The sequence below is a fragment of the Peromyscus eremicus genome, chromosome 6, assembly GCF_949786415.1.
Source record: "Peromyscus eremicus chromosome 6, PerEre_H2_v1, whole genome shotgun sequence".
NCBI classification, from domain to species: Eukaryota; Metazoa; Chordata; class Mammalia; order Rodentia; family Cricetidae; genus Peromyscus; species Peromyscus eremicus.
The window spans coordinates 2,492,931-2,637,109 of record NC_081421.1 but is presented as its reverse complement, the minus strand read 5'-3'; the positions used below and the strand labels follow the sequence as shown (position 1 = coordinate 2,637,109).

At 43.3% G+C, this 144,179-nt stretch overlaps 1 protein-coding gene and 1 pseudogene across 1 annotated transcript; both read right to left on the bottom strand.

Moving 5' to 3' along the window:
* Nucleotides 1-3,166: 3,166 nt before the first annotated feature.
* Nucleotides 3,167-20,709, bottom strand: Sertm1 (serine rich and transmembrane domain containing 1). Its single transcript, XM_059264658.1, has 3 exons — nt 20,603-20,709; nt 19,943-20,108; nt 3,167-4,007 (listed from the first exon to the last, which is right to left on the bottom strand). The coding sequence occupies exon 3, from the start codon at nt 3,814-3,816 to the stop codon at nt 3,493-3,495; it is 324 nt and encodes a 107-aa protein (XP_059120641.1). The 5' UTR covers nt 3,817-4,007; nt 19,943-20,108; nt 20,603-20,709; the 3' UTR covers nt 3,167-3,492.
* A 10,164-nt stretch (nt 20,710-30,873) lies between these two features.
* On the bottom strand, nt 30,874-139,869 carry LOC131912806 (cysteine and glycine-rich protein 1-like; annotated as a pseudogene).
* Between the last annotated feature and the right edge of the window lie 4,310 nt (nt 139,870-144,179).

The following is a 144,179-nucleotide window of genomic DNA, read 5'->3' as shown; positions in this document are numbered from 1 at the left end:
TGCCATGGAAAGCTGGGTTAAGTTGAGCTGAGAGGGCTTTAAGCATTGAGGTGGTGTCTTAGTCTTTCCACAAACAATGAGGAGCAATCTGTCTTGGATACTCAGCCTTTAGGCTGAGGTGCTGTGCACTGGACTGATGGAGATGAACCCCCAAGGGTAATGGAGAATGAGGAGGTGGGACCTGGCGTTGGTGACAAGTGGGAAGCTGATATCAAGGCAGGACATCAACCAAAACTGGCGTTTGTCTTTGAAGATTTGACTGTCCTGTCATTGTGTGATTCTCCTGTAGGCTGTGGGAGTGTCTTGGTATATACAATGTACATATTTTTGTCTCATCAAATAAACCCCTTCAATCCTCTAGCCTGCTACAATGCTTCGTCTTGTGAAGGTGGAGTGGTAGGAACAAAGGGATTTGATAAGAGAGAGAGAGGACCTTGCTCACTTCTTTCCCTCCAAACCCATCACAATAGCAGCGTTCCCCCATGCTTAGGAGGGTGGCCTGGATTCCATACTCCAGCCGGAGAGGAGGTTGAAGTAGGTCTGGGAGTGGGTGGCAGGTGGGCCAGTGCTCAGATTGGAGACGCTGCAGTTAGGTGGGCAGTGCCTGAGAGCAAAGTTCTCTTCCTAAGTATATGTGAGCCATATTTATTGCCTTACTCCTGGGGCTTGTGGAGAAGAGAGAGGCTTTCCTCCTCGTCCTCCTCCTCCTCAGCACCTGGGGCCTTCTGTGACTTTTAGATGCTTGATTTGGTAGGAACTTATAGAATTTCCAAGTATTCTTGTGAAGTAATTCTCATTAGGCCAATCTGAGACTCCCCCACTGCCAAGAGGGAGTGACGAGGAGAGGCTGGCACTAGGTCATACATTGTTGATTCTTCGTTAGGGGAAAGCAGTGGTGATATGCATCAAAACACATCCACACACTCCATAGATACACTATATAGAATGTACAGGTGTGTGCTGTGTGTGTGAGTGCCTGAGGCCAGAAGATGGCGTCAGATCCCCTGGAGCTGGAATTACAGGTAGTTGTGATCCACCCACCACGGGTGCTGGCACTTGAACCCAGGTCCTCTGGAAAAGCATCCAGCTCTCTTATCCACTGAGCCATCTCTCCAGCCCCCATAGGCATTTAGTATATGAATGTTACATGGCTACAGATTCTATAGGTATACTTAGAACTCTTAGGTGAGGTGTCTTCTCTAGGAAGAGTAAGCCGCTGAACAAAACAAGAAGTCAGGTTTTCAACAGACTGCACCTCTTTATTCATAGACCTGCTTTCCAGTCTCTCTGAACCTTTCCAACGAGACCAACTCATCTCAACGTGTGCAGTGTTTAGTGGTGACTCCTATTTTCTATCTTTGCGTCTTGCTGGTAATTATTCCAGTTATCATGGGGAGCAGAAATCATGTGGCTGGGGGAGTGTGCCTGCAGAGGCGAGGGGATTTGACTTAAGTAGTTTTCCTGCCTGAAGTCTTTGAATCTATTCCAGTAGAAAAGGATAGAAAGCTCCCTCCCCAGGACAAGGCCTAACCAGGTTGTCTGTCATATGAGATGTTTGTCTTTTCACTCATTAAGATCTCTTTAACCAATAACCTCAGGACCAAAATAGCACAAGAATTATCAAAAGAGTAGCAGTAACATTACATTACAGACGCTTCTGTAATCCTGATAGCTCTCACACAACTTTCCCCTGGAAATATGTGCAGACATACATGTAGCTGTGTGTACACACTGTGTGTATACCGTTACATGTGTACATGTGCCCACAGAAACTCAGAGAATGGCAATAACCACCCAAATGCAGAACTTCTCCAAGACTCTACGATGCGTTGAGTCACACTTTCAGTGACAGCATTTTAGGACAGCATCTGTCCTGGTCCAGTGGTGTCTGTGGATGGTTTTGATATGTAAGTAGCTAAGTATGTCCTGATTTGATTGTGGAGTAAAAAGAAGGAAGCAGCTGTTGATCTTCCTTTCCAGTTTCCAAACCTCCACATGCCTCGGCTGTCAGGCAGGGCCTGTAAAATATTGAACTCTTTCTCCCATTCCTGTCCCTGGGCAGTTCTGACTGCACAGTCCATCCAAGGGATGTGCTGAAGTTCCAGTGTTTAAGATTATTACATTTTTGAACAGGGGATAGCTGGTTTGCCCAAGAAAGACTAGTATATTGGCATAGTGGCACCCAGGGTTTACCCAGCTCAGTGTTCAGGCTGTGAACCATTTATTTTTTAAAAAACTGAGTGTAAATTCTTATCCATAAGAAACTATAATTGGCTTTGCTCGATTCCCTGCACACACCATGCTTGTGCTCACAGCTGTGCCTCATCTCAGGGACACCCGTGGTTGGCTTCAGTATAGTAGCTTCCAGCAGCCCGGAAGTATGTGCAGCGACCCAACTGCAATGTCTGCAGCTTTTAGCATAAACTCTCCCCCTTAGAAACCCAGTGCAGAATATTTTGTCAACATAAACAAGTTATCAGAGACACATCACGTTCATGGAGTGTGACACAAATATCAGCAATAGAGTCCCCAAGGTTTGCAAACTAGGGTGAGCAAATACCTGCCTCCCTAGAGACAATGTTGTTCTGCAGGAAAGCTTTAAAGACAGATGCAGTGAAGGCTCACACAGCCGCTAAGAGTATTACTCTATAAAATACAACTGAACAAATATTTCTCTACGTTTAATTCCTACTGGATGGAAACGATAGTGAGGGACTGAAAATGAATTGCGCCTCTTCTGTGCTTCACTTAGTCATGGCAACAGCAACTGTCACAAAGGGTTCCATAGCTGGAGAGCATGGTGACCGCAAAAGAAGCCCAGAGCAAACCCAAGAGCAGAAAAGCCGAGCAACTGCAAGGCGACGACACACTTTCCCTGTGCTGTTGAAGCTTTCAACTCCCCCCAGAACGTTCCCAAATGACTTCTTCTCATCGTCTGTGACATCTGCTGAGGTGAAACTAGAGAAAAACATTCAGCCTATTTTAACCTCCATTTGGAAACTTTATATGTTAAATCTAAGTTCTCCCCCTCCCCCTCCCTCTCTCTCATATACCGTCTCCGCTTTATCTGTTAAATACAGAAAATATCTTCTGAATAGTCTCCTTGGTTTTTTTGTTTGTTTGTTTGTTTGTTTGTTTTTTTAATGTTTCTGCCGGCTCAGTTAGTCCCAGGGCTTCGGAAGAGGCAGTGTAGAAGAGCCTCTAACTAGCATCCCCAGAAGTCCTCAGCTGAGTCTGTGGCGTCCAGCACAGAGCTGACCAGCCTCCATGCTGGCCAAGAACTTTGGGCAGAATCCCACACTTCAACGTTTACCTACATTTCTGTCAGCGCTGGCTCCTCCTCTCATAAATGGAACACATCCTGAGCAGAAAAGAAATAAAAAATGAAAGAGGAACACAGGTCAACCCAACACAGTCATTTCTGTCATGAAGCAGCTCCTTCTGTATGGAGAAACCAAAGCCGTGCTCACTCAGACTATCCTTCCATTTTCTTCACGATGACAGGTTTGAAAAAGTAGACCTCTGAGAGGAGATACTACAGACTTCCAAATTGGTGAAAGAGCTCCCAGCATCACTTGGGTACTCCGGGTAGGAGGAACTGGAGGAGATGATATTTTTCAGCCTCTGGAGAGCAATGATTAACAGCAGAAGCAGGAAGGCCAGGAGGCTGAGGAATATGGACACATAGATGTAGACATTGGAGAGGTGGCCCGAGGACGCGTCTACCGATGTGGATAGCGACGTGGGAAACAGCTCCAGAAAAGTTCCATTGTCCACACTTCCTGCAAATCCAGAGGAAGGGCCAGCCCCAGACATCTCTACAAATGGGGGGTGTGGCGTGGTGTGAGTAGATGCGCACAAAAGTTTCACACCGGGCTTAAGACTGCTGAAATTGGCATTGCCTTTTCATGACAACAGCAGCAGGAGTCACAGGCTGGACTAGCAGCACAACGAAATGTCTTGGTCTTTAAACAAAGGCAGCATCAGGGATCAGTTGTCCACAGAGACTGTAGAAAAAAAAAAAACAAAGACACAGCTCAGCGCACTTGTCAGGAAATAACACATCTGTCATTGAGCTTTTTAGTTTTTCTTTCAGTGAGGCTTAATTATTAAACCCACCGGGGAGGAAAAAGAATGAAATAATTCCCTGAAAGACAAATAATGTTTATGTCTTTTTATTATAAATGAGATGCAGAAATGAGCTTCAATTTTCCCTTCACAGTATCCTAGGTGCCAGGTTCCTCCAAGGAACTAAAAAGAGAGTAAAAAAGAAAAATATACATCTGATGTGTCCCACTGTGATTCTAGCAGACACTGCAAGTGGATGCTCTGAGATGGGAACCGAAGTTCAGATCCAAAACTCCCTCCTTCACAAAAATCCACTCTGCACAGGCTACATACAGCCAACTCTTGACCAACACAGGTCCCAGTGTTTGCCTTTTGTCTAATGTTTTGATTTATTAATAAAATTTTGTTGCCATGCGATCAGGGTTCATTCTTATGTGTTTCCTTTTCCTAAGGTTGGGTTCCCTCTGAATGATGAAGACAGTATAGCGTTTGCTAGCAAGAGATTTCAGTTTGAGACTCAAATTACTCACCATTCCTTACTCTCCCACTTGAACCCTAACTTTCAGGGAAAGAAATTTTCAGTATCATGCTTACATGACTATTAACTGACTGAAAGTCTGAAGGAGACTGGAATCCTTAGAGTGAATTAATTCATAAGGTAGATAAGAGGTATGCTAGTTGTGGTTATAGTGCAAGGAATCAGGCATAGGGTTTCCTTAAGAATATTTCTGTTTGGAGACTATCACAGAGATCCAAAAACTTATCAAAATTCAGAGAATACATGTATGTCATGGTGTACATAGTCGTAGTTGTTACTTCTACAGCAAAACCCCTATACTTAAGGTTCAAGAACATCGCAGAGGAGGGAGTAGAAACATTTGCTGTGAGACAGTGTCTTCGTTGTGCACCCTCGAAATCCCAACAATGTGGTCATCTGAACAAGACTTGCACAATGGCGGCACCAGTTGACTTGCCAATGTGAGTGAGGAAATCCCATAAGATTCCACCCCTAGCTGAAGAGATACAGGCAATCCATGGCTGCTGAGACAGAGAGAGACAGAGAGAGAGAGAGAGAGAGAGAGAGAGAGAGAGAGAGAGAGAGAGAGAGAGAGAGAGAGAGAGAGAGAGAAATGAGTCTTCTGCATGGTTGAGCACCCTGAGTTGTCTAATTCCAAGTGTTCAGCCCTAAACACATGTACATAAGAGAAACAGTAAAAAAAATAAAAAAAAGAGAAACATTAAATGGGCTCTGTGTTGTGTGTGTGTGTGTGTGTGTGTGTGTGTGTGTGTGTGTGTTTCTAAGGTGTATGGAAATAGAGTGCTTTCCTGTTACTCTGGTGCAAAGAAAGTTCTTCACTTTGTGAGAGACATAGCCTTAATAAAGAATATCTCCAGGTAGAAAATTCTAAAACTTTCTTCAGGTCCATTAAAGAGTCTCTTCCTAGCTCCTTCTGGTATGAGGCTATTTTTCTATTAAGTTTCTACATCTTACTTCAGTGTGGTAAAATGGTGACAGGGTGACACCCACTGTGTCCCTGGCTTTCCCTTCTAAAACACTGCCCAACATTTTATCTGAGAATGCCCACTCCCTACTTCTCTTCTTCAAATCTAAGTGGCAGAAGCTTTAAGTGTATGACACTTGCTGCTATGACCAGGACTGATGATCCCTGGATTGGGAACACCTCAGAAAGGGTTGTCTCCATCAAGTTTTACACAGAGTAATGAGTCTTGCTGAGTGCCTCAATGTGGGCTAGCAACAATGTCTTACTAGTTCCTAAAATAATTAGACTCCCACTTCACCATTCTGTTTTGCCTGGTGTTTTTAACTCTATTAAGCTGCTGCAGGCTCCTAACAATCTTTAAAAAAAATAAAAAAATGATAAAAGGAATTGCAGTGGGAGTACAAATGTGTCACCCTGATTTGGCAACACCCACCCTTTTTACAGCACTTACATGATCCAGCCGTTCATTTCTGGAGAATAAAGTTAAGGGGTCTTAGAGGCAGCATGATGCAAGAAGAGAGAATTAGTATAGAAGCCTGATAGACTAAAGCAGAGAAGTACCCCGGATGTCCCGGCCCAACCACAGTGCAGCCGGGGAAAGAGGAGATGCACAGACGTTAGCTGATTTGACAAGAGCTAGAGTTATAGGCAGATAATAAGTCCCAGCTTCTGGCTTCTGCGAAGCTCCACCGCTTACCATCCACTCTTTATTCTGGTAGCAAGGCCTCTATTCCTCTTCTGGAATGAGCAAAGAAGGTAAGGACCGGGCACCCTCTGTTCCTCAAAACCCTTTCTGGGGAAAGTAGGATAGGGATTGCACCTGCTTTGCAGATGAGAAACTGGGGTACAAAGAATCTGAGGTTTACTCAGGGTATGTAGCTAGACAGTGAGAGAGAAGTAGCTAGAACCATGCTTAAATTGTATCCTTGGTTTCCTCAATAGTGGATGGAAAAGTCAAATGACAAGACTTGGGTCATTAGCTCCTGGCTGCCAGCCACCTTGAGCAAGCCTACAGCTTGAGTTTGTTTTGTTTGGGGGCAGGGTCTTGTGTGTCTCAGGCTGGTCTCAAACTTTTCATCCTTCTGCCTCAGCCTCATGAGTGCTGGGATGAAAGGACTGTGCCCATATACCCAACGACACACAGCTAGTCTTGAGAGATCAGTTTCCTGCTTGTGCCACAGTGATTGTCTTCCTACTACTCCAGGTAGGCTTGTGGTAAGATTGTTCTGTTCCTATAATCGCCCTGGGGTAGGGGGAGACCTTCCCAGTTAAAACATTAGTGAGTAGGGGGTTCCTTCTACAGGCCTAGAAAGACAAGTGGTGTTTTGAGATCTCTGTCAGTGTCACAGCTCTAACATAAGGTCACAAGTTCAGCCAGAACTGACTGGCCTTTCTCAAGCTGCTCTTTCTGCCACTCAGATGAGTATCATTTTCTAATGCTGGAGGCCCAGGCAATGTTACTGTGGTACCAGAATGTCAGAGGCAAGGCTGACACGTGTCTGCAGATTGCTGTTCTGACCAAGGTCTCTCTTTTCAGGGTAACTGTCCGGAGAGGACCTTTGTTCTTCCCGAAGGTCACCTTCTGCCCTGGAAGCCTCAGCTGCCTGTGGAACAGTTCACAGAAAATACTAAGAAGCTGTGGGTCTCCTATGTGGCCTGCGGATAAGGGTAGAAAATAAAAGCATATTCAATTTCAGAGTGAAATATCTTCTGCTCTGAAGGCTGTCTCCCTAATTTTACAAATTGAGTATCATTTCCAGATTGCCTCTTAATGTAAAATGACAGCAGCCCAAATTTGATCTTACTGTTCTACTCTGAAACAATTGGGGATACGCATTGCTGGAGATGATTTTAATTTGGTAACATCAATTCTCATTTCCTTCTTGGAGTTTTGAAAAACTGGCAGATGCTCTTTCTGTCTGGTGGATGTTTTATCCAGTGGTCGGTGTATAATGCTGGTGATAACCAAACCCGTCCTTGTTTAATGCCGTGACAGGTGGTACCGTGGAAAAGAAATCACAGGAGAGTGTTTCGGGATGGCACTTCCCAGCTCTTTCTCACAGATGAGGCTAAGGCAGAGAAGAGGGTGACTTCATCTTAAATGCATAGCCTTGACCTGTCTCAGGGTATCGACAGCAACCTCTCATCTCAAGTCATTCTTAGATACAGGGAAAGATTTTGATTTTTTTTTTCAGAGCCATTCTCAGACAGAAGATTTTTATATTTATTTATTTATTTATTTATTTATTTATTTATTTATTTATTTATTTATTTATTTTGAGGCAACCAAGACAGTTCATGGCCAGCCAAGTCTCTCTTTCTTTCTTGGAATAAAAACTTGTCCTGGAAAGAACTATACCAAAGGTAGTGACCTATTAAATTGAGCAAGGTGGGGCTTGCCATGCTCTCCATGAGCTCAGTGATATGGGGTGTGGCGAGACAGCACACATATGACCAAGTTTGTTTGTTAATTTGGCACCATACCCAGCCTCTCATAGACAATTGATCCTTTTTTTCCATGAGGAGGTTATAAAGAGTGTAAGTTCAAATTTTCTCTTTATCTTTTAAGATAGAGTCTCACTCTGCTGCCCAGGCTGGCTTTGAACTTACAATTCCCCTGCCTTAGTTCCTGAGAGCTGGCATACACCTCCACGCCCATGGGACTGTGACCATTTGAAAGAACTGAACTGTAGTGTGCACTTTGATCCCTCCTTCCCTTCTGAAGAGAAGAATTGGCCAGTCCTCACCTCAGAGTTCTCTCACACTACACACCGTGAGGTATGTGGAGGATACATGGCGCATGAGCAGAGATGTGACAAGGCCCAAATTCTAACACAGCAATTTATGAAACTCAGCCTGTCGGCCAACCTCCATTGTAGTACAGGAATGCTGGCCTATGAAGACGCCATTCAAGTTCCTATGTGGGTAAGAAGTGTTTAAAGTTTTGTTGTTGTGTAAAACAGAGACAAGCTACTTTGTATCCTTGAGGTCACTCCTTAAACCATTACCTAGCTATTAAGATAAATGAAGGTATGTCAACATTTCATCAGTACCAAGTCCTGCTGTGCCATACCAAAAAGTGATCCCCCCAAGGCATTAGGAATTTAGAGCTGTGTGATAAGGTTCTCACATGAGTGCCATACTCCTGCGCAGATGTAAGATTAAATACTGTAACGCAGTTGATCGTTTCTGGTGACGTATCGGTCATTTTTCTCTAGGACACTTAGGAACTACTACTGCCAGGATCCAGAAGAGATTCTACTCCATCTGAGCAAAGCTGTCTTTGGCTTATTAGAAAGAAGGGTGTATTGTATAAGACCTTGCCTTTCAGCCATTCCTTCATGCTTTGTGTAATTAGCTTCTCTCTAATGCTTTCTCTTTGCCTTGGCGTTAGGTCGTGTGAAATGAAAGAGAAGACTGGTGCTGACCATAATTCTCCCCATCACTCTCTCTAAATGAAAATCCTTATTCTCATTCAACGGTAAGCACAAACCTAGGCTTGCAGTAATCAAAGTAAGGTTTATAACTAATGAGCTATGCTTACTCAAAGCTTGTTCAGCTAGCCACTATTTTCCCACTTGAGAAGTGTTCTTACTTATCAGAACACTAGGAGAGCAGAATTCTGCATGAACACTCATCATGACTCATTGTATCTGTCCAAAAATCAAAACCCAGCGAAGGAAAGAGACTGCATCCAGAGGCTATCAGCCAGTGAGCTAGGAAAGTGGTTCTCAACCTGGGGATTGTGACCCCTTTGGCAAACCTCTATCTCCAAAAATATTTATGTTATGATTCATAACAGTAGCAAAAGTACAGTTATGAAGTAGAATGAAAAAAATTTATGGTTGGGGGTCACCACAACATGAGGAATTGTTTTAAAGGGTTACAGCATTAGGAAGGTTCACAACATGAGGAACTGTATTAAAGGGTCACAGAATTAGGAAGGTCGAGAACCGCTGAGCTGGAAGGGTCTCTTAGCAGAAGGGATTGGAAGTTCTGCACAGTGCACTGGAATTCATGGATCCCTACTAGATAGAGTATAGTGGAAAGTTAAAGTGCACAGTCCTCTGCTCTCTCAATTCAAATGAATGAGCAGAAAACTTCCTTATTGCACTTTTACAACATGAAAGTGAAAGCTCTGTGTCAGTGATTTGTTTTTCAAATCAGTTCCAGGGCAGCTGTGGATCCAATCCATCTTCAGGGTCTCCCTCTCAGCCAAATCTCTTATCTACTCAAGGTATTTTCAGAGTCAGTCCGATGTTTACTCAGAAATGAATGAATGAATGGATGAACAAGCAAACGAATGTAAGGCTAGAGAGACGGCCCAGCGGTTAGGAGCGTGTACAGCTCCTGTGGAGGGTCTGAATTTGGCTCCCAGCACCCATGGCAGGTGGCTCACAACTGTCTGAAACTCCATTTCCAGGGGATCTAACACTTTTGGACTCCTCAGGCACTGCACTCATGTGCAAATACTCACAACCACACACACACACACACACACACACACACACACACACACACACACACACTAACAACAACAACAATAATAATAAATGTTATTAAATAAATGAATGAAAAATAAGATCAATACTGCTTTGTTAGACAATGGATTTTATCCTAATTATTTTAGAAATTAATTATTCATTTAAGATATAATATCACAAATACACTTTTTTGATATGCAAAGCAGAATTGATTCAGAGATGTTATAAAAACATGAAAGCATTGCAAAGGGAATATAGTCTAACTTTCTATCTTATACATTCTCAAAAATGATTTAGGTATCAGTCCTTTGCATCTATGTAATAGTGTTTTAGGGGAGAAAGTTAAACTGTTGCTCCTAATAATTTTTTAGCTTATTTATGCTTCTGAAAAGATTTTATACCTAAATCACTACCTTGGCAAAATATTCATTCCCAAATACTAGAATCTTGGAATAAGATGGATAGGTGATTTAACTAGGCAACTGCCTAAATTTAAAAAAAAAAAAAAAAAAAAAAAAGGTCATCACAAAAGTAGTTCTGGGCATAGCATTTTTATGATTCTTCCATGGTGTTGGGGAAAAGGCCAAGAAGAAAGTTCCCACACTTGTGCGTGGGCCGACCATGCATGGGTGACTGGACTATGTCAAGACGACAAAAGCCATGACTTCAAGGTCAGATGAAACATGACTGGTTAAGAAGTAGTGGAGGATGGAAGTCACTTTTGGGATGGGGAGGAAAGGCCATGCTAACGGGATCATTTACAGAAAGAACCAGCAGGGAAGTAATGACCGATCACAGGCCAGGCTGTAACAAATCTGGGGAGAACAGTCAAAGTCAAGATGCCTTTCAAAACGTTACTCCAGTTTTAATGAGGAGTTCTGTTCTCCTTTCTCCTCATACTCAATTCTGATCATTTCCAGTTTTTTATTTTTTTTGGTTGTGTTAAAAAAAAAACAATTTTTATCCTTAAAATTGCTAGGATTGTTTAAACCATAGAATTAGTGTACAAATTGTCTTCCATACTTTTATACAATCTGAATGCGTTTTTTAAGAATTTACATTAAGCCATGCTGTGGTAGAGGCAAAGGAGGTTCTATTCTTTCTTATTATGTCCCATTTTATCTCTTCAATTAAAATAGTTTTATAATAATTTTTTATTCTTCGAGGATTTGATATATGTATACAATAAAATATAATCTCCACCCTCATCTTTCCTCACCTCCCCCAGTATCTCCACCAACATGCTCCCTACCAACTTCATATCTTCTTTTTCCTTTTGATAACCCACTAAATCCAATTAGTGCTGGTCTGCTAAGTCCGATTAATTAGTGCTTGCGTATGAGGTCACTCACTGCATCATGGGAAACCTACCAGGGACCACATCCTCCAAGAATAATGACTGTCCCTCTGTCAGCAGGTAGTAACCACCAATAGCTCCTCAGTTAAGGGTTAGGCCTAGAGATCACATCCCCAGCCTGTGCAGGTCTTGTGCAGGTAACCACAACTGTAAAATAATTTCTACTCAACGTATGTTTTTCCAGTGAAAATATGCTTGGAACATTTCCTGTTCTAGTGTAATATCTAGAAAAAAATTGTTCTAATAAAGTTTGTAATTATCATAAATCTTTGAGATGGAAATACCTTTTAAATTCTTTACACACCAATGCCAGATATCCTTCAGCTTCAGAAGCCTCTGTGTGTCTCCTAGACTGCTCTAAGGGAACAGGGAAGAGCTTGGGAAATTAATGCTTCCACAGTCGCTGATCAAGTCCCCCCTAAGTCTATGCAGACTCCTCAGAAGGGGGCAGCTGTAGGCTATTGAGGACAAGAAAGTGTGAGTTGTCACCACTCACTTTCTGCCCATACTACCTTTCCTTTTTACTTTCTGTCACTGACCCCCTCCTTATACACCAAGACGTTTTTTACAGTTCATGCCTTGCTGTGATCTTAATCCGCTTTTCCTTCCATTCTTCACTCCATTTCCTTATATTTCTCATAGACATTTCAGATAAGGTATCTAATGTATATGTTTCTGTTTGTATGAGGTCCTATAAATATTTATTATTATGTGTGTGTGTGTGTGCACGCGCGCGTGTGTGCACATGTGTGTGTTTCCAACATACAGAATGTATGGCCACTGAACAGTTTATTTATTCTAACCAAGATCTCAAATTTATATCCACTTAAAATATCTTGATAATCAAGGCATAGAGAAGAAAGGAATGCAAATTATCTAATATATCCAATTTTCAAGTTCGCTCATAACAATACACTGCAGACTGAAAACTGTAATTGATCCATAAAATCATACACGTAACCACAAATTGAAAAGCAGGTGATTTCATAGCTTGTCTAGAGAGAGCTTCAGCATTGACAAAATAGTCAACCAGGTGCTTTTCATACCTCTGTCTTTACAAATACCCTGCGTTTGTTTGAAGTGAAGCGTCAGACAGTGTATTAAAGCATCCCAATGGTGTATAAATGCTATGTATCATCCATTTTCTACAGGAATCCCAGCTCAGAGAGTCTCTGACTTAAATGCATTTAAAACCTAGCTATAACACTTGCTTGGATTAATGAACCATCATCTCTTGTAATGCAGCTACAAGTAGAACTTAGTTGATTATACAAATTGCACATATTATCTGGATATTAGCCAAGTATTTAGTGTAACACTTACAGATGAATTTTGCCAAATAAATCCCTCATTCTTCCAGTCCTCAATGGCAGACACTCAAAGTGTGATGAAGCTTTTTGTAGAAAAAAGTGGGTATTTAAGAAGAATAATGCTTAGTAATTGCTAGCTTGCACTGGCTAAGTTTTGAAAGCATTCAGTTTTGGTCATATGACATGATTTATGCCATCTGAATACTGAGAGCAATGAGAGAAAGACCCAGATTTCAACACTTATCCCCCTTAATGCAATGCAGAATTCTTGATGGATCTTAGATAAATTAAAATTTTAAAAAAAGCTTTGTTATAAAGGACATTAAGGATCCAAGACAGTGGAACATATCTGTAATCCCCACACTTTGTAGAGGATCATAGGTTCAAGGCCAGCCTGGACTAAACATATAAGATGGCTCAAACATAAAGACTATATGTTAGATTACATCAATAGTTAATTTCCAAATTAAATTTAAGTAAATAAGAAAGTATTCTTAGGAAATATTATATTGAAATAGCTAGCCACATTAGCAAGAAACCTTCAAGTAACACAAAGGTGCATACATGTACATATGCATAGAAATACAGTAAAACAAATGTGTCAATGTGTTAACAACTAGTTGCTCTAATCTAAGGATATATGGGTGTTCACTGTTAGGACTCTTGCAAGTTTTCATGAATTTTTGGAAAGATTTCAAGAAAATATGTTTAGAATAATAAGCTGAAATTCAGCCCAAATGTTAGATGCTTCTAAAGAAATACAAGGGTGGCAGCATGGTGCTTCAATGAGCATCAAAAAATTCAACTCTTTGCTACTACCATGATGTCCCCCTATCTCACAGGTGGTCACGATAAACAATTGCGGTATGGTCCCTGGTAAAAAGGATTGTGTATGGGAACCAGAAACCAGTGAGCCTTACTCATGAATCCACTACCATTACTATCCATTGAAATGAATGTCCCGTGGGTCCCCTGGATCAAGTAATCCAGGCATGTCCCTCTGTCATCATCCATCACCTTCAGAGGCAGCCACAGATATCCCTTTTATATCTTAAATATCCAGGCAAATGCATCACTATGGAAGCATCCTAGTCCTACAGAGCAGGCAGACTCTGAGAGACTTGTGGAGAGCCCACAACTGCTACCAAGGTCCAGGTTTAAAGTAGAGACCTGGGAAATAACAGTAGTAGATAAACTAGACAGAAATAGAGCCGTTACCTAGGCAGCCAAAGAAAACACACAGGCTGCAAACAGCAAGTTTCACAGATCAACGCACTCATGCTTCTCACAATCCCTAAGTAGTGAGCATCTCCTGGATCATCCGGGTTTGGATGAGTTCTCCAGAGAGGTAGGAGGCCAAACAAACATCATCCTACAATGTCTCCTACAGTCCAGGCTCAGAATTCTCTGGAACGAGGAGCCAGTAAATGATTTATGAACTGAACCTAGTCAATTCCAAACACAGCTGTAAATTAAATACTTGGGAGCATTGATTTGTGGGCTTTCCATTCATCACTGATAAGACAGGGGTGCAGAAAGATACTCTGAAATGATGAAGACTAGACAAGTTGGATTTGAGATGTAGATTGCAAATGTCACCATCCCTACAAGGGGACAGATACTCTCTTACCTGAATCTCTGTGTAGACCACAATAGCAGGGAGCACAGGATGCTGTGCTTTTCACTAGGGAAGTGTGTTCCGATATGGGACTTCTGAGACTCTGCTCATCCTTTGTGTGAGAATAGGGTTGTAGAACCTAGTGTATTTACCTCCCTCCCCCTGAACCCCACAGAGTGAGCTCAAAGGTCTGGCTTACAAAGAATATCAACATATTCCTGTAACACCGAACAAAATAAACGATATGCCAGGCTATCTACAGAGTGTCGGAGGAACCCGAGCCCTCAGCAGCTTGTTGTCATTTTAGATAATAACTCAGGACCAGACTCTGCCAAATGCAATACGGAAGCAAAAAACAAGTGTTGGCTCAGTTCCCCTAGCACGTACTTCAACTTCGACATCTAAGAAGGCGAAATTGAAAAATAACTGAGACTTATTTGTAGAAAACAGATGATTCCATAGGTGACCTATGCAAAATGGTTATACATTTTTCTAAAATATAAACAAATACAGTTTGAGAGAGGAACTAATGAATAATCCTTTCTACAAGCTCACTGCCTTACCTATTCATAAAATAGTCTTGGTCAGAGGCACACATTTAACCTCAGTTATCTGTTCTTTTTTCTTTCTTATTTCAGTGCTGTGAGCTGGCATGCAGAGAGGTATGCCATGAAGAAGAATGCTATAAGTAGAAGAAAGAGGCAGGGGATGTGCGGAAGGGCAATTTTCAGAGCATGATGGGAAAAGGGAGGGAAACCCTGGATGTCTCTAGTGGGAAAAAGAGCCAGACAAGCCAGTGGGAAAACCAGCAGCACCACATGGATGCTAGCTGTGAGAAGTTGTTGGTAAGCAACATGTACTAATTCTGGGAGAAAGTAAGGGGGAAAAGTACAGGGAGAGGGAGAGAGAGGGGGAGACCGTTCATATGTGTCTTTCCATCTTTATGACTCTTCAGGGCAGTTACTATTAACTTTTTACCTTTTACAAAATGATGCTCCAAGTCACTCATGCACTTAGAGGCAGAGTTGGAATTCATATCTACATCCTTATGTCTTTAAGTTCTATGTTCATCATATTTATTTTCTTCAGGAGGCTGAGGGTGGGAGAGAGATCCTTTAAGACCTGGAGTCGCCACGGAGGAAATGCTCCAGTTTCCCTCCCTCTGTGTCTGTTGTAGTGTTCCCACTCTGTCTGAATGTAGGGTGGCCATCATATCACCTGCTTAGAGCTAATGAATTGTAGAAACCATGATGTGTCACGACAGGAAACATGTGACCAGAGCAAGGGTTGCCACATCCCTTTTCTCTGGGGCAGTGACTGTGTAAGAGTCCCCGAATCACCACAGCAACTGCTTTTAGCTCTTGCTGATGCCATTGGCATGTAACATTAACTTAACAGTGGGTAAACACTCATTGTGGGTTTTGATACTGCCATGTGATCCACCTTATAATGACTAATACAAAGTCTTAGTCTACAGTGACAGCAGATTTTATGATGGGTCTCCAAGAATGTGACTGCTAAGAAGCCTAACCTGAGTAGCAGCCACACACATTGAATGTATAACATGTTCACTAAGACTTTGTATATTAATAGTTAGTACAACAATCTACCAGTAAATAGAGCCAAAAATATATTCCCTCTTGAACTGAAATGTGTTAGAGTACAAGAAAAATCTTCCATGGGGACAAATGGTTTCTAGGGGAATAGGTGGCAGGCGACAATGATATTAAAAGTAGCTTCAAGTTAAAAAGCAGCCCATCATAGAAATTAGGGTGAAGGCTACTGCTTTTGGTTCAGAAAAGCAATACTTTTCAATATTCATTCAATAAAAGTCATTAATTATGTAATACACACAGGAAAGGATAAAATATCATGTGCATACAGTCGGTGCACATTTATTTCCCTTTCTGATTTATTCTTTGATAATTTCATACAGTATATTTTTATCATATTCTTTCCCATCCCCTAACTCCTCCCAAATCCACCCCCACAGCTCATCCCACATCATGTTCTTTCTCTTTAAAAGAATGAAATTTAAAAAAAAAAAACACCAAAACAATATGGAGTTTGTTTTGTCTTGTCCAAATACTCCCAGCCATGGGGTCTGCCCTGGAGTGTGGTTGAGATGCCCAGTGTCACTCCATTGAAGAAAATGGATTTTCCCTCTCCCAGAAGCTATTTTTTGCAAATACTTCCTGGCGAGGGGTGGGACTTCGTGCCCACATCCCGTGTTTGTGCTGTGATTTTGTCTGGCTTGAGCTGTGCAGGGCTTGTGCATGCTTGTCAAGCTGTGTATGAGGTCATGTGTGTCTCCCCTGTTGTGTCTGGAAAAGGCTATTTCCTTGTGCACATGTTTTATACACCACCTTGACTAAGAAATCTAAAAAGACATAATTTGTCTTATATTATATGTTCTGTAGTACATGTCCTAGGCTACTTTTCCAATATATTTACCTCCATTACATCTAAGAAAGATGTTCCAGGCATACCAAACTGCTCAGAATTTCCCAATTAATTTTTCAGCACTTACATTTAATCTCATAATCTCCACCTACTTTCTCCATGCAAATTTCTGGCTTCCTCCTCTGTATTCTCAAGCTACATTCTACATTCTCTCCATAAGCATTTATATATTTCAGTATACCATGTTTGTGCTAGGATTTTAATGGACTGTAAACCCCCAGATGAAAGGACCAATTATTTTACTTACCTTGCTACCCACAAAGCATACCTGTGCATGATCAATGAATATTTGCTAGACAGTTGCATGAATGAATGAAATAAAAAATAAACTTGAAGCTTCTTGGAGAGACAGCCCATATTCTATTTTTTACAAGCAAAAGAATATTTACTGAATGAATAAGTGATCCTGTATAAAATCATAGTTACTCAGAATGGTAAGTACTCAGAATATGCATGAACTTTCCCTATGTTTTATAAATAATTTATTTGTAGCAAAAAATTAAGCTTTGAGATACAGAGTAAGATCTGCACATATATACTCATAACCAATTGTGGTTTTTGTTAGTGACTAACAAAGCTGAAATTGTATCTGGTCAGTCATTGACGATAGCTAAGGAAGAAATGGAAGAGTATGCTTGTAAAGTAAATGGAAGAGTATCTCATAATGTGAATATAACAGAGTTAGGGGTCTACTGTGGGCATCATCCTGTATTTCTGAATTTAAAATTAGGGATTATAGCTACCTCTTCTTTTGTTTCCCATCAGAAGCTGAACTCAGTCTCTTACTTTCTTTAAGTGACCTCCGTAGTAGTTATCACAGGCTGATATTTATCAGAGCCTTTCATTATTGTTTACAAAACTATCAATATCAAACAACTATCTCCACAATCATACTTTAACCTAGACTGAATTTATATCTTAATGTGAGACAATAGACAGGAAATTTACAGTTAAGACCTTGGGTCTGTCAATGGCATAATGACATGTTCAGTTCTTGATAAGAATTCAGAGCTCTGCCATACTCATACTGTTTTTGGCTGGGCTGTACCATTTCAAACCAGAGATGCTGTTAATGCAGATATGGTTTCTTGAATGTTAGGAACTGGTCAGTCTCTCTCTCTCACGTCTCACTGCCAAACTTGGTTAAATGATAAACTGGATTCAAATTGTGACCATGAGCATGGTCATATCCCTAGGGAATGCCTGAAGAAGAAATTCTGGTGTCAAGAGACAGTCGGCCTCAGAATGCTGTACGCTGTGGTCACATCTCAAACATTAGAATCAGAACTTAGGACCACAGACTTTGGCTCTGCACCATGCCATCCTGGAATGGCCAGTGAATGCCCAGATAGACTTCTTGAATTTAATTTGTCCAGGACTTCACCTAAGCCTCTCTGGATCCTTTACACGCACATATTGTCTGAGAGGAGTCCTGCCTATTCATGTACTTACAGCTTGAGCACCTTTGTCTATGAACTAACCGAAAGGCTTTGTTATTTTTCCTTTAGCTTTCATTATGAGTAATGGTACAAGTTAATAAAATTTGGGCCTATGATACCTTATATTAATATAGTAATGTGTAATACAATATGATCCACTCTTGCCATTTCTTTCTGATAATATGTTAAATGTAAAAATCACTATATAAAATAAGAATAGTAAAATATAAGTGCAGGGAAAAGAGTGAGTATAGAACTATTATCAAATGAACTCCAAACTGATCCTGCTGGAAATAGAGGCTGAATGAGAGAACTTTTACCTGAGATGGGCTCATCTTTCACCCTTATAGTGAATGATAACCCCAAGGTTACTCAGTGACCCACTCATACAATTAATCATGATGACCAATCATTCCCGCCATCGCTCATCTCTCTCATTAAGTAGGATAAAGGAAGCCAGGAAGAAGAAGAAGAAGAAGTCAGGAAGCCTGCATAAGAATCCACAGGTGGCATGCAAGAGAGCATGGCTGTTATCTCAACATCAGACACACTTGGGCATCTCACAAACATCTAGTAAACGTGGTAAGCTAATCTGACCAAGAGCAAGGGGGAGCAGAATCCATCTTACCTTAGACCAAGCTTCTTCAGTGACAGCCATGAATATGCTCTGAGCTGCTTTTCAAAGCACTTTGCGTTTTGAAGAGGAATAAAGATGAGAAATGAGTCCCCCACCCCCAAATCAGAATACGAAATGGAATACCCTACCCGCTTCCTGGAGCTCAGTGGCCCCCGAGTACTAGTGGAGCCAGGAAGCCTTTCTCTGTCTCCACTTTGCCCAGCATTTCAAGGTGGTCAGGTTGTAGTCTCACCAGGCAACTTTACCCACCAGCACCTCAACTTTCTTTTGCTGAAGGCTGTGCCTTGTGTGTATGTGGTAGGTGGGAACAAGAAGCCTTTCCAGCAAAATCGAAGCACATTCAGTTACAGCCCGATATTTAAGACCTACTACGGGCTAGATCACAAAGTAATCTTATTTATAGTCTAGTTGGCCAACTAAGACAATTACGTATACTCTTTAATATTGGGCGGCAGGATAGCAAAACAGCAAATAGTTTAAGAAAAGACAACAATCTTGCCTCTTTTCCGTTGTCTGAACAATGAATCAGAGGAATAGAAAGCGAAAAGCACCCTAGAATAAACATCCTTAGGAGGGATTCCTGGGTGGAACTCAGGACAGGGTCGGTGGCTGCCCAGTCTCCTGCTCTGGGTACCTGCAAGGGGAGCCTTGTCCAATACGATGGCTTTGACCTTCTCTAACCATCTAGCCTCTAAACAAGACCCACCGAACTGAAGTGCTTCAGTAGAACGTTCTCCCCAGGAAAATAAACCAGCAGGGAAAACGAAGGACATTAAGAAACAGACCCAGTCATTGGAACCTGATGCCAAACCCGAGTGAGCCCGTGGGACCAGACATCTGGCCACGCAAAGCGCACAGGCATAGTCCTGGTCTTCAACAAGACGTTCCTGAGAACGAACGTGTCTCTCTGCTCTCAGGAGGAGGGCACATTGCTTATTATTCCGTCTTAACGGGAATTCAAACATTTGCCCATAATGCGCGAACCTTTCTCTGGCCTGGGAGGCGCAGGGCTGCAGGCAGTCTCGCATCCCGGGAAAGCGAAGGGTTGAGGGTGCATTACTTACCCAGAAGAAAGCTCCTCCCGGGAACCCAAGTGTTCAGCGCCGGGGAAAAACTTATCCGAATTTGCAGCCACCCGAAGACAAGAGAGACGACTCAAGGGAATACAGCACAGAGCAATGCCAGCCGTCAATGTGCGCGTGGTGACTCCCCAGAAAGGAACAGATGACCCTGGAAATAAAGAAAAGCTCTCACACACCGCAAAACCCACACAAAAGGCACCAGAAACGTATTACAAAGTGTACACTGTCGGCAGGGGAATCAACCTTAGCAGCGGCAGACTGGAGGGCAGACTTTCCTGACTCCTTGTGCAGGGAACCGAGCAGATCATCCCTGGGTCAAGGGCATTGCCTGCCGGGCCCCAGGTGGATCCAGCTGTAGCTGGCTGAGTGTCCCTAAGACCCTGAGAGCTGGGCTGCAGGGCCTGTTTCAGGACCCTAAGGATGCGTCCAGCTACGAGAAGGAAAGATTCGGAGGTATTACACAGCAAGGAGCCAAATCTTAAGTAGTCCCAGGAGAGTCTGGGATAAAGAATCCTGAAGCTAAGGGATCCCACTGCCACCCTAGGCGGGGCGTCCGGCTACCCTCTCTGGGGACGAGCCCTCTGCCATTGCTCCTCGCCCCGTACGTCTCAGTTCCCCACTCCTGTGCCCGGGCTCACTGACATGCGGATCTGGACTCTGGCGTTGGGGTGGGGCGGCGGCCCAGCCTTGGCGATGCGCGCCCACACGGCGGTCCCAGGGAATGCACCGAGGGGACGCGGTGCGCGATCAGAGCGCACGGGCGGCGGGCGCAGTGGGAGTGGGCACCCGGCTGACTGTGCCCGGCTCTGCAGCGTCCCTCCGCCCTCAGGGGCCGCGCGACCAATGGCTGAGAGCCGGGCCCACTCCCAGCTGCCCGCCGGGGCGCTCAAGCGCTAGGACAGCGCCAAGCTCTGACGAGGGAGGAGCTTACACCGTGGTTGGAGGATGTGGAGGCGTTGGCGCGGGGAGCCCCATCTGGGGAAGGCAGGTGTGGTGCGGTGAACTTTTGTGGGGGTATGTGGTGGGGCTGAGATTTCTTTTAGGCGCAGGGGAGAGCATCCCCTTCCTTCCAAAGTTTCTCCTTTTACGTCTTTATGAGTCCTGTGTAGCCCCTACTCCCAAAGGCGAACTGCGTGGGGACATTGCCTCCTCCTATGACGAATTTCACCTTCGACACCCCTCCCCCAGTTCAGCCTTTCTCCTTAACGCCCTCTCAGTCCTCTGAGAAACCATCAAATGAATGAATAGGACCATGGTTTCTATGACTGCTAGTCACAGATACTCATGAAAATCTCCACGAACAACTGTCACAGTCATATAAAGGAATTCGGGAACGAGAGCCTTCCACGCCTGGGCTTCTTTAGATATTTCAGCTGGGTTCCTTTTACTCAGCCATTCAAGGACCCAATTGGCTGCTCTATGTATGTGGTCTGAAGCACCGAGTCCTGGGAAGTGTTGGTCACTTTTTATAGATGGATTTCCACCTTGAGACCCATTTTTCTTTGGCTGGAAAGCAGATCAACAGAGTACCGGGATGCCGAAGTCCCTATGACCACGTGCACACCCCGCTGTTCAACAGCGCCCAGCTCCTGGACCACACGACTTCTGTCCATGTTCATTGGTTTTCCAGGTAGAGACAGGCAGGGAGCTAAACTCTGAGGTATCATTGTGAGTAAAGACCATGCTGTATTTCTTCTCTTCCCTGTCCAGGGCTCGTGAGACTTTTCTACATGGGTCTGCATGTGCCTCATCTAAAATGCAAGAGTGGGGCTGGATATATAGCTCAGTTGGCAGAGTGCTTGCCTAGGCAGAGAAGATTCTGGATTTCATTCCTAGTACCACATAAATTCGGCATGGTGGTACATGCCTATGTGCTCTCAACACTCCAAAGGTGGAGGCAGAGGATCAGAAGTCCAAGGCCGTCTTTAGCTACCTAGCCAATCTTGGCTATCTGAGACTCCATCTCATTTAAAACAAAATAAAAATGCAGGAGGACTTAATGAGCAGTGTTGTCAAGCGGGCAAGTTCAAGGAGGCTTCTCTTCCAGCATTTGTGCTCCAGAGCTCACCCATTTCCTGTTTGTTTGCTTGCTTTTGAGACAAGGTCTCACTATGCAACCCTGGACTGGGACGCCCTGTGTATTCTAGACCAACCTCAAATTTATGTTTCTTCTGCCTCAGCATCCCAAGTGCTGCTGGGATTACTGATGTGTGCCACCTTGCCAGGTTGGCAAACCTCCCCCATTTTTCCAGTTGCCACTTCTGTGAGTTCTGTTACATCATCTACCCCTGTGCTGGCTGGTTTCTTTGTCATGTTGACACAAACTAGAGCCACCTGAGCAGAGGGAACCTCAACTCAGAAAATGGTTCCATCAGGTCTGCCTACATGCAAGTCTATGGGGGGCATTTTCTTGATTAATTGTTGATGTGAAAGGACCCAGCCCACGGCGGGCAGTGCCACCCCTGAGTAGGCGATTGTAGACAAAATTCTAAACAGTCTTAGTAAGATACACAGAGCCAAATACAGAGGTAAATAGCCAAAGAGATCAGAGAGTCACGACTACCTTATCTTACGACCTCACTGCAGTCACTTGCCCAGAGAGTTTCTTCCTTTTGACTTGTGTTTTTATTGCCTTTCTGTTCTGCCTTCTCATTGGCTCTAAACCCAACCACATGACTTCCTCATCACTGCCTGTTTATACAGACCTCCAGGTCTCTATGGTTGGTACTGAAATTAAAGGCTTGTGTCACCATGCTTGGCTGTGTCCTTGACCACACAGAGACTCTGCCTGCCATGTGATTAGATTAAGGGCGTGGGCTACCACTGCCTAACTGCTGTCCCTGGCTTGCTATGACCTCTGGTCTCCAGGCAAACTTTATTTATTAACATACAAATAAAATCACACTTCAGCACAAATAAAGTATCACCACAGGCAATCCTGGGTTATATAAGAGGATAGGCTGAGCAAGCCAATAACCAGTGTTCCTCCATGGTCTCTGCTTCAGTTCAGCCCCCAGGTTCTTGTCTGAGTTCCTGCCCTAACTTTCCTTCATGATAGACTGTAACCTATAAGTCAAATAAATCCTTTTCTCCCCTAGTCATGATGTCTGTCACAGCAGCAGAGAAGCAGACTAGAACCGCCTCCTACTCACTATTTGGTAAATTCTACCTTGCATTTTCGCTAATCCTCTTCCTGAGCAACCATATTCATTACACTGGGTTGTTATATACAGGATTGTTTTATCATTGAAAGAGAAGTTCTCCATGCCTCCTAAAATTATGTCATGGCCAGTTGACTTTTACTTAGGAAACTCTGAAAACTCAGAGAAGAGAGTTGAGCCTGTCAGCCTTCAGGACAGTTGTTCTCAAACATCTGTGTCTAAGATCTCTAGCCCTAGCCCCATAGTCTGCTTTCACACTCCATGTGGTTCTAGTTCAGGGTCTCCATTGAGAATCCTGCAGAGGCCCTGTGAGTTTCAGAGAGAGGTGGAGGAAGGCTGGTTGCTGCCTGGGCTCTCCCACCCCCCCAACCCCCTCCCCACCCCCCGCTAGACTGGCATAAGCTGGCTTCTTTTCTCATGATGGCTTTAAACAAGGAGACATCAAATTGTCACTTGGTCCCTTTTGGAAGCTCTGAGAAGAATTGTTGCATGCCTTTTTTCCTAGATTCTGGCTACCCTTGTGGCTCTCAGCTTGTAGGCAGATGGATCACCCCAGTTGCCACCCATCTTCATCTTCTCTATGTGTTTCTTCTCTTCTGAGTTTTATTAGTTCCAAGTTCCACCTCAGTCTAGCAAAACATTTGAGTCTTAACTAGACCTTCAGCTGTCCCCCAAGCACACATTCATAGGTTCTAGTTATACATATATTTTTGGGGCAAGACCACTCACTGCATTATATATGGTTAGTGATTATCCAAGTTCTTTGCTTCAGGGCTAGAACTTCTTGCCTTCCCAGTTTGACATCAGATAAATTCTAGTGATGTTAGGCTTTTAGCTCATTATCAAAGCCAATTTTCTAACAGTACACAAGAAAAGAAAGGGGTACCCAAACATGGCCTAGAGAACACATGCCAGTCTGTTTAGGGGTCTTTGTATTTTTTCAGTTGTGTATAACTCTTCATTACCCCCTTTATTTGAATTAAAATTGATTAATAATTATACCCTCTATTTTAAATGATATGAAATTCCCCTATTGCCTCCTACAGCAGTGAAGAACTTGGTAGATGGCTGGTATGGGAATCAATGCTTCTGCTCCTCCTTTCCTCCTCCCCCTCCTCCCCCTCCCCCTCCTCCTCCTCCTCCTCCTCCTCCTCCTCCTCCTCCTCCTCCTCCTCCTCTTCTTCTTCTTCTTCTTCTTCTTCTTCTTCTTCTTCTTCTTCTTCTTCTTCTTCTTCTCTCATGTACAAATATCTAGGAAATATTAATCATCAAGTTTACTTACAGGTGTCCTCTTTGGATACTGGCAAGGCAGAATCTGAAGGGTATTCACATGCAGACTCTGGAGACATAGCTTCTGGTGAGCTTGAGGGCTAGCCTTTCACCCAATTCAGTGTTATTTGGGGAGAAATGGGTACTGAAAACATGTGGAATTTGGAATAATAGAGAATCATTAAAATCTGACACAGACTCTTACTATGTGTGTGATGGTGATGTAACTCAATTATACAAACTCTTGGAGTCTCATTTCTTGATCTACAAACTGGATAGAGCAGTATCTATTTTATAAAATTGTGGTCAGGGATGTTTAATGTACACACTTGCAAAATGGTACCAATGTACCTGGTTCTTAGCTACAGGTCAGAATATAGTGCACACTTAAAATATTATCTCTGGGGCTAGGAAAATGGCTCAATGGTTAAGAGCATTGGCTGCTCTTGCAGAGGACCTGGGTTCAGTTCCTAGTACCTCAATCTGTAACTTCAGGGGATCTGATGCCCTCTCTTCCAGCCTCTATGGGGACTGCACACATGTAGTACACATACGTATGTGAAGACAAAACACTCATATGTAAAAATAACAGCTTTGAAAAAAATTTTACCTTTTCTTCCTTATGACCATGAAAGCAACATTCAAAATTCCTTTGTCCATTCACTAATATTCTTCTAGGTTGTCAGATTCTTACAGGTCCTGTTGTACTCGGACTCAGTCCCCCATTTGATGCACCTCCCCCACATCTACCTTCCCTTTCCTGCTTCCACCCTTCAGTCTTCAAGCAGTTGTCTCACCTACCCCAAGTTCAGAAATCGGTGCTCTCAGAAAGAATGTTGGGGAACCATAACTATAAGAAAATTATAGATCATAATAATTTTTATGATGTGTCAGTGTGTCTTTTCTGTTGTTTAAATCATGATATTCCCCAAAGCATGGAGAAATTTGTGGTGTCTGATGTTACAGAAAAATTCCTGCTCTACGAGTTCTATTAAATCCGAGAGGTGTTTTTGGAGCATCTGTTATCCTCCAGGAATTAAGGATATAAGAATCAAGGGGACAAAGCACATGCCCTGAAATTCGTATACACTAGCCAGAAGGGCAGACATGCCATAAATACATGCTTTGAATGACCTTTTTATGCATGTTTCATGGTACATGTGAAAGAATCCCTGCACAGTTTTGGTTGTGGCACTGTCTTGCCTTGGCCAACCAAGATGTCCTCCCTATCCACGGTCCCCTCTAGGTGAGCTGCTACATGCTTCCTGAGAAAGCCAGCTGGCTCGGGATGGGCGTGTAACAGAAAGACAGTCCTATCTGAGTTACTGTAAATGGCATCTCCATTTTTTGTAGCTTTGCCCTCCTGCTACAACTCTGCTACTTGAGACTCAGTGGCAAGTGGAACCCAGGTCTCAGTGGTGAAGTCTAAGAGGCCGTGCACTGTTTCGCCCGCTCAACATGTAATATCTGGGATGAGAGCATGTGACCTAGACTTGGTCAGTCTAATGTATATTCCTTAACTGGGAGGTGGTGATGCAGGGGGCTGCTAGGTCGAGCTCCCTCTGGTGGTAATTAAACCAGTGTAGGATTCCAGCACCAACCAGGACAAGGGGATGGTTAGTGACCTGTGGTTCTAGTGTCCAGGGATCAGTTCCAAGTCACAGCTCCTACTACTGTGATGGCAGGAGACGCTCCTCTCTGCTAATTCACGGATGTGAATCTGGCTTCTCTTTGTTTCTATTTATTTATCTACATCTCTGATCATTAAAACATACCAGGCAAATTGATTTCTATCGCCGAAACTGACAATCCTTTGGGAGCCTGGAACAAGCTGTACTTCAACAAGAAAGACAATTAACTGTTTCAGGTAACTTCTCTTCTTATGGTGTTTGAGGTAGAAATATTAGCATGTGTTCATTAGCATCTAGAACAGATGCTAAAAACTCGCACACTGAGGTTTTGGGACAGCACAACTCGATGTAGGCTGAAATCCTGAAAAAGTAGAGATTGCAAATGAGAAAAACTGCAGGCGTAATGTCGCACACCTTTAATCCCAGCACTCGGAAGGCAGAAGCAGGAGGATCTCGGTGAGTTTGAGGCCAGCCTGGTCTATACAGGTGCAGCCAGGATTACAGAATCAGACCCTGTCTCAAAAAGAAAAAAAGTTGTGAATTAGCAAAAGACAAAATCCATGCTGAGGAGAAAAAGGGAAAACAGCAGTTTCCTGCTAGCAGCAGGCCAAGAGAAACCAGAGCGTAGTGAGGGTAAGGGAATGAGTGAGTCACCCTCTTCGGGGCCTCCGATAAAGCTCGCTGGATCTTCCTGGAAGCATGAACTGTTTTCCTATTTGGGAACTACATTTTCATTTCTAGGAAGTTGAACAGCTCTGACTATTTGTGAGTTCCCATTTGCCCTTATTTGGGCTCACGTCTTCCACAACTCCTCAGTTATTTGAGGAAATTAGGTAATGTTCTGTCCTATACGAACCATCTCAACAGTTACAGGGATGTGACTAGGACTCTGTAAATGGCTGTCGTAAATGACTAAGCTCTGTAAAATGGCTGTCTGGGGTTGCTGATGTGCCTCCCAGGTTGTTATCTGCCTCCGAATCCCCAGCATCAGAGCCGGCATCTGAGCTGAGCAATCGTGTTCACAATTAGTGTTCCACAGGAGGCCCCTCCTAAACGGTGCTCTAGTCCACAGCGGGAAACAGAAGCCACAATGGTTTGTTTTATTTTTCTTCCCCGCGTTGGCCTTTGACAACAGAGATCTGAGGAGCTGGTACTTCAGTGTGAACTCTCACATGGTCAATACTTGGGGAATGAGCTGGATAGAGGGCAGGGAAATTGTGCAAAGAGTAGGAAAATATTCAGACTAGATAGTAGTAGAAAACGACAGTGAAGGGACTTTGGGGCAATCTATCAGGATGGCCGATGGAATAATTCCCCAAGAGGAGGTCCTAGCTGGAAGCATAGTGTGAGGTGTGCCGAGGATTGTGGAGCCAACGTAGTGGCCATGGCAGGCGGTAGACGCCAGTGCCAAGCACCCTCACCCTCACTCAGCCTGTTCAGCTGGGCTTGTATCGTGTCCTTCATGCTCCAGCTCCTGCAAGAGTTTGAGATGGGCTACAGTGGGCAGAGGCCAGTAAACATGCCCTCTGACCACTGGGAGACCCTGCTTAGAGACTCCAGCAGTAGCTGTGGTTTGGGGTTAATGACATCAACCTGGGGCCTTCATTTTTCTCTCCCGGAACAGCGCCCTCTCCTGGTTTATGACAAAGAAAGCATCAACATGTCCCAAGCAGTCAGTGGACGGTATTCAGTTCAGGGGAGAGTGGATTTATTAATGAGGCTTCAAGTAGGAAGCATCTACTGTGTGAAGGTACCTTAAAATATTCTTATTGGAAGAAGCAAAATTATCCCCAAGGAGCTCTGTTTATTTTTCAAAAATATAAATTGTATCACAGAGTTTTTGGGTCCCTCCCTCCCCCTCCCTCTCCCTCATTTCCTTCCTTCCTTCCCCTCTCTTTTTCTTTCTTTCTTTCTTTCTTTCTTTCTTTCTTTCTTTCTTTCTTTCTTTCTTTCTTTCTTTCTTTCTTTCTTTCTTTCTTTCTTTCTTTCTTTCTTCCTTCCTTCCTTCTTCTTCTTTCTTTCTTTCCTTCCTCCCTCCTCCCTCCCTCCCTTTCTTCCTTCCTTCCTTTTTCAACAGTGGGTAGAATTGTTCTTGGCACTACACTGAGTCACATCAGGGTGCAGATGAGAGAAAAGCACTGACACATAAACACAGATACTTCTTATAAAGGAGTCATCTCAGTGATGCCTGTGTGGCCGGACATTGTGTTGTGGGTTGTAAATCAATCATGAGCAACGTTAGTCACCAATGGGGATCTCAGTGCAACCTTCTTCATATCCCTGTGTTGTGACTGCTGAACTGAGTCTATGTGCAACTTTAGAAATGATGCTTGAGATGGAGATTCATCATTTTCAATTGCTCTGTGGGAGCTTCTCAGAGATAGGTTTTCCTTGGTGTGTTTTTGTTGTTTCCTCCTAGTGAAAGGGCGTTAGGATGGGGAAACTCACTTTGAAATTAGCCAGAAATTTGGGGTGTAGTGGAATAGAACTGGAAGGGCTTGAGATATGGAAGTTGATATCTTTCCAAAAGATTGTCTGGTAAAAGCTTTGTTATCCATTCTTCACGTTATTCCTTAGAATCTCCTGAGAAAAATCTACAAAGAGAGACGTTGGCGTGACTAAAATGCTTTAAAAAGAGGGTAGGAGTTATAGTGATATGAGACTTGATCATCTCCAGGAGGGAAGTGAGAAGGTTCCAAGCCAGACACAGTCGCTGCATCCTTGGCCTTGCTTCACAGCTTTCCACAAAAGGGGGGTCCTTGTGCCAGACATGTGTGTGGCTTTGACCATCCCATGGGGCCTGCTGTGCCAGCATCTTTGGATACCCATCCCTCTGGGAACATACACATCTCAGCAAAGGTACTCTAGTATCAGGAGAAGAAAACACCTGGACTCTGATTTTCTCAGCAGAGTCAATATCAGTGGGCTGTTATGTGTGTGCCCAAAGGAGTCACAGTTGTACAATTAACTTTTTGTTTGTTTGTTTGTTTTTTTGAAACAGGATTTCTCTGTGTAATAGCTCTGGCTGTCCTGGAACTCACTCTGTAGACCAGGCTGGCCTTGAGCTCACAGAGACCTGCCTGCCTCTGCCTCCAGAATGCTGGGATTAAAGGCGTGCACCACCACCGAGCATGAACTATTTTTTAAACATGCTCTTCAAAAGAGTTCAAGGAAGTATTTCTATGCAAAGTAAATGTAATTAAAATGTTTATGGAACTGATGCAATTAAGATTGGCCAGTCAGCCAGGTGTGGTGGTGTACACCTTTAATCTCAGCACTCAGGAGGCTGAGGCAGGCAGATCTCTGTGTGTTCCAGGCCAGCCTGGACTACATGGTGAGCTCCAGGACAGCCAGGGCTACATAGAGAGACCTTGCCTTAAAACAACAACAACAAAACAAACAGAAGCATGGCCGGTCATACTCCCATCTTCACCCCTGCTTGGACCTGCGGTTCACTGAACGTACTTTGCAATCTAAATTCAGAAGTGCATGAATTTACTCAAACAGATCTTATTTACTAGCTCCCATGAACCAGGGACTGTTGAGGAGACAAGATGACAAATAAGACAAGCGTATACAAGAGTGGTTGTGGTCAGTATGAGCACTTCGACTATGTCTGAAAACACCCCCCATCTTGTGACTTTTCCACTCACCACCAGTATGCAGATCCTCCCATGCTGGCTTTGCCTTTCCTCGTCTTCTTGAAAACCAATCAAGCGGACACCTCATTGTTTTCCATCTTCTTGCTGTGTTCTCTCCCTCTCCCACTCCATCTCTCCCTCCCTCCTCCTTCGCCCCTCCCTTTCCAGGCCTTCAAACAGCAGCCCTTCTTCAACATCAACAGATGCATCTAGTCGGCATCCCTGCTGATTTTCTTGCCTGATGGCCCCACTTCCCTCCGTCCTCAGCTTGGGCTGCAGTGCCCGTCATCCCAGGAGCCTTCCAACCAGGTGCCCGTCAGCACAGGATGACTTGCAAGCTGAGGACATTGCAAAGACATTTCTAAAGGAGCTCGCCAGCTTCATGTCAATTATTTTTAAGGTGATGTAGCTGAGAACTCATGAGCATTTATATCACCCTTTTGATACTGCATCTGAGAAAGACATAGACATCCCTCACTCCAAGTCCAACCACTGTATATCCAATTGTGCTGTAAAACCTTTAGCATGCTGCATAAAATTATACCACCATATTATTTAGAAGAGAGTTTTCTTAAAACTAATTTAAAATCCTGAGACCTCACATATTTCCTTCTTTCCTATGGATTTTGCTTAAGGAGAAATGGTCTATTTTTGTCATTTGTGAGGTTCTAAATTCAGACACTGAATAGAATACTGTAGAAGGGAAAACAATAGTTTTGTTTAATGTTGGCTCTTTTTTCTCCACCCCATCTGCAATGAAAGTTTAGTTCTGAAAGTTTAGTTCTTGAAATGTTTACCTTATCTGTCCAAGATACTTCCCTTCGAGGTGTTTAACAAATACACTGTGAAATGTCTGAACAACTACAGTTACGGAAACAGTGGACAGACACCGGCAGAGGCAGAGGGCTGGCTGCCATTTCCCTCACCCTCTCCCTGTAGAAGCTCTGCTGGTGACATCTTCCACTGTGATGGCATCTTCATCACAATTAACAAAACAATTCATGTTCCCATCTTAGTCATGGGTCATGTTTTATTCAGATTTTCTCAGCTTTTAATAGGTATCAGTCTGGACCGCATCCAGAGTGCCACATTGCATTCACCATCCTGTCTCCTTAGTCTATTTTTGGCTGTGATGTTTCCTTAAAATTCTTTTGTTTTATGACCTTCCCAAACTAGAGCAGTACTGGCTAGGCATTTTGTCAAATGTCCTCTCACAGGCATTTGTCTGCGGTTATAGATTTGGGGGGAAGACCCCAGGGGCCACCATCATCAAGCAGGCTGCATTGATCAGCACCAGGTGTGCCTGCTCTGCTGAAGTGGTGCTGAGCAATGTTCTCTGTGAACAACACTCTAAAGTTATTGCTGTGGTTGACAATGGTAAAAGTCCTCTCTAGAGCTTGTGGGTAGCTGAAATAAGAAGAACCGTTGAAATAAGTTCATATTGTTGATTCCTACAACTCAGTGCCATGCTTTATATGACCAGTAGTTTTTGAAGATTGTTTTCTTGCTTACTGAATTTGGGCTTTTAAAGAAAGGGTCTTGGGCAGCTTTCCTGGAACTCACTATGTAGCCTAGGCTGGCCTCAAACTCATGGGAATATCCTAGTTTCAGAGTCTCAAGAGCTAGGATTATAGGTGTGCACCACTACAACCAACTCAAAACTTACAAGCTAAAATGTTTATGTACTGTGAATTCTAACATTTTTTGAGAAGACAAATCCCCCTTTAACAAATAATAAAATATATATTCTAATTTTGCTAATAGTCTTATGTTACAAAATATTTAATAATTTCTTCATAGTAACAAGAAATACTACTCTAGTTGTTTGCTGGTTGCTAAGTTTTCAACAATAAAAGTTGTTCTTTTTTTTTTGCTTTTATAAGATCAGGGGAAGAGTCAGAACTTATTATTAGAAACCTCTACAGCCAACAAAATTAATGGAAAACCATATATTTTAATTTATTTGTTTTTTTAGAGACAGGGTCTCCCTAAGAAGCCCAGACTGGCCTTGATTTCATGACCCTCCTGACCAGGCAGGGCTCTCAGATGCTGAGATTATGGGGTTTGAGCCATCAGGACTGACTCGGAACTCTGATGTTATATTAATTCTCTAAAATTTATTTCAGAAAAGATAAGAAACAAACTAGATGCATGTATAGAAGACACAAAGGAAACCTTGGGTATTTCATTATTCTCTTCATGTATAAAGAGTTGTTGTAGTTGACCACTGCATAGTTTTGAGAATCACCATGGAGACAGGATATTACTGTCTGGTTTTTATCATAACTGATTAAAAAACGTTATATTGAGTCTATATATTGATTTCAGTAGTGAATAGTCCAACAAAAATCTTTCAGTAATTTCTCATTATTTTAGTAACATCATTCATTGACATGAAGGACAGTTTTAAAATGCAATCAGCCTCTTTAAGGCCATTGAAGTTTTAGCTCACTGCCTGACTTGTCAGATAATAGTTGGATTGGATGGAAGATTTTCTTCCTATAGTGGGTAAATCATTGCTGTCATTTGAAAGTGCTGTTGACATGTATAAAATCATGTGATCAGAAGAAGCCAGACAAGGGGCATATGAATCTTTCTGCATTGTTTCTTACAACCACTTGCGACTTACAACCACTTACAAACGTTGTCTCAAAGTAAGTTTTAATTTAAAAAAATGTGATGGGATAAAAACGATTTATGAAAACACTGTTCTGACAAAAGTAAAAAAATGATTTTGTGTGTGGGATGTGGGGTCTTTTGTTTGTATCCCTGGCTGGAACTTATTATGTAGATCAGGCTGTCCTTGAACTTGTGGCAATCCTTCTGCCTCTGACTTCCCAGGGCAGTACTATGGGTATGCACTACTGCACCCAGAAAGAAATGTGTAATGAAATCAACATTCTGCTTTGAATTTTCCATGTTTTGTTGTGAAAATCCGGATTAAACAAAGTGCCTCTGAAGGAAAGATCACCAAGTACAATTTATGTTCAGAAAGGTCTTAAAAAGCTTTTTTGACATATGTGTCAAAGACATTGGGAAATAAATGATTCTACTAGCTGAAAACAAATACTTTCACAGATTAGAAGACTCTTTACTGTCAATAGATTGCTGATATCTGACACCTTGATAATATATTCTTACATAACTTATTCTGGCTTCCAATTCAGGAAGAATTCATAGAGTTGATTGTTGTGTTTAGTTTTAGCTGCTAACTTGACACAGACTGGAATCACCTGGGGAGGGAGTCTTTATAAGGAATGATCTAGATCAGGTTGGCCTGTAGGTATGTCTGTGGAGGGGCTGTCTTAACTGTTAACTGGTGTAAGACTCAGCCCAGTGTGGGCAGCGTCATTCCCCAGGCAGTGGGTTCTTAACAGCGTAAGAGAGGAGAAAGTTAGCTGAGAGCAAGCAAGGATTTGTGTATTCTCTGTTTGTTCTTGACTGAAAAGGTCGTGTGAATTCCTGCCTTGAATTCTCCAAACTTACCTTGTGAGGCAGACAGACTCTTTCTCCACAAGTTGCTCCTCATCACTGTGCTTGTCACAGCACAGCAATGAAGCTAGAACAAGAGTCATCGTTACACAATTTCTATTATTTGGGTATCAGAGAAAGCTTCTGAACATACTTGTATCAGTAAAATGTGGGCATTAGTAATGGTTTACACTTTCCGTGACAACTCAGAAATAAGTAACCTTTAACCACTGATGCAATAAAAAAAGTACTCTCATTTACTGTGGTGGCTTGATTGAAACATGTTGCTCATCTTCTCCACATGGCGACAACTTGGTTCCAGTTGGTGGCACGGTTTCCAGAGGTTTAGGTGATGTGGCTTTGTTGAAGGAAGCATGTCACTGAGGGCGGGCTTTGAGGTCAAAAAGCCTCTGCCACTTCCAGTTTGCCATCTCCGCTTTGGTCCCTGGTCCCTACTGCTGTACCTACCCTTGTTACCACACCTCCACTCCATCATCATGGACGCGAACTCTCCTTTCTCTAAGTTTCCTTGGTTGTGGTGTTTTATCACAGCAACAGAAAAGTAACTAAGACATTGACCTTGAGTGCCCTCATCCTTGTAAGAGAGATTCCAACAGAGTGCTAGCTTTCTTGTTTAATAGCTTTTTTTTTGTTTTTTTGTTTTTTTGAGACAGGGTTTCTCTGTGTAGCTTTGTGCCTCTCCTGGATCTCACTCTGTAGTCCAGGTTGGCCTCGAACTCACAGAGATCCGCCTGGCTCTGCCTCCTGAGTGCTGGGATTAAATGCGTGAGCCACCACCGCCCGGCATTTAATAGCTTTTTAATGAAAGTTTTTAGCATGTTGTTTTGACAAAATATTTGATTAGGGAAACAGTATAACCACTTTACAATAGTTGCAGTAGCAGTTTGGTCTGAAAGAATTTTTTTTTCCATCTAGAACCCTATGCTCATAAATATAGAAAAAATATATTAAACTTCAGTTTATGTACATATTTGTTGCAGAGAAATGTGTGAGGGTGATAAATAAAAATCCTATGAGTACAGAAATATAAAATTCAGTTACGGGGGTAGGTGTGAAGGGAGTGGACTGAAAGTACAGGCTCAAGTAGAAAGAAGATGAGAAACTTCAAATTAAGAAGTTCTTTTCCGTGTATTTTTAAATGGATGATGGCGGGTACCAAAATTACATGGTATTTAAATTCATGGGTTAGTGTTTAAAAATGATAGATAACAGTACGTTATATATCACAAAGTCTACCACATTTAAATTTACAACAAAGCGTTTATGTATTACAGTAAACATGTGTGGGAGGGACATGGCTTTCTGAAACTGTTTTTAGGGTTTGTGCAAGCAGGAACTGAAGAGCAGGCAAAATGGATACCACTCCTTCCCAGACGCTTTTCATTCCTTTGTTTCTGTTATTAGAAGCATCAGGCAACCAACCCATCAACTCATTTCTGGTTAAATTCAGTTGTCTACTAGTTCACCATGACTCTATGCTGATGCACAGTACACACACACACACACACACACACACACACACACAGAGAGAGAGAGAGAGAGAGAGAGAGAGAGAGAGAGAGAGAGAGAGAGAGAGAAAGACAGAGACACACAGAGACAGAGAGACAGAGGCAGAGACAGAGACAGAAAATAAAGAAAAATGTAATGCCTCTTAGAAGTGTTGTAAGTCATGAAGTCATCTCTGTTTGACCATTCCTTTATTCACCAGAAATGAGAATTAATAACTAAAGTAGAATTATACAACATGAGCAATACCTGCTTAGCCAGTTTACAACCTGAGATTATTGTCATGTGGCTTGCATGCAAAAATTAGAGGACAGGATTCTACTAACTCATGGTCAAGTAGTCTGTGGATGTATTTTGAAAGCCATATCAGTCTACAATGAGAGGCTTTTGTTTTATATTTTATTTACTATTATTGTGTGTGCACATGCGTGTATGTATGCATGTATCACAGTGTGCATGTAGAAGTCAAAGAACAATTTTGTGGAGTCACTTCTCTTCTCCCACTTTCCTGTGGGTTCAGGGGGTTGAAGTCGGGTCTTGACTAGCAAGTGCATTACTGAGTGAGCCTTCTCATCCTCCGCCACCAAGATGTTGTTTTGATTGACATGTATTAGGAAGTGCCCGATTCCTACAGGGAAGTTGTTAGAAAAGGTTTAATAGCCTTTTCAGAAAATTGCATATATTCTTAGATAAGACTTCCCAATTGTAGTAGTAGATAAGAGAAAAGGTGGCATTTTCTTAAAGGTAAGATGGAATTTGGGCTCTGAAACTGTATCAATGAACTTTTCAAAATTCTGTCCTGTTGAAATTTCCTGGCCTGTCTTCTGTTCTGAATGGGCATTTTAACTGTGGTAATAAAGTATCAGCTCATTGCATTGTGTAGATCTTCCATGGGTTGGTATATTTTATTATGCAATTAACTGTAATGTTTGCTATTATTTCTGCTGACCTCATCAGAAGCATTCTTGAGCTTTAAGAATCTGTCAAGTTGGCGGTGACAGATGTGCCTGTCTACAACCCCAGTTCCTGTGGAAAGCTTGATTCCTAGCATTGGCAGCAAACACTGCCAGTCTTTTTCCTTAAAGTGATGTCTCACTTGGTTCATTGTTGAGAAAGTGGCTGCCAACTAACAAATCTAAATGAACAGGGCTCGTCGCTGAATCAGATGTAGGTCGCATTCTTGGTTAAAAGTGACTGCTTCTGATCATACCTCAATCTTATGATGGCTTTTCCTAGAGAAAAACCATCACACCTTAGCAAGCACCAGGAGTAATTTTTTTTTTGCACATGTTCCAATTGGTCAAGAAGAATATAAAAAAGTCTGCTCAAGGGCTGACATTTGCTTAATAAAATTAATATTTGCATTGCTTGATCAAGGAACTTTTAAAATGGACATCTTCAGTCCTTTTCCTCATCTCCATCAGTGAATGGCTGTGAAGGGCAGCCTAACAAATGGCAGCAGACACCCTACCAGGACACATCACTAATCTCCTGTGGCCACTACCCTGGTTTTCCCTAAGCTGCTAGCAGCTTTACCTACACTGTGCTGGCATCACCAATGCAAATACCAACAACACGAAAAAGGCAAGTAACATCCATGCACCATTGCAAACGCAGGTTTGAGCTTTAGAATATCCTGAAAGGGACTCTCACATCCACGGCTCTTACTTCTGTATTAAGGATTAGCTAGCAACTTTCTCCCAAGGAAGCCAGCCAATCTCTGCCAACTTTCCCCTGACACATATGTGCTCTTTACTAAAGCCCCTCCACTCTCACCTCCTGCTCCTCACCCCCAACGCCACCATCCACCAGGCTGAGAAAGGAATTGTACTCATTTTCTTGGAAAAATCTCTCTTTTTATTGTCACCCCTCTTCCTATTCCCCCATTTCCTCTGTTCCCCCACATCATTTCCCTCCTCCCCCCATTTTCTCTTCCTCTTCTCTTTATTCTCTGCTTCCCCTACTTTCTCTGCCTCTTTTCTCTTCCTCTCCTTTTTTCTTCACTTTATTTTTTTAAACCATGCTAACATAGGGTGCCATTTCCCTTCCTAGCATTTTTTTTTTTGGTACAGAATATAACACTGTTGTCTATCAGCACAATGATGCACATAAAATGTACAGAGGTGAATCATCTTTTACAATTGAGATTTTATATCCATGATTGCCAGCCCCTCTTGCCCCCTTCCTTCAGCCCCCAGAAACTACCTTCAGTCTATTTCAGTCTTTGTTTTTATGAGTTGACTACTTTAGGTGCCTCATGAAAGTGGCTTATTTTCTTCTGTGACTTGCTATTTTAACTTAGCATGATGTCTTCTGGGTTCATGCATTTTATCAAAGACAAAAGGATTTCCATTCTTTTAAAGGAGAGATTGCCTTCTGACCTAGGGAATTCTGTGAGATTCTTTTATATATTAATTTTAAATAACAAAAGGATACTCATGTCAGTAATAGAAGTTACTTTAACACACACAATTTTTAAAGACTTATATGCATGTATGTGTACCACATGTGTGCAAGTGCCTGTGAAGACCAGAAGAGGGCATCAGATCTCCTGGAACTGGAGTTCCAAATAGCTATTCACTGCCACATGTGAGCTGGGAACTGAACTTGGGTCTTCTATAAAAGCGGAAAGTGCTCTTAACCTCTGAGTCATCTCTACAGCTCCTAACATGCATACTTAAAAAAAAAATCTTACTTCATCTTAATTACGTTGGAGGTCTGCCCTATCATTTTCATTAAAGTTTAGTTCCAGGCAGTTAGTGAGCTCAGAGACTAAAAGTAAAATCAGTGTTTTGCTAATTGCATTAAACATTTATGAATTCTTAGCCCATGTCTTTCACGATGATTGACAACTATCCGGGGATCAACTCTGGATCTCTGTGATAGTTTGGTCTTCTGTAGCTCAGCAAGTAGAGTCTGTAGGAGACATGGAGGTATGATGTTCAGAGGAATCCAGCCTTTAATGTACTTGCTGGCTAGTCATCACAGTGTAGGTGGCTGCTGAATTTTCTCAGGGATGTTGAGCATAGATTTCAGTGGGAGATTTGGGGGCAGATCATGCAGACCTTGTAGGAGTCTCCTTAGCAACAAGACTGAAATTAACACCTGCGTGGTCATTCTTAGTGCAACAATGCACTTGTTGCTATGAGAGTTTGCAGGGATATATCTAAATTAGAGATTCCACTTGCCTCCAAGGCTTAGTGTTCACTTCATTAGCCCCAAATCTCTGAATGATTGCATAAGAAAACCATTTGCCCATTCATACAAACCACAGTTAGGGGCTCTGATAAAGTTCATGAAACTCAATTGTAAAATTTTATTTATAATACATGCTTGCTTTGCAAAAAAGTCCTTCTGATGTAGACCTGGGGTTTGCAGGGCCTGAAGCTTATGTGATTTCAGACAAATAGAAAATTAGAATAATCTTACTTAAAATGAATGAATTCACCTCTACAAATTACGACAGTCTAGGCAATTCAGATCTTCTTCAGGCAGTTGACTAGAAATGGCTACTGAGAAATGTCCTTGAAGGAGTGTGGCTGAGTCTCCTGGACACTACAGTCCAGTAGCTCAGAACCCTCATGGCCAGGCTGGCAAAGGGCAGGTCATCGGCTTCACAGTAGCCTCATCTTGACCTTGGAAGAACTCTTGGTTCCAGACAATGCTGCTTCTCAAACCTTGCTGGAGAGCACAGCTGTTCTCAGAGGACCTTGAATTAGGCCTGAGGTTTGTTGAAGTGGCAAAACCATGCTGATTCTTTCCCTTCATGAAGCGATGTCATATTTTAAATGACATTTTAGAACCTCTAAAATTATATTTAATATAATCTAAAATTATATTTAAGCATTATTAGGTATGGGAATGTCCCACAGGGCACAAATGTGGTCTTTTCTGGAAGAACATTAAAAGGGGATCCTACAAATTTTGCAACTTTAATTCCTAGCTCTCATTAATTTTTTTAAAAAAGAGGTCTTCCCCAAAGGCAATTTGAAAGACAACATTTTCATAAGATTTATTGGACACAAAGTAATTCATTATCCCCAGTGTCATAGTTATCGTATTAACAGATTGGTATGCTAATGAAAGGGCAAATCCCCATCCATATGTTTCTGACTGAACATTAAATCTCCTTCGGAAGCCCAAGGTTAAAAATTATTTTAGTTAAGACAATACTAAAAACCATTAAGAATCATGGAAGAATTTCCTTCACTTCATCTGCCAAGATTATTTAGAAGTATCCTCTATTCTGGTATCATTACTTCCATAAATTACAAAATACATGAGTGCAAATAGAAAGGTGATAAAAATCGTTTCCTAAAAAGTTTGCAGAACAATTATATTTTATAAACACCATAAATATTAGATGAAGTGTTCCCACAAGTGAACATGTCTGTAATTCACCAGCTAACCCAGCACTGGAGTGGTAAAAGTAGCTTTTGGTGTATGGCTGTTATCACTAGCATAGAATCAGTGCATTTTAAGCACATGTCGTTGAACCAAACATTCAGCCCTTTATTTCACTCACGGGTAGCAGAAGATCATTACAAACACCAACTGAATGCTTTATGCATTTGATTCTGTCATGCTCTGATCATAGAATCCTCTATGGTTGTCCCTCAATGAAGTATATTTTAGTAGAATTGAGATAAAGATCACTTGTTCTTGTTGCTATGATGAAATATGTGAAGAAACCAATTTAAAGACAGAAGGATTTATCTCGGTTCCTGGTGCAAAGGTGTTGTCCATCATGGCAGGCCAGGTATGGAGGCATACATGTGAGGTACCTCGTGACGACATTGTGTGTGCAGTCAGGAGGTAAACAGAGAAGAAGGCTTGCACTCCACAGTCCTTCTCATTCTTAAAACTTCAGTCTGTGCGAGTTAGTTTTTTGTCAACTAGATACAAGCTCGAGTCACCTGGGAAGAGGGAATGCCAGTTAAGAAATTGCCTCTATCATATTGGCCCATGAGCAAGTCTGTGGGGGCATTTTCTTGACTAATGTGGGAGGGCCCAGCCTACCGTGGGTGGTGGTCCTGGGTATAAGAAACTAGCTGAGCAAGTGGTGAAGAGCAAAACAGTAAGCAGCATCCTCTATGGTACCTGCATCCTGATTTATGTCTTGAGTTCCTGCCTTGGCTTTCCTCGATGATGGACTGCAACCTTTAAGCCTAATAAGACCTTGCCAAGGTCCTGCTGCAGCCTGGGTTCAGTTCCTGAGATGGACAAGGAGTGTCGGTGCAAAGAAATGAAGTGTCCAACCATCAGTTGAGTTTCACACAAGTGACCAACCCCAAATAGCTCCAGCAGTCTTTATTTACACATCAAAAGCAAGCATGTTTTCCATACTAACAAACAAGTTTTTCCCACCCTCCAGGGTTAACCTTCGGCAAAAACAAATATGTCAAATATGTTTTATTATCTCCAACTTTTACATCCAAACATCTTTTAAACCAAAAACATCTTACCATCTTGCTAGCTTGGCCAAATACTGAGCCAGGTACATCCTGTCTTTACAAAACTAAAAGGTGATAAACAGAGGCACACATTTTCAAGAACAATAATATCACTCAAAACTTAACAAAGCATATTTACAGAAATAGGGGTGAATTACCCTAATCCTGTCAGCACTGAATCAGAACAGCTCCCGGGGTCTAAAGTAACAGCTGGCATCCCCAGACAAGAAACCTGAGAAGCATCAGCTCCCAAGGAATTTTAGGGGAAAATATTTGAGGAAAAAAAGTAGGGTTTCTGGGAATGATCACATCTGTTCCATGTATGAATGACAAAAGACATTAAAACCACCGAGAAAATAATCAATATTATGAGAGAGAAGTGAGTGTGCAGGCCACATGGTCCCAGCAGTAGTCTACACTGTCCCAAAGTCCACTGGTCCTTGCCAAGTGAGACTGTCTCCATGGGCTTTGCTTCATCTGGAGACCTGTTGGACAAGCACTCATATACTGGTCCAAGACTAGGCTGCGTGGCTCCCGACAAAACCTCTTTATCCCGGAGTTGCTGTCAGTTATGGTGTTTATCACAGCAACAGGAAAAGTACCTAGATTAATGTGGTACCATAGGCTGTGGAATGGTGCCACCCACAGTCAGGGTAGACCTCTGTCATCTTCTGTTAAACCTCTGTGGAAACACCTTCATAGAGATACTTAGAGGTTTGTCTCCTAGGCAATCCCAAATCTCATTAAGCAGCAGACCAAGATTAACTCACAGGTTCCCCTTATGTAAAACTTGATATTCAAACAAATAACTTTTAAACCCTAATCACCCGTTTCTGATCCTCCAAAATCTATTATTCATCTCATAGCACAAAATACAATTAGTTCATCCTTTAAAGACCAGAAAGCTTAAACAGTTCCAAAACTGTTCAAAATCCTAAGTGCAGTTTCTTCTGAGGCTCAGGCAATCTAACTGTAAGCCCCTGAAAAGAAAACAATGTATGTAAGGCATGGAGTTAGCACAATCATGCTGAAAAGGAGGAATGCAGGCATAACAAAGAAACATCAAGCCAAGGGAAGAAGCAGGGGGCAAGCACCAAATCCTGCAGCTCCCTGTCTGCATCTAGGGACCATGATGGAATCATCCAGGCTCTGATAGCCTTGAGCAGCCTCACCTCTACAGCCTTGCCTGTAGATATTTGGCCTCTCTCTTGGGCTGGCTCCACTCAATGCTTCTAACTTTCCTAGGTAGTTTTCCTGTGGTCCTGGAATTCCAACGTTCTGGAGTCTCACTGTCTCTCAGGCTACACTTCTCCAACTCTGTGCAATGGTCTCTCAGGGCCTGCTTGTGGAGAATGCAACCTTGCTCTACATTGTTGGAGCTCAGCGACTTTCCAGAACCTTGACGCAAGCCTTAAAACTCCCTCATCCTTGGCATCTTCCATGGCTACAAAACAAGTACCATGTGAATACTACTACCAAGTTCTGACGCTAGCTTAAGATGTCAGCTGGTCTGCTTGGACTACAGTGAAAGTGGCCTCTCTGTGCACTTCAGGCTGACCCTGGGGAGACACTTCTCTTGGTGGCCATTGTGGAGCAGGACATTTCCAGTTTGGGCACTCAACCTTCAAAAGTGATTTATCTTAAACCTGCTCCAGAAGAGTGCTGCATCTAGAGTCCCATTTAGATCTAGGACTGAGCTGGGGGTTATTGTTGGCGATTACTCATCTCCAAGCATTCTTATGCTTTGCCCTTAGATTGCTGGAGTCAGGGACCTGGGAATTGGACACAGACTTCTGCGTGGACCTGGTGGACTGTCAGAGAGATGCACTTGGCTCTCAAGGTGGGAGGAGCTTTTCCTCCTGAGCAGCAGTGGAGGCTAGTTTGTGTCCTAGACAGGTGTGGATTCCTCACCTTGCTTCACATTTCAGTGCCAGTCGTCAGTTTGGGGCCACTGAGTGCCTGTGGCATTGACAGCATTTTCCTGGAGATTTCTGGCTTCTGGGTGACAGCAATGTCAGCCTCATAATCTCCAAATTACAGTTGCAGAGTTGTGCCTACAAGTCTAGTGGCCTTGACTTTATTCCTCTAATCTTGATGATTATGTTGTAGGCTGGAGTTTCCTGTACTCAGTACCTTTGATTCACATACCTCATGTAGTTCCTGACTTTGACTGACATAAGTCCTGTTTTGTTAAAAGAGAAAGAAGAGTTTTGGTGTGTGTGTGTGTGTGTGTGTGTGTGTGTGTGTGTGTGTGTGTGTGTGTATGCTTATATTATCTCAGTGGATATTCCAGAAGGAATTATCCTTGCTGTACAGATAAGAAAACATAGGTTTAAGAAAACAGCATTATTAGGTGGGGCATGTTGGCCCAGGCCTTTAATCCTAGTACTCAGGAGACAGACAGAGGGGCTGATAGACCTCTATGAGTTTGAGGCCAGTTTGGTCTACATATTGAGTTCCAGAACAGCCAGAGCTACATAGTGAAACTCTGTCTCAAAACAACAACAACAACAACAACAACAACAACAACAACAAAACCAAATAATCAACCCTTCCCCAAAAAGGAAAGAAAAAAGCACTGCTCCTCCCCTTTCTTCTAAGATGTATAGAATTGGCACCTTAGCACAGTCCCGGCTGCAGATTGTCCTCTGACCTTGCCCCCCAGCCATGATTAGTTTTTATCAACCTGACACAAATCTAGATGTAAGAGGTAATCTTACTCAATTGAGGAACTGCCTCCTTCTGAAGTGTTTATCTAATAATTCTTCACCAATAAAAACTCGGGAGTCAGATATCAGGATAAGAATCTGAATGATCAGAAACATGGTGGAGAAGCAACCATCCTCCATCCAAAAGAGTCAAAACTCTCTCTAAGCCCTGCTCTACTACTTCCTGTGTCTCTATCTGTCTTCAGTCCTCCAAAACCTCTATGGTTAATTTTGGTCAGCTAGTAGCTGACTCTGCCCTCTGATTCAAAGCAAACTTTATTGTCAGAATGCGATCAAAGTATCACACAACATCCTTCAGATTGTCCTGTGGGGCATTTTCTGGATAGCTAAGTGATGTAGGAGGGTATGCCCACTGTGAGCAGTGCCATCCCTTAGTAGGAGGGCCTGGGCTGTGTAAGAAAGGTAACAGAGCAAGCAATGGAGAGCAAGCCAGTAAGCAGTATGCATGCACGGTCTCTGTTTCAGTGCCTGTCTCCAGGTTCCTGTCTCCAGATCCTGCCATGACTTCTCGTTATGATTGAATGCAACCTATATGCCAAAAAGAAAAAAAAAAACAGCCTTTCTTCCTCCAAGAGGCTTTTGGTCATGGTGTTTGTCAGTGCAACAAAGGAGCTAACTAGAACACTCTCCTCAACACACTGAAACCTTCAAGTTCCTGTCTCCCTCTTTACTTTGTCCTCCTTTGTTTAGAGGTAAGGAAAATGAAATCCTGCCTTGTGTTGCCAAGCTCAGTGATCTCTACCTGTGCTTCAACAGAAGAAAGATTGGGTCTCCTGTCTTTTACCTTGGAAAAACAAAACAAAAGAAAACAAAAAATAAATAAAAAACAAAACCAGTGCCTAGCTTGTTAAAAGAGGGAGGCAGAGCCTCCCTGTATCCAGAACTTGCATGCCCTTTCTTTTCATCCACATCTTTCAGTTCTAATGCAAAATCAATCCAACAAGTTCTGTGCTTGAAAATCTTCCTAGATGCCAGTTTCCTTTTCTCTCCAGCCAATTCCTATCCAGGTGTCTGCCCCACCCCCACCCTGCCCCGCCACCCTCCATTTTTCTCTCTCTTCCCTCCTCCTCCCACCCTCCATCCCACTGTCTTGATTGGGGTTATTGCATCTTCTCTTGGATTAGTGTAACATGGCTTCCTGACTAGTACCCCATTCTGATCTCATTTAACGTGTCTTCCATGTTGCACGTAGTGATTGAGAACAAAATGGATTTTGCTCTTCTGTCTGAAATTCTTGAGTGCTCTTCATGCTATTTGGTGATAACTGAATCTTTCAGCCAATGAAGAGTCCCAAACTCCAGAGGTACTCCTCCTCATTTCTTGAACATGACTCTCCTCCTGCACCTGCATATACTATCTCCTACTAGTACCAGGCAGGGGCAAAGCCCCTCTTTGCTTTGTGTCTATCTTTGGGTCTAACAATGCTTGCTATCTAACAGGGACACACTATGTTTTTACATAAAATAATGGATGAAGGAGAAACGTGATATTGTTTGAGACAACAAAAACTTCAGATGCCAAAATAATGTAAAGGCACTCGGGATTAATTCATTGATTGGGGACAGACAGGCTCCATGATCTAGTTACTTACCTCTAGCCATACATCATGGCTGTCCCCAGAGCTGCACCAGTCTGGTCTCCTGGGTGATCTTTAACCTATTTACCACCACCCTACCCATTCCAAACTCAACGTGTGTGTGTGTGTGTGTGTGTGTGTGTGTGTGTGTGTGTGTGAGTGTTCCTGTAGAGCCCAGAGTAGGGTGTCATATGCCCTGTTCTATTATTGTCTACCTTATTCCCTTGATAGAAGGTCTCTCACTGAGCCTGAACCTTATTCTTTCCAATAGGCTGGCTAGTGAGCTAGCAGATTCCACTGTCTCTGCCCTGAGGTAAGAGGCATGCCTTGTTTTGTTTTGTATTTTTATAACATGGGCACTAGGGATTCAAAATCATATCTGAATGTTTGCACAGCTAGAAGTTTTACTCATTGAGCTATGTCTCCAGTCCCCACCCCCCATTTATTGTTGTTTAGGCAATACAAGTATAGTGTATTGATTCACTATGATCACGAGATTGTTTTCCTTTATATTTATCTAAATCTTTTTTTTTTTTTGGCTGGGTGGGGGGGTCTTGAAGAAAACCTTCAAGACAGGGTTTCTCTGTGTAGCCTTAGCTGTCCTTGGCTGTCCTAGAACTCACTCTGTAGACCAGTCTGACCTTAAACTCACAGAGATCTGCCTGCCTCTGCCTCTTGAGTGCTGGGATTAAAGGTGTGCACCACTACCACGCAGCCTTATTTACACAATTCTAACCCAGTGAAGTGTTTAATTTTCTTAAACTTAGTATCACTCAGTATTGGAAATATTCTCTGAGTGTTTGGAGTGTACCTGGATTGCTTAAATGTTCATTTCTTCACCACAAACCGTGGTTTTCTTCCCCTATTGTAACATACGTGAAAGTTAAACCTCTAAGGGCAAGTCTGCACTGGAGACCAATTTGTATAACAGGTGGTTTCATTCCAGTCTGGAGCAACCGTGGCTGGAAAGGGAGTATAGCAGAGGAACAAGGAGATAAGGACGGAACATGAGCTTTGCTCCAACATTTACAAGACTAAAGCAAAGCTGGAAAGTCTCCTGAACTCAAGGTCACAGCCATGCTGGGTGCAGGCATTCCTGAGAAGTCTGCAGCTGCCACCTCCACAGTGGCCACTACCTGAGTGCTGCATTACCTTTTGTAACTGACCAGAATGACTCACATGAGAAGATCTTCACTGGCATCTCTAATTATAATGAGACCTCTGCTGCTTCAGTTTCTGGTCCTCATGCTTCTGCCCACACACGGCAATCAGAAGATCACAGGCTTGACCAAGAATGAAATACAAATCCAAGTTCACAAATAGTTGGGCTGATTTCAGGAGGCAAATCCCGCATTAGTATCAGTACTAGACAAAATGCCTTGAAAAACCATAATTCAGAAAAACCAAAGCTGTTCTAATAAGGATTGAATCTACAACTTGATTTGAGAATGCTTTTTTGGGGGTCCATTTCTTAGCTTCTATAAGAGATGGGCTGTAGCAGTTGGGGTGAAACTGGCTGAGATCACAGGATTGCTACCCTTTCACCCCATTTGTGAGAGAAGGAAGAGTGACTGACATTGCCTAACCGCTGATGTTTATGAGTATTAATGGGCCTCATTTTCATATCTGACACAACAAGATGTAAAACATATGCGTGATGCTTAGCAATGGGAGTCACTTTCGGATGTCTACTGAATAACTTCTTCCTGTCAGCAGCCACATTTTATTCATGGCAGAAACACCCCTCCTAAAGTCTCTTACGCATCTAGGTATCATCTTTGCTCTAGACAATGAATCCACTTTTGAGAAAAGTACTTGATTTCCTGGCAAAAAAGAACTAGGCATCTATGCTTTTCCACGCCCACACCATCACTCTCCTCTTGTTCCCCAAGGAGAAAAAGCTAGAGCTTCTCCTGTGAATTTGGGGTGAAGAGCCTGGAGTAGACACCCACAGAATAGCGATTTGACCCTGATGTCTTCTCAGGGCTGAATCCTACTTATCTGAGTAAGTAGACATGGGTTTTCTGCAGCTGATAGTGTGAGAAACAAAATAGCTAATATCTCGACTCAAGAGTTAGATTCTTTTAAAGCTATCACTATTCTTTGTTCTAAATCTGAAGGCTAAGGCTTAGTATCACTGTTTAATATTTGCTTCTCCCAATCATCCCAGCCATGCTGTTCACTGGATCTTGAATGTTCATCTCAAGCATGTGCAGCGGTGAAGGCTGGGATACAGTGACTCTTGGGCAGAGGCAGCCACACTAGGATGTGGTGATCTGAACCCACACACGGTTGCAAACGAAGAGGAGCATGGCCTACCCTGTAGGATCAATGGTGGGGGCAGGGCTTGGGCTCTGTGTTCTCCATTCTGAGCAAGGGGTTTAGCAACTTGAAAAATGTTTAGGATTTCAATTAGTGCTTACTGGAGCTTACTGTGTGGTCAGTTCTGTTTCAGGAATTTTCCACGTACACAATTACTGAATCCTTATATTGGCCCTAGCTAGGGAACACTCTAATCCTGGTTTTACAGAGTTGAAAATGGAGGCCCTAACAGGTTCTTTCACTGGCTGACAATCACACCCTGTTAGATAGGGTGTGAGACTCTTCTTCCTGTGATGAAATACCTAACAGAAGCAATTGAAGGAAGGGTCTCTTTGGGCTCATAGCCTGAAGATAACGTCCATCAGGGCAGGGAAGGCAGAGCTGCAGGAGCATGAGGCAGTGGTCCCATGGCATCCACAACCAGGAAGCAGAGAGCAACGCATTCTGGTGCTCAGCTGGATTTCTCCTGCTTAGTTAGGCCAGAAACTCAGCCCATGGGATGGTGTTGCCTACATTCAGGGAGAGTCTTCCCTCTTCAGGTAAGTCTCCCTGGAAATCACCCTCATTGACACACTTGACACACGAAGGTTTGACACACAGAAGTGTGCTTTCCTGGGGATTCTAAATCCAATCAAGTTGATTGACAGTGAAGATTAACCATCCCAGTCAGGATCTGGTCACCTTTTGCTTAATGAGAGAAAGTACTCCTGTGGACCTTTTCATTCCCCGGACTGAGGTCCCTGCTCTTTCTCAAGATGGGTTGTGGGAAGTAAAGAAGAAAGACACACGCATCTTAGTCACTATTCTTTTGGACCACTGGACCTTAAAGGAAAAGGCTCAGTCGTGGTGCTTCTGTCCAACTCAGATTTACTCTGAAGAACTACTGTCTTCCCTGACATCTCAGTGACCTGAGGGAAAAGTGGAGGAGACATTTTGATAAGCACACAGGATTGCTCAAGGCAGCTTCACACAACCAAATATGAAGAGTAATAACACTAAAATCATTTCTAGTTTAGCAACATTCTGAAGGCTAGACCACTTGTAGCAGGTCAAGATTGACTGATTGATTTGAGACAAACTCTATTAGTATAGCCCAGGATGACTTTGATCCTCTTGCCTCAGCCTCCAAGCCTTGGGGCTGTAGACACATGCCTCCACTACTGTTTCTGCACAGTCTTTTGGAGTTAGTGTGGAAACAATAGCCTCATTGCTTTTTCTAAGTGTTCCTACTTTCCTTTTTTTTTTTTTTTTTTTTGAGACAGGTTTCTCTATGTAGCTTTGCGCCTTTCCTGGAACTCTGTAGCCCAGGCTGGCCTCAAACTCACAGAGATCTGCCTGCCTCTGCCTCCCGAGTGCATGTGCCGCCACCGCCCAGCTGAGTTCCTACTTTCTAAGGCACAGGTTCCCAATATAAGCCGTAGGACAGGGTGATGCTGCTATTCGTGCTTATCAACTTGACAACATCTGTAACTAAAACCCAAGTAGCTGAGGGATTTTTTCTCAGTTAAATCTTTTGAGGTGGAAAGATACACCTTTAATCATATATTTTGAGGTAGGAAGATCTACCTTCAATCTGGGCCACACAAAAGAAGGAAGCTTTTACTGTTTGCCTGCTGACAAGTTCATTTCTTTACTGGCATTACAGCCTACTTCTTCAGGATTCTGGCATATACTGAAAACCAGCTGAGGCATCCAGCCTCATGGACTGAATAACTACTGAATTCTTGGACCTTTTGTTGGTAGACAGCCATTGTTGGACTAGCTGGACCACAGCCTGTAGCCATTCTAATAAATCATGTGTGTGTGTGTGTGTGTGTGTGTGTGTGTGTGTGTGTGTGTGTGTGTGACGTGACAATCTATTAAGATCCCCACAGCCCTGCTAACTCCCCAAGCAAAGATGTCAGAGAACCTGTAGTGGGTCCAAGGTGACCAGCTAAGGGACCGGGTCCCAGGACCTTCTAGTCTTGAGAGCAGACCCCAGGCAGAAGTGCAGTCTTTCCTCCCAAAAGTATGCAGAACATATTAATGAGCATCCAGACAGGCATTTGATCTGCATCATCTGGGACATTCTGCAATGATTTCTACAGCAGGTAATTTAATTAACATGATGGAAAGCAAAGCCTGCCACCAACACCTAGGCCACCACAGAGCTTACTGGAGGCAGTTCACCGTGAGACAGCACATGATGACATTTCAAAAGAGAGCCGGAATTAACCGCAAGATGAGGGTTTAATGAAACTCTGATTGAATCAAGGTTTCGGTACCTGAAAGGTGCAATGAATACAAATAGGGTGGCAGGTGGAAATTTTATTAGTGAGAAAAACGGAGAGCGCAGAAGAGAGTTCTGTAGCCTGTATAGTAAAACAGACCCTTTCAGAATGGTAACAATTATGTATCAATCCCTTGAGTCAGGAATTGAGTTTCAAAGTAAATTCCATTACCTTTCAAGTATCCAAACACCATTTCTTTAAAGCTTTAACTCGGGAACTGTGTCACACTGTGATTCTGAAGTGTATACTAGAAAAAGTGGGGAGTGGCATCTCCACATCTGGCTCAGCTGTTAAGAGTACTAGAGCACTTGTGGCTCTTGCAGAGGACACAGGTTCATGCCCCAGCACCTACATGGTGATTCACAACCATTTGTACCTCTGGTTCCAGGGGATCTGATGCCTTTTGACCTCTGTGGGCACCAGGCAAGCATGTGGTCCACAAACATACATGCTGGCAAAATACTCATAGACATAAAAATAAAATAAAGGAACCTTCTAGAAAAGAAAAAGATGCATTGAGGCACAGTTAGGATCTGTGTTTCTGAGAGTTTTCTGAACCAGTGCCTACAAATCCTTCTTTCACATACTTGGATCTATATTTGGTGTTGATGTTAGGGATTGAAATAGGCAGTTGCTACATTACAATGCTCTCCCTTAGCCTCACGCTGTATTTTCTGAATTAGTTTAGGAGCTTCCTCAAGATGGATATCCAATGGTTAAGGACCCTAAGGTCACATGACCTGGATGCTATTCGGCTCCACCATAGGTTGGCTTTATGACTTAAGTTCCTATCATCATTGACCTATTGTTTCTTCATCTGTAAGAAAGAACCTGCCATAGAGGGCTGGAGTGGAGAGGAGTGAGTTATCGGTAGAATTTATAGACAGAGGTCTGGCACATGGTACCATGCACCTAGTGAACACACTATTATGGGGCGAAAGTTCCAGATTTCTGGATTCATACACTTCTCATTTCTTTCACCTGCCCTTTTTTATTCTCTTCTTTTGGGCAATTTCACAGTTAATTAGCACCTCTATCTTATCTAGAGTGACAAAAATAAGGAGAGAAAGTCAAGACCATCAGTTTTGGCACTAATTATCACCTAGTTAATATATTAAAAAGGCTGAAGGCATCAGCAAAAATGAGCTATCAGGCTGTCCACAGATTTATCTGTGTTCTCTCCAGACTACAGCTCTCCCAACTAGCCTGTTGATTCACTTAATTGAAGGATGGCTATCAACAGTATTGGCTGGGGATGCTGGCTGTACATTAGAGTCCGTGGGAAGGTGTTTTGCTGGTTGTTTTTAGTTTTGTTTTTGGATTGCCCTTACCACGGCCTCACCCCAGATCCATGTCCCTAGGCTTGTCTTTTTGTTGTTGTTTGCTTGCTTGCTGTGTTGTTTGATTTTGACATTCCACTGTGATCATGTGAAGTGGACTTTAGTAGTTCGGGGAAGTGATCATTGGTAAAGTTCGCCTGTCATGGACACTGGTTGCTTGATTGAATTTCCTATGAAAAGTTGCCTGGTGGGTACTGTGTAAACTGGTCTTCCTCAACTGTCTGATTCACCCGGGAGCTGGTGACTCAGTCTACTTCCTGACAACATGCACCGCTATGTCTTCTGAAGCGTAACCCTGTTGGGATGGTCTGAGATGGTATCCCAGGATAGTAAATTCTGCTAGGAAGAAATAATCACTGAACTTTGGGGGCTGTCACCACAGCATAAAAACCGCAGCATCAGCGCCACCATCCAGCCATACTCATGCCTGTCGGCACTGTTACCCAATCTTCGGAGTATCCCTCTGCTTCCACAGACTTTTCTGTTATATTTATGTTTTCCAAAAAAATGGCATCCTTAATTCCATCACAAGCTCTTCCTGGCTCTCCTAATGTTGCTGCTGTTCAGTCCTCTTTCTGAAGTTGGAATGTTCAGTGTCTTCTTCAATATCAATTTCCCCACCACAGTCTGCACAAAACATTCAGTTCCTCAAATCTCACATCCTTGCTCTTGAGTCTACTTTGTCCTTGCACTGCCCCCTCCTCCATTCCCAGCTGGTTGAAGGGTCAGCTCCACCAACCATGTCTACGTCTCATGTCTTCTCTGCTTCCCCTGGACAAGCTGCTTCTTGTCTTTTCTGGACTGAAACATCACCATTGGAGTTCCTCAGTGAATGCCACAGTCGCCCAATTTAAAAACACATTCCCTTTTCCTATTATGGAAACTCTCTACTACGTTTGGCAATTTGCCCTTCCTTGGAGTTTTATTGTATCTATCTAACCTATCTATCTGTTTATCTAAATTTTTTTTGATACAGGGCCTCACTGTATAGCTCAGGCCAGCTACAAGCTTAAGATCTTCCTGCCTCAGCCTACGAAGTATTGGGATTATGCTGTGTACCCATCATACCCAAAGCTTTTTGGAATTTTCTGACCCCATGGTTTTGATGCTAAAGGGGGGTTCTGTCTCAGATTGTCCTTCATGGGAAGGTCCTCTAGTGTGAGGCATCCAGGTACCTTGAATAACCCATCAAATTGTACTGCAGTTATCCTTTATATATGCCCTAGTCATGACAAGAACATGTTTTATCTTCTTATTAAATTATACTACAATTATCTTTTATATGCCCCAGTCATGAGAATATATATTTTGTCTTCTTGATCTTTTTAGATCAACACATTTTCAAAAACTGTTGAAAGCTTGTATTGTTCCTTGGTTAATCAAGGTTTCCTACTGAAGCATTGACAGATGTTCATAATGGTTGTAGGCATTAGCACTACAGTTTGGGGTTTCAGAATTCCAAGGTCTAATGATCTCGGATATCAGCAAGAGTGCAGTTTCATGAAATTCACACACTGGAATTACGGGAAAGACTTCAGAAAGTGATAATGGTTACAGAATTTCAGACTGAGCAATAAAGAATGATGGTTGTGATTGTTTGATAAAGAGAGCAGTGTATACGTATTTGCTGAGTTTTTTTGAACATCATTATAGCCATTCTTTTGAATTCTTTGTCTGGGAGATATTCTAGGCCACTCTCATTGAGGTTCATTACCATGGGGTTAGCAATTTGGGGAGGAGGGGCAGGCCATATTGTCTAGATATTTTTTTTCTGTTATTTTTGTTTCTGTGATTAAGGTGGTGAAATCCAAAGTAGAAATAGATGACAAGGATCTTTTCAGAAGTGGTATGTTTCTCACAGGTATTGCTGAACTTTTAGCATTGTACTATGATGTTATCATCTAGGGATGTATTCACAGGAGGCATGTTGCCCATGGGCTTCAAGTTGGGCTCACCTGATAAGTATTTAGTCTAGTCGTTCTGTTTTGTTTGTATTATTAGGGATACAAACTGAAAAACATGGGCCACTAAGATGGTCTTAATTTCAAATACTTATTGTTATTTCTTAAAGGTTTGTGACTTCTAAGTAACTTCCATATTGATGAATTCCATATAATTACACTTAGGATGTAAGATTTGTGTGGTGGGGAGTAGCACACAGTAGAAATTTAGTGAATGAGCTACTTTCTCTTTTCATATGCATATCATTGTTTCCATTAAGTAGCAGAATACTGACAAAAAGATAACTACCAATTATTGTTTATGGAATTGAATTAAATGGGACTGTTATTCATCTGGAAGGCAAATGTTCCCTCAGAGCAGTTGTTTGTGATTACTTTGGAGACCAGAAACCTCTCTGAGATTTTAATGAAAATTGCACACAGTCACTATGCATAAGCTTTTCAGCATAATTCCAGAGACTTCATAACTCCACTGAAGAACATTCATTTGCTCTTACTCCAGAGCCACAGGACAAGCCTTAAGCATGCACTATTTTAAAATGTCCCATTTGGAAAAATACCTTCGTTAAGAACCATGATTATTGTCTCCTTAGGCATACCTACCAGTTTTAACTGAACACATGTTGATACATTTAACCTTTCCAATTTACATCACCAAATTTGATTTTAGAACTAGAGGCGAGAATTTAAGATCTTTTCTAACTGTAGAACTGTCTTGAAATACATGACGCTCTAGGGTTAGCGTCTGTGGGGTGATTGGCCTTCCCCTCAAGGCTGACTTGAGGTTGGGCTAGACCCAGTGTATGTCCCTCATACTTATTGGATGATTTTAAATAAAATTTCAAAAGCTAAATGTTTGTCCACATAGTAAAATAATTTACTGATAGCCTGGTAGCCTTATAAGCACAAATCCAAGCACTGAGCTTTCAGATGCAATGTGATTGCTGTGTGAATTATTGCAGAGGATTTAGAACCAGAGAGCAAGCTGAACAGTGGGTCTTTGTCTTTCTAGAGAACCCAGAATGCATTGGGGTGCTGGGGCAAGTCAATGGCTTCATCTGTGTAACTTTAGGAGGTGTTCTGTTCACTCTTGACTTGCTGTTGTGCCTCTGGGGTAGAATTATTTTGTTCATTTAGTTTTGTTTTTGTTTTTTACTAGGATGTCTTTTTTCCATAGACCTAAGACACATACATACGAGACCAAGAGACCAAGTGGGAGCCTCATGGCGAACTGTGGCAACCAATCACCCCTTTTCTACAACCTTCTACCTTTTTTCTTCAAGCTGTTTCTGCCCTTAGTCATTTTAAAGGAATCTAAGCCACTATAATTCCCAGCCTCCTCAGGAAATTTATAGATATGACTGAAATGTAATCCATCCTGGCATAAAAAACTGGGAATGAATTTGGTATTGAAATATGTGCAGGCACGAAGAGTTCCCCTAGATGAACGGCTCTTCCCCCTCCACTGTCTTGGAGAACAGCTCAGTGGCCAGACATTTATGTAAGGGCTTTACACACCTGCACAGCCTGGCGCTAGAGAGATGATGGAACGCCCCGGTAGAGCACCTGGTCTTTGTGTGGAACAATGCTGCTTCTTCAAGCCTGGAGATCTGCCCTAGCAGCAAGCCTGGAACTGTCCGAGTGAGTCTGTAACGACTAACGATGCTGGGACATCTTCCTTGACACCCAGTCATTTCACCTCCAAATTTGGTTTTTCGAGACAGGGTTTCTCTGCATAGCTTTGTGCCTTCCCTGGAACTCACTCTGAGGACCAGGCTGGCCTCGAACTCACAGAGATTCACCTGCCTCTGCCTCCCAAGTGCTGGGATTAAAGGTGTGCACCACCACCGCCCGGCTCACCTCCAAATTTTAACCCTAGCCTTTTTTAATTCTCTCCTGCTTTTTCCTTCTCTTTTTCAGTTTTTCACTGAACGCTTTCCTTCCTTCTGAATCTGAATTAAGGGCTGTCTAGAGATAATTAATGGGGTAGAATTTTTTTAAATGTGGAGTGCAAACCTATTGCAGCCTGTGAGATCAGCTCTCGGGGCTGCATCCAGCGTTGCGGAAAGAATGTTTTCCAGTGTAGCAGGACTTAGGAAAATGTCTTTGAACACCTTTCTCTCCTTCCTTTGAATCTGCATCAAGGACTGTCTAGAGATAGTCAGTCAGGTAGAGTTTTTTTAAATTCAAGAGTGCAAACCAAGTATTTTTGAATCATAGCAGATTCTAGCTGAGTTTGAATCTTTATTCTACACTTGGTTTGTTTATTGTGGCCCTGCTTTTATTATTTTTCTTTACAGTAAATCCTAGGCCATTCCACTTTTTAAATTTGGAAACAGAAATGCTAACCTGGGTATCTTAAACCGAGGAATCTTAAAATAGTTTCCATCCTAAAACAAGACAAATAAGTGTGACCATTTTGAAAATTCAGATAATAAGGATTGACTCAAAAGTAGTGTACCAAGGCTTCTCTGAAAAGATTGTGCCCAGTGAAATGTAGTTTCTGATGTGTTCAGTTCTATTTTATTCCTTAATCAGAATTAAATCTTAAAAAAATCAGAGGGAAAATGCAGACAACCTTTTGGAACCATGTTTTGCCTTCTGTGTTAGGATGTTGGTGAGAAAGCAGTGTTTACCTTCACGAGGCAGAGCTGGCTGAGCTGGGTGAGGAGAAGACGTCCTGTGCAAAGGGAAATGCTGGTGGCTCCAGAGCTGTATGTATGACCTCTCTCTTTAAAATGGGTTCCATGGATTGTTCTTTGCCACTGTGTATAGATCCAAGAGGAAAGTGAAAGTATAAATAAAGACTATTCATATGGATGAAACGTAGGCAGAGAATAGAAAAAAGACTAAGTTTTTTGTGGACTCGGACTTAAAATCTGAAAATTACCATTTATGAATCTTGCCATTTCGATGACTGGAGGCAGGAGAACGTTCACCTGAGATAACAGAAACTATCAATGTTTTGATCAATGACAGAATCCACTGGGTACTTTCTTGCTTTTGTAGAATGTTTGCAGAGTTTTGAGAACTGAGTGAGAATGGAAATAGACTGCAGTATAATTATTGTCACATTGTTATACAAAATAACCTTTATTCAAAGGCCCATCTGAGTTTTCATTCCATTGGGTATATTTTTAACCCTGAAGATTTTATTATTAATCTTTTTTGGATCATCCTTTCTCACATGCTTAACTCTTGCAGTGAGATGGTGAGAACATTTGATATCTACTCCAGTGATTCAGGGAGATATAATATGTTCTCATTAATTGTTCTCAAGTATGGTGCATCTAAGCCCTTCAGCCGACCCTTCTTGTTGAAAACAAAACTCACACTGTCTGACCAGCATCACCGCAATGCTCTGGCAGACCAACAACTACCATTCTGATCTCTGCTCTATCAATTTGACCTTTGGATTCCAGATGTTCCAGTTTGGTTTCTGCTGATGTGATAAATACCACCACCACCCCCCCCCCAAAAAAACAAACCAAACAACAACAAGAAACTCTATGTCTAACCTAACACTCACTTGAGTATCAGGTAAAAACTTCGGGTTGTGTTCTTAGCAGACCCGTAGTCTCTAATAGCCCAAAAGCTTAGAATGGCACCAGAAAGCATATGAAACCAGTTATAGAGTGTTTCCTGCTTCACAGTAACCCATCTCTTTAATGCCTCTACCAATGTAATCAGTAAACGCATTTACTTATTCATTTATTACTTAGTGCTATGAGTCTAAAAAGCTTCTGAAACCATACCCACACTGGAGTATGTCATTTAAGTCAAACTCAATCTGTGTTCCCAAACTTTGGCCATTTATATTTGGCTCAGAAAAAATACTATCTCTTATTCCCTTTGTGTCAAGAGCTGTGTTGATATTGATTAGCATACATATTTATGAAGGCCTAAATTACTCAGAATCAGAGAATCTGAGCTTGCTTTACCCAGCAGGGCTGCATAAGGAGATGATTTGACCGTGGGCATAGTTTCCAGGTGTTTGGAAGGGTCTATAATTGGTTGTGTAGTGTGCTTTGATCTAGCAAGGGGGAGGTCTCTTGCCCTGCCCCTCAGTATTGTTATAAAAAGCCCTTTTGAAGAGGCAGAAGAGGTCATTGTGATTTGATATAGGTCTTTCCAAAGCTATCCTGTGTTTCTGTCTTTCTCCTCTTTGCTATCTTTCTATCTAAAAGTTTCTTACCCCTCTTTCCTCCTCATAGGAACCCTTTAAAAGATGGGAGCTGGCCTCCCACACATATCACATTTTCTTTATTGCTCATCCATTGATTAGCATCTCAGATAATTCCATAGTTCGGTTATTGTGAATAGTTCTGTAATATACACCATTGTGCAGATGCTACTATAGTATTCTGCCTTTGACTGTTGTGTATATACCTAGAAGCAGTGTGGCTAGTCTTAAGGGAACTCTATTCTTAATTTTTAACAGAAACTTCATATGAACGAAGAGCCACATGCTGGTCTGGGGCTCTTCGCTCTGGGCAGAAGAAGAAAACATGGGCCCACCTGGCACCATAAGGCGCTGAGTGAACCAGCTCTATTATGCTGAGCAAATATACAGTGGGGTATGGAAGAGAGAGAGAAAGACAGAACGGTTCATGTCCTGTGGAGAGAGGCAGATCCAAAGAGGTGAAGGCAGCGAGGAGTGGGCTAGGGTCGGTGCCCTACTTGCCACCAGGGCCACAGTGATATCTGGGCCTGAGGGGCTGCCAAGGGCCATGTCTACACCCCAGTCCCTGCCTCAGTCGTGGTCTGTGCTGACGTCTATGGCTCCTGTTACCATTGAAGGCTTAGAGGATAGGGCTGCACAGAGTTTGACCTGCCCCTCACTGCCTGCAGGTCCTACCCCTCACTGGCTGCAGGTCCTACCCCTCACTGGCTGCAGGTCCTACCCCTCACTGGCTGCAGGTCCTACCCCTCGCTGGCTGCAGGTCCTACCCCTCGCTGGCTGCAGGTCCTACCCCTCACTGGCTGCAGGTCCTACCCCTCGCTGGCTGCAGCACTCAGGAGAGTAGGTCCCAGTCCTCACTTGGGTAGTGTGACAGAGCTGATTCCTTTAGTGGGGGTACAGGGGAGCTGGTCCTGAGGGCATGAGAATGGGAAAGCTGGTCCTGCACCGCTTGTCTGCCATGTAGTGGTGTGGGTGAGGGAAAGAGGCCTCACCCTACCCAACCCCACCCCACCCCTCTCCATCTGCAGCAAGCAGGAGAGCTGATCAGCCCCTCACCAACTGCAGCACCAAGGAGAGCAGGCTTTGCACCTCACCTGGGCAACACAGTAGAGCTTTAGTCCATCTTGATTTGCTGCTGGCGATGGTTAGGGTGAGCCAGCCCGGAGGTCACAGGCGTGAGAGGGCTAGTCCTACCACTTGTATGTCAGTGTGGGGGGAGAATACTTCCCCCTGCCCTTTGCCCCTTGCTGCCTGTAGCAGATGGGAGAGCAGGCTCCTGGCTCATGAGAGTGGAAGATCTGGTCCTGCCCCTCACCAGCTGCAGCACTCGGGAGAGTGGGCCCCGCACCTAGCCTGGGCACCATGGTAGTGCTGACTCTGTTGCCACACCCAGGTCAGGAGAACAGGAGAATCACCCCTCCCCTTGCTGTTTACTGCATAGGGTGAACTAGACAGAGAGGTGCTGGGGAGCTCACCTTGGTGTTGAGAATGAGGGAGAGCTGGCAGGCTGACCAACCCAGCAACCACCCAGGCCTAGAACCACGGCTATGAGTTGACCCACCCCAACGTCCAGCCCATCTATGACCTGCTGGAGCACGTGAAGGGGCTGGCCCTGCATACCCGAGGTTTCAGGATCTCCATGACACAGGACAACAGGATATACAAGAGGAGCCCCAGTGAGAACGCAGTATCTATGGTATAGCATAAACCAGAGGCCTGGAACCAGACCAACGGCTCTTGGCAATGAATGCCTGTAAGATGGACTAAAGGGTAAACCGTGACTCTCTGTGTCACACTACAGTTTCCATGACAAGATTTTTCTTTTTTCCCCCTCTTTTTATTTTCTTATAAATATTGTTTTGTTTTATCCTGGGGGGAGGTTGCAAGGGCACAGGGCAGATGGGGAAGGGACAGGGAGATGAGTGGGATCAAGCTGCATGATGTGAAATTCACAAAGAATCAATTTTTAAAAAGTTAAATTGGGAGGAAAAAAAGGCAAGTTAGTCAGACTTGCTGACTCCTGTTTATCCTAAGTATAGGTTGAGCCGATGTGTTTATATTTTTGTTCAGCTAGAGATACTTGCTTCTCCCTTAAGTTGGTCTTCAACCTATGATTTTCTTATTTAGTTTTAGTGTTTATAGTTATATTTTACTTATTAATGTCTAATTTTATTCTACTGTGACCAGAGAACATACTTTATAGCTAATTATTATAAATTTGTTGAGACTTGATTTATATCACAGAAAATGGTCTTAATAAATGCCCTATTCTAATTAAGAAATAATGTATAATCTGCTATTGTGGAGTGGAATGTTCTATAAATATCTACAAGGAAAGAAAAGAAAATCCATAAATATTTCCATAGCATCTAGATTAATTCACATTCCCACCAGTGGAGTTTGCCGCTTTTTACCTCCATACCTTTGAACAGAAGTTCTTTTCTTGACTGTAACTATTCTAACTGTGATAAGACAGAACCTACGGAAAGTTTTTATTTGTATTTATTTCCCTGGTGGCTAAATGTGTTGAGCATTTCCTCTTATATCTATTGATCATTTATAATCCATCGTTTGAGAGATGCCTATTCAATTCTATTAGCCATTAGTTAATGTAATTTTTACTCTTAAAAAATCGGTGTAGGTATTAGGTGAAGAGTTGGCAGCTTTATCACGGTCCCTCTTCACTCTGTTGATTGTGTTTATTTCCTGAGTTACTGGAGTTCTATTCAGAAAGTTCTTGCCTGTGCTTACAGCTTAAAGTGGTCTCCTGATCTTTTCTTCTAGTGGTTTAAAGTTTGAGGTCTTCAGTCCATTTTGAGTTTTGGATTTAGCTTTATTCTTCTGCACACAGATACCCAGTTAGCTCAGCACCATTTATTAAAGAGATGGTCATTTTCCCAGTGTGTGTTTCTGTGTAGGTTCAGAGGAGCCTAACAGTTTGGGCTCATTCCTGGATCTTCAGCTCTGTTCCATTGCTTACATGTCTGTCTTTGTGCAAATACCATGGTGTTTGGGTTACGATGGTTTTATGCTACATTTTGAAATCAGATATTGTACCGTACAAAGCTATGAAGAGTGCCATTGGAATTCCAACATGGAGAAGAAATATGCCTTTCAGATACAAACCAACAAATCCAGAACTCAGGTTTCCAACCACCTCCACACATTCCAGACCAATGTTCACCTACCATAATCCCCACAGGGGTGTCAGACACCAAGGCAGAGTCTTTGCTCCAGAGACCAGTCATGTTAGTGCTCACCCAGGCTTCCCATTCCTATTCATGGGAACTCTAGTAAGGTTCTTGCACATACTTCTTCCTTGCCACTCCAAACTGATCCTTGGGCTTCCTTCTATGGTTCCTGTAGCATTGTGTGTCCTTCCCTTAAATCTCTGAAAACAATAAACTATCCTTTCCATGGTTATCGACTCTTGACCCGTTGGCCTTATTATACCTCCATTCTAAAATTAACCTTACCTTTTAAACAAGTGTTACATTATTCATGAATTTGATGATAATATCCGCCGTCTTTCCATGGTTGGTTCTGTAGTGACAGCTAACCTTCACAGACACGATCAAAGACAAAAATTATACATTTAAGGACAACATAATCTTTGACTCCATCAATAACTCAGAAAAATAAGTTCTCAAGAAATGATTTGGTAGCTTGACTAGAATTATTATTAAAGTCCTGGAAGCTTAGTGGAGTGAATATGCCCTGTCCCCTGCCACCTTGGGGGCAATCACTATTCACCTGGTGTTTAGTTATACCAGGACTGATGCTTTTGGGTAGCTGATTGCTTAGTTGGCATTTTGGGTTTATTTCATTTTGTGCCAGATAAAAGCTATGCCTAACTGTGCAAAATAAAATTTAAAGAAAGAAGTTGATTAGGTAAGCCGAAAGCATTACCACCAGACTTTTCTAATTAAGGGTCATAAAGAAAGAATGTGAGATAATTCTAACCTATTTTTCTCTTCTCCTCCACAAAAATTCATAATAATAGAATAATAACAGGTTTCAGGATAACAAAACAGGAACATCTCAGGGGTCCTTTGAGTAGTTCAGAACTTAAAAATTAATATAGGGTTAAAGTCTGACATGATGAATTCTATATTAATTATAAATTAATTACAATATACTAATTATACTAATTAGCTAAATAGAAGGAAAGAAAATTATAGATATCTATAACAACCAGAGTTCCACTCTGAGTCAGACACAGAGACCTTTTCTCACTCCTTTATGATGCTTCACTTCCAGTCCCAAGGGGGCATGAAGGCAAGAGCAGTTATGTGGCATTTATGTAGAAAGTGGCTAGAAAATATACTAAATCTACCTTTAAAATACAAGAAAATGACCACTGGAATTAACGAAAGTAGAAAAAAATAGTGAGATACTTGGCTATTTTAACATTGTAATCTCTTTCAAATAGGAAATACTTTTAGAAATGAGGATTTGGGGGCTGCTGATGACTTAGTGGTTAAGAGTACTGTTTGCTTTTTCAGGTGTTCAAGTCCCAGCACCTACGTGGTATCTCACAACTATCTGTAACTCCAATTCCAGGGAATCTGATGCCCCTCTTCTGGCCTCTGTGGGCACTGCACACACAGGCTGTATGTATATATATATATATATATATATATATATATATATATATATATATATATATATATATATATACAGGTAGGCAAGTACTCATACACATAGAATACAAATAATAAGTCTTAAAAAAAGAAATCAGGATTTTACATGTTTTAAATTTATTCTATGTGTCTTTTACATCATGTATCTCAATCCCATTCATTTCCCTATCCCTTTACATCCACCCTCTGGCCCTGTACTGCCCCCACCAAATAAAACAAAATTTAAGAAAAAAAAGGTGGGGGGGAAGAAAGAGGGAAAAATTAAAAAATTAAAAAAATTAAAAATCTCGTCAGGGGAGCTGCAGTATGACACAGTGAGTCGCACAGTAAACCCCTTTGTCCGTGATTCTTTACTTGCAAGTGTTCACTGCCAAGAGTCATTGGTCTGGTTCGAGGCCTCTGGTTTCTGCTACACTATCGATTCTGGGCCCTCACTGGGATTCCTCTTGGATATCCTGATGTTGCCCTGTGTTGTGGAGATCCTGCAGCTTTGGGTCTGTGGGTCAGATCCCTTCACATCGTCCAGCAGATTGTAGATGGGGTAGATGTTGGGGCAGGCCACATCATAACCCTGGTTCTGGGCCTGGGCAGCTGTAAGGTTGGCTTGCCTGCCATTTTTCCCCTGTCTTCACCACCAGGGTGAGCTCTCCAGCATTGCCTCAACTAATTTACCGTTTGCAGCAAAGAGTGAGGGATGGGGCCAGTTCTCCTGCTTTCATACCCTCAGGGTCTGTTCTCCCACATCTACACCATCAGGACCAGCTCTATTGTATTGCCCAGGCAAGGTACAGGGGCCACTCTACCTAGTGCTGCAGCTGGTGAGGGGCAGGGACAGCCCTCCCCACTCTTATGACCTCAGAGCCAGCTCCTCCATCTGTCTCAGGTGTTGATGGGTGGGGGGTGGGGGAGGTGTCTCTCCTCCACCCATGCTGCCACATGTCCGATGAGTAATGGAGACAGCTCTCTCTTGCTCACAACTTCAGGGCTGGCTCACCCACACCTCTGTCAACAGGATTGGTTCCATTGTGTTGCCCAGGCTAGGTGCAGGGCCTACTCTCCCGAGTGTTGCAGCTAGTGGGGGTCAGAGATGGCTCTCCTGTTCTTATGACCACAGGGCCAGTTCTCCCAACTGCCTCAGGCGTTGATGGGGCGGGGCAACTCTTGCCTGCCCATGCTGCCACAAGACAAGCTGAGTAATGGGGACAGTTCTCCCATGTTCACAACTTCCGGGCTGGCTCACCCTTACCTCTGCTAACAGGGTTGGCTCTATTGTGCTGCCCTGATGAGCTGCAGGGCCTGTTCTCCTGAGTGAGGATTTTACATGTTTATGAAAGCACAAATGTAAACCACTTCTGAGATGCATCATCAAATCCGAAAGGTTTCTTAGTGCAGTAGACAGTAGTTAATTTAGAAACTAAAGTACAGAGAAAATGTATCTGTGGTCGCTAACCCTCAAATGGAGTCATTTTATCACACCTCCCAAGGCTCAGCCTCAAATGGTGACATCTATATCACACACACCCCTTGCTCAGACTCCAGTGAGGACATCTATATCACTATCACATCCCCCCTTGCTCAGCCTCCAATGGGGGCATTTATATTACCCTCCCCACCAAGGCTCAGGGACCATCATGGAAGAGGGAGTAGGAAGATTGTAAAAGCCAGAGGTCAGGGAGGACCAGAGTATGAAAGGTGAATTTGACAGAAGTGATATTAAGACTAAATGGGGAAAGATGACTCATACAATTAATTCAACAATCAATTATTCCAATTATTTTGTTGTATAGATTATCATATAAAATACATTTAAATATTCACATCATATAATACTCGTAATTTCAGAAAGGTGTAAATATCTTTAACAGTACTGAAGATCTAAGAGAGGGCCTCATATATGACAGGCAAATGCTCTACCACTGAGTTAGAGCTCCACAGCCCCAATTGTTATAAACTTGAGCTAAGAACAATTTCTTTAATAAGACATTAATTCACAAATATATTAAAACCATTCTCTCCATGACTTACTAAGAGAAAAGGCCTAACAATACTGAAAATGGTAAATTCCAGAGAGAAATGCTGAGCCAAATCACCTGCCATTTTCCGGCTTAGGCAACGGCTCCAGTGAGCTATCTATACCAGAAAACCAGTGAGCAGCAGAAACTTCCAGTGTAGGAAACAGGTACTCTTCTCCCTGTCCCCCAAAAAATAATCAACAAAAGCTATAGAAGAAATCAAAGAAGACAGAGACAAAACTGTCAAATGAAATGAGAAACAGCCTAGTGGAGAAGAATCCAGGAGCCTTAAATGGGACAGAACACTCAGAAAGAAAACGTGGCGACAGAAATGGAAGAACCGAGTGGAAGGAAGACAAGAAGCAATCTCTTCGAAACAGCAGATAAAAGGACAAAAATGAGCATTACAGAAAGAAAGAAAGAAAGAAAGAAAGAAAGAAAGAAAGAAAGAAAGAAAGAGGCCAGTACAGAAGGTTTAACATCTGAAAGGTAATTCCCCCAAATGGGAGGAGAGACATTATCATAGATACAGATATAACTAAAGACAGTTCTCCAGAACAGAAAATCCTTGAGGAACCCAGCAGTGCCCCGCGTAAAGATTCCCATGACACCGTGGTGCCTACCCCAGCACTGGGTTCAAGAGAAGCTTTGAGACTTCTCTCACGTCTCCCAAACCAAATATAACAACAACACAAAACAATATCGAGTTCAGGGAATCTGCTTCACAGAAATGAGCACCTAAAACCAGTGGAATCTGCCACTGTGAAACAAGAAATGCAGTTTATGAGAGAGCCAAGACAAAGCCTGTGAGTGAAACTGTGAAGTGGACTCAGGGAGGAAGGCAATCAGGATGGAATCCAGAAAACTAAAGGGGAAACTGGTATCTGAAAGGACCAGGCAGACACCATAACAGGCTGTCAGTCTTCTCTCAGAGATCAGGCCTCAATTTCAGTTTCCTGAGACTTGAGCAAGCAGTTTCTGAGAGGGCCATGAACAAAAAACACAGTCCTTGCAGTAGCTCCCTTTCTGCACATACTCTGCTCAAGGTTCAGCCAATTGTTGACTGTCTGGGACCCCTCACCAACTTAGAGCTATGTGCATGAGTTAAGGACAGAGCCTGGGCCACTGAGTCAGCCCCCATTGACAGAACGTGCTAGACCAGCCAGCCTCCATGGCAGCTCAAGGACAAAGCCTGGGACTTGTTTAGCCCTGCCCAAAAATGGTAACTGTAACCCCCAACTGACCCTAGCCAATTAAAAGTTACTAACATGATGGCCACTCACATAAACCAATCCTGAGACTGTTCCTATGTAGTCTGTAGACCCTAAGCCCCCCTTACTTTAAAAACCCTGCCCCATTGCTACACAGGGTCTCTCCTGCTCTGCTGCTGTGTCAGACGGACCAAGAGTCCTGAGTTACCTTGTAGTAAAGACTCTTTGCTTTTGCATCGAATTCAGTCTCTTGGTAGTCTTTGGAGGACTCTGGGTACAACAGTATCTTCCTGAATTAAAAAGAAAAAAAAGGGGGATTGTTTCTGGTGGGGGGTGGGGAAAGGGAGTGGGTTGTTGGTGCATAAAAGTCAGTCAGACCTTGCAACCCAAGTAGAGTGGCATGGGAAGCAGAGTAGCATGGGAAGCGGAGTGGGTTGGGAAGCAGAGTGGCATGGGAATGCATGTGGAGAAAGAAGATCTGGGAGCCCTGGGTATGCTACGGGTTAAAGGTTGAGCAGACACAGAATGAACAGTCAGGAAGGCCAGGAATGGACCGGGATGGAGTGTTTCTAAGAAGACCAAGAAGGCACCGAAGGGGAGGCCATCATAGTGTCAAGCTGTTCAGACCAGTGACATGAGGGGCAGCCTGGTGGGATCTGACTGTGCAGGTCAAAGAACATGGAGGAAGGGGAGGGGACAGGGTGAGGGATGCAGAAGGCAGCTTATTCTAGGCTGGAGATGCTTGGGCCCAGTTCATCCCCCAAGGGTTCCTGTGCAGACACTTGGCCCCCCTGTGGATGTATCAGACTACAGAGATGCAGGCTTTAAGATATGAAAATTAGATCTGTAAGAGGGATTAATCCTTTTTTTCTCAGAAGAAAATTAGGTCTCATGGGAGTACGTTATCACCCTCCACCATTCAGCCAATGTTGTAAAGCAAATGTATTTCCCCACCTGCTCTGCCATTTTGCACCCTATCTTGTCTGTGACTTCTTTTGCACATGCAGCTCAGGGTTCTTCCATGCGCCATCACCATGTGATCTCATCTATTGTGTGAGAGAGGCACAGGGTCTTTCGACTAGTCTCATTTCCAGAGCAGTGAGCAACTTTTCTTCCACAAAGTACATGGCTTTGAATAGTTTGCCATAGCAAGGAAGGGTGGACTAAATCAGAAATGTAAGCCATTGGAATGCTTTTGGGAACAGTGTGGATGTTCAGCTGGGTGACTGGCTTCCACATTTTACCCCAGGGTGCTCTTGAGGAATGAGAGGATAAGATTTAGATGGAAGGCTAGAGGGAAGAGAAACAGATAGAAACACAGGACAGCCTCGGGAGGGCCTAGATCATTATCCACTGGCCCCTTCTCTCTCTTCTAAAGGGATATTTATAGGAATGCCAAGGGGTGGAACAAAAGACCTCCCCCCAGTGCAGCCAAGTGCAGACTATTTCCAGTCACCTGGTAACCATGCATATGGTCAAGTAATCCTCTAGTGCAGCTCTGCTGCATAAAGCAGGCTCAGATCTCACTAGGAAACCTTCGTGAGCCTCCACAGCACAGGCCAATAGACAAGGAAAATGGTGATGATTCAGGAAGGCTAGAGGAGTAATTGCTGGAATGCGAGCCTTGATGAAGCACGGATGAGCAGATCCAGTGCTCAGGATTATTAGCCCTGGATCCATCATGGTGTCTCACCATCGCAACAGAAGGGGAAGCCGAGTGTGGGTTTGGATGTCATTTAAGAAAATATTAAATATTGAAGTATCGTTGTTAAACTTTGGCTCAAACACAGATTGATGATAATGAGAAGCAGAAACAGAAGCAGAGCTCACAGACATGAGGTCAAAGGGATTGTAATCTTCACTGCAGTGTTGTTTTATTTGATTTTAAATTTATTATTTTTGAGAACTCCATACTTGTGAGTATTGTACTTATGTCATTTCACCCTTCTCTCTCTCCCTCCATTGCCTCTTCTGTCCCTCACTTCTAATTCATGACCTCATATTTTTAATTATCAGTGTTTAACACACACACACACACACACATGCATACACACACACACACACACACACACACACACACACACACAAACGCGCGCGTGAATGACCTACTGAGTTCATTTAGTGTTGCTCATGGGGAGCTCATATCTGGGTATTTCTAGCTAATGCAAATATTATAATTTAAAAATAAATTTTACTGCTTCTCTTATTTTCAAGGTATCAGGTGGCATCAAAAATACTTACCCAACTTTTCTTCTCCCAGTAAAGTCATGTCTCAAAGAATTTGTGCTACAAGTACTTTTACTGTTATCAATATCCAGACCTCTTATTCACCCTGTGCCTAAACTATATCAGAAGGCAATGAGAACACTTGAAGAAGAGCAGAAGTAAATTATATTTCAGTGCAGATGGAAGGAAGGGTACATAACCAAAACAAGCACAATGTTGGCATCGATCTTTAGAATACTGTCAAGAGAGTTGAAGCAGCCACAGCTCTCACAGGATGCAGATAGAAACACGGTGCGTGTTTTTGAGTTATGTCCAACCTAAGAGAACTAGGGAGAGACCAGTTACCATTGGGAAGAAGAGTGTTGATGCCACTGTTAGTGATGTGTCGGTGGCTCGTTCTTTGAAGAGGATCTGAGGCTATTCACAAACATGCAGTGAAGAAAAGTCATTTAAATATGAAAAAAATGAAAGGAAGCAAGGATAAGAAAATGAGAGGAAGCCAGACACACAGGAGGCACCCAGATGCTGGTATTATGACCTTCTTCATTTCTCCGGAAATAGGTCTAAAATTAGTCCCCAAAACAATGAGTCCACTCGGTCTCAGTTCTAGAATCCAGGATTGAGTGAAAAGATACCAAATCAATACAGTGTCTAGGCAGGTCACTGCAAACAGGACTGCAGGAAGACGTCAAAGCAAGGAAGAAGGACTGCTGTGTCAGTGTGTGCAGTGAAAACACACACACACACACACACACACACACACACACAAGAGAGAGACAGAGACAGAGACACGCACACACAAAGTCCCACATACACACACATGTACTTACACAAATACACATAAACACATACACATCCCATGCATGCACATATATACATATATACACTACAGAAGTAAAGCAGTGTATCTAGGAAAAAAACATAAATCAAGGAATAGAAGGAAACAAAACACACTTGCTTATACTTACAGAGTAACTTACTGGAACTATTTAATAAAACAAAAAAAGACAGAATTAAACTAAAAGAGATAAAAGATTCTAAAACTGAAGGGAAATACAGAAGTGGAATGATTTTAAAATAAAATTAAAACAAGAAGGAAAAAAGCAGAAAACATTGAAATCGAATTTGACAAAGGGAGGGCTTAAGGTTATTATGAAAATTAGGATAGAAAATGCAAGCAGTAAAACTAAATGGAAAAGAGAGAAGAGGCAGAGGACAGGAGCGTACACCAACATTAAAACAAGGATCTCCTTGACATAACACAACAAACGAAACGTAAGAGGCAGCTAAAGACAGAACACAAAAGAACAAAATGAATATTTAGTGATTAAGAGATTACTGTGTTCTGGAAGTTTTGAATTCAGACTGACCCCCAATGACATTTATTGGAGCTAAGCTACTAAACTTTGAAGATAAACAAAGCCTTTTTGACGCACGCAGAGAGAAATCAACATCACCCCGTAAGGTGGTGTTTGGCCTTGTGTTTCCTCAGTGGAGAGAGTGGGGTAGTTCTCCTCAAGACCAAAGGGTTCCTGGCGAGTGAAGATGAAGTCCAAAGGGAAGAAGTGGCTTTCTCGGAAAGAGCTGAGACTCCAGCACTCATAGCTCCTGGACACACAACTGTGTGGGCTGCAGAGACACCTCAGCGGTTAAGAGCACTCACTGCTCCCTCAGAGGACCTGGGTCTACTTCCCAGTACTCATATGGCAGCTCACAGCCATCTGTAACTACAATTCTCTGGGATTCCCACACTCCCTTCTGTCCTCTGTGACCAAACACGCACACATGCATGCATGTGGTGCAAAGACATATATGCAGTCCAACACTCATACATATATAAATTAAAGGATATGTATTTGTTAAAAAGAAAAACAGTTTAGTCAGGATTCAAAATTAATGACTCAGGAAGGGAGACACCAAGGGTCCAGGTAATGATGAGTAGTCAATTTGATTGACTACTGAATGGCTCCTATGCCAATGTGGGAATTATGTTTTCTGAGCAATATGTAAAGGTTATTAGCCTGAAAAACTAAACTAAGACAGAAATAAAAATCTCGGAGAAGGTAAGGAGGTTGGGAGGAGTTTGGGAGCATAAGAGGGATGGTGAATTGCAAACCGTGAAGGCTCTCTCATAAACATTCTCTCCACTCAGGTCTCAAGACGCATTGAATGGCACCAACTCTGAGAGTTACTCCCAAGAAGCTGTTGCAGATCACATCAATAAGAACAGATTCATTAGCTTTTGGAGTTACTGAAGCTGACAGGTCCATAAGCTTTTAGAGTCAGAAAGGCTAGGAGATCCATACGCTTTTAGAATTAGCGTGATTTATCTGGGTTAGCTGATCTCAGAAGAAAAGTGGGGCCACTCAGTGCCTGTCTGTGCTTTCATTACCTTGAGACAGAAGGGGAGAGCTCAAACTAGAAGGATACCACAGGAACACGTTGCAGCCCAGCACAGAGCTGAGGGTTTGTAGAAAATGTAGAGGTCACCTACAAACAGCATTGCTATTTATAGAAGAAGGCTAAAGCCATCCCAGAATCCCAAAGGAGCAGCAGGCTCTCAGCCATCCAAAAATCTGATAGAGGAATCCTGGGGACTAGGAAGGCTTTAAGCACAGGAGATGTGAAACATATGCCACTTTGAGAAAGATGAAGTAGGAAAATTTGGAATATACATTAACAAGCTTGAGGTCTGGAAAAGTCATCGAAGAGGCTGCTGTGTGGTATGTGTACTTTAAGAGGAAGGACAGTCACTTTTGATGACATTTTCACATTTACCCAATTCAGCACTCAGAATAATTCTGTTAGATGAACATTGTTCTGAGCCCAACAGACAAATGAGCACATGCCCTGTGTCACACATTTAATGGATGCCTGAAGTAAAATTTAATCCAGGACGTGTTGTCCTTTCTGAAAGAAAAAAAGTATTGGGTAGATGAGTGGACCCAGTTTTATCGAGGTGACTGGTCAAACCATCTTTAGTGCTTTTTGTAATGTAGATGTTTCTGTAACTTTGTAGAGACTAGTACATCCTGGAAGAGTTACATGTATCAGGTCCAGGAAATGAAATCATTCTCCAAAGCCTGAGACCATACCTTAAATAGTTTTGCAGTTTTTGTCCTTTTCTTTTGATACATTTTTCTGGGAGATAGGTGATCAGAAATATTTGGTGGGAAGCCTGCTGAAACCAGAAGGTGGTCTCCAGAGCTAAGCAGTGGAGTGCTGGCCCGTTAGACACACTCATCGGAAACTTCATGAAGACATGAAAAGAAGACAAGCTTATCGAGTTGGGTGATGACAGAAAGTTGGAAGAGGAAGTGAATATGATTGATGATACAATCAAGATTCAAAATGTTCTTGACAGGTTGGGATGATAGGCAAAAACTAAATGTTCTAGTTCATATTTACCTTCCGATACTCAAACCTCTGAGGAGGAAATGGGAAATGCAGCTTGGCAACAGTCTATGTGAAAACAATGTCTATAACATAAGCAAAGAATTCAATGTAGTTGCTAAAATTATATTTAATTTGCATAGATATGACAGTGACATACAAGACAAAAATAATAATTGAACTTGGGTTTTGTGCAGATTTAGTCACAGCTGAAATCTGGACATTCAAATTCAGGTGAATTTATTGACAAATTCAGAGCCTCCTAGGAAAGATGGCCAAGAAGGGGAGACATGGCCTTCAGGTGGATCTGAGGAACCAGGGAGATCTTGGCCCTATAGTTGTCTGAAGGGCCACACAGTAGACAGCTGCCTTCCAATATTTGAGGGGCAGATGTCCATAGTGTGAAGCATGTCAAGGTCTTATCCAAAACTAGGAGATTTGTTTAATATTGAATTGAGAAGAAGAAATGAAAGAAAGAAGGAGGGGAATTTTCTGTTGATAAAGAAGAATTATCTCACAGATTCATCCACTGGAGACATTGTTTAGCTTTTAACAGACCCCGGAGTGCTCACTTAAGTGTGACTATGTAGAGAAGATTTCTGTATAGAAAACAGTTAAGAACATCTCTTTAGTTTTCATTTACATCTCACTGATGGCTAAGGCGGTTCAATCTGTCCTCATATGCTTGCTTGCTTACTTCATCTTTTGACAACTGTCTGCTCGTTTCATTAGTTTGTTTATTGATTGAGTTATTTGGTTTCTTGGTGGTCTTTCAAGTTCTTTACATATTTAAGAATTAGTGCTCTGTCAGGTGTAGAACTAGCAAAGCTATTATTCCGTTCCGTAGGTTGTCTCATCAGCCTGCCCCAGCCAGAATGACCGTCAGCAGAAAAGAAATGTCAACAAATGCTGGGAGGGAGGAAAGGGGGATCTCTGTCCACTGCTGGTGAGACCTCAACTGGTCTAGCCACTATGGAAATCAGCATGAAAGTTCCCTAGAAAACCAAAAAAACAAAAAACAAAAAACCTACTGCGTGCCCTAGCTGTCCCATGCCTGAGTAGGCATCTGAAAGACTCTTAATCATCACATTAGAGATACTTACACATCCAGGTTTATTCCTGTACTGTTTTCAGCAGCTGAGAAATGGAAATCAGCCTCCATATATGTGGTGATTTGAATAGAAATGACCCCCATAGGCTCAAATATTTGAATGCTTGGCCATTAGAGAGTGGCACTTTAGGAGGTGTGGTCTTGGAGGGAGTGTGTGTGTAGGGGTGGGGTGGGATTGAGGTTTCAGAAGCCCAAGCAAGGCCCAGTGGCTCTCTCCCTTGCTGCTGTCTGAAAATCCAGGTGTAGAATTCTGAGCTCTTTCTCCAGTACCATGTCTGCCTGTGTGCTGCCATGCTCCCCACCATGACAGTAAGGAACTAAACTTCTGCGACTGTAAGCCAGTTCCAATGAAATGTTTTCTTTTATGAGAGTTCCTGTGGTCATAATGGCTCTTCACAACAATAGAACATTGACTAAGATAATACCTATCAAGAGATGAATGGTTAAAAGAAATGGGCTTCATATCCACAATGGAGTTTTACTCAACCATGAAGAATCAATCATGTCCAGTTGGTGACCCCTCAGCCATTGGTTCATATTTCATGTGTTTCCGTTTGTTTGGCTATTTGTCTCTGTGCTTTATCCGACCTTGGTCTCAACAATTCTCTCTCATATAAACCCTCCTCATTCTCGATAATTGGACTCCCAGAGATCCACCTGGGGCCTAGTCATGATCTCTGCATCCAGATCCCTCAGTAGTTGGATGAGGTTTCTAGCACGACAATTAGGGTGTTTGGCCATCCCATCACCATAGTAGGTCAATTCGGACTGTCTCTCGACCATTGCCAGCAGTCTGTTGTGGGGGTATCTTTGTGGATTTCTGTGGGCCTCTCTAGCACTTTGTTTCTTCCTATTCTCATGTGGTCTTCATTTACCATGGTCTCCTATTCCTTGTTCTCCCTCTCTGTTGTTGATCCAGCTGGAATCTCCCACTCACCCAAGCTCTCTTTCCCTCGACCCTCGCCCTTCACTACCCCCACTCCTGTCCAGGCTGTTCATGTAGATCTCATTCCATTTCTCTGTCATTGGGCGATCCCTGTATCTTTCTTGGGGTCCTGATTTCCAGGTAGCCTCCCTGGTGATGTGAGTAGCAGTCCAGTCATCCTTGTTCCACATCTAGTATCCTGTTATGAGTGAGTACATACCATGTTTGTCTTTCTGAGTCTGGGATACCTCGCTCAGGATGATTTTTTCTAGGTCCATCCATTTGTCTGCAAACCTCATGATGTCATTGTTTTTCTCTGCTGAGTAGTATTCCATTGTGTATATGTACCACATTTTGTTTATCCATTCTTCAGTTGAAGGGCATCTAGGTTGTTTCCATGTTCTGGCTATTACAAACAATGCTGATATGAACATAGCTGAACAAGTGGGTGAGACAGTTGATTGGCCTGATCTATTTGGGAGGCATCCAGGCACTGGCACTGGGTCCTGTGCTCATTGCATGAGTCGGCTGTTTGAAACCTGGGGCCTATGCAGGGTCGCTTGGCTCGGCCTGGGAGGAGGGGACTGGACCTACCTGGACTGAGTCCACCAGGTTGATCTCAGTCTGTGGGGAAGGCTTTGCCCTGGAGGAGATTGGAATGGGAGGCGGGCTGGGGGGAAGGTGAGGGGGGCGGGAGGGGGGAGAACAAGGGAATCTGTGCCTGTATGTAGAACTTAATTGTATTGCAAAATAAAATTTTTTTTAAAAAAAAAGAATCAATCATGTCATCTGTAGGAAAAATGTGTGCATCTTGAGATTATCAGAATTAATGAAGGAAGTCAGACTCAAAGATAAACCACAGGTTTTCTCTCATTTGTGGATCCTACATCTTACACAATAACATGAAATTGTATATATGACATGAAATAGAAGTAAGGCTGTGTGAGCGAGTGGGACTAATAAGAGGAAGTGGATGGAGAAAATGTAGGGAGGGAGTGAAAGAACGTGGTCAAAGTGCATGATATCCTTGCATGAAAATTGTCCTCAGGGAACCCACCACTGTGTACAATGAATATATACCAATGAACGTTTTAAAAAAAAGTTCCTGTGGTTCCTCCCAAAGGACTTCTACTGTGGCATAGGAAGGAACTTGAAGCCTCATGAAGAATCTCATTTGCTGTCTCTACCACACACTTGTTTTTTTCCTTTAACTGACCTAGCATTCCCTTCCTGCCATCCATTTCCTTCTGGGAGCAAATCTGTGTTATCTCATCTCTCTGTCGAGTATGCTGTTTTATAATGTACATATCAAAGAAACTATTAAAAGTCAACTTTTTCTCAGGGATGAGAACTATGGAAAGAATTGGCCATGAAAACTATTTGAAATCATTAACACAGAGCACATTTGTCTTTATGTGAAATATCTCCATGCAGGTTTCTTCCTTTTCAATATAAAATCAGTTGAATTTTTTTCTCAATTGTAGTAAGTTGCTAATGGCTACCAACAGTAGCATGGAGCGAATCACTCATTGCATGCACTCTGCAAATGCTTGCTGGCTTTTAACAGACAGGCATTTTCCGAGGAAGGCCTAATGCAGCCCTTGAAATCCAGCACATAATTAGATTGCTCACTTTCTGGCAAGAACAAAAACTTCTAATTAATGAGGTCTGCAATTTTCTTTAGGAACTATTTACACATCCCACAGAAGAGTCCTGGAAGGGTGGTGGAAGAGGTTGCTCTTCCAGTGCATTCCATCAGTAGTCAATGGCTCTCCTTTGCCCCTTTTCATTTCCCTCCTCCCTGATCATTCCACCCACCAGGACACCTGCAAAACAAATTACATCCGAGGTTTTACTCTACTTGTGTTTTTTTCTAGCAAGCATTTGCTGTTGAGTACTTAGTATGTGGCAGATCCTTATTTTCTTGGGTTCCAATTTAGAATTCCCACAGCAGGGTCTATCAACAATTTTGTGAAATGGGTTTTCTCCTTGGAAACATGATACAAACATGAAGAAATGCATCTAGATTGGCGTTTGATGAGCTGTTTATAATCTAGCATCTTCAAGCAGTTGGTCTGGAGTTCTATACTGCATTAGGAATGGCATTATGTCTGCTCATCGCTGGAAGGAGAAATCAGGTCCAGAATCAATATTCATGAGCTCTTGCTTGATGGTTCTTTCCCAATCAATCTGCATTCCTTCCCCTGGCTCTGTCAGCTACTTAACAAGGCTGAAGATTGAATTCCATGGTCTTTTTGTAAGTTCAAATTGCTATTCATATCTGTCAGCCTTTGCTTACAAAATGATCATTCACCTCTCCAGAGAGAAGCCAGCTATTTCTAGGCAAGGTGCCTGTCACCTTGAAGAAAATATTTTAAACCCATCAAGGAAATAAAATGAAAGGATGCTAGAAGAATATAAGTAAAACAAAAATGGGTTTAATTTTTAAAAGTCACTAACTAGTCTGGTCATTACTAGGAACTTCTGGAATCCAAATATTTCTTCACAATGTTAAGTCTTTAATACCTAAGTTTGAGATAGAAGCTTTTGTTTCATTTTTAAAAAAATAACTTTTACATGCTTTACATACTGTGTGTCTTTAATAAGAAAGACACTACTAATGCTTGTACTAATACTATTTCAGTTTCATCTCCAGGGCGGCTATCACTGATGAACAGTGTCTTTACTCTCTCTCTCACAAGTTCTAACATTGTTTAAAGCCTCTTTTTATGGGGTTTAAGAAAAGGAGGAGTTGGCAATCTTCGAGTGTGGCTTGTTTTGATTGATAGATCAGTTCATATATTCATTTTTCCTGCTGTGTATCCCTTCTCATAACGCATTTGATTTTTATGGACTTCAGATTATGCTTAACATAAGATGGAATATAGGGGAGTTTTCCCTGACAGGTCACTAAAGAGCGCAGTTTTGTAGTTTGAACACATATCCAAAACCAGTTCAAGAAATACCAGCCCTTCTAGGCTTTATACTTGGATACATTCAGAGTATATTTGAAGAAAAACTATAAATTTGGTTGTCACCTGGGACAGGGAAACTTATACTATTCAGAGATGGTAGTACCTGAAGCCTACTGCAGGCAGGGGGCGGGGTTTCTGAGGTTACTGGGTGTAGAGGGGTGTGTGTGCATAGTGTGTTCAGTTGAAGGAGGTAAGCTGCCAAGTGCATTGTTACAACAGAGATTTGTGTGCATAACCAAAACCAGATAGGTGTCCCAGCTAAACTATTCCCTAAGCTTGCCTCCCTCAAGGCCACCGAGAGACCCTGTCTCAGGAGGTAGACAGCATTCCTATGGTCTCCGCATGTGCACAGTCATCTATACACACCTGCACAAGCACATGCACCTGCACACACACACACACACACACACACACCTGCACACACACACACACACACACACACACACACACTCACTCACAAACATGCACGCACACACAATTTAAGAAATCTGCTCATATTAAGTGTACAGTTTGATGAATTGAACAACTATATACTTCTGTAATGGCCACAATCTTCAAGAAACACAATCTGTCCACTGGTTGCCTTAAAAAGTTCTATTATGTTTGTGGGCTAAGGCCACATCCACAGCCACAGGCAAACAGTAACCTACTTGCTGTCATTATAGATGGTTTTCTTTGTCTGATTAGCATTTTAAATGAAGCCAATTATATAATAAGTGACCTCTTCACTTGTAACTTTTCTGAGGTTCATCTGTCCTGCTGGATATACCACAGTCCAGGGCTTTCCATTGCCTGGCTATTCGGCTGTGATCATACCATGACTGATCACCTTGACTTTTGAAGGCTAGAATAGACTGTTTCCAATTTTGAGCTATTATTAATAGTAGTTGAATAGAGCTGTCTTGTGCATTTGTGAAGTAATTACTTCAATTACACATGATTACATGTATGGATATGTGTGGATAGAAACAAGAACAGAGATGTTGAAAAGCATCACATGGCAGGTAAATATTTAATTTTATAAGAGAGTAAGAGTTGACTTTCTAAAGTGTTTATGACATTTTTCCACTGCAAGGAGCATGAGAGTTAACTGTACTGTATGGTACTACATATGGCAGCAAGTAATGGGTTAAAATTTTTAAATGAGCTTTATGATCTGACCCACTCGGGGATCATTGTGTAGGAAGGGGCAGGAAGAGTGTAAGAACTGAGGTGGTGGAGGACCCCAGGAAAGAGTCTTCTGGACACATACGAGCAGCTCAAAGCAGTTGTGACAGATACATAAGACCTGGCCAAGCTCAACCCACTCCAAATCCCAGCATAGAGAGGGGAGATGGACATGAAGTCCACCTCTGGCTGAATGTTATTGGCAATAGACAGCTGTTGGGAGAAGGGGAGTTGGTTTTATTTTGTGTATAGCACCAACTGTACTCAATGAGTTTTTTTAAAGAAAAGGAAAGTTAGATGAGCAGGGAAAGTGGTGAAGGGGTGGAGGAATGCGGGTGGGGATGAATATGATCAAAGTGTGTGGCGCAAAATTCTCAAAGAACTAATAAAAAATGAGAAAAAAAGAGCTTAGTGTGAGGACAGCCTTCAATGCTGGTTCCCAGTACACCGAAAATGCTACTTAAGGGGCCGGAGAGAGGGCCCAGTGGCTGAGAGCACTGGCCGCTCAGTCATGGACCTTGGAGTTCCCAGCACCCATCCATGTTGGGCAGTTCATTAACACCTGTAACTCCAGCTCCAAGGATCAGATGCCCTCTTCTGGCCTCTGTAGGCACCCTCACACACTCAGACACACACACACACACACACACACACACAAAGAAAGAAAGTTGAAATGTTATTTATGTCCTAACCTTTTTTTTTTTTTTTTTTTTTTTGGTTTTTCGAGACAGAATTTCTCTGTGTAGCTTTGCGCCTGTCCTGGATCTTGGTCTGTAGACCAGGCTGGCTTCGAACCCACAAAGATCCACCTGGCTTTGCCTCCCGAGTGCTGGGATTAAGGCGTGTGCCACCACCGTCTGGCCCTAACCATTTTTTTGATGTGAGTCCCTAGCCTTATAATATAACCACTTTTTCTACTTTCACACGGGATATGTAAGTCTAATTTTGCCACATTTTTAACAACATGTAACCAAGTTTTAGAGTATATTGACAGTAAATGATGGTGCTCTAAATTTTTTAAGTGAATTAAATTTTAAAAATGCGCTTTGAAAAGTTGAATTACAAATTTTACATCAACTGCATCTCAATTACTTTCTTTTCCATACCCAGAAAACAAAACAAACAAACAAAAAAACCCATGTCCCTGCCCCTTCAGATTATTAATTTTATTTCATCCTGAAGCATGGCACATGGAAATGGTACCTCTCTTGTGTCAACCACAGGTCCTCAGCACTGTCCTAGACCAACACATACTGTTCCAGGCTGCTCTGAATGTGTGTCCTCTAACTATGTGGAGCACAGTCTGGACTGCCCTTTGTGTCTGGCTTGCATGAGTACTTGTTATATTGAATAAAAGCTGATTATCATCCTTGAAAGCCCATCAAAAATAACATTATCACATTCATAATTTTGGTGAAGCTTTTGGGCAGTCACAGGATGTACTTGCTAATTCTTTCATCAAAATATTACCCAGAGCTGATGGTATGAGAACAGTATGAACAGTTAGTTATCAGTCCCTGGGAGAGGCTTCCCAGAGCAGAGAAGTAAAGGAGCACAGGGTCCAACTTGAGTAATTAAATATAGGAAGAAACACTAGTCATTTAGTGGCTTAAAGGTACATAAACAGATTATGCCATCTAAATTTTGTAAAACATGGGCAGTAAACACCTCATGTTGAAAGGAAAAAAATCAGTAGCCATCTTGAGAGACTCTCCCCCTCCCCAAAGGTATTTGCTGACCAGCAGTTGTAGAACTGATCAGAAGTTGAACTCATGGAAAGATAAGGCTGGAACAATGAATCTATATATCCTGGACTTGGCAAAACAGGGCATGCGGAGTAATGGACTCAACTGACCAGAAATTGAACTTATGGGAAAATAGGACTGGAACAATAAATCTGAATGTATATATCCTGGGTTCAGCAAAAGCAGGACATAGGGAGTAAAAAAACTTATGTCTCTGTAGATACCTTGCATCCTGTTAGCCATCAGTAACCTCATGCTTATAGTTCAGCCAGTAACTTCAAAGAACTACCTCACCTCTAACCCCCTTGTCCAATCCCGAGATACGTAACCCTCTGCATGTAAACCTTTCCTATATAAATCCCTTAAAGTGAGTGCTCGGGGCTGTCCTCCTCCATCCACTGTGTCGAATGTTTGGAATACAGACCAAGCCCGGGCTTGCTTTGTTATTAATAAAGGCCTGTGTGCTTGCATTGGATATCAACTCTGTGGTGGCCTTACTTGGGGGTCTTGCGACACGGGCACAACAATGTAAACCCAAGTGGGAAGCTATTGGTAACTCTGATGAAGTGTGGAGGCGGTGTGACTCTCAAGCTGGGAAATTGGCACTGTAAATATACTCTAACACCTTATTTCATGGGGAGAACAGATTCGGGTGTCAATTTGTCTGGACCATGAAATGCCCAGATAGTCATTCAAACATTGTTCTCTTGCTGTTTCTGCCAAGCTGTTTCTTGATGAAAGGAACTGATTTAAGGTAGACTGAATGAAGCAGATTGTCTTCCCTCTTGGGGTGGGCCTCATGCAATCCGTTTAAGGACTGTAGAGAACTAAAGGGTAGCCGGCCTTCCTTCATGCCTGCCAAGCTTGAAGCTGGAACATGAGGGTTTTGCTGTTTCGTTTTCCTAGGTCTGAAACCCAGGTCTCTAGCCATCGGAACAGAACTACATCTGAGTCTTAGGCTTCTGCATTTGGGGTGGAATCATAACATTAGCCTGCACAGGTCTCCAGCCTACTGACTTAGCATGCAGATCTTGGGATGTGGCAGTCCGCATGATCACTGGGTGAGTCAATTTCATATAAGGAACATTGATGAGATACTGGTTCTGTCTTTGTAGAAACCTTGACTAATCCATCACATCTTGTGCAAAGGAAAAGAATTTGAAATTTGAATTTAAAAAAAAAGAAGACTTTTGCTTATGATACAATCAATGGATGAGGCTTCCAAGACAAAATCCTTTCTTTTCTGCTGTTTAAGGTGAAATGAACAAAGAGCAACTTCTGCTAGCTTCTCTGTCCCATGGCCCTTGTTTATAGCCACAGTCCTAACAGCTTGTGTCCTGTCACTGCCTGTGATGCCTTGAATAATAAACGCTCCCCATAGTCCCTGGCATTTGAACACTTGGTCAGTATTCAAATGGTCCCCAGTATTCAGATGCCCTTTGGGAAGGTTTAGGAGGCATGGTCTTACTAGAGCATACACCACTGTATTCAAAGCCTCAAGCCATTTCCTGGTGCTCTTTGCTTGGTGATCACAGGTCAAAGTGTGATCTCTCAGCTTCCTGCTCCAGCACCACGCTGCTTTCTGCCTTGCTTGGCCACCAGGACAGACTCTTAGCCCTCTGGAACTGTAAACCAAATAAACCCTTCCTTCAGTCAGTTGCCTTGGTCACGACAGCAATAGAATAGTAACTAATACACCATCCTTTCTCTTGCAGGTGTTGGGGAAGAGCGTGGAGATGATCAGCCATAACTCATTCCCATTCATTTGAGGGACAATAACCCCACGGCATGTTTCCCTGATGGGAATGTTGCCTTGCCTGGTGTGGACATGGAGTCTGTGTACTCTGTGTGCTCTTCCCACAGCCAAGTTAGCTGCCACTGCCTCCGAGCCACATGTCATGACAACCCCACCAGCTTCAGGCTCTTTCTTTCTACACAGGGAAATAGGAAGCCTCAGAGTGAGTTTAGTTCTCAGGCCACGACTTCTGCTGATGCCCGGAGACTCCCACTGGGCTTCACAAATGGCCAGAACCCTACAAAGGAAGACTGGCGACAGGCACATCACAACATGTTTCTAAATCAGAAGACACAAATCAATGCAATATTCGAAAAGCCAAGTTTTATTTAAAAGAATTATCTTACATATATGAGTACCTGCATATCTGTGAACCACATACATACAGTACCCACAGAGGCCAGAAGAAGGCATCAGATACCCTGGAACTGAGTTGCAGATGGTTGTGAGCCTCCATTTGGGTGCTGGGAATAGAACCCCAACCCTCGGCAAGAGCAGCCCATGCTCTTAACCACTGAGCCATCCCCCACACTCTGCTGCCAGGTTCCTTCTCATGCTAGAGATTCAGACCATAATAACTGAAGGGGTTAATGCGGCAGCACTGGTGTCTGGCCACTGCCCTTGGCGGTTGCGGCAGCGGAAGAGAGAGCTGGATGCTGTGGTGGCAGAAGAATCATGAGCCATGGTTACCTTTTTGGGGGCTTTATTAGGAGGAAGGGGAGAGAGACAGAGACAGAGAGACAAAGAGACAAAGAGGAAGTACAGAGGGAATACAGAAAAGAGGGTCCATGGGAGGGCATGCCGGCTTTTTAGGCTAGGACGCCTTCGCAGGCTGATGACGTAATAAGGACATAATCCTTACAATAACGGGTGAGCCCTGTTCCTCCTCTTGCACCCATTCTGGGTTCTGACTTTGTCACTTCCTGGATGGCAGGAGGCCAAGTCTGGTGGCTGATGGTAGAGGATATTCACAGCCCTGACACACGGTCTGGATGAGTACGTTTGTATGTGTGGGCATGAGTGTGGGCATCGGGAGAGAAGAAGGATCAGAGAGCTCTTTTCTCTCCAGCTAACTGTCATAAGACAGCTTCAAAGCACTTCCCCGTCAATACTTTAGTTAAACCTCATATCGAGCATATAAGTTACAATACTTACCCAGCTTGGATGAGTGGACTCTTGAAACTCATAAGCTGCTCTTAGTGTAAGATCACAGAGTCAGGTGGTACCACGAGGTCCCTGCCAACATACTCCATGCTCTCCAGTTAAAAATCCTCGGTGCCCACCAACCAGCTCCAGAGTGGCTTAGGCACAATTTCAGAAATGTTTTCTTTTTCTTTCCTTCTTTCCTTCTTTCTTTCTTTCTTTCTTTCTTTCTTTCTTTCTTTCTTTCTTTCTTTCTTCCTTCCTTCCTTCCTTCCTTCCTTTCTTTCTTTTTATTCAAATCTCATGAACATTACCTTGAGCTCTCAATCTTGACCTTCCAAGAGGTCTGGAAAAGAAGAAGAAAAGAGAAATATCTGTTGTTCTGAATTAACTGGACCCTAGAAGATTATTTTCTGTCCTGAAAAAGATGAAGTTGGAGTGGCAAATGATGCCTCTATACAAAACTCTTTTGTTAGGTTTGATTATTTCTGAAAGGTCAGTAGCCTGACTTACAGGGTGGAGGTCATGTTGATTTAAAGGAGAAAGTTGTTCAGAAGCATGCTCTGTCTTGGCAAATTATTTTCATCATAAATCAGGTATTTAAAAAAAGTTTCTATATATTTCAATGAATCATACTGTATATTTAGGGGTTATACTGAACCACTGGTGTGTTCCAGAATGAATAAAGATGTGGTATCTTCTAAAAACTAATTTCCCTTTAAGTGATCAACACTTATGCAGCGAGGCAGGAACATTCCACTCATTGGAAAGACATTGTGTGAAGCATAGCATGAAGGTAATTACAGTTATCTTTCATTTCAGAACTCTTCTGGTTTCTCACGATAAGATAACAGTGAAGATAGTATTTCCAGAGTGCATCCTTGTTCTGTCCTGAGAACCTCTTCACTTTTGTGTGTATCTCACTTCCCAATCACAATCCTGTGTGTCAGGAACCATAATCATTCCCAACTTCCAACAGATAAAAGGTAACTTAGGCCGGATAACGTACCAAAGACACACATCGTTTCTACCTAGTGGAGGAAGCTGCAGGTCTGACTGCAGGATCCTCATACTTTTTCACAGAACACCATGCTTCTCTGCAGCATTAGACACGCATTCCAGTGATGGAGGTCACATGACCAGAGGCATGTGCTTTCCGGATCTTTTGCTGGTAAAATTCTTTCTCGTGTCCTTTCCTTGGTTTCCACTCAGAAGAATGCATTGGGAAGGTAATGGTGAAGTTTCATTGTCAGCTTGACTGAACTGGATCTAGAAACCAGAAGAGACACACACAGAGCTCTGTCTGTGAGGGCATAGCCAATGTGCACGTGAGCTCTGTCTATGAGGGCGTAGCCACTGTGCACATTTGGATCAATGTGTGAGCACAGACTTCATCCGTATCAAGGCTGAGGAGTAGCCCAGTGGATACAGTGCTTGTGTACAAGTTTGGAACTCTGGCATGCAAGCAGAAAGCCAGACACAGTGTGAGCCTGTGACTCCAGCACTGTGGGGATGGGAGCAGAGACACGTGGGTCTGCAGAGACACGTGGGTCTTTGGAGCCTCCTGTCTGGTTAATGTAGTTGAAATTCAAGCTCCAGTTTCAGTGACTGACCTTGCCTCAAAAAATAAGGTGGAGGTGCTGGAGAGATAGCTAGTTAGTTAAGAATGGGCACTGATCTTATAGAGGTCCAGCCACTCACAACAGCCTACAGCGATAGCCAGGGTTTTCAACTTCCTCTCCTGGCCTCTGTAGGCACTGTACTAACAGGGTCTCCCTCCCTCCCTCCCTCCCTCTCTCCCTCTCTCTCTCTCTGTCTCTCTGTCTCTGTCTCTGTCTCTGTCTCTCTCTCTCTCTCTCTCTCTCTCTCTCTCTCTCTCAGCGACACACACGCACAGACTCACACAAAAAATTAAAAATAATGGAAACAAAAATATTTTAGAGCCAGGAGGTGGTGGCACACGCCTTTAATCCCAGCACTTGGGAGGCAGAGGCAGGTGGATCTCTGTGAGTTCAAGGCCAGCCTGGGCTACCAAGTGAGTTCCAGGAAAGGTGCAAAGCTAGACAGAGAAACCCTGTCTCAAAAAACAAAACAAAAAATATTTTAAGAAACAAAAATAAGATGGAGAGAGATAAAAGACAACTCATGTCAGCCTTCAGTCTGTACATATGTGCCTACAATGTGTGCACACAATGTGTGCACACTTACATATACATGTGCCTACTCACATGGACACCCACACTTGAATGTGCCATACACAGAATACACACGTCACTCACATGAAGCCTGGAGATAATTTTATATGATATTCTACTGTATTTGTGTTTTTAATGCAGCCCAAAACACAAGGTAATTGTGGAATATTCATCTTGTGGCATCATGTCAATTTTCAAAGAGTTTCAGATTTTGACACATTTTAGGTTTGGGGATTTACAGATTAAGGGATGCTCAGTTTATGTAATTAACTCTATTACTATTTCTTTTATTGCTTCTGAAGGTGCTCTCTCCTCAGAGAGAATTAGACAAGTTATATTTCCCCTTGAACATGAGTTAGCAGGCACAGATTTAAACACAATGATGTTTTGATTCTATGTTTCGACTTTCACCCCACAAACCTCACCCACTGCTCTGTCTTTAGTCAGCACTGTGCAGATTTCATACTTGAAAACAATCTTTGGCTTTCCAGCCTTGATGAGACCTCTTACTGTTCAAATGTCAAATTAAAAAATTAAGATTGCAATCCAAGAACATTAGTAATATTGAATTTGTGGCTCAAAGCCTCTTTGTACCATATATGGGAAATTAACTTGATCAATATGTCTGATAATTTGATGGTCCTGCTATGTGTGCAGAGTGACTCTTGATGGTGATGAGACACGAGAAAGGTTATTTATCTGTCTTTGTAAGCCATCTCCATCTGATCCGCTGCATACGCCTCTGACACAGTTTCAGTGACCAAACACTGAAGAGTCACTGAAGTGGCCACATTAGCAATGCTGAGAACAGAATAGCCTCTTCTTAAGCACAGGACCAACAGGGGCCGTTTCTGTCCCCACATCTGGTTGCTTCAGAGATTCCATCCCATTTCACACACCTTTGTTGAGTACCTACTGTGATCTGCGTGGAGGTCTTAAGGATTACAACATCATCAAATTACATTGCTGGCCAACAGGAAATAGGACATCCGTGGGAGTGACCGCACACCAGACAGAGTGTGATTTTTCCTCTCCCACACTGCAGCTGTAAGGGATTTAGGGGGAGGGACGCTGGTAAAGGTGCCTAGAGCCTCCTGGGCATGCTAAGCAAGCAGGCTACCCTGAGCTGTCTCCCCAGCCCAGTTGGGGGCTGAGGTGGAAGGTAGAATTCTCTAAGGAGTTGCTGCAGGAGTGGAAGGATGTGATAGTCTGAAATGACTGCATTTCCTGAAGAGAGGAGGGACATTAAAGGACTTTTGGTGATGGGGCTTAGAGCACTGAGTGGTACCCGAGAGAGCTGACACCACGGGAAATAAAGCTTGAGGATGTCTTCAAGCATAAGTTTTAGAAATCGGATTCTAAGTTTCATCTTCTGCTGAACCTGAATTCAGTCTGACAAATAAAATGCATTTAATCCAAATGGCTGTTAGATCAGAGCTTTCTAATTTAGAAAACGGAATGTTTGGGCATTTGGAGAGTTATTGTGTAAAGTGAGATGGATTTAGATTATGACGAGTGATGTGTTAAACACATGATTTATAGTGGTTTCAATGATTACGAATATTGGGTCTAACAAACTGTTTTCCATTGACAGGAAAAGATTTCTTTCCTTCCTTCTCTTCCCTCTTTCTTCCTTCTTCCTTCTTTTCCCTCCCCTGCTTTAAAGATGGAGCCTTGTTATGCCCCATGATCCTTCTGTCCCAGCCTCCAGGGTAGCCAGGACATTGGGGTGCATTTCACTCCAGATAACTTACATATTTTCAAGTAGCTGCAGGATATTCCAACATATGGAATATCCTTCATAGAGAAATGTAGTTTCCTAATGTTTCATATTTAGATTGTTCCTGATTTCTACTGTTATAAATAAATCTTCACTTAAAGCTCTAGTGGCTGAGGTTTCTTTAGTGCCTATCACAAGCCAGACATTGCCTCAAGCATTTTTTTGAGCACTGGGGTGGAACACAGAAGCATCCTGGAGCTCATACATTAGATGCCCTTCCCTCCCATTGACCCTTTTCCTGGTCCCTCCAAGACACCATTGGTTTGTTTTATGTCACTGCGGAGCGGGTTTGATTTTCCAGAGTTTAAGGAACGTCCACTATGTGCTTCCTTGTTGTTGCTCGGTGCCTGTCACTCTGAGTAATTGTTTTGAGATTTATCTATGTTGTTAACACACTAAAAGTTCATGCCCCTTCTCTGAAGAGTATCTCATTTACCCATTATCCGTTGAAAGCTCTGTGGGTTAGCTCTAATTGTTTGCTAATTGTGAATACACAACAAAGATGTGCACACACCTTTGTGTGAACATGTTCTTTCATAGCACTTGAATAACCTGAGTGTCTCAGGTGCTATTCTTTTGCTATGAAAAGACACCATGACTGTCCTGGCTGGTTTTATGTCAACTTGACACAAGCTGGAGTCTTCTGAAAGGAGTGAACCTTGATTGAGAAAATGCCTCCACAAGATCCAGCTGTAGGGCATTTTCTTTCCTTTTTCCTTTTTTGGGGGGCTGGGGGAGGGGTTTCAAGACAAGGTTTCTCTGTGTAACAGTCCTGGCTGTCCAGTATACCAGACTGGTGTTGTGGAATAATCTCTTTATACACTGTGAAGATGTGTCTTTGCCAAGGCGCCTTCTGATTGGTTTAATAAAGAGCTGAATGGTCAATAGCTAGGCAGGACTTCCAGGCAGAGAGATAAAGAGAGGAGATGAATCTAGGCACAAAAGAGACATCAGAGGACATAGAGAGGAAACAGGAGGTGCAAGATGGAAGAGAGGTAAAAAGCCATGAGGCAAAACATAGATTAATATAAATGGGTTTATTAAAGTTGTAAGAGCTAATGAGACAAGCCTAAGCAATAGGCCAAACTTCTATATCTCCGTTTTTTTGTGAGCTGGCAGGCCCAAGAAAAATCCATCTACAGGCTGGCTTCAAACCCACAGAGATCGACTTGCCTCTGTCTCCTGAGTGCTGGGATTAAAGGAGTGTGCCACCACCACACAGGTGATTGATAGGGAAGGCCCAGCCTATTGTGGGTGGTGCCATCTGTGGGCTGGTGGCCTTGAGTTGCATAAGAAAGCAGGCTGAACAAATACATGCACACATCACCCCTCCATGGCCTCTGCTTCAGCTCCTGCCTCCAGATTCCTGCCCTGTTTGAGTTCCTATCCTGACTTCCTTCCATGATGAACAGTGATATAGAAATGTAAGACAAATAAACCCTTTCCTCCCCAACTTGCTTTTTTGGTCATGGTGTTTCATTGCAGCAATAGAAACCCTAAGACCAAGGAAACTTTTGTAAAAGAAAACATTTAGTCAGGGACTACCTTACAGTTTTAGAGGGTCCATGATTATCATGGTGGGAGGCAGATAAGCATGGCTCTGGAGCGGTAGCTGAGAGCTTTACATCATGACCCATAGACAGCAGGCACAGACAGAGACACTGGGCCTGACATGGGCTTTGGAAATCTCAAAGCCCACCTATAGTGACCCACCTCCTCCAACAAGGTCACACTCATTTCCACCATGCCACACCCACTTCAACAAGGCCACACCTCTTCCAACAAGGCCATACCTCCTAATCCCTTTACAATTTCTTTCTCAAACAGTTCCACTCCATGGTAACTAAACATTCAAATATATGAGCCTGTGGAGCCCATTCTCATTGAAACCACCACACCAAGGGAGCAGGATTGCTGGACCATTTGGTGTTTGTTCAGTTCTACCCAGGGAAGTCCATCATAGCAAGCAAGACTTGATGGCAGGAACTTGAGGAAGCTGGCTACTCTGTGTCCACAGTCAGGAAGCAGAGTGTTCTAGAGTTTGAGATCATGGTTAATACTGGCCCCATAAAATGAGTTGGAAACTAGTCCTAGGGTGTTTCTGTTTTGATTTCTGTCTTAGTTTTAATACTGTCATAGTTTGCATACTGTAAGGGTACGCACTTCGTATTGCTTGAATTATGTTAATCTCATTGACTTTTATGACCCTGGATGTCTATTTACAAATTCTGTTGGACAAAAAGTATAGTCTGCTACTTGGTGACAGAATGTTCTGTAAAGAGGTTAAATTGGTTGAGAGTGTCATTGTTTTTGTTCACACCCTCCTGATTCTCCACCCTCTTGTTCAGTCAGCTCTTCGGATGGGGTGGTTCATCTGTTGATGTTGTCTGGAATATTCTTCACCTTGGACTTTGTAGTCTGCGTTTCTAGAAGTGGTCTGTGGGGTGATTGCTGTACCTTTCTCATCTCCATTTCCATCTTAGAACATATGAGATGCCATTTATCATAGCTGTTTTCATGTTTGTGTGTTTAGTTATTTTTCTTTCTGGTAAAGGTGAAGACCGTTTGAGAACTAGAGAACATTTGCTGTGTGAAGACGAAGGAAGAGTGGTGGAATTCAGCAGAATACCTATTATCAAGTAGAATAGGTAGCAGATGTAAAGGGCCCCAACAAGGAAAGGTCTGGGGTTTCCAAGGAATACAGAGACGGTCAGAAGGGGTGGGAGGGGGTTATGGTACAGAGAGGAAGACAGTAAAAGGACCTGTGGGTGAATGTCATCATTGGAAACCTCAGCACAGGCTTTACAAACAAAGAACTCTTTAACTGAGGCTCACAGCAGAGGATGACTTCTTGCCCATGTCCTGTGTTCCTGGGGACCATTACTGAGGGACTAATTCCCAACTAGAGTATGCCATCACACAACACAAGAGGACAAGCCTCCTTAGAACCATCCTATGCATTAAGAAGCATCTATTAGATTGGCATACATCATAACATCCATGTTTCACTAGAAAGAAAAGTGTCTGGTTGAACCTCATCTGGACCAGAAAATAGTCAGTGCCTTTAGCTAGATTCAGATTAGAGTGAAGCAGGGGGTGTCATAATGCCACCCCATCTCTTAAGGGTCAGCATCAGATAGAAGATGGATGATCATACCAAGAGGTTTTAAGGTAAAAAATAAACTAGAATAAAATTTTATACAAGTAATAAGTTAGTTTCCTGTGTGACTTCTGTCCAGTCTTTCTGTCACCATTTTACAGTTTATAACTGTGTGATGTAACCACTTTATAAGGAGTGAAAGAGTTTTCCAGAGTAGAATGAATGATTTTAGTGCATTAGAAGTCCTTGATTCAGTATCCACCTGCAACTGAATTGGGCCATAATGATGGCCAAGAGGCCATGAGGCACTTTCACTGCTGCAGTATCCTCTGCTAGAAGATACATGTCTTTCATCAAAGAGTTCAACACAGGTTTCCTTTCAATAGATAAATTCTATCATGCCTTAAAACCTACATTTATATGCATTTCCATGAGTCTAAAATAGTTTTATTTATGATCTAAAATAATGTTACTATTTCAGTCCTCTTATTTACGGCCATGTGGTTTGTGGTGACTGAATAGGACACGAATAGGCCTTTGAGGAGGTCTTTCCTCCTGGAAGCCATCTGAAGACTAGGTGTCTGGTTATATTGTTCTAGCAGAGAAAATTATCTCAACCTAGGGCATCCTCCTGCAGCTTGGAGGCTGAGCCCACATGAATGGTTGTTCATACCCCTGCTGCAGCGCTTGCCAGACAGTGGGAAAGATTAGTGTGATTGACTTCCTCAGATGCATCAACCCCATAAGGGAAGAGAAGAGTATGATTCACTGTTAATTCAGAAACATAGCCCTCATCTCTAGGGAATAAGAAATAGGTTATTCTAGAGGCAAAGAAAGTAATAAATCTAAGACACTTTCAAAAAACATTAGTGGAAGCATTAGGTAGGCAAGAAACAAAATCTCTGCTATTGGCTTCAGATTTTTTCTGATACCTTTATTTATTTATTTATTTATTTTTAGTTGGTCTGTGGGTTGGTAAAAGCTGGGGTTCTGTTTGTATATTCTAAAAGGATTTACCCAGTAGTAACCAGGATGCTAGGTCAAACACATAGGTGGTCAATGAACGGCTATTAGGGGGCTAAAGATAGCCTAGGATTATTTGGCTTGCAACATTCCAGGTCTCCATAATCACAAAGTTGTGATCAGACTTGTGGAGTCTTTATCATGGGTGCAGCTTTTTTTCCCTTGGGAACTTCTGTTCACACTACCTTGTATCCATCACCCAGGGTAGGGCCTGGCAGGTAATCAAACACCTGCAGGGAGTGCAGAGCATTGATCGCTCTGAGTAAGCTTGGCAGAAGCCCCATCGGGAGAGAGAGGCTTTTAGTCCTTTCTGGCAATGTCCAGGAAGGCTCCAGATGGGTATACAATGTGAAGGATGCAAGGAGCCAGGATATGGGCTGGCAGGAGGCCCTGTGCAAGGATCCACTGGGAGGCAGCTGTGCCAGGAGAGGGGGCAGTGAACTAGAAGGACAGACTGCAGGATGATAAGGCGTGAGTCCAAACGCAGGGGCGGGGGGAGGGGGGAGCAGACACACTTCTTAAAAGAATGCAATACCTCTGCTGTTGCTTCTTGTGTGATAGGACCGTTTCTTTCCTGTCTAACTAGTTTTCAGGGAGAAGAGCCAAGGGCTCTTCAAAAAGCTAAATTGTGTAGATTTTTATAGATGAGAATCAAGGGAACTATGCTAGCCTTCCACCTGCTGCTTGAGTGCAACAGGTTATTTGTATCATTAGAAATTGTTCCTTTGGTGATGAGACAAATTTCCAAGATACCCCTGCATCTTCATAGACACATACACACTTGGCAACAGCTTTGCAAGAGCTTGTCTTTTGTCTCTCTTTTAGCAAACTAAATGAAACTGATCCGTTACATGTTTGGACCCTGGGAAAATGGGAATTTGCTGAGTTTTACAGCCTGGTGAATGTAAGCCTTAGCTCTGTTCTCCCCAACAGCCTGCTGAGAGCCAAGACCACTCAGCCTTTGTGCTGGTGCTCTGTAGGCTCACCAATTCCCCTACTCCTCTGGAGTGAGGCACAGCCTACCAAGTGATTGCTTATGTCAGCGGATATGGGGGTTTGAATAAAAATGGCCCCCATAGGCTCATGTAGTTGAATATTTAGTCACCAGGGAGTAGAACTGTTTGAAAGGATTAGAAGGATTAGGAAGTATGGCCTTATTGGAGTAGGTGTGGCCTTGTTGGAGTAGGTGTGGCCTTGTTGGAGTAGGTGTGGCCTTGTTGGGGGAAGTGAATCATTGGGTCTAGGCTGTCTCTTTCTCTCTCTGCTTATAGATCAGGATGTAAAGTTTTCAGCTACTTCTCCAGTGTTATGCATGCCACCATGTTCTTAGCCATGATGGTAATGAACTAACCCTCTGAAATTGCAAGCACACCCCCAATTAATGCTTTCTTTTATAAGCACTTCTTTTTATCATGTTGTATCTTTAAGCAATAGAATAGTGCCTAAGCCAGTACCTTTCAGTGAAACTGATCCTTCAGGTAAATAAATGTGGGCAGCCTGAGCTACAAAAGCTGCCTCCCTACTACTCTGTCTTTGTCACTGTTCTACTGCTGTGAAGAGACACCATGACCACAGCAACTCTTACAAGGAAAACATTTAATTGGGGCTAGCTTACATTCAGAGGTTTAGTCCATTATCATCATAGTGGGAAGCATGGCGGCACACAGGCAGACATAGTGTTGGAGAGGTAACTGGGAGTTTTACATTCAGATTGGCAGGCAGCAGGAAGAGAGAGTGAACCATTGGGTGTGGCTTGAGCTTTTGAAACCTCAAAGCCCATCCCCAGTGACACACTTCCTCCAGTAAGGCCACACCTCCTAATCCTTTCAAATAGTGTCACTCCTTATGAGCCTATCAGGGCCTCATTTCATTTTCATTCAAAGTGCCACATAGAGCCGGGCGGTGGTGGCGCACGCCTTTAATCCCAGCACTTGGGAGGCAGAGCCAGGAGGATCTCTGTGAGTTCGAGGCCAGCCTGGGCTACCAAGTGAGTTCCAGGAAAGGCGCAAAGCTACACAGAGAAACCCTGTCTCGAAAAACCAAAAAAAAAAAAAAAAAAAAGTGCTACATAGTTAGAAGCCTTACTAAGCTGCTGTGTGCTGAGAAAGGAATTTGCATACAACATTGCCCAGTTTACTTGACCACAGGGCCCCTCACCTTCAGACAATGCACAAAGCGAGCTAAAAAGCTTGCCCTTAGATACCCCAGAAAGTGGGAGACAAGAGCTTCCAGTCCAGTTCAGATCCTCCCTGGAAGTCACCAGGCTAGGGGGAGTAGTGACCATAGTCCTGACCACTGATAAGAGGTGTAAACATGCACAATTGCATGGAAACATCTGAAATAGTTCACTTATTTCTGATAGTGTTAAACATACTCATAAACATAGCTAATGACCCAACAATCCTTACCCCAGGTGTTTGCTTGAAGGTATTGAAAACATATTCACATAATAGTTGGTACTTAAGTGTTCACAATCACCTTACTCATAAATGTCAACTAAAAAGAAGGCAAATTTCCATCAGTGGGGAAGGAATAATCAAATTGTAGTATGAGTCTATCATGTAATACTACTTAGAATAATAAGATGCAAAATATTGACACATGTGCCAATGAAGGTGACTCTAAATGCATCTTGGTACACAACAGAGTCTAACTCCCAAAGGGTATGTGCGTATATAATTCCCTTTATGTGACATTCTGGAGAAGACAAAACTACAGTGTCAGAAAACATCTGTTTTTCCACTGATTGGCGGGGGTGGGGGGGTGGGGGGGGTTGGGGGGGGTGGGTGGGGGGGGGGGTGGAGGGTGACCTCTAAGGGGCAGTGAATGGAATTTCTAGCTAGGATGAAACTGCTTTGTATTATGAGGGAAGACATGTGCAGAACTCCATACTGTAGATGGATTTCTAAAAAGGTCTTATTAAATAAAAAACATGTAGCCAAATATAGGGTTGAAAGCCTTAGAGAGATCAAGGAAATAGGGAAAGCCACCAGCCAACCTTACCTCACCAACTCTGCAGCATCCAAATGCAAGTTACTTCCTGTCTACACATGCCTTTATTGCCTTGCTGTTCTGCCCTCTCATTGGCTCTCTTAGCCTAGCTACCTCACTTCCTCTTCCTACACAGCTCTCTCACTTTCTGTCTGTCTGTACAGACCTCCAGGCCTCTATGGTTGGTACTGGGATTAAAGGAGTGTGTCCCCATGCTTGGCTCTGTTCCCTAGTGTGGCCTTGAACACACAGAGACCCTGCCTGCTAAATGATTGGATTAAGGGCATGTGCTACCGCTACCTAACTTCTTTGTTTACTTAAAATGGCTTGCTTTTTCCTCTGATCTCCAGGCAAACTTTATTTAGTAAAGCACAAATAAAATATCACACCATACCAGTAAGTCAGTTTCTATCCTATGACAAGCTTTAATAATTTATCTATTTTTATTAAAAAATTATAATTTATTTATTTTTATTTTTTATGTGCATTGGTGTTTTGCTGGTGTGTATGTCCATGTAACAGTGTTGGATCCCTGCTGTGGGACAGAAGAAAACCAATAATCTAGGGACCATTGTCATCAAGATTCTACTTCTTTCCACGCTTGTCCTTGCTTTTAGAGAATCCTTTCTCAGAATAAATCCAAACTTTCCAATTTTTTTTTGTTTTTTTTTTTTGAGACAGGGTTTCTCTGTGTAGCTTTGCGCCTTTTCCTGCATCTTGCTCTGTAGACCAGGCTGGCCTCGAACTCACAAGGATCCACCTGCCTCTGCCTCCCGAGTGCTGGGATTAAAGGCGTGCGCCACCACCGCCCGGCTCAAACTTTCCATTTTGATATTAATAATGTTCAAGTTTTCCACAATAAAAAATTAGCCTTTCCAATAACAATCTCTAAAGTCTCCAGAAGAAAGATGGGGCCCTACAACAATGACTCTATCCAGTCCAGAATGATGCCATGGTACTCATGAACATTACTCAATGATCAACTTTGTACTAAAAACTCTCCAAGACAGTTCCAAGATGAGATGGTACTACACTTCTAGCCAGAATCTCAGACAATCTTACCCATTACTCTGAGACTGGCTACAGAATCTACAGCTAATCCTGTTGATGAGGAAAGCTAACCCTTATTCTAGCAGAGTAAATATTAGAAGAAAGAAGTTATACAAATTTAGGTCACAGGGAAATAACAAAGAAAAATACACAGCATGAATGTCACAAGACCTGGGGACATTTTATATACTGTAATTTAAATAAAACACTGTCAGTTTTTTATAGACTTCCCAGTGTTTTTCAAACCCTAAAAGATCAGATATTTATTAAGTATCATTTTTATGATCAAAAAAGCTCTCTCCAGGCTGTGGATTACAACCACATCCTCCCTTTAGCCACATCAAATCCAAGGGGGAATATTTTAAGTTCTATTTACTTGATCTTTTTAGTTGGATTTCTTTTCTTGTAAAGATTGTTCAAATCAAAGAACAAGTCCAAACCCTCTGTCATTTGAAAGGGTTTCTGCACTGAAATCTCATGAAATGACTTTGTTGTGCTTCAGTTGAGCACTGGTGCTTTTGAAAGGTAAGAGTGTATTGATCAGAGCTCCACATCCCCAGAGATCAAGAGCATCCTGCTTTCAAGGAGATTTAGACCAATTTATCCAGATGGACACACTTCTGTGGACTCAAGGGCAGATTAAAATCCTGACCTGTGTGTGTGTGTGTGTGTGTGTGTGTGTGTGTGTGTGTGTGTAAGAGTCTGTGCCATTAAAATTATTCCCTGGGATAAGGATGTTAAAATGAGAAAAAAAAGCTTCTAGAAGATTTCCCAAACCCGGGGCCTTAGGAGGCAAGACCCTTAGGAGACAAGTGTTTGAGTCCCACACTCAGTAGTTACCACACCCCTCTCCTGCAGCTCTGGGGTTCTTCCCAGCAAACCAGGACATGTGCATCTGTGAGCAACTGCTGATGTGATGCTCTCAAACCCTGTTCTAATATCTCATCCGACACCTGCGGCACGCTTTTCCCTGCTAAGCACCTCTAGTCTTGCAGGGGTTTCCTGTGGCTCTCCCCGACAACACTAGAGATGCAGATAGTCCTGGCATCCCCTTCTAGATGGCAAATCATGTCTTGTGACATCCACAGTGTGCCCACGGTCCTCGAGTAGCTATGTCCTGGGAACGGTATGAGAAATCCAAAAATCCACTCTGCACGCAGAGCCCCACATGCCTTGCACAGGGTGAATGGCCTGGAGAAAAGATGTCTACATGCTCAAGGAGGAAGAAAAGTGGAGGAAGAGGGGATGCTGAGTTCAGTGAAGATAGGAATGGGAAAGAAATTAGTAGAAAAACTGAAATATTATAAGGCCCCTGTATTAGTCAGGGTTCTCTGGAGTCACAGGACTTATCAAATGAATCCCTCCCATATATATATATATATATATATATATATATATATATATATATATATATATATATATATATATATATATATACTATATATATATATATATATATATATATATGGAACTTATTGGAATGACTTACAAGCTGCAATCCAACTAACTAATCCAGCAATGGCTAGATGTGAACAAAAAGTCCAAGAATCCAGTAATTGCTCAGTCCACAAGGCTGGATGTCTCAGCTGGTCTTCTGTAGATGCTGGAATCCCAAAGAAGTAGGCTCCAATGGCAGTGATGGATGGGGTGTGCTAGAAAGGTGAGGGCAAGCAGGCGAAAAGTAAAACTTTCCTTCTACCATGTCCTTAAATAGACTTCCGACAGAAGGTGTGGCCCAGATTAAAGGAGTGTCCCTCTGCCTCAAGATCTGGACCAAAGGTGTGTGTCTGGTTATAAGAATGCAGGGGAAAGTGAAGCAGGGCTCCAAGTTCATGGAGCTTATGGTCCTATAGGAGAAACTGGGCAGGTAGTGAAAGCATGCTTGAGTGCTGTGACAAGGGGGTATGTGGACATTCACACCAAGGAGAAACTTGAGGCAACATCACTTAGTTTTCTATATGAGAGGTCTAGAGTCAGATAGTTTCCACATGAATCTGGGCAGTGCCATTCTATTGTTGTTGCTGACTTGATGCTTAGCTGGCTGAGCATCATTGGTAAAACAGGATGCTAAGGATGATGATAGTGGTGTTGATGAGCTAACTCATAGTGTGTTCTAAGAACTAAGGTGGTAAATACACATAACAAGATTAGACCAGTATGTGGTATAGTAGGTTTAAGTTATTACAGATTCCTCTTTGGTCTTTGGGGCCACTCCTTGAGAACTGTGTCCTGTTAACTCTTTGTGGGATGCTGACTTCTTGAGAGGACACACATATCCAACCTTATTCATGGTTAATTGATACTTGGTAAGTTTCTTGAAGATGAGCATTTTGCCCAAGGATGAGGAAAACGTCCATAGTCGCTTCCTTTGCTCAGAAAGAAGCGAATTGGGTCTAAGATTCTGGATTGCAGGGCGAATGTTAATACTCTCACTGCATGGTGGTCCAAGGCTGGTCTCCTGTGATTTGGATCTTAAAAGACCAACAAAGGCTCAATTGCCAAAAATCTTCATGTTGCTGGTGAGAGGTAGAACTATGGGAGGAAGGTCAGTCTTCGGTGGTATGCCCTTCCAGGGGATCTCAGGACCCACAGACAAGTTCTCAGACCTCATCAGAGAAGTTTCTTTCTGCAGTGGATGGTAGTGAATGCAAAAAATCACAACCAATCAAAATGCAGAGAATATGTGTCAGTGGGGGTGCTCAGTCACAAATGGGACATCTGTATCACCCCTCCAGGCTCAGGGACCATTGCAGAAGGGAGAATGGTGGGAAGATTGTAAGAACCAGAGGCTGGGGATGACCAAAGTGAAACAGTGTCTTTTTGATATGACAGGATACCTGAACTCATGATTCACAGCAGCTGTGGTTGTCTGCACAAGATCAAGCCAGTCAACGTTCCAACTGAGAAGATATTGAAGGTTGATAGCTTATGGAGGAGGGAGAATCAGTTTCCTTTAAAGATGTGGTCACAGGTAGGTGGACCACACACCAGTGAATGGCCTCATACCCAGAAGCACATGAGCAGCATACATTGAAGTTGGTGGGTTAGTTTTTTAAAGGACAGGAAGTTGAGGGGTGTATAGGGAGGTAGGAGTGTATCTGGTAGGAGTTGGAGGGCATGAATATGGTTAAATATGTTGTACAAAATTCTCAAAAAAATCAATAAAAATATCACATTGAATTTTTTTTTGTTGGTGTATATACAAATCCACATGTCATTTTTCCAGAAAGGAGATAACTGATGTTCACGAGCTTTCCTTTAGCTCCTGAGTACTGTGAAGATAAACTGTCCACGGAGCCTGAGATTGGGCTCGAATCTCTCATGCTGGGGCTGCCAGGAAACTGAACAAACAGTGGGGAGTGGAAATCAGAGCTACTGCACCTGGGGACTGCTGGGAACGATGAGGAGTGGCCCTTGTTCGCACTAGAGGCTTGTCTCCTGGGCCACAGGGTTGAAAATGCTGTCAGGAGTTTGCCTGGCTGGGTGGTAACCACAAGGAGCCTGGAGCAATGAGAGGCTGGATCACTGTGGCTCATGGGCAAGGCAGCTTTGCTGGATCTGATGAGGAACATTTCTTCTTAGCCTTGTTAACTGGGGCCGCAGAGGGGTCATCATCCCACACATCCCAGTAAGATGGAAGAATGAGAGATTGGTGAAATGACTTCTCCGAAGTCACTGATGGCCACGCTGACGATTGCCCTAAACCAGGTCACAAAAGGCTGTATCGTGCCGATCTTGAAACAGGGGCTGTGATGGCTGTTCTTGGTTGTCAATTTGACTTCATCTTGAATGAACTGTAGTTCAGAAATGGAGGGCACAGCTGTGAGAGATTTTTCTGCTTGTTTTGAAGGGGGTGGATCCACTTCAACACTATATGCTTTGCAAATGTTTTCTGGGTAGAACTGACAGTGACTTCTTTGCTGGACTATCAGGGTGGATTGAGCTCATGAAAGATGGCTGCTGGAATGTGCAGCTCCCTGTTACAGTGAAAGGCTACTTATGAAAAGCCTTCAAAGGTCTAATCCAGGCCTGGTCAACCTCACAGTTCCTTCTTTCCACTTCAGAAATTGGGAAATTCTCTTCCTATAAAACACAGCTCAGTGGTTGTCAGCTTTTTCCTTAAGAGCCAGAAGAAGAGGCAGATAGAGACGTTAGCTCCATCCTCCCCGCTCCACTGGTCTCCTTTGACCAGGGTCAGCTTGAGTCAGCCCTCTCTGGCTTACTCTCCCGGGGACCTTAAAGGCTCCTCTTTACTGGAGAGGAGCATGAATTTACCATGTCTTCAGTCCAGCTGAAGCAGGCCAGTCTCATGGGATGGTAACCTAGCAACCATTTAAACCTTCAAGCCTCCTACACAGGCACCTTCTTCTTGGAGTCCCCTGACCCCTTTCTACCACAACCTGAAAGGACTGTGTGGTGAGGAAGCTGGAGGGGCCTTAGTCTCAGTGTGTGTGTGTGTGTGTGTGTGTGTGTGTGTGTGTGTGTGTGTGTGTGTGGCGCGTGCATGCTAAAGGAGGAGATAGATTAAAGACAGAAATGGGGAACCTGGCCATTAAAGAAGCTTTACCACCTCCCAGTTAAAATATATTGAGGAATCTATAGGCTGATTGTGAGCTAACTATTGCCTCAGAAAATATCAGAAGGGGCGTCCTCCATCTAAGCAGAAATATCTAAGAGTTGATCTTAGAATTGAAAACCCTTCCTAAGAGCATCTTCCAACATCTAAGAACTGCCATTTATGGAGCACCCAGAGAAGTGGTTCTCAACCTGTGGGCCACGACCCATTTGAAGAGCAAGTGACTCTTTCACAGGGGTCACCATGACCATTGGGAAACCCGGATATTTACAACATACTCATAACAGTAGTAAAATTGCAGTTATAAAGTAGCAACAAAAATAAATTTATGGCTAAGGTCACCACAACATCAGGAACTGTATCAAAGGGTCGCAGCACTAGAAAGTTTGGGAACCACTGGCCTAGAGCTTTCCAGGTGTAGTGCCAAGTGTGTTGTCAATGTTATTTTATTGAATATGTAGACTGTATTCATTCCTATGCTACAGATGAGAAAGTTGATAATCAGAGCAGTTAAGTAATCTGCTGCAAGCCACCCAGCTTGTGAGAAGTTCTGGTTTCCCAGCAGCCAATGGGGCAAGTACCAGCCTTGCCTTGCCCTCTGCACTCTGCCAGCTTTGCCTATTTGGATGGTATTAAAGGAAGCGGTATGAAACTGCTCTCAAAAGCATCACGTGCGGGGTTTAAAGTGACTCGGGGGAAATCCCCTACTTACACCACAAGCTACTGGGGAAAATGTCTCCCATTGATTTTACCTGCATCTCAGACAGAGTAAAGAGTAAAAATCCATAAGTGCCCATTAGATGAATTAGGGAATGATCACTGTCCTGGCTGGTTTATGTGTCAACTTGACGCACACTAGAGTCATCAGAGGAAGGAGCCTCAGTAGAGGAAACGCCTCCATGGGATCCAGCTGTAAGGCATTTTCTCATCTAGTGGTCAGTGGGGGGAGGGAAGCCATTGTGGGTGGTGCAGTGGTTGGTGGTCCTGGGTTCTGTAAGAAAGCAGGCTGAGCAAGCCAGGGGAAGCAAGCCGGTTAGCAGCACTCCTCCATGGACTCTGCATCAGCTCCTGCCTCCAGGTTCCTGCCCTGTGTGAGTTCCTGTCCTGACTTCCTCAGTGATGAACATATGCAAGTGAAAGCCAAATAAACCCTTCCCTCCCCAACTTGCTCTTTGGTCGTGGTGTTTCATTACAGCAATAGAAACCCCTTTCTACATGAGCGTTTAGATACAGTTGTAAGGGCCTCTTCTCACTTAAAAGTCACTTTCGTTTAAGTTCCTGGGAAAGTCAGCATCTCTACCTAGCTGCTGAGAAAAATCTCACCACCTACATGTGTGACTCTATGACTCTCTGGTTTCCTGGGAAGATGTGTGTGTGTGCTTAAAAACAAACGACCGAAGATGAGAGCGAATATTTTATCTGCTGGGAATTAATCTAAGATAACAGCACCATATCTTCTATTACGGTTTGTAGATTTACTTGCTATATTTGTGATTTATACAGACGTGCACATGAATGCAAACATACACACTTCATGTAAATAGAGAACACATAATGATGACAGACATTTGCATATATTCATTTTAAAAACAGTCAGGATAATTGTGCACAGGAGCAGGGGGGATCATTAAAACCGAACACATGGGAGGATGTAGAAAACATGAGAGGTGCCACCCGCTCTCTGAACTGCCATGGTCAGTCTAACAGGAAGCATTAGCGTCAGCCACAGCTGGAGGCACATCTGGAGCAAAGTGCCACTTCCACCAGCCAACAGCAATGGGAACTCAGCCCAGGTTGGCGGCTGACTCAGTCCATATCAACATTGGCAAATGAAGCCAGGATAGAATCAGTTAATCACTTTAACTGAATTGATGTGCTGTCTATGCTGTTCCCTTGGAGTCCCGGCATCATGGCTGCTTATGGTTGATCTGGCGTGACAGGTGCAGGTGGTAGATGTCATCAGCACTCGGTGAAGGCGGTCTGTTCTGAGTAACTGAGAATCAAAGCTACTCTCCCCAGCTGCTGTGGGTTTGAATGATACGGAAGAGCCACACATTCCTGACCCCAAGGGAAAGGCAGCAGATGGATGGGAAAGGACAGTCCTCACCATCTGGGCAATCCGTGTGTGGAAAACTGGTAGTTGACCATACTGATATCCTTCCTAATGTCACATATGGCCAAGACCTGTTAGAGTTTATCAACATCGTAGAAGAACAACGGGAAAACACTTTAGCAGTTCTATCAATGCTCCTCTCTCTCTCTCTTTTTAATTAATTAATTCATTTTACATCCCCACTGCAGCCTCCCCTCCCTCCTCTCCTCACACTCCCTCCACCACTTCCCCTCCCCCCTCAACCCACCCCTCTTCCGAAATCTCTCAGAAAGGGGCAATCCTCCCGTGGGCTTCAGCAAATCACGGCATAATCAAGCTGCCATAAGACCAAGCACCTCCCCCTGTATTCAGGCTGGGCAAGGCAAACCAGCATGGGGAATCTGTTCCCAAGAGCCAGCCAAAGTACCAGCCCCTGCTCTCATTGCCAGGAGTCCCACAGATGGAGACCACAAGGCTTCTCATATAAAGGTGAACGGAATACATGTCCAAAGAAGGTCTCATGTGTAAACTGTGATCCCACTAAGTCACCTCAGACAGGCCGTGCCAAAGAACAAGCCCCAGCACTGAAATGCAACCCCAAGTTTTCCCACTGAGTACCTTTGCTATTCCCAATTCTCCCCACAATAAATCGTTTGCATGAAAACAGAGAACAGAAACTCCTGGAGACCATTTGCTTTGAAGCACCAATGCAAACGGTCTGGTTTCACACACACTGGTGACTTTCCACTGGTGCTGGGCAGAAAAGGGAGCTGCAGGTGAAACAGTCGCTCCTGAGTAGCTGGCGAGATTGTGCATCTGGAGTTATCCCTTAGTCTGTGAAGTGGTACCCAGGTGCATGTGGACACTTATTTAGGAGATGGAAGGTGTACCTCCATATCCTCCTCTCCTCTCTGTGGTCATCTCCAGATGACATGAGGGTCTGCACATATCTATGGCCACGGGCTTGAGAAGGCTGTGCAGTCAGAGAGGAGAGGAGGGTATGGAGAAGCGCCTGTCATCTCCTGAGCATCTGTCCACATGACCATACATGTGTGGGTCTGCTTGTGGCTCACTGACATTTTGGAGAGTTCTTTCCCTCTCCCTGTAGATGAATAGGCAGCTCAGGTTCCCTTCTATACACATGTGTACACGTTTGTGTACGTGTGGGAGCTGCATGTGCACACCTGTGAACATGTGTGTAGAAGTTGGAGAACAACCTTGGTGCCATTACTCAAGGGATGGTCATTTTATGTCTGGCTTCGAACTCCTGGATCAGGCTGGGCTGGCTGACTAGTGAGCGCCCAGAATCTGTTTCCATCTGCCCAGATCTGGGGTTGCACACATGCACCATCACACCTAGCTTACTCTTTTTTTTAAATGTGGGTTCAGCACATGGAGCTCAGGTCTTCAGGCTTGCCAAGTGGGCGCTTCCTCAGCTGAGCTATCTGCAAGCCGGTCTACGTCCTCCCTGTGACCTCTTTTCTCATTTGGACCCTTAGCTAGTTAAGACTTTCTTCGCTGGTAGCGATCACAGACGGTAGCCTCAAGAAGTCATTCTGTTTCCTCTCCTACGTATAAATTGTAGTCGAGCTAAAGCCGAGTCCTGCCACATGTAGGGCCGAGCAGGAGGGGAGAGCAGCAGCAGGCTCCTGACAGGCATGACACAGAAGATTGCTCTAACTTCCCCGGGATTGCTTACCATTTGGGTGTCACAAGAAGTTGAGAAGTTGTCACCTAAATCTAGCCCTATCATTTATTTATTCATCCATTCATTCATTTGTTTATTATTATCTGTCCACCCTTGTGACTCTCTAGTCACCGATCCTGGAAAACTCATCCCCTATTTCAAAATCTTTTTGCTGGTTCATGAAATAGAAATAAAAATAGTATGCAACCCATAGGGCTGTTCTAAAGATCAGGAGATAGTGATTTTGTGTGTGTGTGTGTGTGTGTGTGTGTGTGTGTGTGTGTGTGTGTGGTTTCCAAGTGATTTGTGCTGTTTATGGCCTTAGATTTGTTCCACAATTCAGTGTGCTCATTCTTCAACATATCCAGTGATTTCAAATCCATGGAAAGATGTCCTGGATTAGGGTCTTGACATTCTCCCAAACCTGAGTCCCTGACAAGCTTCTCTCCATGTGATGAAGAACCTGAAAATCTTCTGAGAAGCTCTCCAAGCCATGCATAATCATCCATGGCCTGTCATATACAAAGTACACAGCAGGTACCAGTCACTGTAGCACTGTGTGTTCTGTTGCCTAGGCAGTAGTCTATGATTTTCTTGAGCTTCTGAGCTTGGGACCCTGAGAGTGTCCTAGGAGAGGAGGCATCCATGTGAGCAAGTAGACTACAGAAAGCTGCTTGGTCTCATGTCTACTGTTCAAGTAAACAGGGAGCTAACAAACCTCACTTCCACTGACTCTAAGTGACAGGGCGTCAGAGGATCAGCACCTCAAAGATCACTCCCCAGGACATCAAAGAAACACATGTTATCTTTCAACACACAATTTCAGGCTGTTTCTGGATCCCATACTTGTTCCCAAAGTTATCAGTGAAATTTTCAGAAGAGCATCTATCCTGTATAAACACATTCAGAAGCTTCTGAGCAAATGTGATTGACAACCCAATGATTATATGCTCATGTTTAACTTGATAGAGTGTCTGAGTTCTTTATACTACAGCTTGCATTTTGGAAAAAAAACATGGAACTTGTCTTTCTAAAAGAGGGTGAAACTTTAATACTAAATAAATACATTAATGAAAAAGTGAGTGATTTTTGATAAGACTTTAGCAGGGGAAGATGCCTCTGGATGTCCCATAGGCAGCAGAAACTATGCTGCATATTCTTCTGGATTTTTCTTCTATCCATTAACAGAACTCTGAACACACATTGTCTTTGATGTCTTAGCCCACTAGTCAGCAAGAGCATGTTCACTAAATGTCCAACCAGTTTAAATGTAATCAGATTCAGAGTGTGGGTGTACATCCCTTCAGCAAATGTTCAGGTACTTTAAAAAATACTTAGCTTTGCTGCTCTCTCCTGCCTTCTCTCTTCTGCTCCTTCCCCCTAGAACAGAGACCAGCAGTATGGAAGAAAGGGCCTCACTTCACATCACTGGAAATAAGAAAGGCCCCTGGCCTAACGCATTCCTTGGCTCCATGCAGACTCATGTCTTCCTGCAGGCTAGTGTCTCCGTCTCAGAGTAACACCACTGTCTCTCATGGGTGGGCTTGTCTTTTGTTGGTTTGGCCAAGGCCTCTGGGATGGCTGTTCTTGGTTGTCAACTTGACCAAATCTGCAATTAATTAAAACCCAAAAATGGAAGGTACATCTGGAAGAGATCTTTGCTTAATTCAAAGTAGGAAGATCTACTTCTAATTTGGATCTTTGAGGTAGGAAGACACACCTTTACTCCAGATCTTTTGAGCTGGGAAAACCCACCTCCAATCTGGGCCACATCTCTTGCTGGAAGTCTATATAAGGACACGGAAGATAGAAACTTTTGCTTTGCCGGCTTGCCCTCTCCTTCACTGGCATTAGGGCCTGCTTCTTTGGGATTCCAGCATACACTGAAGACCAGCTGAGACATCCAGCATCATGGGCTGAGAAACTTCTGGATTCTTAGACTTTCATTCATAGGCACCCTGCTGTGGATATTGCTCTGTATAAATAAAATGCTGATTGGCCAGTAGCCAGGCAGGAATTATAGATGGGACAAGCAGAGAAGAGAATTCTGGGAACAGGAAGGCTGAGTCAGAGAGACGCTGCCAGCCGCCACCATGACAAGCGAGATGTTAAGATACCAGTAAGCCACGAGCCACATGGCAACTTATAGACTAATAGAAATGGGTTAATTTAAGATATAAGAACAGCTAGCAAGAAGCCTGAGCCATTAGGCCAAACAGTTTAAATAATATAACGTCTGTGTGTTTATTTTATAAGTGGGCTGTTGGACTGCCGGGGCTTGGCCAGACCCAGAGAGAAAACTCTAGCTACAGGCACCCATTGTTGGATTAGCTGGACTACAGCCTGTAAGTCATTCTAATAAATTCCCTTTCTCTCTATAGAGAGAGACCCATATAATTCCTGTTACTCTAGAGAACCCTGACTAATACAGCCTGGAAGGATGCCTCAGACAAAGCAGGTTCTTCTTGACTGCCACTAGCGGTGCACCTCTGAGGCTGCACCCCTCTCTCCTGCATCCAGCCCATACTCCACTGCTAAGCTACTTTGCCTGCCATGGCAGCCAGACTAGCTGATCCAGCAGCCATAAGCTAGGTAGCCGTGACCCCACAGACACTGGCAACCCTCTATGGAATTAAACTTGGGACTTCTTCATCTTACCCTGTGGCCTAGTGGTCATGGTCTTGCTTAACACAGGTGCTACTCTTTCAGGCATGGTTGCTGACATGCTAAGGGTGCAAGGCAATGCAGGTATGAGAATCATCTAGCCCATTGTCATCGCCACAGTTACCCAGCTTTTGGGGCAATGGTGCTGTTGCACAACCCTGATTTGCACTGGGGAAGTTGAATGTTATCTCTCACCTTTCTCTTTGTGATCTTCTGCAGTTTTGCTCAAACCTTCCCCATCCCTGCAAAGAAGCAGATCCTTGGGCCAGTTGAGACCAAAATAAGGAACTCAAATAGGCAAAAAAAGGGCGTCAAGCACATTAAAATAAGATTCCTGTTGCGTCCGTGATTCCCACTCCCACTCCATTTTATGTACTCTACGTCTATTTCTAGAACTGTCCTTAACTATTTAAAGCATGCTTGTTTCCCAAATAAACTCAGCCATCATCAGAACACCCACTTTACAGTTGTGTAAAACCCTGCAGCCATGAACATCAACCAGATGTACCCAGATCCCAAGCAACCAAGAACCAAAGTCTCTTATTCTTTTTTCTCACAGACAAGGAAACTTTGTGAATAGAGAGAAGAAATTTCAACATCAGTTCCAATTCTAGAAAATAAAATTCAGGAAGAAGTTAAATGTGTGTTCCCTTAGTGCTTGTTCATTATTACAGGGAGTTTTGGCATAAAGAAGTGTCTGACTTCATCCCCATGTACCGTGTGGGCTAAGTACAAAGTACAAAAGGATCTCCCTATGACGTGAGATGAGGCAGAAAAGGCTCACAAATTTTCCATGGAGGATAGAGCCAGGATCTGCCAGTGTCTAAGGGGCTTTAGTTGTTGACTAAGCCAGTTCAGAAATATAAGCAGTAGCCAGCAAAGCAAGGATGCCAGCATCTATGTCCAATCTGTGAAAAAGAGAAGTCATTGGAAACACAAAGCTCATTTTCATCAGCAAAGCTGAGAAAGAAGACATGGAGCCTCAGCCCACTGGGAGTCATGTCGGGGCCCTGCTTGCTCATAGACAGACCAGGATGGTGACAAGATGCTTTCTCTGGCTGCCAGATCATTTTCAAAAGCAGCAATTCGTGCCATGCTAATAGCCCAGTCTATAATTAGGTGTGTTTATCTATGTCCCTGTGATCTTTTCCCTGGTTTCCATGCTTGATTTCCTTCAAGAACAAATAATCCCAATGAGTTACTTCTCAGAGTGGCAAGTGGGAGGGAGGGAGAGGAGAAGGGAGGGAGGGAGGGAGAGAGATTACAAAATGGTCTAAATTCAGTGTCCTAGGCAATTAGGAGACAGTGGGTGGCCAACGGCGCTTTGAGCAGCTTCATTTTCCATGTCTGTGAGACGCCTAGGAAGTTCCTTCTGCCAGGAAACTGAAGCAAAGTATCACCCTCTGTATTAGCTCATTTTCCAAGAACACTGAGGGACCAGCCAGCTATTATCTGGTGTGCTGTTTCCTAGGAAATTCTGCATGTACTCAAACCATGTTCAATCTCCAAACTCCAGTGTCCCCACCGAATCTTTATTCCGTCTCCACAAAAAGTGGGGAGTACCTCCACAGTCGTTACGTAAGCCATCACCAGCTGCTCCTGATAGGAAAGAGGAGTTTCCTATTTCCATTGGAATGGGAGTTTTGGTCCACTGTGATGAAACCGGATGATGCACTGACTGCTGCAACAAGATCTCATTTTATACTCATAAAGACCTGGGAGCAAGTGCTGTCGTGTTCCCACCTCTCAGAGAAGAATGGTTAAGACGGTGGTCATCTTGACCTGTCCTGTGCAGAGCCTGGGCTTCTGCTCTGCCTTGGTTCTTTTTTTTTTTTTTTTATGTTTGACTAATCGCATTCTTTTTTTTTTAAATCATTTTTTTATTTTTATTTTGCAATACAAATCAGTTCTACATATCAGCCACGGATTCCCTTGTTCTCCCCCCTCCCGCCCCCCTCACCTTCCCCCCAGCCCACCCGCCATTCCCACCTCCTCCAGGGCAAAGCCTCCCCCACAGACTGAGATCAACCTAGTAGACTCAGTCCAGGTAGGTCCAGTCCCCTCCTCCCAGGCCGAGCCAAGGGACCCTGCATAGGCCCCAGGTTTCAAACAGCCGACTCATGAAATGAGCATAGGACCCAGTCCCACTGCCTGGATGCCTCCCAAATAGATCAAGCCAATCAACTGTCTCACCCTTTCAGAGGGCCTGATCCAGATAGGGGCCCCTCAGCCATTGGTTCATAGTTCATGTATTTCCATTCGTTTGGCTATTTGTCCCTGTGCTTTATCCAACCTTGGTCTCAACAATTTTCGCTCATATAAACCCTCCTCATTCTTGCTAATTGGACTCCCAGAGATCCACTCGGGGCCTAGCCATGGATCTCTGCATCCAGATCCCTCAGTAGTTGGATGGGGTTTCTAGCACGACAATTAGGGTGTTTGGCCATCCCATCACCAGAGTAGGTCAGTTCGGGCTGTCTCTTGACCATTGCCAGCAGTCTGTTGTGGGGGTATCTTTGTGGATTTCTGTGGGCCTCTCTAGCACTTTGCTTCTTCCTATTCTCATGTGGTCTTCATTTACCATGGTCTCCTATTCCTTGTTCTCCCTCTCTGTTGTTGATCCAGCTGGGATCTTCCGCTTCCCCAAGCTCTCTTTTCCTCTGCCTTGGTTCTTGACGGCTGCCCTGAGTAGGCTGCCTCTTCTGCCTGAACCAGAAAGGCGCTCACACTGAGAAAGAATTACTGGAGTGCCCCTGTCAGCTCTTCCTCCTCTCATTCTGCATCCTACTTTGCTCTGGGTTTATTGTACCTTACAGGTAACACAGTCTATCACCGAGAAAAACCAAGACAGGGACTGAAAGAAGGAGCCTGAAGCAGAAACCATGGAGCCATGCTGCCTACTGGGTTGCTCTCTACTCATGTTGGCTAGCCCATTTTATAGCCAGGCCCACCTGCTTAGGGAATGGTGCCACCTACACCAGGCTGGGCCCTCTTACAAACATTAACAATCAAGAATATGCCCCATAGACCTTGTCACAGGCCACTCTGATCTGGACAATTCTTCAGCTGAGTTCCCCTCTTCCCAGGTGACTCTGGGTTTGTGCCAAGCTGACGGCTGATGCTAACGATGACCAACGCAGTCTCATTAGGCACAGGGGCAAATGCAGGAAGCTCTGAGTGTCACTCCCAGTGTGGCTGGGACCCTTACTGTCTGAGCTCCTGGTTGGCCTGTTAGAAACTTAGTTCCCTGGTTGCCACCAGGACTGAAGGAGTCAGAATCCCTAGGGTGAGTCCAAGCATCCGAGTTTTAATAAGTTATGGGAGGGATGATGCAACCAAAATTTCTGATCCATTGAGAAGCTTAGTGGGCTCTACACCAGGTCCCTAAGTTAATTAGCCCCCCAAAGATTCAGGACACTAGTAATGCCCATTTATACTAATATTTAAATGTAAAGAAGCATATATCAAAGATGCATTATAAATGAATTGTTATAAAGCAAGGGTTGAAAAATAAACTGCCAAGTGAAGTATGGCATCCTTAAATTCCATATTCTCTCCCTCAGAATCCCAGTATTCTCCGCTGGGTTTTGTATAGGTCATTGATTATTACTGTGGAAAGGCCCCAGATGAACCTGATTATCCCCTTGACATTGATTGGGCTTTTCCACCTCGCTATCAGAAGACTCATCTTCCTGTATCAAGTCACAATCTCACCTGCTGTTCACCACTGACTATCATTTCAACTCTCAACACCCGCCTGTGCTGCATCCAAATGCTTTCATCCTGGCAGTTATTCTTCTGAAGCATCATTCTCCACACTTACTCCTTTCTATGGGGTTTGTGCTAAAACATGTGTTGGTTATCTTTTCATTTAGCCATCTTTGTCTTCTACACCTAGTGTTTTCTCCTTCATTCTTTTTATTCTGTCTTTTCCTATAGCATTATGCTGAGTAATTATATTTTCATTTCTGTATATGTGGTGTATAATATGTAATATTATATATATATATATATATATATATATATATATATATATATATATATATATATATATAACATCCCAGGGTCCTGCCTGGGATGTCTCTCTTCTCTCTCTTTTGTTTGAGTTTTGAATTATAGACATATATTTTTCAGTAATGGGAAGCACCGCAGAACTGACTTGTACCTTGTATCTCTTTCCTTCCAGATTAGGCTTTTTCTTCTTTTTTTTTTAAATCCTTTTTCCTTATTTTTTTATCTGAACATTCCTTTTCAATTTCCTGTTTATTGTGGGCTGGCTTTCCTCATCCATTATTTCGCAGTGAAATGAATTTTCATTTTGTATCAAAGGAAAAAACACTGCACATGTGAGGCAAAGCACCCAAGGGTGACAAGGCCAAGCTGGACCTTCCACAGAGCTGGTGACTCCATTTCAACCATCGGTTTTCTTACTGGATGAGCAAAGTTAAGGAGCCCAGAATATTTTACATGTAGCTGGAAATTACATGCATCCGGGCCTCAGCTATTATTGGGGCAGCCACAAAAGCAGCAGCAGCAGCAGCAGCAGCAGCAGCAGCAGGGAGGCAGATATTGATCCAGCTGGCGGATCATGCAGTATTTATTTGCTTTCTTATGAAGACACCTGAGTGTGCAAGCTTTTGTCCACTCTGGGCATCATTTCAGAAAGGAAAGCAAATTTTCCAGTGGGAGACCAGGAAGCCTATGGTAGGAAGAGATGGAAGCCTAGAAATCATGAGGATGGTGGGGCTTGAGCTGTGCTTTTAGGGTAAATGGGATTCAAAATGCTGGCTGTGAGGCTGAGAGGACCATGCAGGCAAAGAGCTGGTGAGTGCAGAGCAAAACCAATTCCTGTTGGTCCCTAGTCTCCCGAGCCTCCTCCTCAAGGGCAAAGGAAGCTGGGCCAGTGCATAGACTCCTATGCTTCGCCCTCCAGCCAGCCTACTGATTCCGAATGTTCAACAGCAATGCAGTACCACAGGCGAGTAACATGCTAATGGAAGGTTCAGGTGAGGGCACGTCCCTCTGACAGGACTAACATCAGATGGGTTCTTCCAGCGCATCTACAACAACCCACATCTGTGCCAACAGAGAACACTACCTGGCTTACAAAGGAGAGCTTCTGAGCCACACAGGCTTTTAAGCCCTCCAGGATGAGGAAGGTTTTGCTGGTGATATGTCAGCCCACTTACAGTCAGTATGTCCTGACAGTTCAGAAGCAAATATACCTGTGTGTAGAGAAAACAAAGCCACAGTGAATTACCCTGAGCATGGAGGAGGCTTTTAAACTAACTGGAGCCCGCAAATACATAAAGCAATTGCAAGGCTTTTTTTTTTTCCTAATTAACCTCCACACTTCCTTTCAGACTTGAGGAACCCAAAGGCTTTGAGTTCTAAGCAGTACATATACATGTAACATTACAAACCTCCATTCCAAAAGAGGGGGCAATAACATTTAGTTTAACTTTCCTTTACTTTTCTTTCATCTTCTTAAATTAATTTTCTAAAATTTATTTTACATACTAACTGCAGTTTCCCCTCCCTCCTCTCCTCCCATTCTCTCCCCCTCTTCCTTTCTACCCCCTCCCCCATTCCACTCTTCAGAAAGTGTAAAGCCTCCCATGGGAATCAACAAAGCATGGGGGATCAAATTGAGGCAATACCAAGCTTCTTCCCCCTGCATCAAGGCAACCCATCATAGGGAGTAGGTTCCAAAGAGCCAACTCATGAGCCAGGGACAGATCCTGGTCACACTGATAGGGGCCCCACAAACAGACAAAGCTGCACAGCTGTCACCCACACGAAGGGGCCTAGTTTGGTCCCATGAAGGCTCCCTGGCTATCAGTCTAGAGTCCATGAGCTCCCCAGAGTCTGGGTCATCTGTCTCTGTGGGTTTCCCTGTCATGATCTTAACCCCTTATCTTGCTTATATAATCTCTCCTCCCTCTCTTCAGCTGGACTCCCAGGAGCTCAGCCAAGTGCTTGGCTGTGGATCTCTGCATCTGCTTCCACCAGTTGCTGGATGAAGGTTCTATGATGACAATTAGGGTATTCACCAATCTGATTACAGGAGAAGGCCAGTTCAGGCACCCTCTCCACTGTTGCAAGGAATCTTAGCTGGGGTCATCCTTGAATATTCCAGGGAGTTTCCAGGTTTCTACCTAACCCAACAATGGCCCCCTCTATCCAGATAACTCTTTCGTTGCTTTCTGCTCTCCTTCTCCATCCCTCCCCCAATTAGACCATCCCATTCCCTCATGTTCCCATCCCCCACCCCTTCCCCTCTACCTCCTCTTCTGCTCCCAGTTTACTCAGGAGGTCTCATCTATTTCTCCTTCCCAGGGTGATCCATGCATCCCTTTCAGGGACCTCCCTGTTACCTAGTTTCTCTAGGGCTGTGGGTTGTAGTCTGGTTATCCTTTGCTTTGCATCTACTATCCACTTTGAGTGAGTACATACCATATTTGTCTTTCTGGGTCTGGGTTACCTTACTCAGGATGATTCTTTTTTTCTAGTTCCATCCATTTGCCTGCAAATTTCATGTTGTCATTTTTTATTTTGCTGCTGAGTGTATATATGTACTCAATTGTGCATATTACCACATTTTCTTTATCCATTCTTTGGTTGAGGGTCATCTAGGTTGTTTCCAGGTTCTGACTATTACAAGTAATGCTGATATGAACATAGTTGAGCAAGTGTCCTTGTGGTATGGTTGAGCATCCTTTGGGTATATGCCCAAGAGTGGTATTGCTGAGTCTTGAGGTAGATTGATTCCCAATTTTCTGAGAAACCACCATGCTGATTTCCAAAGTGGCTGAACAAGTTTGTACTCCCACCAGCAGTGGGGGAGTGTTCTCCTTATTCCACATCCTCTCCAACATAAGCTGTCATTAGTGTTTTTGATCTTAGCCATTCTGACAGGTGTAAGATGGTATCTCAGAGTCGTTTTGATTTGCATTTCCCTGATGACTAAGGATGTTGAGCAATTCCTTAAATGTCTTTTAGCCATTTGAGATTTTTCTGTTGAGAATTCTCTGTTTAGATCTGTAACCCATTTTTTAAATTGGATTATTTGGTATTTTGATGTCTAGTTTCTTCAGTTCTTTATATGCTTTGGAGATCAGCCCTCTGTCAGATGTGGAGTTGGTGAAGAACTTTTCCCATTCTGTAGGCTGTCGTTTTGTCTTACTGACCGTGTCCTTTGCCTTACAGAAGCTTTTCAGTTTCAGGAGGTCCCATTTATTACTTGTGGATCTCAGTGTCTCTGCTACTGGTGTTATTATATTCAGGAAGTAGTTCCTGTATCAATGCATTCAAGGCTACTTCCCACTTTCTCTTCTATCAGGTTCAGTATAACTGGATTTATGTTGAGGTCTTTGCTCCACTTGGACTTGAGTTTTGTGCAGGGCGATAGATATGGATCAATTTGCAATCTTCTACATGTTGACTTCCAGTTATATCAGCATCATTTGTTAAAGATTTAAGTTTCATTTATTAAGTCACCCAGTCATGAATAGAAATAGTTAAGCTCTCACAAAGCTAAAATGAAACTATTACTGCCTAAGAAATCCCAGCCTAGAATATCAGACTTTATTTTTTCAAGGTTGCAATCCCTGAGAGGGGTCATTTAGCACTCCTGTTTATGTAGTTATCGAAACTAGATTCCCCCCACCCCCCACCCCGTGTGAAACAGTGCCTGGTACTGAGGGGAAAACAGTGGATCAAGGGTGGGTGGCTAGGTGGATGGAAGAAAAGGATACGAAGAAGGAATGGATGGGTGAAATGAAGTTGGATGGTGGATGAACAGAGGGTTGATCCTAAGATCAGACCCCCGTTTAATCCTGATTCTAACTGCACTTTCACATTTACCCACTGGCCAATTCTCTAGCTCTCTGTTACATATTTTAATGACTTCCAAAGCATTTGAAATTCTCTTCTCAAACCCTTCTAGTTCCACACTAATTGGCATCTTCTAGGAAAAAAATAATTGGCCAATGATGCTTGTGTTTTAATAGCTGTAGAACTGAATAAATTCTCTTCTGTGTGTTTGCTAACCCAGTACTCGCAGAGGGCCAACAGTGGGTCCTGCTACTACACTCAAGATGTATCCGCCCATGTTCCCAGGCTAAGTCATTCCTCCACATCCCATTACCTCGGAGGCGGCTCTGAGGTACAGACCCAGTCTCTGTGTCCCAGCAAGCTCGAGCTCATCGGGGTGTTACCTACTACCTCACTTCTTGCCTGACAATTGCTGCGTCTTGCAAATCCAGGTTTCCTGTTCTTCCTTTCCTCTGAAAACCTGATACCGGAAAAGCCATTTTCATCCCTAAATCTGATCGTGAATCTTGCTCAACATATCTCTAAAGATGTCCATAATAAACGTAACATTCTTTTCTGAATCCTTCAAGATCCGACACAACATGTCACCTCACGTTTCTAAGCTTATCTCCTGACAGCCCCGCTCTCCCTCCTCTGCTCCATTTGCCACAAGTGATCGTATCACCTCATCTCAGGCATATTGGACTCCCAGAAGCCCCTTGGCCTTCATCTTACTACAAGCTGGGGCAGAGGATGGCTTCCTGTTCTCTTCTATACCGTCTCAAAATGTATATGCGTGCAGTTTCTGCACTCCATTAAAATGTCTCAGGTAACTGTACTGTGGCCAAACGATGACAGATGAAATTGTTCTTCCCAGCACTTCCTGGCTCTCCTGGGGCATGCTCCACAGAGCCTCCGGCAGAAGCACTGTCTGGAGCGCTGGTCTGCTGACCGGGGTCAGAGCCGTGTGACTCACTCTGTCGGGTGGTTCTCCCCTCACTGCCACATTCAAGACAACCCACGGCTTGGATCCTTGTCAGGGTGCTTGTGTTCTATCTTGAGCCTACCTACCCCAGGTGACAAACCTACTCATGAGCCTGTGCTGGCTCTCTGCCCTTTACTGCTGTGGTCATATGGGAGTTGTACTGTGTCCTGGGGGAATGTTGAAGTGCAGCGCAGTGATGGGAAGGAACAGAGCCATGCCCACAGGGGCACGGACACAGGAAGGGACATTTGAGTCCCCACACTAGGGAAAGAGCCCCTGCATGCTCTTGCTTCCACCAATCACTGAGTGGGCTCTGTCCGGGACAATCTGCGATTCCAGACAAGGGGGCTCTGTTCATCTGAGGATAATTCCCAGTGGGAAAAAGAGCTGTGGCCACAGCATCCTTGTAAGTTGAAGGAGCCTATGGGGAATCTGGGCGGGATAGAACAGTAACCAGTCATTTTCAAGGCGTGGACCCCAAATCAGCAACATCATCACCAGGGAACATGACACAGATGCAGATGGTCAGGCCCATGAGAGACCCAGCGACTTAGATTCTGTAGGTGTGGAACCTAGCACTGTCTTCAGCTGTGAAGGTGACTGATGTGCAGTGAACTTTGCAAAACACTGTGTCCCACCAGCATTGGCAGAGAGCTCCATGGGAACACAGAGGTTGGCTGGCTGGTTAATTAATATTGAGGTCACAGCTAGCCTACTTACGTCCCAAGATTTCCCACGAGGGAAATACATACAATATCGCTGTGGCAAAGGCCCAGTGCCCAGTTACTATCACCCAACCCCAGTGATGCTTATACTCCCATTTTCTTCTGTGTTATTCCCAAAGATAGAAACTGACCCCCTGAGTACCTCTGAAGTGGGAGTGTATATGCTCCCCGAGGTGGGCAAAGTCTTCCCTCCCTGCTGTCCCCAGTCTGATCTGTTGCCTGCCTTTCAGATTCATTATCTGCTAGTAAGTCTACCACATCTGTAAACTCCAGTTTCTCTGACTCTATGGAGTACAAACCAGTAAGCTCTCTGCAAATGAACTCATTACATTACGGAGCACAATCATTGCTTTTAGGTTATTCATGGTTGGGGTGCTAGGTGTTGGGAATACACTCCACTTATCAGCTTGCCCCTATAAACTCTGGGGTTTGGGGTCCTGTCTAGGTATTTTTATTGTTAGAGCTGCCTCTTAGATCTTCAAGTGTACCAATGGCTTCAACCAATGTTTGTGAGATCTCTCAAGATTATTACAAGAGTCAGGACAGATGGCTTAATGGGTAAGAGCACTTGCTGAGCAAGCATGAGGACCTGGGTTCAGATCACAGCAGCCGAGAAAAAAGTTGGGCATGACCTACACACCTGTAATCCCTGCACTGTAGAGAGGATGGAGATGATCAACTGAAGTAGGAGGACTCACCTACTCGGGGGTGGGGTGGGGTGGGGTAGGGTGGGGGCACCATTTTCCGGCTGGAATCCTGAACTCTATCAGTGGAGAAACAGGACTGGGCGGTAGCATTCATCCATCTCTCTCTGCTGCCTGACTGGGAATGTGATGTGACCGACTGCTTTAAGCCCCCACTGCCTCGGTTTCCCCTCCATGATGAACTCTACTTTGAACCATGATCCAAGATAAACCCTTACTCCCTTGAGTTACTTTTGTCAGAGTATTTTACCATGGCAAGAGGAAAGGAAATTAAAACCGTGTTTTAAAGTTTACTTGTTTCAAAGCATGTTTGGAATTTATATTTTGGGGCCTGGAGAGATGGCTCAGTGGTTAAGAGTACTGGTTGTTCTTGCACAGGACCTGGGTTTGGCTCCCAGCACTCACATGGTGACTGACAACCACCTATAACTTCAGCTCCAGGGAATTCAACGCCCTCTTCTGGCCTCCATGGGTACTGCACAAATGTGGTCGCAGACATTACAGGCAGGCTAATGCTCATACATATAAAATAAGAGTGTTTTTAAAAAGGAGTATAATGTTTAATTATAAACATATCTAAGAAGTATTTGCATTAATTTACACACAAAACATAATAACAATTGGACCCCACCCCAATTGTAGGGAACTAAAATCTGGGATGGAAGAGTCATCAGTTTTTTCCTTGAGCTTCTCTGACTTACTTAACTGTGCTTGTACGTCAGCTTACTGCAGTGCACCCTACCGCGGTGGCTTCAGGCAGTGCTGACAGCCCGCACTTCTGTCTACTCCCAGGTAATGCTGTGCTGCTTATCTGGGGACTACGGATAGCAACATCCTAGGTGGAAAAGGACCCAAACTCCTTGGCTCAGCCAGCCAGTCTCAGGCAGCCCTCACCCCTAGCTTACAGATTCCGCTGCTTCTGACTCGTACTCTAGGTCACGACCTGCCTCCCTCTTAACTGCCACAGCTCCAATGTCAGTGGAGACACTGCCATACATCTTAGCCTCTCGCTCCTTACAGCATCCTGTGCTTACTGTGATCCATCACTAACTCTAGTTTATTGAAGCTGATTATTGACGGTTCTCTTTCCTTTACCAAATATCAGCTGTAAAAGAACTGTGTAGGCAGGGAGGCTGAATCACTCACTCTAGTAGTAACAACACAAAGTGTAGTAGCTGGTCGATAAATATTCTTAAGCCGTGTGTCTAACACAGCCTTGTTAGTACAAGAATCGAAGAAAATCTGTCATCCTTTGAAGGTTCATTCCCCCTGTTTCAGTTTAGAAAATTACACCTGTCAAGTGAGAGGTGTTTGAAAGGGCCAACAAGCATCTGGGCTTCAGCAGCCTAATTATTACCACGCATGTCCATGGGTTCTCTTTGTGGTCTTTTCTTCCTCATATTGGTCTTACATCCCACAATATGCTATGAGGAAAGAAAGCTGGAAGTCCTCTGTTGTCATCTCTTAATGCCAGCACCACTTTTTCTCATTTCAGAACAGGCTGTAAGCTTGCCTTGATGGGAGCAGGGGTCTGGTTTCCCAGGGCGTTACTTTGGGAAACACTGACCAGCACGGTGCCCTGGAGACTCTGCCCTTCAAAGTTACCTGCAGACCTTGGTAACAGGCCAGGCAAGGGACAGCCCCTTCGCTGTGGTGGCTTCATCCATCCCATTCATAAGCAGTAAACAGAGACAGATGAGGGAACACGGCCAGTGGGGTGCGGGCGCTTGCTCCCTCTTCCATCTCCGGAGTTGTTTACTGTGGAGAGCCAATATTGGTCCTTGCCGCTACTGGCTGTTTTTTCATTAAATGTCTGGCTCTGGGATACGCATTCTTTGCTTAATGACTTTCCTTGTTTGATAACTTTCCTTCATCTCCTATCTAGCCCAGTATTGGGAAGCAAATTTAGTATTGTGGAGATTCATTTTGCTTCCAAACCTCCTTTCCTCAGGTTCTTGCTCTGGTCTGCACATACCATCTCCCTTGGTTCATGTATTGTAATCTTAACCCCAAAGGTGACGGTTTTAGGCAGTGGGGCATTTAGAAGGTGGCTAAAGACAGAGGACTTTATAAAAGAGGCCCACAAGGCAGGTCAGCCTCTTCCCCAGTGTGAGGACACAGGGAGACAATGCCGTCTGTGAACCAGAAAAAGGGCCCTCCTCACACCTCAGATCTGCTCGAGCCTTGACCTTGATTGGACATTGCTTCCAGCGGATAGAACGGTACACAGTACTTTTCTGCATCTGACTGTTGTGTTTTGTTGTAGCAACTAAATGGACTAAGTTGGCGTTCTAAATCTGGAAGCCCCTTTACATTCCAGATCTTCCTCCGCTGAGCCAAAGGCCACACTGCTGAAAAAGTCTGTGATTCACCGAGGCGCTGGTTTGGAGCAGGCTCCTCTCTAAGGGTCCAGATTGGCTCCTGAAAGCATTTTGTCCAGCTTTCACATTTGCATATCCTCCAAGGCTTGCTCAGTCTCCACCCACCTAACTCACAGAAGTAGAAGAACCAGTCATCCTGGGACAAAAATGAGTGAGGGTCTGGGGGTGGGCTCTGGCTCTGGTTCCCGGGTCCACAGCACAGCTCTCCAGCACTGGACTTGGCTACATCATCCCCTCTTTCCTTCTCATACCGCCCAGAGAAGAGAGCTTTTCTTTTATTAATCATGCGATAACATCTTTCAAGGCTTTAAAAAGCTTCCCGCGTGCAGTGTGCATCATGCTAGGCCTTTAGAAATGCCAACGAGTTACGCGATGATTTCCTGCTGTTGCTCAGCAGAAAGACGCCAAACATACTCAAAGTGGCTGTGGGCCGACCGCAGCCTCCTGGTACCTGCAGCTGTGAGCTCTGGAGCCCACCTGTGTTCTTTACTCCAGCGGATTCTGCATATAATTGCGTGGTTCTCAAAGCTGGCCAGACGTCAGAATCTCCTGGAGGAGCTTAGAAACTATAATTCCCTCTTGGAAGCTTCCGCTGGGGGTCCCGAATGAAGTCTGACAACTTACAGCTAAGATAAGCAATACTGACCGCTGCACTCTGTCCCTCCTGGTCCTTTTCGGAGCGGGGGAGTTTTCCCCAGTTACCATCTTCTCTTAGACCAATACCCTCTCTCCTTCCTCATCCGAAGTCTAAATTTTTAGATTTGATGTGATTTTTACCTCTGAATACTAGTCCCATGGTAGTGAGCCCCCCCACCCGACCCCTTTCTTATGTTTACTGAGCTCACATCCCTGAGTTTTAGAGAGAACTGAAGCTTGCTCTCCACAGGGAGCCTAGCGGGTAGCCCTCAGCTCAGGAGGCAAACTCAGAAAGACAGTGCTCCAGTATTCCCATGATCCCTCGCAAAAAGAACGGTAGAAAGGAGCAGGCCTGGCCCTGCCAGGCTAGAAATGTCATCATTTGCTCATTCCAGCTCTAACACCCACCATCACTATCCTCCACAATGTGCCTGCAGCCAGGAGGGCCTGTACTAGAACTAAGATTATTTAGGGACCACACCCATAAACCTCCCAAACTGTGACTTACATACTCTGTTTCTTTAGAAAGCTGGTTTCTTCAGGTGTTTTGTTACAGTCACGTAAGACTGACTAACATGCTGGGTATTCTTGCAGCTGGGCATGATCATGTGACCTGGTTCCACCAGTCAGACCTATCTTTCTGGCCGTTGACTTTGAATCAATTAAAACAAGGAAGGAAGGACTCTGGGCATTGCACTGTGTCTGGAGCTCTAGTGGTTGGGTGAAGGTTGCCTTGTTCCACAGGCAGCAGGTGCCAAGCAATAGTCTAACAACTTGTTTGCATAGTGTTATCTTGATTTTCTTGAATGGCTAGTAAGCCTCATCGTAGTTCCTTCAGTGACCCTGTGAGTACATGTCATCCATTTGACAAATACCTTTCCCTGCCCCAGCAGCCAGAGTCCATCTCTCTGTTAACAACTAGGAACAGTTCACTGGATTCCATGTCCTTCAGTGGATGTTGCCAAAAGCTCATCTCAGAGAAGAAAAAGCTGCCTTCTTACAAATGAGAATTAATCTTCATCTCCAACCCTCTAATACAAGTCCAGAGATCATGCTTAACACTTCTAGCTCCATTCTCTTACAACCATTTTTTCTTTTGATCCCTGAAAAGATAATTTAACTAACTGAACTTTAATTTATCATTTATTCATATTAGAATTCAGGTAACACATCCCCCAGAGCAGCCTCTGCTTCTGACCCACCACTCAGCTGTCATTGGCATTTATGACCAAGTGATGACATTGTGAGAACAGCCCTATTGGCAGGCTTTGCAGCCTCATTGGTTGTCAGCTTGATTGGATGTGGAATCAACTAAGAGACTTGTGCGGGTGGTGAAGGTGTTCCTGGAAGGATTAACTGAAAGGGGAAGACCTTCCCGCAGAAGGCAGCACCTTCCTGATGTGGTCCAGATGTAAGAAAGTCCCAGGAAAAAGCCTTGCTTTTTGTCTGCCTACCTTCATTCTGGGATGCTGAGGGCATCTGCTCTGTTTCTGCAATGGCTGTCCTCCTTTGCTGACAGTGGTGCCCTGCTTCTTCAGCCTTTCAATGTGGAATGAAGGCCAGTGGCTCCCCAGTGATCCTCTTGGCCTTCATCTCCAGACTGAGTCAGCTAAAGCACCCAGCCTCATTGACTGAGTCACTTCTAAGGTCAAAACCCCTTCAGCATGCCAGTGATCATTGTTGAACTCCCCAGACAGTGCCAAATAAGCTAGTCTAATAAATCCCCCCTTGTAATGTATATTCATTCTACCATTCTGTTCCTCTGAGAGCCCTTACTAATGCTTACTTTGTAAGATAAAGGAAAAATGAGTCCCGACTACTCTGTGAGGCTCCATTAGTGGATGTCATACACAGTGCAGTCGGTAGCCCCTGTAGTTGTGATGAAGAACCCCGATGGATGGAGGAGGAGAAGGAATTGTTGCCCCATGGTATATCTCAAACTCTCCTGCCATACCTCATTGATGGTTGGGCCATAAAAGGCATGGGTTGAAACTTCATGAAACATAGTTATAGGGAACTAGGCTTTCATGATAAACAGTAGTAGACCTTACGGTTGATCCTCTATGCCAGTGCTAACATGAGTCACCAATTTGTCCCTCAAATGTTTAATATATCTGCAAGTATTCTACACATGGTCCTGACCCCAGCTCAGGAAGCTAACAGGGAAACCTTGTGACCGGTCTCCAAAAGTCTTGGTACTTTCTTTCATTGGAGTGTTTAGAAGTATTTGCAATGGTAAAAGCTTGGATCTTGGAGGAAGCTGAATGACATAAGGCCTTGATCTTTCAGTAGTTCATCCACATGAAGCATTGGCAAGCATCTGTAATTTCCATGATTCAAGGTAATAGTTTTCTCAGAGGTTTAACCTCTGCGTCATGACCTGGTACACAAATGTTCTAAAACTCCAAAGCTTGTCTCATTGAAAGACATATTTTGATGTTCACAAAAGATGCTCCATGGGTTTTTTTCCTAATATTTTTAAAAATTATTTTATGGGTATGAGTGTTTGCCTACATGTATGTATGTGTAACACATGGGTACAGTGCCCACAGAAGCCAGAAGGAGGCACCAGACCACCTGGAACTGGAGTTACTGTTGGTTGTAAGCTGCCATCTAGGTTCTGGGAACTGAACCCAGGTCCTCAGCAAGAGCAGTCAGTGCTCAAAAACACTTATCGGTCACTCCACTCTAGCCTCCAATTTTTTGGGAGATGGTATAAGACTGTTCTTTTAACTTGGTATCCTGAACAGCTCTGGCAACACCATAGCCTTAGAAGACATTCAATACATGCTTGTGACTAAATGAGTGGGTGCATGGATGCATGAAGAGACAGAGAGAAGGGTAGGAGTGGAGGGAACAAGATCAAATGTCATGAACAAAGTACCCCTTGTGGACTGGGATGTATGAGTTTCAGTAGCCAAGGTCACACAATGTCTCATGAACAGGCTTTGATCTGTCAGAAAGGTCATTAGTCCAGAAGACAAAACAGCTAATATTCGCAGATCTGCCTTTATATTGCATTCTGTTCTGAGCTGTTCATCTCATCTCCAGCACTTCCATTGTTCTACTTATAAAACAACGGAGATAAATTACCCAATATCTTAGAATTCATCCAACATTAATGTCCTGAGATTGGATTAACGATTGCTGCAGAAAATGAAACCTGACAGAAAGGACAGTGTTAGAAATTAATACCAGCATTTAAGTTTTTCATTCATGCATTTTTAATAACTTTGATATAGGCTTACATTAAAAAAAATCAGTTTGCTTTTGAAATCTGATAATTAATGGAGCCAGTTGTAGCACATGCCTGAAATCCCAGAATTCAGAGAGCTGAGAAAGTGAATTGCCCTGAGTTTGAGACCAACCAGCCTGGGATACACAGTAAGTATGCATTTAATTTATGATTCATTCCTCAGATATTTACCCAAGACAAATGAAATAAAGCCCCATACAAAATATGTGTATTAATGTTCCAGAATGATCACGATATCAAGAAATTGTAAAGAAGTCAAACATCTGTCAATAAGTGAATACTTGACTAAAACAAGGTATGTCCGTATGATGGACTACTCCTCAGCAAGACAGCCATTGATGGTCTTTGAGCCCAAGACCAGCTTACTTATTCATTTGTTTATTTGGAACACGAAGCCCCCATGTTCTAAAGCTTTCTTTTCCTCTTCCCCCCTCTCTCTCTTTCTTTCGTTTCTTTTTAAAGATAGGGCCTTGCCACGTAGCCCAGGGTGGCCAAGAACTCACTGTGTATTGTAAGATGGTCTTGAACTGGGATCAATTTTCTTGCTTCAGTTTTCTGAGTGCTGAGATTGCAGACATGAGACATGATGCCTGACATAAAAGTATCTTAAGTAAAAATGTTTATATCTTAAGAAATAACCCGTCTTTCTCATTTTCCTCTCCTTCCTCCTTGCTTAACCTCTTCCTTGCATATTTTTCAAATGCACAAATTACTGACCCTCAATTAATTTCACTCAATTACCTCACTAATTTTACTAATTAATTCCACTAATGAACAGGGTGAGGGGTTCTGAAATCAGAATAGCCAGACTTGAATATGAACTCCACTATTGACTATTATCTATGTGAGTGGGAGAATTATAAATCTTCTTATTTTCTCTCTTCCAGTAAACAGAGATAGAAATGGTACCCATCATTGGAGAGTAGTTATGAGGGTTAAAGTAGTTCATGAAAACCTCTCCCCACAGTTTCCGGTACAGGAAGATTGTAGAAGGCATTGCTACATCCTTCTAATCTCCTGACCAGAATGTCACACACCACTATACTGTTTAGAAAAAAAAAGGATCATTAAAATTACCATAATTTCTACTTATTTGGTGGCTGCTATGTGCCAGACACTCCTCAAATCAAATTCTATTTGATCTCAAAATACTTCGGTCTAATGAGTATTATCTACTTTCCCAGTGGGAAAACTTAGAATCAGGGAGGTCAAGCATTTGCATAAGGTCATACTCATTTGCATAATGAGTAAATAAATGGCTGAGCTCAAACTGAATCTGAATCTTTCGAACTTGAAAATGTATCCATCCGTTCTTTCTATACCCTGTCTCTCCAAGTAGAGTTCTAGTCCACAGTCAAGAAATAATTCATATATTTAGCACGAGTAATCTTAGCTCATACAACGAACTCTTTCCATTCGGCCTTTGAAAGTTTGCCTAGTGTTTGCACCCCTCCTCTACATACATACACACACCGCTACCTTCACCACGAGCTCACAAGGTTACTTCTGAGTTAGAGGTCAAATCCATGTCCACACATGCAAATTTCCTGCCTGGCAAACACTGAGGACCCAAACACTCTGAAGCACTATGTTTCCTGGTGGTGTAGTTAAAGTCCCAATGTTGCAGAGATAAAGTAAGTGAGGGTCACACTGACGGCTGGTATAGTCAGAGTGCGGTTCAGGAGTCCACAACAAAGACAACTTGAGCTGAAGGAGATTGGCTCTTCTCGTGACCTATTAATTGACTTGCTGTCCTTTAGCATAAATTATTTTTATAGTTTTCAGGAACCAGAAGTATGGTTTATGAAAAAAATGGATATTCTAATATAAAGTCAGATTTGAGTCAGGAGGGTTAGGATGGCTTTAAAATATTTAAATAGGATCATCAGTGTGCCTCTATAAAAGCAAGTTTCCTGGATAGTGATAGTTCACTCTGACATGCCTGTCATAGAGGAGAGGGTGCCTGAGCTGATACATTAAAAATAAGTAGCTAATTAATGTAGAGATGAGACACAAATTGCATTATATAGTAACTTCAAGGTTCTCTCTGAATATTAAAGTGTTGAGCTTTCTGCTATGTAAATCTAGCCTTTTTCCTAATGGAGGAGGCAGGAGCTTCGAGAAGGCAGCGAGGACATTTGAGTCTAACTGGACTGGACCATTATCAGTTTGGCATTTTGGTTGATAAAAAACAAAATAAGGGGGAGAGGAAGAGGTCATAGGGCATCAAAGGGTGGCCCCATCAGCATGTGTATAAACCAAGACACTCTGAAACCATCCCATGACAAGAAAAATTGTAATTAACAATAGCATAGCAGAAAGATAGACCCTAGGATATAGATCACCTAGAAGGAATATCCTTCCTTTCTTTAAAAAAAAAGTCATCAGAAGACCCAAGCTAAGGAGACACCAGTCTTGACTTCTCTGGACATTTGGCCCACAGTGTCACTCATGAGCATAAACCTAAGACTTTTTTCTAGCTTGTCTGAAAGAGCTTAATATACAGTGATTTCTCACAAACAAGGAGAGAAGTCATACATGGAATGTCTGAATCCTCACCAAACCATCAACGAGAATGTTAGTGTTAGGATTAGGGTGAGGGTTTGAATAGAGACTTTGAGGAGTTGATTGGGTTATAAGAATAAAACATCAAGGAATGGGATTAGCACCTTTATAAGAGAATCCAGAGGCTCTCTCACTCTTCTTGTTATTGAGAACATGCTGAGAAGCTGACCAGTCATGAATTGGGAGGCAGCTTCACTAGATGTGAATCTAGTAACATGTTGCCCTTGGACTTCCTGACATCTTAGAACTGTGAACAACGTACAGTGTAAGTGTTCTGCAGAAGCAGCTCAGTCTGACTAAGGACAGGAAGGAAATTCCACATCATGATGCAGTGCAAGAACAGAAAGCACCCTAGGGGAGAAACTCTAAGAACCTGAAGAAGCAGCTCTGCTCGCCGCAATCCTCACTGCTCTGGTGCTGAATCGGACAGCTCCTCAGCCTTCTTGGAAATTCTGCAGCTCTTCCAACGCTGTCTCACCTAAGAGAGTAAATGAATCCTACTGCTTTGTCACTCTTCTAAAATGTTTCCAACCTCCTTTCTCACTCACTCTTATTCTCAAAAGTCATCCAAACCAGATTCATCGCATGTTTCTGAGGCACCAGAGTGGGGGGAAAAGACAGGAGAAAACTCTAGTCCCATGAGATAAGGGCACAATAGAGAGAGATAGACTATATTCGGTTCTGGAAGCACATAGAAGCCCTCACTCAGCATCAGAAGCTCAGGAGGACCCTAAACCATGTCCCAGAAGACTGATAGGCTATAGTCAGGATGAAAAACTGATGAGAACCTGGGTGGAAGACAAGAATATTCAGCAGCAGCAGCAGCAGCAGCAGGAGGAGGAGGAGGAGGAGGAGGAGGAGGAGGAGGAGGAGGAGGAGGAGGAGGAGAAGGAAAAGAAGGAAAAGAAGAAGAAGAAGAAGAAGAAGAAGAAGAAGAAGAAGAAGAAGAAGAAGAAGAAGAAGAGGAAGAAGAAGAAGAAGCATGTCCCTTGCAAAGTAAAGTGTCCTGTGTATCCCTGATGTGGTACCATGATTGTCCCAGTAAACAGGCACCCACCATCCACACTTCAGAATTTTATACTCAAGTTGTTTTTGTGAAAGGGCACCTATTCATTCACTTATTTAAAAATATTTACAGAACATGACAATATGTGGTAGGCACCATGCTAAATGAAAGGGACATTTTTATGTCATGATCAGTAGAAGAAACCACGCCCAAATCTATAAATAAAAATGCTTTGAATGGTTTCAAATGAGTGAAGGAAATTTAAAAGTGAAGAAGAAGGAAAATGAGAGGTAAGAAGAGTTATTATTGGAAGGAAAGTGGGAGAGTTTTCTAGGTGTGAAAATAGACATTGAAATGAGGCAATGGGGGGAGGCAGAGTAGATAGGACTCTGAGGTTTTTTTCCCTTGGTTGAAAGGAGCAGCTGAATTGAGAGTTATGTTGAGAGAGTACTTCATGTGTTCAGAATGCAAGGCAGAGGGATAAGCATGTGGTTTTAAGGATGACATAGAAATAAAACATGAACAGGCTTCAAGAATTCTAATTCAGTTAGAGAGCCAAGGGCTTACATCAGCATTTTGTGGCCATGCTAGCACATGCTTTGAATTAAAATCTGAAACACATGGAAGACATAAATCTTAGGATCAACCTAGCACCTAGGCAACTTTTAACATTTCTCAAGTTGTCTGTAATTTAACATAGAATATTAGGTACCTAGTTAAATGCCACCTCCATGATATAAGCTGAGTTCCTATTCCTTACCCTTTAGACCATATATTTTTTAAAAACTCAAATAGATTGCGTTTCATCTTTCTTGACTCATTGGACCATATTCTCCTATCTTTCACAATATGGAAACTACTCAGATAATCATAGAATGGAAATCTGGCCCCAAAGAACAGCACATGATATTCTCCTGGAAGAGCATGACAAGCAGTGTGAACTCATGACAAGCAGTGTGAACTCACTTGCAGAGTTTTCAAGTCAAGAAGTGAGATCAAAGACCTGGTCTTGGATATGCCTTCTTTTCTTTCCTCAATGTTTGCATTAAAGAGAGTGATTGAACACACAGAGTTTTTGCTACAGCCAGGGAAAGAAAGTCCTTCCCTTCTTGACTCCAATCTGTGCAGATGGAACTACCTCACCTGCTCAGAAAACCAAGCATATGAAACCCCTGTTGTCTGAAGGTGAAAGACCAAGAGCTGGTGACAACATCTAAAACGCCCAGCAGTGGCGTAGACCACCTGTCTTTAATATCCTCAGAGATCTGCTCCCTTCTTCATGACCATCTCAGGGATTTGCACAGAGCACTGGCTCACATAACGGAAAGGTTCAGGGCTGGCCTGTGCCTGGAAACAGCTATCAGCATCCTGAGTCATCTCAAACTGTATACTCTAGGTAGAGCACCAGTGAGGCTTTCCTTGTTTAATCTTCGTTCATCTGACTTTGCTTTAGTTTCCCTTCAAAATGCACACATAGGAGGCTGAAGAGGAGCCTGGCATGGTGGCGTGTGTCTGCAATCCCAGCACTTAGGAGACGGAGGAAGACAAATCATGAGTTCTAGGCCTGTTGACTGGACTTAGTGGTATCCTGTCTCAAAAAGAAAGCTATGAAACTTTGGCCATCAGGGGAATGGCTTACCAAGGGTGATGCATTTCCAGGCACAGAGAAGGTGGGAAAATTCATGTCATTCATGATGCTCTGCTTCTCCATAGGTCATCCCAAAACAATGAAGCCAAGCATCCACAGAAGGAGACTAATGAGACTGAGCTAAAAATGTCCCAGCTTATAATTAAGTTATCTGAGACATAGTCACAGTGACAGAAATTGCATACACCTTTCTTTTCCCAGAGGGAATTGTTGCCTCTCTGTATCATTTTGTTTGAATTTTTAATGAGCATATATTCGTAATTTCTTGCATAATTTAAACTGTTTTCAAACCATAGGATCATATGCAAATACAACATGCTCTTATAACATGTTTTTGCATAGGAAATACCTACATCTTAGCAGAAAAATGGGAAATAAATGGCCTTTCTTTTCTGTCTTTTTCTTCTGTCAGCAAGAGTACCAATTTCCTGTGGGACCTTTGGCAAAACAAATCACCTTCCACGCTTGGTTTTGACTGGCAGAAATACTTAGTATGCGGAGTAGGGATGAACAGAAATGCCAGGTCACCTGCAAGCAGTGTTCAGCATCTGTGGGTGATGTGAGGTCACCCTGTGTAACATGTTAGAAAGCAGCTGGCCTTGCAGCCCCAGTATTATGTTTCATGAGTGTCAGCATTTCCAACCTAGACTCAGGAAACAGCAGGTGAGAGCAGGATCCTTAAGCAGTTCCTATATCCTGAGCTGAAATGAGATGGCCACTAAAAAACAGTGTTGAAGACATCACAAAGGGACACACCAAAGTCACTAGCAAAAAGCAATCTACCTTTGCATCATAGCACAAAGATAACCTGCTCCTGTGTGGATCCAAATGGATGCCAACATTCTGTCTCCCATGTGGCTCCCATATGATTCCCACAGCTGTGGCAGATGGTGGTTCCTCAAGTGAGAAAACTGAGATCCATAAAATGAAACAAGTTCTCACAAATGGACACAGTGGGGGCTTTGGGGCTGATGTGATGTCTAGTTTTATGTCAACTTGACACAAGCTAGTGTCATTTGAAAGGAAGTCAGTTGAGAAATGGCCTGCAGGCAAGCCTATAGGGCATTTTCTTAATTAGTGATTGATGGAAGAGGGCCCAGTCAATTGTGGATGGTGCCACCCCTGGGCTGATGGTCCTAGGTGCTGTAAAAAAGCAGGCTGAGCAAGCCATTGGGGAGAAAGCCAGTAAGCAGTATTCCTCTATGGCCTCTGCATCAGCTCCTGCCTCCAGGTTCCTGCCCTGTGTGAGTTCCTGTTACGACTTTCCTCAGTGATGGATCCTTACCTCAAAGTGTAGATGGAATAAACCCTTTCTTCCCCACGTTGCTTCTGGTCATGGAGTTTCAATATAGCAGTAGTAACCCCAATTAAAACAGCTGGTCATCCCCTATGCAACATCTGGACATGACTTTCATGTGCCCTGATGGGCAGACCACCAACCTCAGGCAGGCATTAAAGATGCCAAGGAGCCTGATTCTAGCAGGCCCTGTGTGATGTCATTTCATGCCTATTCAAGAGTCTATCAGTAACATCCACATGTTGACATCCATGGTCCAGGACAATAAGACCCAGATGCCCACACATCACAGGTATGTATGCATCTCATTCTTCTCTGGTGAGCTTGGCAAATATCTTATCTACAAAGTCATGTTCTTAAGATTCTTTCTTTCCTCCTCCTCCTCCTCCTCCTCCTCCTCCTCCTCCTCCTCCTCCTCCTCCTCCTCTTCCTCCTCCTCCTTGATCTACCCCTCCTCCCTCTTACGCACCTCTTCTTCCCACTCTCCTTTTTCTTCTTTCCCTTCTTCCCTTATAGTACTTGTGATTTTGGAGTTTCTCTTCTTTTGTAAAAAATCAATTGTCCGTATCAGGGCATAGCTTTTCATATAACATTACAAAGTTAAAAAATTAAGTAAGTAATTTACAAATGTAAGCCAATTGGCAAGAGGAACTGAAGACAGCCCAGAGAATGAGAGCCAGCCAAACGGAGGTGCCTTTCCAAATTGGGAACTGTCCTGCCTCTCTACACTAGCCACTATCTCTCTGTGATCGCGGTGATGATGGAGGCTGATAGTACTTCTGCTCATACTGCCAGTCTGCTCTCACTGTTTGCATCCAAAGAGACACTGACATTAAGATGTCCAGGAGCCAGGCATAGTCGTGCACACCTGTAATTCTAGCACTTCGGAGGCTTAGGAAGGAGGATCCTGGGTTTAAGATCAGCCTTGGCTACATAGAAGAGCACTTTAACAAGATGATGGCCAGGAGCTGGAGACGTGGCTCAGAAGTTAAGAGCATTGACAGCTCTTTCAGAGGACCTGGGTTCAATTCCCAGCACCCACATGTCAGCTCACAACTGTCTGTAACTCCAGTTCCAGGGGACCTGACACCCTCACACAGACATACATGCAGGTTCAATGGACAGGTAACTGCAAGGTCATTATAGGAAATTCAGGTCCACAAAGAGCAAAATCAGAGCAAGAAAGGATCTTGGACAAATGGGACATTTTCATTTTAAAGTATTTTGCTCCTAGTTTTCAAATACAGACAATAATAATTTATCTAGAAGTGGTGGAAAGGCAAGACAATGCACATAAAATAAAAATAAATTGTTGTTTTTAAAAATAGACGATGCCACAGAGATTCAAGTGCATTCTGAGTGCAGAACATTGTCCCCACACCTGCTTCTTCCTTAGTCCTTATTTTCTGGTCACACGGCCTTAGTTAGGGCATCAGTGTTTAGCATAATGTAGCTGTATGAAGATGCCCACATGTTCTTTGTAAGTCACAGCACAGATGATGAACCCTGATCCCCAGGAGGACTTCACCATGATGGAAAGATAAAATGGCATTGGTCAGGGTTCAATGGACAGGTAACTGCAAGGTCATTACAGGAAATTCAGGTCCACAAAGAGCAAAATCAGAGCAAGAAAGGATCTTGGACGAATGGGACATTTTTATTTTAAAGTATTTTGCTCCTAGTTTTCAAATACAGACAATAATAATTTATCTAGAAGTGGTGGAAAGGCAAGGAATATGCAAGTGATTTGTGTGCGCTCTCCACAGTGTGGGTGTAGTGTGGGGAAGGGCGGCAAACACTGAGCGCTGGGCAACAGCATATGTGGCTGCTTTTACAATGAGGTATTTGTTCATTCCCCAAACATGTTTTTATCCAGTCCCGGATTCCTGCTAAGCTAGATTGGCATAAATATTATTTAAAAAAAAATAAAGAGGCTGAAGGGCAGTAATTTAACAAGTTGTTGCAGGGTGGGGACATCTTGAAATAAGTGGTTGAAGAAGGCCCCATGCAGAGGCAGGGTTCTCAGTTTAGAGCTGAGTGATGAAAAGGAGCATTTTCAGAGCCGAACAAAGAACATTTCAGACAGCGAAAACAGAAAATCCAGAAGCTCTGAAGTTAGGCAGGGGCTTACCATGCTTGAACAGAAAGGAGCCCAATATGGCCAGATCCACGCTGCAGACTACCAATGTTTTGCCAGGAAAGATCTGGAGGCAATTCACAGATGCCATGAAATTTTAAAGAGATGTCTCACAGCACTTGAGAAGAGGGAGATGTGTCTTGTCAGTCATTAGCAATGAGATCTATGATTTGTTCCCTTCCAGAGTCAGCGGCATGATGAATGTTCTCATCCTGAATGCAGCACCAGACATTGTCTCCTTGGGCCCACATTGATCACTGCTAAATCAGCACAGGCTTTTGCACAAGTGAGAATTCCACCACCTGCAAGGAGAAAGTAGATGATGTATCTTTCATCCACAACTTTAAGACTCGGGTGGTCCTTCTGGTTCCTGAAATACTCTTCTTTCACACAGGTGTCTCAGTTGCTGGTTTTGCTTCAGGAAATGGAAGAGTAAGTAATTAAACACAACTCAAATGGGAGATTGTGGGAGGATTGCTGTGAAGGTTGCTATAAACCCCTTTAAAATTAAATAAACCTATTAATAAATATTTAGTATCTTTCTAGTGTACTAGGCACTGTGAAAATGAAGAGAGAAAGAGAGAGAGAGAGAGAGAGAGAGAGAGAGAGAGAGAGAGAGAGAGAGAGAGAGAGCTTCTTTTTTGAGGAATTTACAAACTGTTGGTAGAGAAAAGACACATCAACAGTAGAAATTTAGGGTAATGTAATGAAAGAAAAATTTCTGTTGCTTAGGCTACTATAAGAATCCGAGATAAGAAAGCATCCGTGTGTTAGGGCCAATGTTAATCGTACAGTGAGCATACTGTTCAATATATAGGACATAGAAGGTAATAAACACGTCAAACAGAAAAATGAGGTAGATATGTGTTGTGATTTAAAAGTGGGGGATCTTGAGGCAAGAGAGCCAGCGAGGCCTTTTGTGTGGGCGGCAATAGGCAGAAGGCCAGTGTGTCTGTCATGGGATATCACACCAGGGACAGAAGCACTCACATAGATCACTTCCTGGACGTTTTAAACTTACCAAAGAAGCAGTTTTATTGTCCTAGGAAAGCAAGCACAAATAACTACTTTATATAAATATCACTCTGCTAACTATATTGCAGAGAAAAGAGATCAAAGGCCAAGCTCTAAAAGCAAATAATTCATATGTAGCTGCATTAGACCTCGTGCAGGGAGAACAGTGAGGGCGAGAAGGTGACATGTGGAGAGCTCGGGCTGCACTGGTATGGTCCGCGACTCCTCCCCGGGCTCACACACGCCTAGCACATCCCTGCCTGGAGCGTTTGTTATCTGTGTTGTTCTTCCCCAGACATCCACAGAGCTCATTCCCTGGCCACCTTCAGTCTCCTTTCCAGATGCTGCCTGCTTACTGAGTCTTTCTAGAATGCCCTCTAAGAAGTTGGAGCCTCCCTGGCACGCCTGCTTCCACTTCACCTTCATCGCTCGTACGCCCATCTGCGTATCTCATTTACTTACCGTTTACTTGTTGTGTTCCTCTGTTTGAGTCTGGATGAAGTGAGGTCGTTTTTACTACTTCATTCATTTTTTTCTCAACTCCGGTGCCCGAAAATGTAATAACAACTAATAAATATATTTTGGATGAATCATTTGGTCCCAAGTGTGTGTGTGTATCCCTTGTCCTTTGGTCTCAGTATGTAGCAAGGCTGTCCTGCAGCTCACAGAGGGTCTGTACCTCTGCCCCATCACCACACCCACTGAGTCGATAATGTTGATGAGACATCACAAATCTGAAGGGACCTCTGACTACCGTCTCCGGGATGAATTAAGTGCTTGGACCACTGACTGGACATTGATTTCTAGAAACAACTCCAAGTGCTTGGCTTGTTGCTATAGGTTGCTTGGTTCAGTTTTTGAGGGCTAATAATTTTTGTGAATGAAAAAACACTCAGCGTTTTGTATAACAGTGTCGATTCAACTCCACATGTGGGAAAGAAACAGACTGCCTGCCACTTAATCACCAAATCAGAACCGTGCTGGAGTGCGTTCTTGGGGAACTGGAGATGCTGAGTGCATGCTACCCAGAGTTATAGAGAATAGCACACAGCACCTATGTAAGCTTGGGAGAGGGTTCCTGCTAGCCAGTCTGTGCTGCCTATTGGTTGACAGGGCACTTAGAAAAAAATAAAAAGTAAGTTTTATTGGTCTCGTTTCAATATTGGCAATCATGGGCTCTAGGCTGAGAACAAGAAATCTTTTTAAAAGTTTTGTTTTTTGTTTCCTACATACAGGCAATATGCTGTGTATATATCCACATCTTGTTACCTCTGCTACCGCTCCCCTTTTCCTCTGAACCTCTTCCTCCAACCTAGTCCTTTGGTGGCTGCACTATCAAAGAAACTGAGTCCCATCAACAGCTCCTCAGGAAGGTGGGACCTTGTGGGCACCTCCGCTATCCACGGTGGAATGTTAAAGAGTCCAATCTTGTGGAGTGTCCATCGCTGCCCTGTGTTCATGAATGCAGTGGCCATGTCATGTCATGTCTGGATGCCGGCAGATGCCTCTCCATCTTCTTGCTCTTAAATGTGTTGTATCCCCCACTTCTGAGACGTCACTTGGGCCTTTCCGTGTGATGTGTTGCAGGCATCCCATTTAGGGCTGAGCGTTCAACAGTCACTTTTCTCAATGACTTTCTCCACATAGGAGACTCTGTATGAACTGATACCTTCTGCAGAGAGCCCTTCTCTAACCCAGGCTGAAGAATCATAAGTCTATAGCTATAAATAAGTATTTGGAAAGCAGTTTGACTGTGTCATCTAGGGAAAGAGCGGTAGTATGTTCCCTCCTTGGGCCTATGCCCTCCATGCTTTTCTCTCTCCACATTTATAGCACCAGATGAGTGTTCCCTCCTTTGGAAAAGACTTCCAATCCAGTAACAAAGTGATTATTCCCCAAACAGTCATTGCACCAGTGGGCATATCTTATCTGGCAGATTGGTATTATAGCACACATGGTCGACAGCCGAGTTTTCTCTCCCTGCAGCCTGAAGAATACCTTCAAGCACTATGAATGTAAGCCAGAGGGAAGAAGTTTTCAGCTCAGTTTCAGCTTGATTTCTCCATGTTCTGTAACCATGGGGGTTTTACCATCTCATTCTGGTGGGCAACCAAGAACAATGGTGTCTTAGTTACTTCCATAGCTGTGATAAAACACCATGCACAAGGCCACTCATAAAAGCAAACATGTTTTTTTTTTTTTTTGGTTTTTTGAGACAGGGTTTCTCTGTGTAGCTTTGTGCCTCTTCTGGAACTCACTTGGTAGCCCAGGCTGGCCTCGAACTCACAGAGATTCACCTGACTCTGCCTCCCGAGTGCTGGAATTAAAGGCATGCGCCACCACCGCCCGGCAAAAGCAAACATTTAATCATGGCCTTATGGTTCCAGAAGGAGAGTCCTTGACCATCATAATGGAGATTATGTCAGCAGGCAGGCAGGCATGGTGCTGAAGCAGTAGCTGAGAGCTCCCATCTGATCCACAAAGCATGAGGCAGAGACAGAGATAACTTGGGAGCAGTGTGGGCTTTTGAAACTTCAAAACCCACCCCCAGTGACACTTCCTCCAACAATGCCACACCTCCTAATCCTTCCCAGACAGTTCTACCAACTAGGGATCAAGCATTCAAATATATGAGCCTATAGGACCTGTTCTCAATGAAACCACCGCAAATGGCAATGGCCTGTACAGAGGAAAAATTCTTAAAAAGCAGAAGTTGAAAGGCTAAAACTCCTTTTAAGTAATGACGATGCTTTCCGGACAAAATACTCATAAATATTCTTAGGAACACAAAAATAATCTAGTATCAAAACACAAATCCAATAAAAATTATCATACATGAGAAGAAGCAATAAGACTTGCAATGAAAAGAAAAATCAGTTGAAACGGACCCAGAATTAACAGGTGTTAGAATTAACAGTGGTAATAAGTTAAAACACTTGTTGTAACTACAGAGCATGTGTTTAAAGAATAAGATAAAAATATTGAGGAAATTTCCCAAAAGGCCCAAATTGAACGCTAGAGAAGAACACACTGCTGTGAGACATGGCAAATATGTTAGAGGAGATTAAAAAAAAAATAATAAACCCTCTAGAGGAAAAGACAGTGAATGTAAAGACACAATGGGACTGTCTGAAAATAAAACTAAAGGAAACAAAGAGAATTGACTAAAAGGAACACAGCATCAAGGAGAGACCATGGACCTGCTTAGTCGGCCTAAGATACATGTAATGAAAGTCACTGGTGGGCAGGAAGAAGTAAGGAAGATGAAAGAAGAAATAGCTGGATGGCTTCTAAAATTGATATGAAGCATAAATCCACAACACGTGCAAGAGCTTGGTGAGTCACGGGCAAAATACGCAAGAACACTAAATCAGACAAATCACAAATTTCCCAAAACCACTGATAAAGAAAAAAAAAAAACACGTTAAAACAACAGACCAAAGACATAATGCATATAGAGGAGCAAAGACAAGATGGGGAGAGTTCTCATGGGAGATCGTGAGGAGAGGACCAACCAGTAGGAGAAAAAAGTCTGTTCTAAAGTGCTGTGTGCACAAAATATTTTCCCAGAAACATTGTGAAACCAAGCATTTTTCAAATTTGCAAAAGTCAAATAAATTCGTAACATGCCCACACTATTAGAAACGGAAAGAGAGAATGTGTTAAGTTTGTGAAACAGACAGAAAACTGATGCCAGATAATGGCCTTAAGGTTTTTGATTCTGTAACAGAAGTGAGTGGCATGAGTTCCAGGGAGGTGGATTTGGGACTTCTGGCTCTTTCAGTCATTTCTTGGAAGCCACAAATAAAGTGACAACAGAGGCTCCTTGTTTCTTGGTAACTGAAAAGACAGCTACAAAAACTAAGAAAGAATTATTAGACACAAAATTACTTCAGAGATGGTAAAAACTGATACTGGAGGGGTATGGGGTCAAAGATTTTTAGGAGAGAATTGTGATGCACGATTGGCAGTCATAAAAGGTAGAACCTAGAGCTGCAGAGATGTTTCAGCAGTTAAGAGCACATACTATTCTTACAGAAGACCTGGGTTCAGTTTCCAGAACCCACATGGTGGCTCAAAACTGCTTGTAACTGCAGCCCTGGGTGATCCAGTGCGTCTGGCTCAAAACTGCTTGTAACTGCAGCCCTGGGTGATCCAGTGCGTCTGGCCTCAGCAGTCATCTGCACTCATAGGTACATGTCCACACATCTGCATGCAGAGATACATGCATACACACACTTTTTAAATGATACAATTTAACAAGAAGGAAGAACTCAACATTGATACTGTTAGTAGAGCTACACAGTCGCAGAAAAACAGACAGGGTTTTCTCCAGGATGAAATTCCCAAGTCCTCTTGTCCACACGCCAGGTGGCACTTAGCAACAGACCGACACACTGAACGTCAGAGACTTTCTCAGCTTTCCAGTGTTTGTGCTATTTTAATGAACCTGAATTTCTGGGCTGTAGACTCACTTGATGCATCATTCGCCTTCTCTCACAGTCCTTTGTGCGTGCGTGCTCACTTCGCTCGTCAGTATTCTTTGAATTACACTAGCCCCCAAACATCACCGGTCATTAAGAAATACATATTTATCGTTAGTGTCAAGCACTGCAAACCTACTCACTTTGTTCATCACATCCTTTCAGAGGACAAATTTTTATCTGAACACTAGTTCTTTACAACGCAAAACAAATCACTGCTCTTTTCCAGCACACTGTGGCTTCCACTTTCAAGCTGCATCACCAGCCCAAGAACTAATTTACAAATCCCTAGAGAATGAAGGAAAATATACCGAACCTCTAGCTCTAATGCACACTCTCATTAAAAATTTTCTCACCCTGGTGCTGGAGGGATCACTCAGAGGTTTCTAGCACTGGTTGCTCATGCAGAGGACCTAAGTTCGGTTTGCAGTTCCTTGAACCAACATGGTAGCTCACAACCATCTGTAACTCCAGTTTCAGGAGATCTGATGCTCTCTTCTGGCCTTGGTTGGCACTGCACACACATGGTGCAAACACACACTCAGGCACACACGTTCACATAAGATCTTTTTTTTTTTAAGATCATCATTCTTGTTGATCAAGAATGAGCATATTCAGTAGAAAGAAGTGATATAGGTGTTAAGATTGGTCAATAGGTAACAAATAACAACTAAATCATCATGATTTTGATTAAAAATAAGTGATAAATTTTAAATCAAGTTTGTAGCCAGAAGTTTCTCCAGTCCTACCCTGACCAGCAGTCAGGACGAATCTCTCCCACCTGTGTCCTATAGCCACTTGGTCCCAAGTAAACACACAAAGACTTATGTTACTTCCAAACTGTCTGGTCTATGGGTCAGGCTTCTTGCTAGCTAGCTCTTGTAACTTAACTCAACCTGTTTCTATTAATCTATATGTTGCCACATGGCTGTGGCGTTACCAGTCTGCTGGCATCTTGTTGCTCCTTGGGTGATGGGCTGTCATCTGCTCCACTCTGCTTTCTTCTCCTCTCTCTCTAGTTGGAATGTCCTGGCTAACTTTATTCTGCCTCACCATTGGCCAGACAGCTTTATTTATCAACCAATTAGAGCAACACAGACTCACAGCATACAGAAAGGCACCCCACAGCACAAGTTCTCAGGTGTCCCTGGAGATCTCAGTCATTAGGGGGAAAATGGATTCAAGGTGGATTCCTCCTAAGTGTAGAGAAGAGGCCTGTAGGTTTTCCTGCCTTTTGGTTTCCTGGGAGTGCAGATGTGAGAAAACGTGGGTGTGTTCCACACATCAGAGCTTAGAGGAGAACCTGCTTTGACCCTGTCTGCTGAGGCAAAACCACATTTCTCAATGGCATGCCATTCAGAAAAACCTTTATTTCATGAAGAATTATGGAAAATTTTAGTACTTTTTCTGAATCTTATTATCCAAGAAAAGTAGATTCAAGTTTTTCTGTGACTTTTCTACTGTCTGCAATAGCAGAAAATCCATAGTAATTTCTGATGTGTCTAAGGTAAAACTATTTAAACATGACTGTTAATAAATATTTGTTAGGTGACAGGTGTTAGTTTAAGCACTTCTTAAAGATTAATTCATGTTAATCACCATACAACTCCTATTATTAGTAGTATTTGATGGTGACTGTCATCCCTATTTCAGAATGGCTTGTGTAAATCATGGTGACACCGAACAGTACACATAATGCTGTCAGCCGAGGTTAATGGAGCAAATTTAACACGTGCACTTTGGTTATAGATGAATTTGTGCACTGTGCTGTGCTACTTAGGCTCTTCTAAGAATTCAACCTTGACAAAATTGCAACTAAGCTTTAGGTATGTTTTACTCTACTCCACTGGGAACACTACTTATTGACCAAGAATTTCTAACTTTAACAAGCCAACCTTTTCTCAAAATACTTGAGATGTGCAGTGCAATAGAGTTTTCTCTTCAGCTGTTTTAATTAAAAAACTAAGTTTGAAGATGATAAATGTGGTGGTTTGAATAGAGTGGTTCCTTTTCTTCCGTATCACAGTACTCTTTTAGTGGTGGTGAAAGATGCTGGAGTGGAGTTCCTTACAATGGGAGGAGAGCTGTCAATCAGCATTGGAGGTGTAAACTTCTACCCTTAAGATAATGGAACGGAGGTGTGGGGAGGGCAGTACACACCAGGCCCCACAGAGACAATGCCTATCCTAGCTTGGCATTCTTGGTATAGCCTAATCACAAGACTCACACTTCAGTTACACAGTTTGGCTCAGATTGAGGTGCAAGTGCAATTCCTTTAAAGGGCATTAGATACATTCGTCAAATGTGAGTGATTAACTTGCAAACAAGCTACTTTGATTTTCAGATCATGTAACCACCTGGCCTGAAGCAGTCAAGTCACGAATATCCGCCCCCTGTGTTCAGTCCGCACTTCAGAACACTGAATCAGGCAGTCGGAAATCCCTCCTCTCTGCCTGGAGCTCAGATGTACTCCCAGCTAAGGCAATTCACGCTTCTGCCTGCTGAACCTCGGGAGTGAGGAGAAGATTGGTTCTCCAGATGGGATTTCTGTTCAGCACACAGTGACAAGGGCAGCTTGGGGTGGGGGCTTTCTAGAAGCTTCTGTTTGCACCAAACCCTGCATCATAAGAGGCCTCTGCTGTGGGCTACCTTCCTCTGTAAGTGACTCGTTATTTCTAAAGATGCTATATGTTTACAATATGGTAACTGAGGAAAGGCTATTGTGTATCATATCCCCAAGATTTTATTGCAGAAATGGAAGGTTCCTAGCCACCCATGCTGTTGCTGTTGAATTCTCTCATGGTAGCAGCTCTAGCACGTTTGGAGACACCATCACGAGACAGTCTAAGGTGTCTGTCTCCACTGCAGACATCCACAAAGATGAGCTCTCACCATTAATAAGCCTGTCTTTTGTAACTGCATCTTACATGAGCCAGTCCAGTCCTACGTAGAAGACAAGCATCTCTTCCACATCACATTTGTGCAGCCTCCCTCAACCCCTGCGACCACTTACTCTCACCTCTGAGACACCAAGTTCTCCAAACCCTCAGAGACCCAACAGCACCCCCACGGTGGAAAAGCCTCCCTAATCCTATTCGCTACTAACATATCTTCCTGACACAGCTTCTCCTTCCTGAGCAAATAGCTAATTAATCTGACAAACAAAATTGATATCTTTCAAATGTTTGTCAACTGTCACAATTTATGCCAAATTCATAGATTACACACACTGTTATTAACACAGTATTTTATTCAGATTGACTCACTTTTAAATAAATAATTGCTTCATCGTAATTATAATCACAATTTCTTTAAAAATAAAAGTTTTATAGTGTCCTTTACTTAAATGTGTGTTCAAAGAAATGCAGGTGTAAACCTTAAAAAAAAAAAAAAAAAGCTCATCCTCACCAGGCATGTGAGTTCATGCCTATAATCCCAGTAATTTAGGAGGCTGAGGCAGGAAGATAGATGTATATTTGAGGTCAGACTGGGCCACAAAGTGAGTTCTAGGCCAGTCTGGGCTACAACCTTATCTTTTTTTTTTTTTTCCTGTTCTAAAATGTTTTATTGACCAGACGAGAAATCAGCTTCACCACAGCACATGCCCACACCCTTGCAGTGAACAGCTGAACACAGCATTGTCCCTTCAGTCCCTTCGAACATCAAGGTCTAGCCCTTCCACCCTCAGTTCCTGCCCTTGGGGCCTGGGCAAGGTCGCTAGTGAAGGTCCCTAGGGAACGGTGGGGTGAAAGAGGCAAGGTCTTCATCTGGGTTGGAGAGGCGTGAAGATTAAGGTGGAGGGAAAGGGTGTTACATGGAGACAGGCTACCTCTGCCTCCCTCCACGTTAGAGGAACTGTCAGGAGTGGCTAGAACACAGCACTACCCTGGGCTAGGCTGACATAGAGAAACTGTCCATCCCAGCCACCAGATGCAGGGTTAGGACCAGAATTAACCACTCTAAGATCTGGACCACTGATAAATGTGAATGCATGTTCAAAGGATTTCATTAGGATCTCCTTTCCTCATCAAACAGGGAACCTCCAGACTTTGGGGTCCTCTGACCTGGACTGATCTCCATTCCAGGTGGGACAATATCAGTTCCACATTCAAAGGCAAGAGGCCAGAGAAGGTGCTCCTTCCTGTGGCCCACTGGTCAGCACCTCTACCTCCCACGGGGACCCTACAGACTGAGATACCTTGGTTTTATTCTGAAGAGCACCAAGAAGCTCAGCCTCCTTTCCAGAGGAGACTCTCTGGTATCCAATAAGCCACAACCTTCCCTGGCCCAGTCCTCGTCTGCTACTTTTCTCCTCTGGGCACAGGTGTCCTGGCCAGTAGAGGGTGTATGTTCAGCCTAGGAACAGAGGTCTGTGGGGGTGAAGTGTTGGGGGAGAGACATGGTCTTTCTAAAGGGGTGACTAGACAGATGTCTCCTAAAGGTAGTGGTGTCAAATGCCAGGCAGAAGGAAGCCCTTGGTGGGGTAGGAGCTCAGACAGACCCCTAAACTAAGAGAAACCAGATACCCAAGTTGAAGTCATTAGTGATGTGTGCCAGGGCTCAGCGAGAGAGAATCTTGGAGGTGTCCACGGCTTCTGGGAAGGATTAACAACAACAACAAAACCACAGGAGTAGTCAGGGTGCGCAGGCAGCAGCGGTCTTCTCTCTGAGTGAACCAAGGCACCAGCTCCTTGTCCAAAACCAAAACCTTTGAGCCCAAAGCTTTTAGCACAGCATCCTTTGCGGTAGATCTCACCATCTTTGTCCGCTGGAGTGGTCAACTCAAGGCCTTTGACACATCAGAAGAAGAACTTAGGCTAGGACTTCCCAGCACCAACCACCTTCTCCACAGCATAGACTGCCTGGCTACTTGGAGATGCCAATCTTCTGGGCAAATTTGGATGTGTTGGGGTTGGTGATGGGCCTGTATCCGGGGGCTTCCTCATGCTTGTTCCCAGAGACTCCCCCTTGTCCGTGCTCACTGTGCCTGAGCCCTGCCTGTAACCATGGCCTTTTGGCCCATACTTCTTGCCATAACACAACTTGCACTAGATCTGTTCTACATGCACGGCCACAGTGGTGCTATCCAGATTCTTCTTGCAGACCACGCATAGGAAGCAGAATTTATGGAAGCTGTTGCCCTTGCACTGACCTCTTCAGGAAAGTAGACTGTCTTCTGGCACACCCCACATTTCTTGCCTCCTCTCCAGTTTGGCATTCTGGCAATTGTTGGAAGGTTCCCGGAGGTGGGGGTTGAGGGTGGGGGGTGGGAACACAGCACTCCGAGAAGGGGTGACTGACTGCCCCAGGCTGCACCCGGTTTTGCTCCCCCTCCAGAAGGCATTTCCTGCTCCATGCCAACCAAGTAGGCTGCATTAGAACCTCCGGTCATTTCCCTTCTCTGGGATCTGACTCTCACGGTGAAGCCCGTTCTTCACACCAACCCCAAGAGATAAGCCCATTCAGTTCAGTTTGCACTGTCAGGGTCTTCTGGAAGCTTCAGTGGGTTGTGGCAGCCTTAACCTACCTCCACTGACTCTGCCACTGTCCTGAGTAGAAACATTTATGCACTTCCCACTGACATCATCTGTGGAGACTGAACTTTTCATTTGCTTTGAATCTGGAGACAACTGAAGGATCAACAGAGTGAAGAGAATATTGTATGCCCATAGTAGTATGAAAATTTCCCCAAAGAAAGCTAATGTTTCCCAACAGAAACGGGCTGGAGGCCAGGATAAGTCGGATAAGGCTGGCCAATCCCTCAAGCTTCATGCAGTGCAAGACAGCCTATGTTACATCCCCTTGAGATGGAATTACAGGTTGTTTTGAGCCACCTGGCTGGGTGTTGGGAATTGAACACGGGTCCTCTGGAAGAGTAGTATGTATTCTTTACCACTGAGCCATTTCTACAACCCTCTTTTTAAAAATTAATTCAGGGTCTTGCTATGTAGTCTTGGATGGCCATAAATTCACAATCCTCCTGCCTTCAAGAAACAAACTATAGCCTCTTCGTTTGCTATTTGTAAAATATATCATAAATTATTGTGAACTGTTATCTTACTGTGCTGTAGAACATTATAACTCATTCCTATTTCCTATCTGTTATTTTTTGCATGTGTAAGTGTACAGTGTACATATGGATATGCATGATTGCATGTGTGTGGGTGCACATGTGTGTGACTGTACATTTGTACATCTGTGTATGAAAGCCAAAAGTTGATGACAGGTGTCTTCCTCAATTGCTCTGCACTGTTTCACCTGAGGCAAATTCTCTTGCTGAACCTGAATCTGATTGACAGCTTGTCTAGGCTAGCCAACTTGCCCTAGGCATGCCCAATCTCCACCTCCCAATCAAGGCAGGCTCCCATACCCACCTCTTCAGGCCTCACTCCTGTGTGGCAAACACCCTCTCCACTGAGCCACATGCCCAGTCTGTATCTGTGTTGTGGTTGGTTTTTTTGTACCCATTACTCACTTCCCTTCATTCTCTTTCCATCCTGCCCTTCCTAGCCTCTATTAACCACTTCTATGAAGTCAGTGTTCCTAGCTTCTACGTGTGAGCAAAAACATGCAACATCTGTCCTGCTGCAGAAGTTTCTTAGTGTTTATCCCACTAGCCCTTTGTTTATTCAATTACAGTTGTGAAGGAACAGAACAAAGAATTCTTGGTCTGAATAATAGAGAATTGTCCATTTTTTTTTCTTTCTCAAGTACAGCTTCTTTTATCTTAAAGGAAGTGCTTCAGAAGGGAGGGCCTCTCTTTGTAATGGAAGGATAGAGAACTCTGGTTTCTCATTTCCTGTTTGAGTACAATCATGTTATTTTTAGCAAACTCCAGAATGGCTTCCTTCCTCCTCTGAATGCTTTCCCAACATTTGCTGTGTTCATCTTATGAGAAAACCTTCCTTAGATGGTCTTTATATCTGGTATGGAATCAGCATTTAAGATGCTGATTTGAAATTCCATCAGCACGATGGAATCAACATTTATTAATTATGCATATTAAACAGCTGTAATCAATGCAGATTCTGTTACATGAGCTGATTCTAGATTCCTACTGCTTTAGAATCCTGGGATAACATGAATAACCAGGTGTCTCATTCTACTATCTCATTATCAGGATAAAAAGATGTATTGCTTGAGAGATTAGATCAGATTTATCCTGCCTGAGACTAAAAAGGAAGAGTGAAATTTGAAGCTCCCCCCAAACAGGCAAGTTGCCATATGAAACACGGGAGCAACACCTCACCGCACTTGTCTACTTTTTGTATTTCCTTTTCTCAAGACCTTAAACAGAGCCTCTCCTGGGAGAGCATTTTAATTTTGTCAGAATCCCAACTGTCCTGAGGTCAAGGTGATGGTTTTATCTCCTGCATTTTCACAGAACACAAGCTTCTCCCAGATCTCTCAGCAGATTTTAAGTCAAATCACGATAATTCTCTGATGTTTTTTTTTCCTCCGCAGTTCCTGGTGCTGAATTATATGATTGCTTTCTGTGATAGGAAATAGCTTTCCTTTAATTCCTGGGTACAGTCTGAGCAGACAAAAATGTGAGCAGGCATTTACCCGTGCACCTAGGCAGAATGAGAAAACCCTCTGGAAGACGGTGAAACTCGGACTGCCTTGCCCCTAAGGACAAAGTTTGTGATCTTGGGCCAAAAGGCAGATGGCAGCAGTGGACAATGTGTTAGAATTCCTAGCCACTCCCCCATGACTGTGCATGCGCTGGCAAGATGCTTAGTCATCTTAGGGCCTTCCTTCCTATGTAATCCATGCGCTGAGTGATCACGTAATTTGCATGCAGCGTGATTTATTTTCTCAAATGGTAAACAGCACTGCTCAATGAATAACATTCCACTGCTTAATAAATAACACAATGGAGACAGACATGCTTTCTATTTTTCCTTTCTGATTCTCTGTGGCTACAAATGCCATCAGTGAGCAGGGCCTTGACTTCACACCCCTCTCCATACTACAGTTGACAGGCGGTTTCTAAGAAAATGTATTCATGTCAACCTCAAATTTTAAATTATTCACCAACTCATCTCGGAATAAAGTCTACAATTTCAGTTTCCGATGAGGCATCCACCTAAGTTACTAGCTTCAACCTTTGCCTCTTGACTTGAGCTGAACAGAACAACTTTGGGGTCCTAACCCCAGCATACAAGACTTGATTGTATTCTAGACCTCAAGTATTCATGCCTCATCTGCTCCCCGAACTCTCATATCCCTTTCCTAAGTAAATCTTACTCATCTTTGCTGTGGTGGTTTGAATGACAATGGGCCCCTATAGGCTCATATATTTGAAGGCTTGGTTGGCAGTTGATGGAATTGCTTGGAAGTATTACAGAGTGTAGCCTTATTGGAGAAGATGTGTCACTGGGGTGGGCTTAAGTTTCAAAAGCCCACACCAGGCCCAGTCTTTCTTTCTCTGCCTACAACTTACTGATCAATTGTGAGGTCTCAGCTACTGTTCTAACACCATGCCTACCCCCTGTGGCCATGCCAAACCACCATGGTTTTTGTGAAGGCAATACAGACCCCATCTTAGGGTAGGGCCACCATCTTAGACCACCTGCTGTACTCAGTTCCAGGAAGGACCTCAGGAATGTGCCATGACAATTTGAACAGATACAGAGTAGTATGCCTCTGCAGACATTCTGTCTGTGGTTTATGGCCCTTGGAGATATCTAAATAATCCTGCTGAGCAGTCCAGATAATCCTGTTCAGCAGGTTGTGGTTCCCTGACAAAAAGTCTAACCCAATGGTTTCAAATGTGGTTTCTTGCCCAAAATCTAGACCAATAGTTTCAAAAAATCACCTTGCCCCATATCTCTTCTACCTAATCCCAAATTACCAAAGCATGTAATTCCCAGCTTGCGGTTTTTTCCCTATAAAAACTCTCTACACCTGGGCTTGCTGCCACCACTGCGTTTCCCTCCATCCATCTGGTGGTGGCCCAGATTGAACCCGACAATAAAAGGATCCTTATGTGCTTGCATCAGAAACCAGCTCCTTGGTGGTCTCTGGGGGTTTCGAAAAACGGGTACAACAGTTTTAGCCCTCTAAAACTGTATACTGTGATGCCCAGGGCAGTGTGGCTACACCGCTGCCATGACAGGCTCAATAGAAACCAGTCAGAGAGTAGGCCTAAGTTTTGGTTTACTCTAAGGCAATACCTGGTTCCAGGAAAAACCACAAACTGCCACCTCCCAGGGATGAGCCAGTCAGCATCCAGGGGGAAAATACCTAACATTCCAACTTAAGGGGAAGGTACCTGACACTCCAAACATTTTCGACTGTTGTAGATAAGATCTCCAGATGTCTCTGAGCCCAGCACACACCTATGCCCTTTTGCCAAGACACCCCTAGCCAAATGTCAGCCAATCATGGGACCTAAACCCTGGAAATCCACTCACCTCAACATCTGCTGTGATAAAATCCCTACCCCGACTAGACTCAGGGCTCTCTGCTCTCACCGCTGCATGGGACAGACAGAGAGCCCAAGCTTGAGCGTAAATAAAGGCT

Bases quoted from the DNA above. Each gene is read 5' to 3' on its own strand.
- Sertm1 (XM_059264658.1), bottom strand. From the start codon at position 3,816: ATGTCTGGGGCTGGCCCTTCCTCTGGATTTGCAGGAAGTGTGGACAAT.